The sequence below is a fragment of the Nicotiana tabacum genome, chromosome 13 (genome assembly GCF_000715075.1).
Source record: "Nicotiana tabacum cultivar K326 chromosome 13, ASM71507v2, whole genome shotgun sequence".
NCBI lineage: Eukaryota > Viridiplantae > Streptophyta > Magnoliopsida > Solanales > Solanaceae > Nicotiana > Nicotiana tabacum.
In genome coordinates, this window is record NC_134092.1 from 95647259 (window position 1) to 95791437 (window position 144179).

General features: G+C 38.0%; 4 protein-coding genes and 1 pseudogene across 8 annotated transcripts; 2 read left to right on the top strand and 3 right to left on the bottom strand.

Moving 5' to 3' along the window:
• Positions 1–41495: 41495 nt before the first annotated feature.
• On the top strand, positions 41496–45222 carry LOC107795886 (hypothetical protein At1g04090). Its single transcript, XM_016618592.2, has 2 exons — positions 41496–42050; positions 43367–45222. Exons 1-2 carry the CDS (start codon positions 41921–41923, stop codon positions 44971–44973), a joined length of 1737 nt encoding a protein of 578 aa, XP_016474078.1. The 5' UTR covers positions 41496–41920; the 3' UTR covers positions 44974–45222.
• Positions 45223–45536: 314 nt separating this feature from the next.
• LOC107795885 (protein CHROMATIN REMODELING 20) lies at positions 45537–91510 on the bottom strand. Of its 2 annotated transcripts, none has more exons than XM_075228198.1 (25): positions 91258–91510; positions 91106–91168; positions 90916–91011; positions 90752–90844; positions 90031–90221; positions 89690–89942; positions 81632–81745; positions 81296–81379; positions 78168–78632; positions 77368–77666; positions 76660–76750; positions 76372–76587; positions 74807–74926; positions 74080–74246; positions 66228–66369; positions 62271–62420; positions 62135–62190; positions 61754–62057; positions 54243–54378; positions 53692–53750; positions 53255–53478; positions 48786–48989; positions 48625–48703; positions 48276–48544; positions 45537–46205 (listed from the first exon to the last, which is right to left on the bottom strand). In XM_075228198.1, the coding sequence occupies exons 1-25, from the start codon at positions 91399–91401 to the stop codon at positions 46040–46042; spliced, it is 4185 nt and encodes a 1394-aa protein (XP_075084299.1). In that variant the 5' UTR covers positions 91402–91510; the 3' UTR covers positions 45537–46039. The 2 variants fall into 2 exon arrangements, with proteins under 2 accessions (XP_075084299.1, XP_075084298.1); XM_075228197.1 differs by having other exon boundaries at positions 45537–46188; positions 91258–91509.
• Positions 91511–99742: 8232 nt separating this feature from the next.
• LOC107796096 (uncharacterized) lies at positions 99743–106437 on the bottom strand. Of its 4 annotated transcripts, XM_075228199.1 has the most exons (7): positions 106238–106437; positions 104737–105861; positions 104555–104643; positions 103858–104099; positions 101868–102481; positions 101506–101599; positions 99743–100411 (listed from the first exon to the last, which is right to left on the bottom strand). In XM_075228199.1, exon 2 carries the CDS (start codon positions 105851–105853, stop codon positions 104924–104926), a length of 930 nt encoding a protein of 309 aa, XP_075084300.1. In that variant the 5' UTR covers positions 105854–105861; positions 106238–106437; the 3' UTR covers positions 99743–100411; positions 101506–101599; positions 101868–102481; positions 103858–104099; positions 104555–104643; positions 104737–104923. The 4 variants fall into 4 exon arrangements, with proteins under 4 accessions (XP_075084300.1, XP_075084301.1, XP_016474313.1 ...); XM_016618827.2 differs by lacking the exon at positions 101868–102481 and having other exon boundaries at positions 99749–100411; positions 103858–104063; XM_016618826.2 differs by lacking the exon at positions 101868–102481 and having other exon boundaries at positions 99750–100411.
• Positions 106438–123821: 17384 nt separating this feature from the next.
• Positions 123822–124974, top strand: LOC107796098 (F-box protein At3g07870-like; annotated as a pseudogene).
• Positions 124975–125564: 590 nt separating this feature from the next.
• Positions 125565–129016, bottom strand: LOC107796097 (uncharacterized). The gene is made up of 2 exons (XM_016618829.2): positions 126277–129016; positions 125565–126189 (listed from the first exon to the last, which is right to left on the bottom strand). Exons 1-2 carry the CDS (start codon positions 128906–128908, stop codon positions 125777–125779), a joined length of 3045 nt encoding a protein of 1014 aa, XP_016474315.1. The 5' UTR covers positions 128909–129016; the 3' UTR covers positions 125565–125776.
• Positions 129017–144179: the final 15163 nt, after the last annotated feature.

Here is a 144179-nt window from a genome sequence, read left to right on the forward strand (position 1 = left end):
TAGTTCAGGTCGACAAGTTTATTTTGCATGCTAATTTTGTGATTCTCGACTGTGAAGTCGACTATGAGGTGCCTATAATATTAAGGAGACCTTTCCTAGCAATAGGGAAGGCATTGGTGGATGTGGAATCAGGGGAGCTCACATTCCAAGTGGGCAATAAAAAAGTTGTATTCCACGTGTGTAAATCAATGAGGAAACCAAATAGCAATGAAGTTTGCTCTTTTGTGGATCTTGTGACGGAGGTGATAGTTGATGACACGAGTGACATGATCAATGTGGAAGACCCTTTGGAAGTTGTGTTGCTAAACCATGAGGATGATGAAAAGGAAGGCTTGGTTGAATGTGCAAATGCGTTGCAAGGAATGGTATCATACTCATATGGGCCCCGTAAACTTTCATTGGACTTGGAAAACCGGAAAACTCCACCATCAAAGCCCTCAATGGAGGAGCCACCAACGTTGGAGTTGAAACCTTTGCCTTCATACCTCAGGTATGAATGCTTAGGCCCTTCTTCCACATTACCTGTTATTCTTTCTGCTTGCCTAACTAACATGCAGGTAGACTCCACCCTTGCGGTGCTTCAAAGAAGGAAAAAGGCAATTCGATGGACTTTGGCTGACATTCGGGGTATAAGCCCTGCCTTTTGCATGCACAAAATTATACTAGAGGATGATGTCAAACCCTCTGTGGAACATCAAATGAGGTTGAACGAGGCTATGCAAGAGGTCGTCAAGAAGAAAATTGTCAAGTGGCTTGATGCAGGGGTTGTGTACCCTATTTCGGATAGCTCATGGACTTCACCAGTACAATATGTGCCGAAGAAGGGGGGGTATGACTGTGGTCACAAACGAGAAAAATGAGTTGATCCCCACTCGTCCTATCACTGGATGGAGGGTATGTATGGACTACAGAAAGCTGAACAAAGGGACCCGCAAAGACCACTTTCCATTGCCCTTTCTTGATCAAATGTTGGACAGACTTGCCGGGCGTGCCTATTATTGCTTTTTGGATGGGTACTCAGGATACAACCAGATTCTCATTGCACCGGAGGACCAAGAGAAAACCACATTCACATGTCCGTATGGCATTTTTGCATTCTCACGGATGCCGTTAGGTTTGTGTAATGCACCGGCTACCTTTCAACGGTGTATGATGGAAATATTTATGGATATGGTGGAGGACGTCCTCGAAGTATTCATGGATGATTTTAGTGTTGTGGGGGACTCATTTGAAGAATGCTTGGATAATCTTGACAAAGTGTTGGCCCGATGCAAAGAGACCAACCTAGTGCTTTATTGGGAAAAATGCCACTTTATGGTTGAGGAGGGCATTGTCCTCGGCCATAAGATCTCAAAGGACGGTATTGAAGTGGAAAAAGCAAATATTGAAGTTATTTCAAAACTCCCTCCTCCTACTTCCGTCAAAGGATTTAGGAGCTTTCTTGGGCACGCGGGATTCTACCGAAGGTTCATTAAGGATTTCTCAAAAGTGGTGAACCCCTTGTGTAAGCTGCTAGAAAAGGATGCAAAGTTTGTGTTCAATGAAGATTGCATGAAAGCTTTTGAGCTTCTCAAGTATAAATTGACAACCTCTCCCATCATCACCGCACCCAATTGGAACTTACCATTTGAGCTCATGTGCAATGCCAATGACGTTGCGGTAGGAGCAGTTTTGGGGCAAAGGGTCAACAAGATATTTCATCTGGTCTATTATGAGAGCAAAATGATGAATGACGCCGAAGTCAATTATACGGTGAATGGGAAAGAGTTATTAGCCATTGTCTTCGCCATGGAAATGTTCAGGCCATATCTCATGGGTGCCAAAGTGATTTTGCACACCGATCATGCGACACTCCGTTACTTGATGACCAAGAAGGACTCGAAGGCTAGGTTGATGAGATGGGTTCTTCTGCTTCAAGAGTTGACCTTGAAATCATTGATAGAAAAGGAAGAGATAATCAAGTGGCGGACCACTTGTCCCGCTTAGAAGAGGAGGTAAGGCCCCACAATGGCCTCGAAATCAATGATTCATTCCCAGATGAACAACTCTTCTCTATGTCTTTGAATGGTACGCCTTGGTTCGCCGATGTGGCTAACTTTCTTGTGACCGGCATTTTCCCGAGTGAGCTCTCTTCTAACCAAAGGAAAAAACTCAAATAGGACAGCTTGGATTATTAGTGGGACGAGCCCTATCTTTTCAAAATTTGCAATGATGGTGTGATCCGGAGATGTGTCCCGAAAGAGGAGTAAATGAATACTCTTGATGCCTGCCATTCCTCGCCCTACGGTGGTCATCATGGTGGGGCGAGAACTGCTTTAAAGGTTCTTAGCTGTGGATTTTATTGGCCTACCCTGTATAAAGATGCAAGTGAGCTTGTTAAGAGGTGTGATGAATGCCAAAGAGCTGGTGGAATTTCTAAGAAGGATGAAATGCCTCTCACCACTATTCTTGAGATCGATATTTTTGACGTGTGGGGGATAGACTTCATGGGGCCATTTGTGAGCTCTTGTGGTAACACTTATATTCTGGTTGTTGTTTATTATGTTTCCAAGTGGGTTGAAGTTGTAGCTTTGCCCAACAATGAGGCACGGAGTGTGGTGGCGTTCCTAAAGAAAAATATCTTCATATGGTTTGGCACCCCTCGGGCAATCATCAGTGATGGGGGTTCTCATTTCTACAATAAGGCTTTCGACACTTTGCTTTCCAAGTATGGTGTCAATTATAAGGTGTCAACTCCTTATCATCCCCAGGCTAGTGGACAAGTTGAGGTCTCCAACAGGGAGATAAAGAGCATATTATCAAAAACTGTCAAGGCAAATCGGACGGATTGGTCAAAGAAACTTGACGATGCTTTGTGGGCTTATAGAATTGCGTACAAGACTCCAATTGGTATGTCTCAGTACCGGTTGGTATTTGGGAAAGCATTCCATCTTCCGGTTGAGTTAGAGCACAAGGCTATGTGAGCGCTCAAGAAGTTAAACCTTGAATGGTATGTAGCAGCTAACCTCCGGGTAGAGAAACTCAATGAACTTGATGAATTCCGGTTTCATGCTTATTCCAGCTCGTCCTTATATAAGGACAAGATCAAGTACTTACATGACAAATATGCCCGAAACAAAGAATTCAAGGTGGGTGACTTGGTTCTTCTATTTAACTCCCTGTTACGACTGTTTTCGGGAAAGCTCAAGTCAAAATGGAGTGGCCCCTTTGAGGTGGTGCACGTGACTCCGTTTGGTGTTCTTGACTTGAAAAACAAAAATGGTGAAATCTTCAGAGTTTATGGCCACCGAGTGAAGCATTACCTCGGCAAGTTTGATGACAGCCATGTGGTAGCCTTGATCAATTTCCAATGATGTTGGTAATATGCCTCGTGCCGCGATGTTAAATCAGGCGTTTCTTGGGAGGCAACCAAAGTGTTTTTCTTTCTTCTTTGATTTTCTTCTTAGATCAGGCTTTATTTTGAACTAACTGGTTGTGAGCTTTGTGTAGGAATTGTTTATGCAATACAGGATTGTTGCTGGAAAAATTTGCCTAAAAGTGGGCAATTACGCGGACCGCACTCAAACTTTTGCGGTCAGCGAGAGCTTTTCGTGGGGGTGTATATTGTCAGCAGACACGGATTTGAAAAGTCCAGAATATCAACTCTCTAAAGTTGTATTCGCGTCCGCGTTTGTAATTTTGCAGTCTGTGTTGATATTACGCGGTTGCGCCCGTTATTTCGCTCTCAACGGACCTGTTTCTAAAAAGGTTCTTCGAAAGGTAAAAAGCGCTGACGCGGTGGAATTACGCGGACCGCGCTCAGGTGACCTCTGGGGTTGGTATAAATAGGAAGTCCTTAGGTCTTTTACACTTTTTCGAACCCACGCTCTCAGCGAAATAGGCCACTATTCATATTCCACTTCTTAAAATTTCAATTTCATATCTCATTAGTCAAGAAGCTATTTCCTACTACAAATCCACATCTAGTAGGCTCAAATCTTTACATTAATTTCATCTTTTGAATTTCTTTTTTTCTACTTTTAATTTTTCTTTTAGGTTAGGGTTTAATACATGCCACAATCTTAAAATCATGCTTAATTGATGCTTATATATCCATGTGGGTAATTGTTTTCCATGCCTAATGGGGAATAGGGTTATTAACTATGCATGTTAATTGCATTAATTTTTTTGCACTTAGTGAAAGCCCTAGGTTTCAAATATGCCAGAGCCAGTGTTGTTTGAACTTCGCGGACCGCGGTCCATTTTTACGCGGTCCACGTTCTCTAATTTGTGAGAAGCTGAGTACGGTTGCATGTTCGCAGACGCGGTGATTTTTCCGTGGTTCGCATTTGAACTTACGCGGACGCGTCCAAAAATTCGCGATCCGCGCTCATGAGTTGCAGAGAGTTTAGAAATTGCTTCGGCAGCCGCGTCCAGTTTTATGCGGTCCGTGTTTGATCTTTTGCGGACGCGTACCAAATCACCTATCAGCGAAAACCAATGATCAGAGAGTTGGTAGTCTGATCCCAACTCATTTGCGACCGCGCTCATTTTTACGCGGACCGCACTGACCTTTCCGCGACCGCGCCTTTTTTTCGCTGTCAGCGGAATCCAATGTTCAGAGAGTTGGTAGTCTGATCCCAACTCTTTTGCAAACTGCGCTCCTTTTTACGCGGACCGCTCTGACCCTTCTGCGGCCGCGCCTCTTTTACATTGTCAGCGGAACCCCGTTTTGAGAAACACTTTGATCATTTCATCTGCTGTCCTCTGCCAATTCATTGAACCATGATACTAATGATCTTTCACTAAATGCGTGTGCATATAATGGTGCGATCTCATGGTGGTCCCGACAAATCCAAAGGGAGGGGAGAATCCTCCCGTGGCCGAGGCAAAGGGAAGCAGATTGCATCCTTAGCACCTCAGAAGACTATTGGCAAAAAGGCACCACCTGTGAGACCTCAGGTTGACTCCTCAGACATTAGTGAATACCTCCCTTCCTGGGATATTTCCGAGGGAGAATCTGAACAACAACCCGAGGTGCAATCTCAACCTTTCCGTATCATCGATCAACCCACCTCCGCATCTGAGCCAAATGATAGCTCAGAAGGAAATAGTGAGACTTCAGCACCTCCTCCCCCACCTGCTGCAACTCCGGCCTCAGCATCTACCCCTATTGATATTGATGATGAAGAAGAGGTTCCGAATGACGGGAGATGAGGTGATACACATGATGGGGGTTGAGTAGATCAAGGAAGCTGGCAGTGTGGCAAGATCGACTTGAGAGTGAGAAGGCCTACCACAAATTTCGGGAATGGTGGCCACAAAGGACGCTCACCCTTGAGAGTCACTTCATAGAAAGAGACCTTCTCCCTCACAACCCGAATGTGAAGAGACAATTTGATGAAAGAGTGGGATGGATATTCTTCATTAGCAAGTTGCCGGAAGCAAATGAGTACCTAGTCAAGGAATTTTATGCCAATGTTGCCCACATAAAAAAGGGCACCCATGTGACTAAGGTACGAAATAAGAAGATCCGGTTCGATGGCAAAACATTGAAAACATATGCCGGTTTTGATGATGTAGACACTGCTCTATACATACAGAAGTTGGCATTAGATGAAGCAGTCCGTCCATGGTTAGCAGAGGTGATAGCCATACCAGGGGCAACACCACCCTGGCTTACACCGGGAGTCTCAATTGCCAGAAACACCCTTAGCTTTGAAGCAAAAGGGTGGTGCACCTTCGTCTGCAGCCGTCTTGATCCGTGCCAGCATGACAAAGACATTCCACTTTCCCGAGCAATCCTCATAGCGTCCATTATGGCAGGGTACCCGATAAATGCGGGGAACCTCATGGCCCAGAACATATCCAAGGCAACCGGGAAGGAAGAATGGTCTTACCCTTACCCCAATTTCATCACTATGTACCTAGAGGACCAACGGGTTGAGGGGAGACACTTTGACACAAAGATGAAGCTGAGAAGGCCCTTCTCCTAGTACAGCCTTCAGGGTCCAGACAACCCCAAGTCCAAGGGCAAAGCCACCACTTCCACTGGCTAGTCTGAAGAGCCAGGGGTAGTGGCCATTGGGTCCGTGCCTTCCACAGCCGAGGGGTCATCTGCTGCCATGCCACATCCATCCTCCGGGCCATCCACTTCTATCCCACTATCAGTTGCTTTCTTTATCAGCTTACCCTCAGACTGCACTAAGGGTAAATCAGACTTTGACCGGCATCAACAACTGGATGCAGGTAGCTACATCAAAGCTATCTACCTTATCAGTGCAGTAGCAGCTCAGGCAGTTCCAGCACAGCTCCAGATGCCTCCATCAGTGGAGGAGTCATTGAAGAGTATTCTTGAAAACCAAAAGAAGATTCTGGAGTCTCTGGGTGCACATGAAAAGGTAATGAAGGAGATGGGTAAACAGGTGAGGAAAGTGAAGACGGGTCAAGAAGAGTTGAAGAAGGAGGTGGCGAAGCTCACTTCTGCCGGCGATATTCCTCTAGATCTCCTTATGGGAGAGACAGCCCCTGCAGCACAGACAGCTCAGCCAGCACAGGTACAAGAGCAGGAGGCTGACAGAGAGCCGGTGAGGAGAGTGGTGATAACCCAGACGGAGGACTTGGAGATTGAGCTGGAGGACCCCGAGGGAGGTGATGAGTCTGGCCAGCCACAGGACCCCACCAGTAACCCCATGCAGACAGAGGCCTCATAGGGAGTTCTCTTTACTCTCTATCCCTCCCCTATTCTATTTTTGCTTTTAGCATTGAGGACAATACTAATTTTTATTTGGGGGGTGGCCTTATTTTGATATGATGATTTTGATGACTGGTCTGTAATAACTTTGATACTATTTTTCTTTATTCTCTACTTATTGTACTTTCATTTTCGTACTTTTCACTTTTGGTATGTTTATAAAATTACCATTCCATGTATATATTCATCCCCATTTTGTGTATATTAGTTTCAATCCCCTATTGTAGATATTCAGTTTACTTTCTGTATTTTACTTTATAACTTTTGAAATTATCCTTAATAGTTGAGCTTCTTATTTCATTTAGTAGTTTCTTTTTGAATTTGTAGATTCTTTTTACAATTTTTCGTGATCAATAAGCCTTTGGTTTTCTTAATGCCACGGTTCTTTCCAAAGGTGGAATTTGTGCGAATTGGGTGGATCTTCCCAATGATGGATGGCGTGACAACCTTCTTAAGGGATTGAGTCTGCTTTTCTTTCTATTTTGATATAAAGTAGTAATGAATAAAAGTGTCTCAAGCAGGATTCACTTGGTACCAACACATTTACCTTCAACTTCATGGTTAGAGACAAGTTGGTTGAAGAGATTAGCTCTAGTTGTGACCTTTAGACTCTTGAGTTGACTAAAACTATCATCAAGTGGTTTTTGTGAGCCATCTGTGATCTTCAATCTTAGTTAAGGTTGTTGTGGGCCCTCGACTATATTCTCTTTAACAATCCAGTAGCTTGAGAGGTGAGGTATTGCATTCCAAGTCTAAGTCCCATGCCAACAAGTTTAGAACTTGCCCCGAATATTTTTCTAGGCGAATTTCTAAGTGTAGCTCGACTTGAGAAGTGATTATAGGCTCTCCTTGGTTCCATATGAATTTGAAAACTTTCATAGCCTATCATTATGATGTCCTTAGTCAACCCCTTTGAGCCTAAGCCTTTTTCATTGAATAACCATATTACAAGCCTTAATCCGTTCTATAATGACCCTCTCTTGGCACCCAATCTTTCCTTAGCATTCATGATGAACAATAGTCAAAAACATAAGTTTGGGGGAGAGACGAGGAATTTTAAAGTGATGAATGATGCAAAGAACAAAAGGAATTGATGAAAAGGAAAGGCAAAGAAAAGGATATAAAAAAAAGAAAAAAAAAGTAAGTCAAAAGAAAATCAAAGGTTGAAAGGATTCAATAAAACAATGTTTAAAGGCTTGGAATGATGAGAAAAGGAGAAAAATGATCGTCATAGAGAAGAAAGAGTGACAAAGTGTCTCTCTAGTTCCCCAAGGAAGAAGAAAATGACTCAAAGAGTCAAGAAAGCATGAGCCGAATTGAGAAAATGGAGTGCTTAAGGAAAGATGATACCATCGTAGTTCATTAAGTCCGACCTGGATCCAAAAAGCCTTCATTACATCCCGCTAAAGCCCTATAGGATTTCAAGTTGAGTGAGCTTACAATAGTGGTGATTTACATGAAGGGCAAGCCTATGGTACTTAGAGCCGGACTTGTGGCATTCTTTTGAGAGTAATGAGCGCACTTCTTTACAATCCCGGTTTTGAGTGTCACATTCTATAAGGTAAGATGAGCTCATGGAGAGTAGAAGAGAAGGAGTTTGGGATCTACAACGACCTACGTGAGAGCGAGGTTCCTTGATGAATTGAGTCAACTCTTGATGCTCTTGTGTCACATTAGACCTATGAAACTCAAAAAGTCGTAGCATAATGTTGTTGATAAAGCATTTGTGTTGAGGGTAATTGTTAGTTCCAACTGATGTTTGATGAAGTCACCTTAGGACAGCTGAGATTTTCCTTTCTTTTTCTTACAGAGGTGGGAATTACCTTATTTGCTTGAGGACAAGCAAAACCTTAAGTTTGGGGGAGTTGACAACTAGGGATTTTAGCCTATTATTTGCTCTCTTTTGCTTAGGTTTTGGGTTAAAAAATGCTAAAAGGTAGTCCCGAAAAACTAACATAATGTGCTTGCTTGCAGGGTTTGATCAAAATGAGGCAAAGAAGCCAAAATAAGCTCATGAAGGAGTCAAACTTGCACAAGCCAAAGGCTGAAACTGAACCGCGGACCGCGATGGAAAAGCGCGGCTGCGTAGGGTTCACCGCTGAGGCGAATAATATTCCGCGGTCGGCGAGATAGAGGTTCAGAGAAGCTGCAATTCAGATAAAATACCACCGCTGACCGTGCTACAAAAGCGGCCGCAAAACCAGTGGCGCGGCCGCGAAGGAAATTACGCTGACGACAAGAATTGAGGTTCAGAGGACTTGAAATCTTGGTTCAAACAAAGAATGCGGCCCGCGTCTACATTACGCGGCCGCAAAGTTACCAGATGCAGACGCAGTGGAAATTTCGCTGGGAGCGTGATAAAAGGTTCAGAGACTTGACAAGTGAAACCTAACTGAAGAACGCGGTCCGCGAACATAATACGCGGCCGCGATTGAAGCTAACGCGGACGCGAATGTATTTACGCTGTCCGCGAAACCTAGTCCAGTCCAAGTCCAGTATTGAAGAAACGCGGACCGCGCTTATTATTATGCGGCCGCAAAAGCTCAAGAACAGACGCGGTCAGAATTACACGTCCGTGAATCCTCCTGTAACATCCCAGAAAATTTTGAAGAACTTAAGTGTAAACCCCGGTAAAATTTGCAAAGAAAATAATGTTTCATGGTGCCGGACTAGGCTTACGTGTTTGAGGATTATAGAAGTTCTTTGCGGCGAGCTTGCTCACCGCGGCTAGGACCTTTTGGATTGAACAATGCACGGAAAAGTAAAGGAATATTTTTGGTGGAACTGTGCATTTCTGCAGTCCATTATGCGACCGCAGAATCACTCTGCGGACCACATAATAGCTGCAGAGTGACGCAGTTGTTTGGGTCTGTTGGAAGCAATTATGCGATCGACTATGCGACTGCATAACTGTTATGTGATGTACTATGCGATTGCATAACTGTTATGCGAACCGCATAATGATCGCAGACTCAGGCAGATTTTTGGTCATTTTGGACACCAATTATGCGACCGATATGCATCCGCATAACCATTATGTCGTCGCATATGCGACCGCAGAACCTGTCCGGAGCTTTATTTTTGGGTTTTTTAAAACCCGACCCTATTTCATTAAATACACGCAAAAGGGTCATTTTTGAGAAAATATTCTGATGATTTAGAGAGAAGGGAGGGTGTTTTAGAGAGAGAGAAAACCTTAGGGAAACCCACAAGTTCTTCATCTAAGAGGTAAGGTTCCATACCCTAGTTTTCAATTTCGAATTTGGGTAGAAGATGGTTGATTAGGAGTATGATTCACGTATGAGAGTATTATTTATACATGCATGTACCAATAAGAATTGTGGGAGGATTGTTGAACTTAAATAAGTAAGGATTGGGTTATGGAGGGAAGGAAATCTTGTAGGAGAACCTTGTGGTTAAATTTGCACACTTAGTGTTTGATAAAATGCTCAAATAAGCTGAGACCATGAATATCTTCCTAATTATGGTTCAATTTTGTTATGTCTCAAATAGATTGGGATTGCTAAAATTTTCGGAACGTTGTAGTAATTTAAGGAAAGCTCAATTGAGGTATGTTAGCTAAACTTTCTCTCTTGGAATTGAATTCCATAATGTTTCTGTGAGTTTCAAAGTATGGGTTGAGTATTAAAATGTTGTGGCTTGAATCGTATTTCAAAAGAAAGCTAGTATGCCAAATTGTGTGAGAAAATTTCAATATTCTTAAGACTCTTAATTGCTCATATGTGTGCCTAAAGTCTTGATTGGGAATGTCTTATTGTTGATAACCTATAAGGATGGTTGGAAGTGAAATCAGTGAATTGGGGTTATAAAGTGTGGCCAACGTTCCAATAGTGAAAGGTATATTGTGTTATGAAACCCTATGGACGGTCTATGAAACGCATATGTATATCATGTTATGAAATCCTGTGGAAGGTCTATGAAATGCATAGGTATATTGTGTTATGAAATCCTGTGGACGGTCTATGAAACGCATAGGTATATTGTGTTATGAAATCCTGTGGACGGTCTATGAAACGCATAGGTACATTGTGTTATGAAATCCTGTGGACGGTCTAGGAACGCACACATATATTGTGTTATGAAATCCTGTGGACGGTCTATGAAACGCATAGGTACATTGTGTTATGAAATCCTATGGACGGTATATGAAACACATAGGTACATTGTGTTATGAAATCCATTGTGATATGAAATCCTGTGGACGGTCTATGAAACGCATAGGTGCATTGTGTATAAGAGGTGTAGTTGTACGATATGAATAGACACTATGGACGGTCTGTGAAATGCATAAGTGTATAACATGATATGTGAACACTAAGGACGGTCTAATGAGACACATTATTAATGCAGACAATAGGTGCCCCTTTTGTTGTCCTTGTTTGTATAAGTTGTTTCAATTACATTATATTATGTGTTCCACGTATAGATCATATGGGCATTCTATTTTGAAAGAGGATTTTTAGCTATACATACTAGTGTTATTAGACAGTACTAACGTCCCTTTTGCCGGGAGCGCTGCATCTTTAATGGATGCAGGTGGTTCTACAGCATGTGGCATTGATCAGTGATAGCAGTACACTCCTTTCAGCCGATTTGGTGAGCCCCACTTCATTTTGGGGTCATGTATCTTTTGTTTCTCATGTACTTTGTGGTTGAGGTATAACCGGGACCTTTTTGCCGGTATTTCCATATTACTCTTCAGTTGTACTTAGAGGTTTCGTAGACAGGTTGTGGGTTATGGTTGATGTTGGGAATTGAACTAGAAATGTTAGTACTTGGAAATTATATTTTTCAATAATTCTATAAACTCGTAATGTTGTGGAAATTATGAATGGAGCAACTAATGGGAATGAAAAGGAAGTTGTTACTAAAATCTTTTCAGTGATTGATTAATGGAGTACATCTCCTCTTTATTCATGGATGAGTTTGGGTAGAAGAAAGTCTAATAGGCTTTCTCGGCCGGGTTCTCTCGGTTGAGCGCCGGTCGCGCTCCCTGAGTTTGGGGCGTGACACCTCCGAAGGGGCATTTTTGTCTGAAAATTTCAGCTGTGTATAAATAGATCTTTTTGATATTTTTAGGTTAAGTTTTGTAGAGCAGAGCACGTGAACGGCTGGTTTTTCCCCTTTTGGGCAATTTTATATTAGATTTACCTTCAAACTTTAGATTTTCATCTTGTACTTTAATATTATGGCTTATACTTCATCTTTACCTTTGATTTTTGTTGTATTCATGAGTAGCTAGACCCCATAGCTAGGTGGTGACCCAATCCTAGTGTGGGTATTTAATGAGTCTTGAATTTTAGGGCTTAATTGTTTATGGGTTAGTGATATTTAGCCTAATTCATGCTAAAATTATAGAATTAGTGGTTGCAAACACTGATTCATGCCTTTATGACTTAGGCTCTACTTGAGAAAGAGAAACTAAGTCTAGAAAAATTAGGCTAACAAGGAATTGGGATGAACTCAAGAGATTGATAGCCCCGATTAAAGGGTTAAACCTAGAGATAGTAATACCCGACTTGAGTCAATTTTATTTGGATTATGCGAACACCCATTTGGGCTTGAGAAAGCCAAATCAGGTAAAGTCACTCAAACTACCAAGAGGTCTAGAGTTAGCACTTATGTGTGATGATTATATCACGACCCCAATCATAACAAGCTTGTCCTAAATTCTTGACACCCATTAGATACTCACATAGGCGGAAGTCACTACCCTGGTGCCTTTTAACACTTGAAAATTTTCACCAAAAATATTGTACTTAGCTTACACTTGGCATACAATAGTATAAAAATTAGAATAGAATCAATCACAATAATGTTTGGAAGTGCAATTAGAAATAACACGCACATCTAGATTAGTTAGATACCCGACTCCAAACCAAATTAACTCCCTGTGGAAATCGATCCCGACCTCATCGGGTAAAACTGCATCAACCACTCCTTGCTACTATATAGTGGTGTAGGTTTGGCCACGATAAATTATGAGAAAAGATTTAACTATACCCCTCGTTATCCTTTGGGTTCAAATATACCCCTGCATAAAAACTATTGGTTCACATATATCCATCTTCTATTAAGTTTGTCCAAGGTAGACATCCAATTCTACGTGGCACTGAATTTTGATGAGATGGATATCACGTGGCATGCTACCTCAGTGCCCCTAACCCATTTTACCCCTCCCCCCTTTCCTATTTATTTTCCACCACTAAATGTTTCTTCCCATCCACTACTATTACCACCATAACCGCCACCATGAACAATATTGAATTTGCAGCTAGTCAACTCAGACCAAATCGGAGTATTTGAACTGTATGAGACTGAATATTTCCCATCTGCAAATGCTCCGAGCACTTGGGTCTGAAAAAACATACATCAATTAGTCACCCCCAATATCACGCACACTAGTAGTACATAAACAGATTTTCAGGTTTCTTGATGAAGAAAATTTCACTTAAAATTCGAGAAGTTTCGGATTGTATTAAATTCAATGCGAGCGATGAGTGGAGAAAAAAACATATATAAAAGACGAAACTTTGAAATACAATATTGTTCATAGTGGCGATAATGATGGCAATGGTGGTGGAGAGGAAGGAATTTTTAGTGGTGAAAAAAAATAGAAGGGAGGGGTAAAATGGATTAGGGGCGCTGAGGTGGCATGCCACGCAGAATCCACCTCATTAAATGCTAGTGCCACATAGGATTGGATGTCCACCTTGGACAAACTTATCGGAATGGGGATATATTTGAACCAATAGTATAACAATATGAGTATATTTGGACCCAAAGAATAAGAAGGGGTATATTTAAACCTTTTGTCATAGTACAAGGGTATATTTGGATATTTTTTGTGTCAGATTAGATTGATCTACAAGAGTAACTATTCATATCAAACATGATATGGTAACTTGAAAAATAGAAAGAAAACATGTTATAGCCAATTAAATCATATGGATATTATTTTGCATACTAAAGTATTGCACCTACATAGAGAAAGTTAATAACCTTACTAAAGCAAGAAATTTGCTTTAATAATATAACTAATGGAAATTCTGAGAAATAACTAAAATAATGTAAATATTGTAGGAAAAAGGGCCAAATATATCCCTGTATTATGTTAAATAGTTTATATCTTTCATACATTGTACTTTACGTTCAAATTTAACCCTAGTTAGGATAGTAAATAAATTTGCCACTAACCCTAACAGATGTCCATTATGGCACCACACTCAACAAATAAAATGCCAGTTGGAGTCCATGTCACCATTTTTTATAATATCTTATTTATTACATAGATTTACAAAAATAAAAAATTAAAATGACATCCCCATTTGGATTTTTACCCTATCTCTACCGTCCACCATCACCTGCAAGCTTTTTCCCCGATTCCGGCAAGAAATTCAAATCAACTTACACAAACAAAAATTGCCAATAAGATTAAAAGCCACCAAAGTATCACTACCTTATCTTTACTCAATGCAACCATGTCAGATCTTGTTGGTAAACACCCACTTTATGTCATAAAAAGTATTTCTTCTCTTCATATCTTGCTTGATTACTTTGATGCCACCATTGAAGAATTGATAAACAAATCTTGAGAACATAAAAGTATTGAGATTCATTGAATTTTGAGCGAAATTGTTTGTTGGGTTTGTTGGTGATTTGAGGCTTGTTGACTTCTTCATCTTCATGTAACGATCCGGCTGGCCATTTTGAGTATTGCAGCCCTATTCTTCCATTAATTGCTTATTCTGTGCTTATTTGTTGTTATGTGACTTGTCGGGTGGTTGATTTGGTTTCGGAGATATTTCGGAATGACTTGGGACATTTTGTCCCAAGGTTGGAAGCTTAAGTTGAAAAACTTGACCGGATATTGACTTGTGTGTAAATGAAATCAGAATGGAGTTTTGATGGTTCTGATAGCTCCTTATGATTATTTTGGACTTAGGAGTGTGTCCGGATAGTGATTTGGAGGTCCATAGGTGATTTTGGTTTGAATTGGCGAAAGTTGAAAAGGTTGAAGTTTGGAGAGTTGAGAAGTTTAACCGAGAGTTGAATTTGTAGTTATAGGGCTAAGATTTTGGTTCCATAAGTTGGAATAGGTATATGGTAATATTTATGACTTGTGTGCAAAATTTGAGATCAATCGGAGTTGGTTTGACAGGTTTCAGCATCGATTGTAGAAGTTGAAAATTCATTAGTTTCAATAGGCTTGAATTGGGGTGTGATTCATATTTTTGATGTTATGTGATGTGATTTGAATCCTCGAATAAGTTCGTATGAAGCTTTAGGATATGTTAGTATGTTTGAATGGGGTCCCGGGGGCCTCGGGTGTGATTCAGATCATGTTCGGCTCATTTTTGGACTTATTGGACTGTTGTTATGGTTGTTGTTGGTTTCCTTTTGGGTGACTGGTGGAGTTAGTCTATGCGATCGCGAGAAATGGTCTATGATCATGGAGATTTTGTTGTTTAGGCATCGTGAACGCGAGTGTTGGTTCGCGTCCACAAAGAAGGAAGAGGGAGGTCTGGGAAGCCCACACGTTTGTTCTTCACGATCGTGAGATAGAGTCCGCGATCGCGTAGTTTTGAGATTATGTGCACCACGTTTGCTATGGTTTGTTCGCGTTCACAAAGAGTATTTTGAGGGCAACATATTTTTGTTCTTCGCGATCGCGAAGACGAACAACTGGGCAGATTATATAATTTCAAAAATGAGGGTCAGAGCATTATTTCACATTTGGACTTTGGGAGTTCGGATTGAGGCAATTCTTGAAGGGATTATCAAGGAATTGATTGGGACAAGTGATTCTAAGCCGGATTTGGTGAATATACATGAATCTATCATTATTTTTACCATTTAATTAGTATTTTGTGTTGGCAAAATTGGGGGGAAGTGTAGAAACTTCATAGACTTTAATTTGAGAATTTGAAGGTCGAGTTGAGATCAGAATTGAATAATTTTGGTACAGTTAGACTCATTGTTGAATGGGTGTTCGGATTTATTTTAATTTTGTCGGATTTTGAGACGTGGGCCCGGGGTTGAATTTTTTACTTTTGTTAAAGAACCTAGCTTTATCATATGGAATCGATTCATATAGCTTGTGTTGATTGAATTAAGTTGTTTATGGCTAGATTCGAGTCATTCAGAAGCCAATCCGCGAGGCAAGGGCTTATTGGAGTAGGAATTTGCACGGTTTTAGGTAAGTAACACTTCTAAAATTGATACTGAGGGTATGAATCCCCACAACTATGTGTTATGTAGTTGGTGTTAAGGTGGCCCACATGCTAGGTGACGGGCGTGTGGGCATGCACCATAGTAATTGTGACTCGGTTGATTCCGTGGAACTGTGTAGTGATCAAATCTTGTTATTATTCATGTATTCTCCATATCTTAGACAAATTGAGCTGTGAATCATATTAAAAATCACGTTTAAGCTATATGCGGGTACTGTTGGGACCCACAGAGGTTGTTTTGTTGTCGAGTTATTTGCTTAAATTGCAGTTATGTACTCAGTCACATTCATCACTTGCATATCATATCTCCGTCTCTGTTATCATTTATTGTTACATCATGTATCATTGTTTGGGCTGATTGGCATTAGTTTTGTGAGCCCGGGAGACTGGAGAGATTTATGGCAGAGTAAGGCCGAGGGCCTGATGGTGAGTGATATTTATGGGATCGGGTTGCACGCTGCAGCAGGTTTTATTGATTCATGCCATGATTGGCTTATATTAGCGGTTGGGCAGGATTCGCCCCTCCGGAGTCTGACACACCAACAGTGAGCTCAGGTACCTGCCGAGTGCGAGTGCAGAGTGATTGAGAGTGCTGAGTGATTGGGAGAACTGAGTGATTAAGCGTGCTGAGTGGGGATGAATACTCCGAGAGTATGAGAATATGGATTTATTACTGTGTTTCATTATTGTTGACATGCATATTTGACATGTAGATATCGAGATGAAACATACCTCATATTTGTCATACTTAGCATATTTTATATGTGTTGAGCTCAAACTATTAACTACTTGAAAGTATGTATACATTTCTGAACTGTCTACAAACTGATTTTGAGGCTTTCTCTGAGTTATTATTGTCATCTTGTTGTCATATCTGCGTTTTTATTGTCTAGATTTGGAATGTACCTTTCTGAGCTCGTCACTGCTTTCAGCCCAAGGTTAGTCATGTTACTTATTGAGTACATTGGGTCGGTTGTACTCATATTATACTCTACACTTCGTGTGTAGATCCAGGTACTTCTGGGCATGTCGGCTGCTACTTCATCTGCTTGGAGACTTTTGAGGTAGCTGCTTCGACATCTGCATACCTCGAGTCTCCTTCTTTTCCTTTATTTAGCACTGATCTATCTTTCCAGACAGTTGTATTTGAAGTCTTGACTGTATTTTCATTTAGATGCTCATGTACTTAGTGACACCCAAATTATGGGGAATTTTGTATTTGAGTCGCAGTATTTCTTATCGACTATTTATGAGAGTTATTACTGTTAAACCCGTTTCATTTTGTTTTAATTTAAAAATGCATAGTTATTTGTGGTTGTCGGCTTGCCTAGTACTGTGATAGGTGCACTCACGACATGTTGAGTTTTGGGTCGTAACAAGTTTGTATCAGAGCCTAGGTTACATAGGTCTCACGAGTCATGAGCAGGTTTAGTAGAGTATCGCGGATTGGTACGGAGACATCTGTATTATCTTCGAGAGGCTTCCGAACCATTAGAAAAACTTCACTTTCTTGTATTCTTGTCGTGCGAATTTGTTGATTCCGAGAACAAAACATATGTTATTCTATTCTCTCACAGATGGTGAGGACACGTGCTACCAGACCAGGAATACGGCCACCAGTACCACCAGCTAGGGTTGCGAGAGGTCGAGGTACAGCTCATACAACAGCAAGAGCAACACTTATAGATCCACCAGCTCAGGAGTAGATCCCAGATATGGTTGAGCCGGTGGGACCAGCTCTGGCACCAGTTGTGCCCATTGTTATTCTAGGCCTTCAAGAGGCTTTGACCATATATTGACTGTATGCACTAGACTTGCTCCGGCAGTTTCAGTTCAGACTGCAACAGCCACTTCTCAGGCCCGGGGAGGTACTTAGACTCCCGCCACCCGTACTCCAGAGCAGGTGGTTCAGGGACTTCAGACACTGGAGGTACTACCAGTCCAGCCGGTTGTAGTTACTTAGGCCAAGGTGGGTCCACCGATGAGTGACGAGGCTCCGGTCACTATCGTTCAGTGAGGCTGAGGCTGAGGATGCTCATGATTTCATAGACCGATGCCAGTGGATCCATTGCACGGCAGGTATTATGGAGACTAGTGGAGTCTCATTTACTACTTTTTAGTTATTGGGGGCAGCCTTCAGATGGTGGGAGGCTTATGCGTTGAGCAATCCAGTCGGAACTGCACCACTTATGTGGCACGAGTTCTCTCTAATCTTCTTTGAGAAGTTTGTTCCACATACCCGCAGGGAGGAGTTACGTAGGAAGTTTGAGCAGCTACGTCAGGAGGGTATGTCTTTGACCTAGTATGAGATGAGATTTTCAGAGTTGGCTCGTCACTCGATCTGGTTGGTTCCAACAGAGAGGTAGAGGATTAAGGGGTTCATTGATGGACTCAACTATGGACTGCACTTTGTCATGACTCAGGAGATTGAATCAAGTGCTAGGTTCAATGAGGTGGTTGATATTGATACGCAGCTAGAGCAGGTCCGTAGTCAGGAGCGCAAGGAGAGGGAGGCCAAGAGGCCTCGTGGTGCAGATGGTTTCAGTGATGTTGCTTCTGGAACTAAGTCCCACCACAGCAGGATCGTCCTTATAGGCCCGCTCAGATGGCTTGTCCTGTTCATCATGGTGAATCAGCTAGCCATGGTTCATACAATGCTCGTACGGGTCAGTCATCTCTCAGTGCCCTCCCATCTCAGAGTTCATCTCATGCTTCATCAGTTCATGGTTCATTTATGTCAGCTTCTTCTAGTAGTTATTCTGGTTCTCGGGGTCTGATTCAGTCTCCACTACCATCGGGGAGTTGCTTCAATTGTGGGGAGTTTGGACATGTGTAGAGGCAGTTCCCCCATTGTTTTGGAGGTCTAGTTTAGCAGAAGGGTCAAGTCATGACTTCTACACCAGTTACTTCACCACCCGCTCAGCTAACACGGGCTGGGGCTCAAGCGGCTAGAGGTGGCCCTAGAGGGGAAGGCCGATCAGGTGGCGGTCAGGCTCGATGCTATGTTTTCCCTGCCAGGCCAGAGGCTGTTGCTTCAGACACAATGATCACAGGTATTGTCTCAGTATGCCACAGGAATGCTTCTATATTTTTTGACCCTGGTTCCACTTATTCGTATGTGTCATCATATTTTTCTCGTTATTTGGATATGCACGTGAGTCCTTAATTTTGCATGTACATGTATCTATGCCAGTAAGTGATTCTATTATTGTAGATCGCGTGTATCGATTTTGTGTGGTGACTATTGGGGGATTGGAGACTAGAGTTGATATCTTATTGCTTAATATGGTTGATTTTGATGTGATTTTGGGCATGGATTGGTTGTCCCCATGTCATGTTATTCTGGATTGTCACGCTAAGACTGTGACGTTGGTGATGCCGGGGTTACCTAGGATCGAGTGAAGTGGTTCTTTAGACTATGTTCCCAGTAGGGTGGTTTCATATCTAAAGGACCAACGAATGGTTGGGAAGGGGTATTTGTCATACTTGGCTTTCGTGAGGGATATTGGTACTGATACTCCTACTATTGATTCTATTCTGATAGTACAAGACTTTCCGGATATGTTTCTTGCAAACCTGTCGGGCATGCCACTCGACAGGGATATTGATTTTGGTGTTGACTTGGTGTCGGGAACTCAGCCCATTTCTATTCCTCAGTATTGTATGGCAGCAGCAGAGTTGAAAGAATTGAAAGAGTAGCTTCAAGAGCTTCTTGATAAGGGGTTCATTAGGCCTAGTGTGTCACCTTGGGGGCATCGATTCTGTATGTAAAGAAGAAAAATAGTACTAGGCGAATGTGCATTGACTATAGGCAGTTGAATAAAATTACAATTAATAACAAGTATCCTTTGTCGCGTATTGATGACTTATTTGACCAGCTTTAGGGAACTAGTGTGTTCTCTAAGATTGATTTGAGGTCTGGATATCACCAGTTGAAGATTCGGGACTCGGATATTCTGATGATGGCATTCAGGACCTGCTATGGTCACTATGAGTTCCTTGTGATGTCTTTTGGGCTGACCAATGTCCCAGCAGCATTCATGCATCTGATGAATAATGTATTCCAGCCATATCTTGATTCGTTTGTCATAGTATTTATTGATGATATTCTGGTGTACTGACGTAGTCAAGAGGAGCATGCACAGCATCTGAGGATTGTACTACAGAGGTTAAGGATGGAGAAGCTTTATGCCAAGTTCTCCAAGTGTGATTTTTGGCTCAGTTCGGTGGCGTTCTTGAGGCACGTGGTGTCCGGTGAGGGGATCAAGGTGGATCTGAAGAAGATTGAGGCGGTTTAGAGTTATCCCAGACCGTCTTCAGCTACTGAGATTCAGAGTGTTCTCGGCTTGGCAAGATATTATCGTCGCTTCATGGAGGGTTTCTTGTATATTGTAGTGCCTTTGACCAGGTCGACCCAAAAGGGTGCTCTATTCAGGTGGTGCGATGAGTGTGAAGAGAGCTTTCAGAAGCTCAAGACTACCTTGACCACAGCTCCAGTTCTAGTTTTGCCTTCAGCATCGGGTTCTTATATAGTGTATTGTGATGTTTCTCGGATTGGCATTGGGTGTGTCTTGATCCAGGAGGGTAGTGATTGCTTATGCTTCACTCCAGTTGAAGTCTCATGAGAACAACTATCCCGTTCATGATTTGGAGTTGGCAACCATCGTTCATGAATTAAAAATTTGGAGGCATTATCTCTATGACGTGTCTTGTGAGGTATTTACAGATCATCGGAGTCTTCAACACTTGTTCAAACAAAAGGATCTAAATTTGAGGCAGTGTAGATGGTTGGAGATGCTAAAGGACTATTTTGTTACAATTTTTTATCATCTCAGGAAGGCCAATTTGGTGGCCGATGCCTTGAGTAGAAAGGCGGTTAGTATAAGTAGCCTTGCATTCATTCTTGTTGGTGAGAGACTGCTTGAATCAGATGTTTAGGCTTTGGCCAATCAATTTGTTAGGTTATATATTTCGGAGCCTAGTCGGATTCTAGCTTGCGTGGTTTCTCGGTATTCTTTATATGATCACATCAGAGAGCGTCAGTATGAAGACCTTCATTTGCTTCTCCTTAAGGACACAGTATAGCACGGTGATGCCAAGGAAGTTTTTATTGGATATAATGGGGTGTTGCGAATGCAGGGGCATATTTGTGTGTCCAATGTGGATGGGTTACGTGAGTTGATTCTTGAGGAGGCCCATAGTTCGTGGTATTCCATTCACCTCGGCGCCGCGAAGATGTACCACGACTTCAGGTAGCACTATTGGTGGAGGAGGGTGAAGAAAGACATAATGGAGTTTGTAGCTCGATGCTTAAATTGTCAGCAGGTGAAGTACGAGCATCAGAGGCTGGACGGTTTGCTTCAAAGGCTTAAGATTCCAGAGTGGAAATGGGAGCGTATCACCATGGACTTATAGTTGGGCTCCCACGGACTTTGAAGATGTTTGATGCTATTTGGGTGATTGTGGATCGGTTGACTAAGTCCGCACATTCATTCCAGTTGGGACTACCTATTCTTCAGAGCGCTTGGCTGAGATCTATATCCGCGAGATTTTTTGCCTTCATTGTGTGCCGGTGTCCATCATTTCAGATCGGGGCACGCAGTTCACATCTTAGTTTTGGAGAGCAGTGCAGCGAGAGTTAGGCACACAGGTTGAGTTGATTACAACATTCCACCCTCAGACAGACCGACAGTCCGAGCACACTATTCAGGCATTGAAGGATATGCTACGCACTTCCGTCATGGATTTCATGGGTTCTTGGGATCAGTTACTGTCGATTGCAGAGTTTGCCTACAATAACAGCTACCAATCGAGCATTCAGATGGCTCCGTATGAGGCTTTGTATAGAAGACGGTGTCGGTCTTCGGTCAGTTGGTTTGAGCCGAGTAAGGCTAAGATATTGGGTACTGACTTGGTTTAGGATGTTTTGGAAAAGTTTAAGTTGATTCAGGATCAGCTTAGCACGGCTCAGTCTAGACAGAAGAGTTACGCTGATCGGAAGGTTCGTGATGTTCCCTACATGCTGGGGGAGAAGGTATTTCTCAGCGTTTCGCCCATGAAGGGTGTTATGAGGTTCGGGAATAAGGGCAAGTTGAGCCTCGGTATATGGGCACTTTTAAGGTGTTTGAGAGGATTGAGGAGGTGGCTTACAAGCTTGCATTGCCACCTAGTCTACCAGGTGTTCATCCAGTATTTCATGTTTCCATCCTTCAGAAGTATTTCGGTGATCCGTCTCATGTTTTGGACTTCAGTAGGGTTCAGTTATATGGAGATTTGATTTATGATGTGGAGCCGGTGGTCATTTTGGATCGACAGGTTCGAAAGTTGAAGTCAAAGAATATAGCTTTAGTGAAGGTGCAGTGGAGGGGTCAGCCAGTCAGGGAGGTTACTTAGGAGACCGAGCGGGATATGCGGAGCAAATATCCACAACCTATTTGAGACTCCAGGTATGATTTTAAGCCCGTTCGAGGACGAACATTTGTTTAAGAGGGGGAGAATGTAACGACCCGGCCGGTCGTTTTGAGTATTATAACCCCGTTCCCCCATTTACTGCTCAATTTATGCTTTACAGTTGTTTCATGACTTACCGAGTTAGTTGGTTCGGGTCCGAAAAATGTTTCGGAGTGAATTGGGACATTTAGTCCCAATATTGGAAGCATAAGTAGAAAGAGTTTACCGGATATTAACTTGTATGTAAATGACTCTGGAATGGAGTTTTGATGATTCCAATAGTTCTGTATGGTAATTTTGGACTTAGGAGTGGGTCCAGATAGTAATTGTGAGGTTCGAAGGTGATTTTGGCTTGAACTACGAAAGTTGGAAAAGTTGAAGCTTGGAGAGTTGAGAAGTTTGACCGAGAGTTGACTTTATGGTTACGGGCTTGGATTTTATTTTCGGAAGTTAGACTAGGTCTGTTGTTTCATTTATGACTTGTGTGCAAAATTTGAGATCAATCGGAGTTGGTTTGACAGATTTCGGCATCGATTGTAGAAGTTGAATTTTCATTAGTTTCAATAGACTTGAATTGGGTATGATTCGTGTTTTTGATGTTATATGATGTAATTTGAAGCATTGACTAAGTTCTTATGATATTTTAGGATATGTTGGTATGTTTGGATGGGGTCTTGGGGCCCTCGGATGTGATTCGGATCATGTTCGACTCATTTTTGGACTTGATGGACTGCTGTTATGGTTGTTGTTGGTTTCCTTATTCGCGATCGCATGAGAAGGTTCGCGATCGCGAAGTCTTGTTTTGGTAATTGGTGGTGTTGGTCTATGCGATCGCGAGAAATGGTCTACGATCGCGGTGCTTTTGTTGTTTAGGCATCGCGAACGCGAGTATTGGGTCCCGTCCGGGAAGAAGGAAGGGGGAGGCCTGGGAAGCCCACGCGTTTGTTCTTCATGACCGCGAGATGGAGTCCGCAATCGCATAGTTTTAAGATTATGTGCACCGCATTCGTGATGGTTTGTTCGCATTCGCGAAGAGTATTCAGATCGCGATGTTATGTTGTTGGTGTGGAGGTGACGCACATGCTAAGTGACGGGCATGTGGGCAAGCACCGTAGTATTTGTGACTCGGTTGATTCCGTAGAACTGTGTAGTGATCAAATCTTGTTATTATTCATGTATTCTCCATATGTTAGAGAAATTGAGATGTGAATCATGTTTAGGCTATATGCTAGTACTGTTGGGACCCACATAGGTCATTTTGTTGTCGAGTTATTTGCTTAAATTGCAGTTATGTACTCAGACGCATTCATCACTTGCATATCATATCTCCGTCTCTGTTATCATTTATTGTTACATCATGTATCATTGTTTGGGCTGATTGGCATGAGTTTTGTGAGCCCGAGAGACTGGAGAGATTTATAACTGAGTGAGGCCGGGGGCGTGATTATGAGTTATATTTATGGGATCGGGTTGCACTTCGCAATATGCTTCATTAATTCATGCCATGATTGGCTTATATTAGCGGTTGGGCAGGATCTGCCCATCCGGAGTCTGACATACCAGAAGTGAGCGTAGGTACTTGCCGAGTGCGAGTGCCGAGTGCTGAGTGATTGAGAGGGCTGAGTGATTGAGAGTGTTGAGTGATTGGGAGCACTGAGTGATTAAGTGTGATGAGTGAGGATGAATACTCCGAGAGTATGAGAATATGAATTTATCATTGTGTTGCATGACAGTTAACATGCATATTTGGCATGTAGATATCGAGATGTAACATACCTCATATTAGTCATATTTAACATATTTTATCTATGTTGAGCTCAAACTATTAACTACTTGAAAGCATGTCCACATTTCTGAACTGTCTACAAATTGATTATGAGGCTTTCTCTTGACTGTCCCTCGTCACTACTCCACCGAGGTTAGTCTTGATACTTACTGAGTACTTCCATGGTGTACTCATGCTACGCTTTTTACACATTTTTGTGCATATCCAGGTACTTTAGAGTTTGTTGATCATTAGCTAGTTGCTCGGACATTGCTGCAGAGATTCAAGGTATACCTGTTGTCGCGTTCGCAGACCTCGGAGTCATCTTCTGAAATTTTACTTTATACTATTTTTTTCTATTCTGGAACAGTCGTACTTAGAGATTTTTTAGTAAACTCAGTAGAGCTTATGACTTGTACTACCGGTTTTGGGATTGTTGGCTTTGTATAGAAATTTCTGCTTTGTCATTATCATTGTTGGTTAAATTTTTCCATTAATTCTGTAAGTGTTAGGCTTACCTAGTCCTAAATACTATGTGCCATCACGATATCCTACGGAGAGAAATTAGGGTCGTGACAAGTTAGTATCAGAGCTCTATGTTCATAGGTGCTACGAGTCATAAGCCAGTTTAGTAGAGTCTCACGGATCGGTACGGAGACGTCTGTACTTATCTTCGAGAGTCTATGGAACTATTAGGACAGTTTCACTTCTTTCATTCCTATCATTCGAGTTTATTGATCTCGGAGTTTGAGCCTTTGTCATGCTATTCTCTCACAGTTCGAGTTGTAGTTACTGATGATGCTGCCCCCAGAGCCAGTGTTGCTAGGGTCCGGGGCAGAGGTAGAGGTAGAGGCCGAGGAGGAGCACGCGCTACAACTAGAGCACCCGTCAGAGCAGCAGTTGAGGAGCCGCCAGTAGCTCCTGTTGGGGGACATGTACTGGAGGCACATATTGTTATCCCCGGACTTCAGAAGACTTTAGCACAGTTCATGAGCATGTTTGACACATTGGATCAGGCGAGGTTGATTTCGGTTGCACCAGCTACTTCACAGATCGAGGGAGGAGCTTAGACTCCTGCCGTCCGTACTCCAGAGCAGCGAGTCCATATTGGTCAGCTTCCAGGTGTCATACCGACACAACCTATTGTTCCAGATCAGCCCGTGGTTAGGGTAGCAGCATCTGAGGAGGAGCAGCTTAGACTTGCGAGGTTCAAGAAGTATTACCCTCCTACCTTCAGTGGTTTGACTTCAGAGGATGCGCATGGGTTCCTAAAAGAGTGACAGTGTATTCTTCATACTATGGGTATTATGAAGACGAGTGGGGTTGCTTTTACTACGTTTCAACTTAAGGGAGCAACATACTAGTGGTGGCGAGCGTACGACTTGGGTAGCCCGGCCGATGCAGCTTCACTTTCATGGACTCAGTTTTCAGAGATATTCTTGAGAGAGTTTGTTCCCCAGACCCTTCGGGAAACATGGCGCGTAGAGTTTGAGTAGCTGCGTCAGGGCACTATGTTAGTGTTAGGGTATGTCGTTAGATTTAGTGATTTGTCAAGACATGCACCTTCTTTGGTTTTTATAGTTAGAGAGCGAGTCCACAGGTTCATTGAGGTGCTCAGTCATGATATTCGATTTAGCATGGCTCGGGAGTTGGACACAGATGTTCCATTTTATCATGTGGTAGAGATCGCTCACTGATTAGAGGGCATGTGGGACCAGGAGAGAGATGACATGTTGGGTCAGGAGAGTTGACATGTTAGTTCATGAGAGTGAGGACGGGGAGGCTAAGAGGCCTCATAGACCAGGAGGATCTACTGGTCCCTATTAGGGAGGCAGGACACGCCATGGTAGAGGTTTTGTGGGTCAACCAGTTCAGTTTGCACTTCAGGCTTCACGCGGTGTTTCAGATACCCATGGGTCTCAGAGTACCCGTAACGGATAGCTTCCACAGCCACGCCAGCGGAGGAGTTGCTTTGAGTATAGAGATACCAGCCACATGGTGAGATATTGTCCCAGACTCTAGACAGATATGTCACAGCGGGGTATTCAGGCCATGAGTTCTGCTCCAGTTGCTGCTATCCATTCACCTCCAGCTAGGGGTGTAGGTCAGGCTGGTGGAGGGCGCCCAAGAGGGGGAGGCCCGACCCGTTGATATGATTTCCACGGTAAGGCTAAGTCCGCTGCACCAGATGGTGTTGATACAGGTATGGTTTCGATTGTTATAAAGGAGCTTTATTCTTATTTTGATTCGGTTCTGCATTTCGGGGTGGGTCCTCTTATCTTACTTCACACATGGGTGAGTTTTGTGATTTTGTACTTTGCTTATGTGTTACCCCTGTTGGGAGATTCTATAGTGGTAGCTCGTGTCTATAGTTTCATTTTATTCAGTATTGAGAGCTCTGAGACTAGAAGTGACTTTCCGTTACCCATTACAGTAGGTTTTGATGTGATTTTTGGATGGTTGGTTACAATTAGTGTTTTAGATTCTCTACCGGTGTGGGAGTTTAGTATGTGTTGTGATTTTGTTAGCGGAGTTGAATTAGTGGAATGTTTCAGGTGGTATGATGTATATACTACTTGTGATTTAGAGTTGAGGATGGGGTCCTCATGTTTTCATGTGGTTTGATATATTTGAATTGGGTTGCGTACCGCGGTGAAGTTATATTAGGATGAGATCCTTGTGATTAGTTCATATGTTTTGATTCTCCCTTATGGAATTGACCCGTAGTATGGTACTTATAAGGAGTTGTGCCTGTCGGGCTTGTTTGATAGTTCTCTCATGTGTTTTCTTTTGCATATTCAATCATATTCGCGTTGTGCTTATTGGGTTTTAGCCTGCAAGGTATGTGCCCAGGTGGCGTTAAATGCGACTTTTTGATTTGAGTGAATGGTTATGGGATCTTCATGTTTCTTGCATTGTTGTCAATGTTGTAAAGGTTTGGAACATGGTTCTAGCTTATATGAGGTTAATTGCTGGTGCTGGATTTGATTATAGACAGCTATTATGGCCAGAGTTGTTGTTATGGGCATATGTGTGATGTGTTACGTCGTATGGTTGCACCTTGTGAGTGTATGCAGGAGTTGTTATAGCTGGTTGAGGTTGATACCGTGTGCTAGTGTGGGTTGGAGGAGAAATATTTAGTTGGGATGGTGTTGTCGGGCTTATGTGGATTGGGGTGACGTGGGATCACCCGCGAGTATATGTATGGTGAGTACATTTAGTGATTGAAGACTTCAGAATGATTCTTGGCACGTTTAAGGATGAAAGTTTGTTTAAGAGATGGAGAATGTAACGACCCAACCAGTCATTTTGAGAATTAGCGTCTCATTCGGTGGCTTAAGGTCTCGAGCAGTTTCGTATTATGTATTATGACTTGCGTGTGTGGCCGAAATCGATTTTCGGATGATTCGAGATCAATTTGGAAAAAGGATTCTTGTTTTAGAAGCTTAAGCGGTAAGAGTTGACATGAGTTTGGCTTTTGTGTAGACGACTCCGGAATGGTGTTTTGATGATTCCAATAGCTTTGTGTGGTGATTTTGGACTTAGGCATGTGTCTCGATTTGGATTTGGAGGTCTGTAGGTTGATTTGATATATTTTGGCAAAAATTAGAAAGTTCAAGGTTTGGAAGGTTGAGAGGTTTGACCTGGAGTTGACTTTGTTGATATCGAGCTCGGATTATGATTCCGAGAGCTGGATTAGCTTCGTTATGTCATTTGGGACTTGCATGCAAAATTTGAGGTTATTCTGGGTTGATTTGATATGTTTTGGCACGAGTTGTTAAAGTTGAAAGTTCATAAGTTAATTAAGTTTGATTTGTGGCGCGATTCGTAATTTTGATATTATTAGGTGTGATTTGAGGCCTCGAGTAGGTCCGTATTATATTATAGGACTTGTTGCTATATACGGACGGGGTCCCAAAGCGCTCGGGTGAGTTTCGAATGTGATTGGGATCATTTTTGGTCATGTGGCAGTTCTGGTGCTAGTTCTTCGCACATGCGCAAATTTGGCCACAGGTGCGGACGTGCTTATGCGATAGGAATTTTGCTTCTGCGAATCAGGGGTGTGTTGGTGAGTTTCGCTTCTGCGGAGGATATGGCGCTTCTGCGATGGTCGCAGGTGCGTAGATGAAGGCGCAGGTGCGGACGGGAGCTGGGTGGCAAGTATTCGCAGGTGCGCTTCTTGGCTCGCAGAAGCAACACCGCATGTGCGATTGATTACTCGCAGGTGCAAAATCTAGGCGGCTAAGTGAAGGCCGCAGGTGTGAGTGAATGGATCGCAAAAGCGAGAGCGCAGATGCGCAATTTTGTCCGCAAATGCGAAAATGGCTTGGCAGAATGTTTAAGTGTCGAGGGTTATATATTTTTATCATTTTTGGAGTTGTAGACCTCGGATTTGAGTGATTTTTGAGGAGTTCTTCACGTGTTGGGTTGGGGTAAGTGTTCTTCACCCGGAATTGATTATATTTCATGATTCCATGATTGCTTTTATCATTTAATTAGTGATTTGAATGGGAGAAAATGAGAAATTTTGTGAAAACTTTCAAAAATGTAAAATGATGATTTGAATGATGATTTGAATGACGATTTATTGTCGGAATTTGATAATTTTGGTATGGTTGAACTCGTATCAAAATGGGTGTTTAGAGTTTGTGAAGTTTCATCGGGTTCCGAGGTGCGGGCTCGGGATTGACTTTTTAGTTTTAATTAAAGATCAAAGCTTTATTATCCGGAATTATTTCCTATGAGTTCTATTTATGGTATGAAGTTATTTCCTATGAGGTTGTTTCACACGAGAAGGTCAATTTAGAGTGTCGGTCTAGCTTCTTTGAGGTAAGTATCTTGCCTAACTTTGTGGGGGGGAACTACCCCTTAGGATTTGAGTTATTTGTGCTAATTGTGTCATGTGAAGGTCGTGTACGCGAGGTTACGAGTACATACTCGGGCTTATTTGTGGGAATTTGATCGTTTTAGGCTTTTAGGTCCTTATGTTCATTAAAAATGATGTTGTCTTATCATGTTAAATCCTCCATTTACTTAATTCACCCTTATATGTTTTATTTGGAGTTGATTGATTCATGTTCTACCCTTGTTGCCAATAAACTCTTACGTGCCGTAATTGAAGTCGGAGCCTCTTTCATTGCCATATTGTTTTTTTCCGTAATTGCTAAACCTTAATTGAAGTTATCATTATCTTTTTCGTAATTGCTAAACCTTAATTGAAGTTATTATTATCTCTCCCGTAATCGCTTAACTTTAATTGAAGTTTTGTTATCCCTTTCATTATTGACTTGTCCTTATTTGGAATCATCGACTTAGGCTATCTCTTTTATCGTCGAGTTGTACTTATGTGGGATAGTTGTGATACATTATCTCTCCCCTTGTTGAGCTATTCTTGTTGAAACCATTATTCCATGTTGTGTCATTCATTGTGAGCTCGTTCTTCCGTTTCCTTGTGTTCTATAGTTCTTATGTTGATTTACTTGTCGTACTCTCGTACTATTATTGTTGTTGTTTTGCTCAGTGTTATTGAGCCGAGGGATATGCATGGTTGTGGTATTGAAATTATTTTGAGTAAAAGTTGTGGCATATCAGCACATGCGGTGAAAGACCTTATATTGAGTTGTTATGTTTTGGTACACGTGGTATTTGTTGATAGGATTGTCGGGGTATTCGCACGTGAGTTGTCCGTGTTTTTGCTACTATTGATATTTGCACATGCGGCATGACAAGGCGGGCTATATATATGTGGGTTTGCGCATGTGGCGAGACAAGGTGGGAATATTATTATGCGCGTGCAATGAGACAAGGCGGGCATTTACTTTATTGTTGTGCACATGGCGAGACAGGGTGGGCTATGTTGGGGATGATTTGTGATGACTTGTGATGGTCTGGGGGCATTGTTATTGATAATATTTGTGTAGTGGTGTGCCTACCTTGTGTGAGTTATGCATTTTACGTTTTGTTGTGTTGTTTCTTATGTGCCATTCGTTGTCTCTACTCTTACATGTTGACTCGAGTTGTGATAGAACACTAGCACAAGCATACACGTAATTAATCATCCATACCGGTTTAAGAAGATAGACCATAATGTCTATTGATCATTTACATATATTCTCGTATATTTGCCTTCTGTGTGAGAGTTGTACTATTGGCACGTGAGTTGTCCGTGCGGTTATGAGTTATTGTTATTGCTAGCACGTGAGTTGTCCGTGCGAATATGAGAGATTATCACTCCTTTAGCACGGCGAATTGTCCGTGCAAATATGAGGTATTAATGGCATTGGCACGTGAGTTGCCGTGTGATTGAAATTTGTCATGTGGGCACAAGATTCCAAGTGATTTTGGTTCGTGATTTCGGACCCGTGATTTGTGATTATGAGGTTTGGTACCTCGGAAAAATTCTTGAATACATATTGTGTGAAAGCGGTTGTTCTTATTGAGTTGTTACTTATTTTCCTCAATTTGGTTCCACCTGACTTAAACTGTGTTCAGCTTACTCCACGGCGTATTACCTATTTGTTCCCTATTGCTAATTGTTGTCTCTAGTTTCCTATTGTGAGTATTGTTTTGTTATTTCTACCATGCTTAGCTTTATAATGATATTGTTCCATGTTAGTTTCACATTCATACTTGTACATGTTTTAGTCCAGTAGGTGTCTTGACTGTCCCTCATCACTACTCCACCGAGGTTAGTCTTGATACTTACTGGGTACCGCCGTGGTGCACTCATGCTATGCTTTCTGCACATTTTTGTACATATCCAGATACTTCGGAGTTTGTAGATTATTAGTTAGTTGATCGGGCATTGCTGTGGAGACTCAAGGTATACCTGTTACCGCGTTCGCAGGCCTCGGAGTCACCTTCTGAAATTTTACTTTATACTATTTTTTTTATTTTGGAACATTCGTACTTAGAGATTTTTTAGTAAACTTAGTAGAGCTTATGACTTGTACTACCGGTTTTGGGATTGTTGGCTTTGTATAGAATTTTCTGCTTTTGTCATTATCGTTGTTGGTTAAATTTTGCCATTAATTCTATAAGTGTTAGGCTTACCTAGTCCTAAAGACTAAGTGTCATCACGACATCCTACGGAGGAAAATCAGGGTCGTGACAAGTTGGTATCAGAGTTCTAGGTTCATAGATGCTACGAGTCATAAGCGAGTTTAGTAGAGTCTCACGGATCGGTACGGAGACATCTGTACTTATCTTCGAGAGGCTACGAAACTATTAGGACAGTTTCACTTTTTTCATTCCTATCGTTCGAGTTTATTGATCTCGGAGTTTGAGCCTTTGTCATGCTATTCTCTCACAGTTCGAGTTATAGTTACTGATGATGCTGCCCCCAGAGCCAGTGTTGCTAGGGTCCGGGGCAGAGGTAGAGGTAGAGGCCGAGGAGGAGCACGCGCTACAGCTAGAGCACCCGTCAGAGCAACAGTTGAGGAGCCGCCAGTAGCTCCTGTTGGGGGACAGGTACTGGAGGCGCCTGTTGTTACCTCCGGACTTCAGAAGACTTTAGCACAGTTCCTGAGCATGTTTGATACATTGGCTCAGGCGAGGTTGATTTCGGTTGCACCAGCTACTTCACAGATTGGGGGAAGAGCTCAGACTCCTGTCGTCCATACTCCAGAGCAGCGAGTCCATGTTGGTCAGCTTCCATGTGTCATGCCGACACAACCTATTGTTCCACTGAACTTATCTGGTTTCCATAGTATTCGTCGTTCCTTTTAGGAGTCGTCCATTCAATTTTCTTTCAGTCGATTCCCAATTAAATATTTATTTTTATTTAATAAATTTTTTAATACAAATACAGAATTTAATCAAAAGTTATTGTGTTCATCTGAAATTGTACGTAATATTATACCTCCGCCTCTGAGTGTAATATATCTTTTAGATATACTAGTAAAGTTATTAATCTGGCCAGGTAACAACAGAAATTTGATTTCTTTCAAGTAATTAAGGATTAATAGTATTTTCGTTTTGGACAATTTTTCGATTAGGTAATCTTCAGCAGATTTTGCAAGTAAGACAAGTCATTTTTGCCAGTAATGAATGAAGTGAAATTTTGTTTAAAACCACGACATAGAGATAACAAGGAGTACAGAATCGTTTAAGAGAAGTTCTTTTACGTCAAGCAAAATTATGGTCTAACTTCAAAATAATTTGTGTTGACCGGTGTGTTACTTTTCTGATTCATTCGGGACGTGTTCAATTTCCTAATAATAGATATATTGAAAGTAGGATTTTAAATCTGGAAGTTGGAGATGCAATTTTATATTGAGTATTTAGATCCACATGCCATTGCCATGCGTTGTTTATTCTCGTTCTAATTAAGATTGCTTATTCGTATTTTATGTTTATTTTTATTTGAATTTGAATTATAATAATTAAATGATTAAATAAGGTGAGAATAATATAAAATAGTGCAATTGTATGATACATACAAACTCATATTTATAAAAACTTAACATCTTTAATGGCTTCCCAAGTATTACTTATTACAACATGGTTTGAATAAGTACAATGCTTGTTAACACCTTCCGTTGTAAGTATTTGATATTTAAAGCAATATTTTAAGAATTTATATATGTACAATTTCACCGAGTAACAACTTTGGCTGGCATGAATCTTAGGCTAAGATTATACGTCCTACACTTATCCATAAATTCATTAAGTATAGAGTGCCTATTATTTTCTTGAATAATACCAAACTGCTCTTCTAACTAGAGCAATCTTAGTTATAAATAAATTAACGGTACTTTTAATAATTAAATTATAAACATGACATGCACATCTAACGTAAAAAATGTCCTCAAGTGGTGGGCTCAAATGCAGTTTTAATAGTGAGATAACAGCAATATTGATAGAAGCATTATCAAAGGACATACACAATACTTTTTGAGTAAGATTGTAAAATGCCACAACTTTATAAACATTAGCACTTATAAAAATAACAATATGATTCTAATCTTTATTATATTTAAAAATAATGGCAATCAATGGAGTTTAACCTCATGTATACACGACCAGTTTCAGTTTAGTTTCAATTATACCATCAATTAGTTTCAGTTTAGTTCCAACGCACTCATGTTGACAATTTCTTGTTTATTCATCTAAAAAGGTTCAGGTAATCCATTTGTATTGGTGCTTCATGTATGTATTCGATGGCTTTTAACTAGTTGAATCATTTTTCTTCATCATTCTTCAAAGCTCCGAGCATGTTAATCTGCAAAAGCCGTATCGAAGAGGAATGGAGAGAAAAATATCTATATGGAGAAGAAAAATAGAGAAGAATGAAGTCTAAAATGGATAAAATTGGAGTCTAATAAATAATAAATTGTATAAGTTAATGTAATTAAGTAATAAGCTTTCTATGAGGGGTAAATAAGTTTATAATATAGCATAGATAGGTAAATATCTCTATCTTAATCGTAAAAGCAGACGCTTGATGTGTGGTTTACTTATATTAGTATTATTTTTGAAATTGTATCAAATAAAGTAGAATGTTATGAAAAGGCAAAAATGTTATATAAAAAATAGAATGAATGAAATAGTTGTTTCCCTACTACGATATTGTAATTGCATGAACGAATTCTATGACTATGAAGCTGCAGATTCTTTCTCTCGGATTTACCTTTTTAAAATATAATAATAATTGTGAGTGTAAATGTCCACTAGTGGATTGTACATTTTGCACTCTCTAATTATTGGTCAGCTTTTAAAGCCTATTAGTTGGTGTAGTACGTTTCAACATTTCACTAATGTCACACAATCCAATAGAACTATAAGTACGACGTCAATAGTAGATATTTGCATAAAGATGGAAAGACGGTCATTTTCATATGTACACTAAGCATTCTTGACCAAATAATTAGACACCAAGATGGAAAAGTTCAACATAGAATGTGTGGTCCTTCTTCTACTACAGTTATTATAATGATTTGAATACTATTTAAATTCATGTTTTTGTTTGTATCTTTTCATGTTTTATTTTTGGGTTTATCTATCTTATATCTTATTTAAGATAATGATTTGACCAATTAAAATTTTAAAAGAAAATTAACTAATAAAATTGATATTTTGTGGGCTTATACTAGCACTTGATACTGTAGGATGATAATATATACGCGTATATAACATACATATATACAGACTTTTACATATTTTCCCCCACTTTCAACTTCAATTACTTTATTTTTCAATTTTAACCAAATATTGTTTTAAAATGCTTGTCACATACATGAATATGACTAATAACAGGACTTTTTAAATAAAAGATTAAGATACATACGATGCCAAAAGGCTCATAATTGTAATTAAATAAGAATTATGATAATATTTACATAAAATTACAAAATACAAAGTCATTTTCACATGTACCAAATTAGTCACCAAGATTGAAAAGTTCACCAAAAATGTGTGGACTGTGGTTGATTAATCCTCTTATTACAAGTTATCACAAAGATCTTCTCAAGTACTCTCTGAACTTTACAAAGTTGTGTCCTTTTTATTTCTTTATATTTTGTTGATTTTATCATGTCTACAAGAAGAAAAAAAACAGAAAAATCGAAATTGAAAGGAAATCAACTTCTAATATTATTTTTGGGCCTTATATATATTACTTGTGATTTTATGTTTTACCATCTTAACGAATCTAATGATTGCACAAAATAAATTAAATTTCACCTTAAGTTTTAAAAATTCGGTACTAAGTTTAAGGTGAAAATAGCACGGGCTAGCCAGTTTTCGGACTGGTAATTGAAAAATAGTCAGCGTTTGCAAAGTCATTAAAAAATAGCCACTATTTTGCTGCAACACAGAAAGTTTCAGCATAATATACTGGAGATTGGAGCACCTATGTATGAACTTTCAGGATATTATGCTGGACCAGTATATTATGTTGCAAGTTCACATGTAAAAAAATTCGAACTTTAGTATGTTATGTTGGAATATTTTCCGGATTTTGAATAGTGTTTTCGTTCAGATTTATCTTTACATGAAAAGTGGCTAAATTTCGATTACTTTTGAAACTGTGACTATTTTCAATTACCACTTATAAATTTGACTATTTTTTAATTTCGCCTAAATTTAAGTATATCAATTTGAAGTAATAAAATATACAACAAGTCAAATATTTGATACATCGCTTAAAGCAAACACTTGGCACAACACGGTAAGTTCGAAAAAATAAAATCGATCTATCCATCTAAAATCTAAATGATCATTTGTTTGGTAAATCATTTCTATACAATCTCTATTTAGAAACATGCAATTTCCATGTCAAATTATTAAACTATAGAGTAGGTTATCACATGAGTATGATTTGTAAAAGCTTAAGTATGAAATTTTCTACTATGGATTCAATTCTCCAACAATCGAAAGAGACAAAATTTATAAATAATTATCACTATTTATTAACTCGTCCAACAATATTAATAATCAAATTCGTCCAAAATTCATATACATATCATGTATAGTCCATAATATTTTGAAAAGTTACATAATTACATTGCATTATCCATCCAATTTTGTCAATCACAAGACCAATTTGGAATTAACTATGATAATAACTCATTATAAATTCTAGCTTACACCACAAGTCTTAAGCTTAAAAGTTACATTTTCAAGTCACAAATTCGAAATTTCTAAGTGTTCAAGCCGTGGTCTTTATTCAATAATAATAAAAGGCAGAAAGGGGAGGGGGTGAGTAACTGGTTGTCAAATTTTCATAATTGATCATTATGAAAATTTCTTGAAGTCTAAAGATCTTTGTTTACGTTCTTAATTAATTCATAGTTGTCTTACATCATTGCAAGCAATAGTTATCATCTCAAAAATGACCACCTTAATTAATAAGTAATTTTTTAATACAAGAATCTCTAACAAAGCTTCAAGCAATTGTTACACACAAATTGCATGAGGAACAAAATGGAACAAATAAATATCATGTAGGCCCTTTCTGTGTGCGTAAGAAAAAGTATAAACTACTATAATCTTAAGTAATTAAATTTAAGTTAATTTGGACTCACTAATAAGTTTGCCTGTGGCTTCAATTACAGCAAATGTATTTGGGATTTGTATTGAATTGATCATTTTGGCGTTTGATTTTTGAAGCTGTCCACCCTCCATTAAATAATCAGATAATATTATCCAACTTTTTTTTTTTAACATGTTGGACGTATTGTCTTAACTCATCCAAGAAAAATTATGTCGAAATATTATTTTACAACTGTTATCAAGCAGGAAATAGAGGAGAAAAGCAAATAAATATTGGAAAAAGTCTCATTCAATCTAGTAGCATACATATTCAAAGAAGAGAGAACAATATTAGTATTTCATTATTAAAGGTGTGTTTGGTACGAAGGAAAATATTTTTCAGGAAATATTTTTCAATTTTTTCATGTTTAGTTGGCTTAAATATTTTGGAAAATATTTTTTTCCTCAAGAACTTATTTTCCTCCAATTGAATAAAAATATTTTTCCTATCAAGAGAAGAAAAAATATTTTCCAAAACTCTTTTTCAACTTTCTCCATCCTACTACCCCCACTCCAAAATGAATACTTTCTTTTCATGTTTTGAAAGAGTACTTTCTTTTTTAACCAAAAAAAGAGTATTTTCTTTTTAGTGATGGAACTTAAATTTCAACATTATTTTTGCATGAAAAAGTAAAGCAGCACATTAGTTCCTTTGGGTTTGTGCGAATTTTTAAAAGAATAATAGTTTAAAAGCAGCAAATCTGGAAGGAGCAGACTACACAAATATGAAAAACATTTGCAATTAAGGAAATGATTTTTCTTATAACAGATTTAAGCCAGATAACTTATATTAAAGGATTTTAAAAAATCATTTAATTTTTTTTAATCTACCAAGCAAAATAAGCCGAAGAGAAGAGCAGTGTTTTAAAAAGTGGGGCATAAGAAGGGGCGTTTTACCTATTACGAGGTGAAGCGTAAGCCCCATAGATCATTAAATTTTTTAATTTATAAATTAATTAAATAATATAATAACAAAAAAAAAGTATAGACAACACATTAAAAGTTTAAGAAAATTACAAATGATTAAAAAATTCATAGAAAATAAAATATCTAGCATGTTTGTATCCAGCATAAACAATCGATAATGTTAATATTACTACGAAATACAAATCAACTATAATGTCTTTACTTTTATATAATAAGAAAATTATAATTTCTCCATAAATATTATTAAACTATATGTTTTGCCTTCCTAAAAGTTAATAATAAATAAACTTCACTAGTTCTGTAATCTAAAATACTACTCTAAATACAAATTTACTTTCTGATAACAAAATAATAAAAGTTTAATAATTTTGAGAGACATAGAACTAAGATATGAAGGCCAGTAGCAAGTGAAGACATAAAGTTTGGCTATCTATTTTAGATGACTATTCAATATATATTTACCCCTCACGATATTCTCAGTAAGTAAATATGCAATATTATAACTTGTTATTTGAGTTACTCTCAATCTTATAGATGAACTTTAATTTTTTATTTGTTAAAGAATTTTGAGGGTCTACTGTGCTAATTAGCAAATTTAACACATGATTTATGTAAGATTTGTTGGATGAGCCCGAGCATTGGGCTTTAGACGTGTTTAAAGTGTACAACCGGTACAGCCGAACGCTTGAAAATTACATGTGCGAGTCTCATGTCATTTTAATGGGAGTCTGAAACCAAAGTGTGATTATTTTGGACTCAAACGACACAAATAGGTAAAAAAATAAATTGTGTACCATTTTATATATAGCGCGGTTATTCACCGCGCTATACCTTAACGACACATTTGTCTGCTGAGGTATAGCGCAGTGAATAACCGCGCTATATATAAAATATCCCGTCCCGCCAATAATTTTTCCGCACTTAACTGACCACCAATAATTCATATGGGTATAGCGCCTATTATGTATGCGCTAAATATATAGCACATACCATGCATGCGCTATACTTCAATTATTGTACCCCCCAGACTAATTTTTTTCTTATTTAAGGAGTTTCAGAATTAGGTAAAAATTCATTCTGGATCCTTCAGGTCTTCCAAAATATTTTTTCGTTTAGTTATTTTGCATTTTGTCATAATGTCCGAAGAGCGAAAAAATTAAGGTTTCATTATATTAGGGGGTGAGATTGTAGTGGAGAATAACTCAGTACGCTATAGTTTTTCTCCACAGTGTCATGTTAAGTTGCACTTCCGGATAAAAGATTTTGACCAGATCTAAACTTATCTCCACAGGAGAATGCGGAGCGAGAACATAATTTCTCCCCAAATTTACATAATCCACGAGCTGAATGGTAAACTTTAATTTTTCTTTGTGTTACGGTATTTATTTTTATGTATTGAATGTGTATTAACACTCATATATTCTACAGGGGGTACCGATCAGATATAAATTTTACAAGTTATGAACCAACGGACACATACGAACTATTTATTAAACACAAGAATCGTGAGTAAACGCAACACATATAAAGTCAGGCCAAGTAAACTTAAGTATATATGTACCTGCGTGCCTTCAAGCAAATCCAAACAAATCCCTGTAATAGTGGAGATGATGTCGAGCCTCGACCTCGCGTCCGTAGCCTCGCCTATCAACCCACCTCCAAGCTAAAGGGAGAAACGGTGGAGGTGGTGCATCCGGAGCGATCGGTGGTAGAGGTGGCTGGAACTGCAGGAACCGCTCCCGGGCCCAAACCTAATATAGATTGTGGACGTAAAATTTAAGGTATTTTTTTACTATGTATGTTATAATCATGAAAAGAATTAACTATGTTTTCACCTGCAACAGCTGTAAAAATCCGGGAACGTCTCTCTAGGAGCCCATGCACGCCCGACACATCTGCCTATACAGGTAACCTAGAACAGCTGCACCCCAGCTGTAACTAGGTAAATCATCTAGCCGCTCTAGATGATGTAGAAATCTCAAGCTCACTAGGTTTTCCGAAGTGTTCGGGAACAGTACACCACCAAACATAAGCAGCAACAACAATCTCGTGTGCCGATCTATATCCTCCGGCGGTGAATCATCCGTAATCTCCGCATCAATTGCCGCCAGATGCTGTCGGACGAGCGTCAGCTGCAAACGACAGCCTCACTCAATACAGTCGGCTCCGTTGGTTGGAAACTAGTGAGTCGCTGCAACATATGCAGGTAATGCACTCCCATATAGTCTCTAAGAGCAAGCGGGTAAGCCACAGGTAATCCATCGACAGACAGCCCGAAAATAACCTCCACGTCCTCAAGCGTGATGGTATCCTCCCCGATGGGTAGGTGAAACGTGTGCGTCTCTGATCGCCACCGCTCTATCATAGCTGTGATCAATGCCCAGTCGAACTGCAACCGGCCGATCTCTATGATCATGTAGAAACCCGTATCCTGAAGGCGTCTAACTATACAGGGATGGAATGGGTAGTCCCTAATGAACTCCCACATCCCAGATGTATGAAGACCTATGGTTGCCCTGTAGCAACAGTACCTCTCGAGATGAAGGTTCGGGATGCACAGGGGAACCTCGATGTCTGTAAATTGAACAATATTAATTAAAATATTTTTCTTTTTGATTGCTTAACATCTTTAAACATATTGCAATATCTTTTATATTAATATTTAATCGATATTTTTAATATATTATTACCCAGGTTGATACATTTTCTATATTATTATTTTATATGTTAGTTTATTAGTTTATTATTTTATATGTTAGTTTATTACATTATTTTATATATTAGTTTATTATTTTATATGTTAGTTTATTACATTATATGTTTGTTTCTTATTTTATATGTTAGTTTATTATTTTATATGTTAGTTTATTATTTTATATGTTTATTTCTTACTCATCTATTTTTGGGTATAATAGAATTAGATAATTAATTTTTATAACTATACATGATATAATTAATAAGTATTCATATAAAAATACTTAGTTTGACAAATATTATTGTTTTTTATGTTATTTTCTTACATTTGTTGACTAAAATTCGAGGGAGTTTGTGTTTGAACTATCATCTTTATTTCAGATATTTTTGGGGTTAACATATAATTAAATGATTAATTTTAATAACTACAAAGATACTTAGGTTGATAAATTTTCTATATTAATATTTCATATGTTAGTTTCTCACATTTTTCACTAAAGTACTACTCAAAAAGGCTATGAACAAAGTCAACTACCATTAGCTAAAATTTATTATCAGTTTTACTATGCTAAAGGACACTACATTACAATTACGGGCACAACATAACACAAAAGGACACCAAACAACAATAAAGTCACATATTAATATACGTACAACAATAAAATCCAAATAACATTATTTTTTCATAAAATAATAATTTATCTATTTTACTAATTTTTAAGCACATAAATAATCTAATCCGCATAAAAAATAATAAATTAATTAAATCACAAAACAATCACGAAAAAACGTAGACCACAGTAAAAAATAACTAATAAACATTCTTTATAACAACTAATAACATTAATTATTCATAAAATAATAATTTATCTATTTTACTAATTTTTTAGCACATAAATAATCTATTCCGGATAAAAAATAATAAATTAATTAAATTATAAAACAATCACAAAAAAACACAGACCACAGTAAAAAATAACTAATACTTATTTTTTATACATGAGTTTTACCAAAAAGTAAGACGGAATACCTCGATTTAAAAAATTTTGAAAAGTGAAGATTTGATGATTGGGAGGCCGAAACGAGCAATCCACTATGCGATAACGCCTTAGATCCGGTGTTACCTTGCTACAATACGGAGAAGATATACTTTTTGTGGGATGGGGGAGGGACCGCTGAAATGGGGTTTGGGGGAAAAGAGGGGGGGGGGGGCTGGAATGTAATGGTTTGGATGGTTGCTGCTGCTTTCTGGTGGGGAAGGAAATGGGTCGGTTTTTTAACTAGGTATAGCGCATGTGTTGGATGCGCTATAATATAGCGCCCTGTATACATGCGTTATACCTTTCGCTCTTTTTGAGTTCAAATATAATGCGGTGAATAATCGCGCTATATATATAATAGTATATAATTTTTTTTAAAATCTATTTATGTCTTTTAAGTTAAAAAAAAACACACTTTGGTTCCGGAGTAGCCTGCCCAAGGACAAGCAAGTCCCGAAAAAAACTTTTAAAACACTTAAGAGGAGTAGATATTTCTTGATAGCTACAAATAAAGTGAACTGAGACCTCTGACAAAAGTAAATAAATAGAGTTATACTAACACCCACCCCACATATTGGAACACCTTTTAGTTACAAAGCAACGTCAAACAAAGGCAAGTAGAACTTCTTTTTCTCTTCTCTTTATTATACTAAAAGCAGCAGCCCCTAAGTCCTAACCTCTATATTTCTTCTCCACTTGCTCTCTTCTTACTCCAACCCCCCCTCTTTTCCCTTTTTTTTTAAAGCTTACTCAACCCCTTCACCAAAAAAAAAAAACCATCTTCTTGTTTTGTTACCAAACATACAAAGATGAGAATTTGATCTTCCATAAAACAGGCTTTGGAAAGAGTGAGAGAAAGACTGGTCTATTGATCAACCCCACCTCCCATATTTTTCTACCACCCCAAACCAAGCTGAATTTTCTCTTATTTATGTCTTCTTGATTAGCTGAGAGCAAATTCTTGAGAAAATATTTAACTGGGGTTTTGGAGTTCTTTTTTTGGAGCAAATTCTTGAGAAGAGGGATGAAAAAGCTAAGAAGTATGTTTGGGAGGGAGTGTTGGTGTTGGGACAATTACAATGACTCTGATGATTATTATCCAGTTGAACCTCACAATTTTTCTTTGCCTTCACCCCTTCCTAAATGGCCTCAAGGTATATCTGCTTCAAATGATTTTTGTATTTTTCTCAATTTTGTCATCTTATTTTTCTCTTTCATGAGAAGCTGTGTTTGTCAGTAGTCTCTCCGTTGACCTTTCTCTCTCTCCTCTCTCTTCTCTCTTTCACACACAGAAATAGTAGTAACTCGTTGCATTGTATCTTAAAAAATTTCAAGAAATGGTGGATATGATGATTGATCATTTATTTGAAAAAGAAAAAGGATGGTTCCTTTAACTTTAATTTAACTCAATTCTTGTAGAGTTCTTTATGTTCTTTCATTATTTTAGTTGAAGCAGAAGATCATGTGACTAATAGTATGTGTTTATTCTCATTTAATGATCAAATGGTTCAAGAAAATGAATTTATCACTTTTAACCAACAAAATTTCTGCTCCATGGAGCTCTAATCTTCTATTTCTTTCTCTTAATTCTGAGTTTGACTAATTGGGAAGAAGGTTCACTTTGAACAAAGAAAGTCTTTGTTCATCTCTGTTTAAGACTTGGTCAAACTATGGGAAACCGGGGTGGAGTAAGGAAGTTAGACCGAAATGAATGACTCAATTCCTCTAGAAGAAAGGAGAGAGAAAGAAGAATCAGTTCTATGAAAGAATATCTTATTTACTAGAATCGGTTGCTACTAGTCCGGGTTACCTCAGAGTGTACTAACTCAAACCTTGTTCTTGGACAAAATGTCCTGCTAACATAGGGGCACTCCTACTAAGAAATGGTAGAACATATGGTGTTTTATTCATGAACTTGGTCAAAGGTTTGGCTGGAATGGGAATAGTGACTACTTGGAAGTTCAAATCTGCACGCTGAAGAATTAGTTTTATGTTTTATTTTTCCTTCAAATTTTGGATTAAATTCTTGGTTTTGCTCCATTTTTTATTTTAGGACCTTGTTTTAGGAAACACTAATTATGTTTTCCTATGTTGTTTTCTAACAATTTGTTCCTTTTGAATGATGTTAGACAAAAAACTAGAGCTATTGCAGATAGGAAATCCAAGTAGTAATGGACTTATATAGGTGTGAATGAGCATTATTTGATTCAAGATTCTTGTTTGATCTTTGGTTCCTCTTTGCTTCAGCCGGCTCAGGGGATGGGGGTCGATTTCTTGTTCTTGTTTGCTTTTAATGGCAGCTGGTTCTTCATTTGTTTTGAAGAAAATCCTCTCTAATATGCATATTATAAATATTATTAAAAAAAAGACTCTTAGAAAGATAAAGAGAAGGGGATTCAATGAAGAAGCTTTATGCAGAAGTGCTGCAACAAATGCTCAGTTTGCTAATGTACAGGTGCTGTTTTTGTAGGCAAAGGTTTTGCTACAGGAAGAATATGCTTAGGTGAAATTGAAGTTGTTCAAATCACCAAGTTCAAGAAAATTTGGGGTTGCAGCCTATCATTTGGGAAATCAAATTGCTTCTCCTTTTATAAGCCGGATGAAATTCCACAAGGATTTTCAAGCCTCGGTCACTACTGTCAGCCAGATGGTGAGCACTTAACTGGCTATGTTCTTGCTGCCAAAGACTTATCTGTGAATCATAACCCAAAAGACAATGTCCAAGATTCATCTTCAAAGCTTCCTGCTCTTCAAAAACCTCTGAGCTATACTTTGATTTGGAGTTCAGACTCCCAATACAATGGAAGCAGTTATATTTGGTTGCCAAATGCACCAGTTGGTTATAAATCTATGGGATTTGTGGCATCTGTTGAGCCTAATGAACCTGATCCTGATGAAGTTAAATGTGTCCGTGCTGACCTGACGGCAAAATGTGAGGCGTGTGAGATGATGTTTAGTCCAGATTCCATTTTCCCGAGGGACCAATTTCAAGTTTGGAAAACAAGACCTTGCAAGAGGGGCATGCTGTGTAAAGGGGTTTCTGTTGGTACATTCTTCTGCAGTACAACCTTCAGTTCTGGAGATGAACTCGATAATATTGCGTGCTTGAAAAATCTCGACTCTTCCCTACATGCAATGCCCAATCTCGAGCAGATCCATGCGCTCATCAAGCACTATGGACCGACAGTTTATCTTCATCCAGATGAGATTTATTTGCCCTCCTCAGTCCCGTGGTTCTTCATTAATGGAGCTCTCCTCTACAAAGATGGGAGGAATAGCGGTATAGCCATCGACTCTAAAGGCTCAAACTTGCCTGCTGGTGGAGAAAACGATGGTGAATATTGGCTTGATTTGCCAAATAAGGATGATGCAAATCGAACCAATGTCAAATGTGGGAACATTGAGAGTGCAGAGCTCTATGTTCATGTTAAACCAGCTTTAGGAGGAACCTTCACGGATATTGCAATGTGGATATTCTGCCCTTTCAATGGACCGGCTACCCTTAAGATTGGGTTGTTGAGTTTTGCTTTGAATAAAGTAGGAGAGCATGTTGGTGATTGGGAGCATTATACACTCCGTATCAGCAACTTTTCTGGTGAGCTCTCGAGTGTGTATTTCTCGGAGCATAGTGGTGGTGAATGGCTAGACGCCTGCAACTTGGAGTTCATCGAGGGAAACAAGTCAGTTGTATATGCATCAAGAAATGGCCACGCAAGTTTCCCACATCCCGGCTGCTATCTTCAGGGCTCTACTAAACTCGGTGTTGGAGTGAGGAACGATTGTGCCCGTAGCAAATACCATGTAGACTCTAGTAGCAAGTATCAAATTATTGCTGCTGAGTACCTTGGAGAGGGAGTTGTTTCAGAACCACCATGGTTGCAATATATGAGGGAATGGGGTCCAACCATCATATACGATGGGCGATCAGAAGTGGAAAAAATAATCAAGCATCTTCCCTTTTTTATGAGATTTTCAGTGGAGAGTCTCATTGAGTTATTTCCAACTGAACTATATGGTGAAGCAGGGCCAACAGGACCAAAGGAAAAGGACAATTGGCTGGGGGATGAGAGATGGTAGTGGGTAGGCAATGTGTTTGTGCTCCTATTACTGAATTGGTCCAATACCCCACCATTTTTTGCATACATTGGATTGCGAGAAAGCTGCTAGTAGTAGCTATACTGGGGGTTAATGAAAATCCCAGCTTAGGGGTATCCATTGTATCTATATTGATGGATTATCCAATTCTATGTAAATTGTAACAGCAATCATACATTTGCATGGTTAATGTGATTTTCACAGTAATCAAATTCAAGATCTACAAACTAATTAAGACCCATCTTCAAGTTGTTGCGCAAGATTTATTCAGCATAAATCAGCAGCACACTGAAGGCTGAAATTAGAACAAGAAGTTTCCCTTTCTATAGAATAGAAAACATGCACAACTAAACAGACATGCTCTGTTCTGGATATACTTAAAAGAACATAAAGGCAACGAGAATCCAGCAGTAACTTAGAATAAAATGACATTAATAGGCATCACATTATCACATCCTGTAATTGCATTCAACTGTTTAAAGCTGCAAGTGGTAGCAGAAAAAGAGGGTTTTTCTTCTTTGCAAAACAAGAAGCTCTACAACAAGTTTGGACAAAAGAGACATTTCTCCTCTCTGTAATCAAAATACAATTGATGACAACATTTTAACTTTACAAAAGGCAAATCTTCTACTACCCTATCCAAAAAGGAGTATTGTTTATCCAACTATGGCTGAAACATGAAACAGAATGCTATTCACCCCTAAAACTTATATTGAATTGCAACAAAAGTTGGAAACAAAAAGAAGATAATTAGTATAAATACATAGACAGCATCACTTTGCTGATCTGCCATCCCTGTTGTTAAGGCCCTCCCAACTTATCTCCTGAGCACATTCCCCACAAACAGTGCTACAACCCCATTTGGTTCCTTGACTTCTAAGTGTAAGCAAATGTGACAAGTTTGTGCACTTCCTTGGTACCAAACGGCATCTTGAACTCCCCATTGAAAATACAAGATTACTGTCCTCTGGCGGCAAAAGGGTGGCGGTGGAAACCACTGGCTTTTGCTTTGGCAATGATTCAGAAGTAGAGACATGCTGACGCTCAGCTACGGGTTCATCAGGAGAAATTCGCCTCTCTTCCCATTCAATAGATCTCCGGTACACTTCCCACGCCATTTCCTGCTCTTCTTTTGATAGCTTTTCGTCCTCGTTCTCTTGCAAGAGACTCTCGTGCAAATGATAATTTGCAATCCAACTGAAGAAACGAGTAACCTATTAAACATTCTTCTTTTATTAATGAAGTAAGTGATGACTTATCGACTAAAATGGGTTGCCCCAGTAAAATAAGTACACCTAGAAAGAAAATCAAAAGCTTGAATGCTTCGCTGCAAAAGACCATCCCGACAAATATACAAGTACAGACAGCTGTCTTGATGTCTTTTAACCCATTAGACATTGTAGGTTATGGTTTTAGCTCACAACCACTGCATTAATAAAAAAGAGAACACCTAAAGAAAGTAAAAACAGAAAAGAGGAGAAGCAGCAGCTCATCATATAACCCTAAGTCAAAAATATGGGTCATTCTAGAGAGAGCTAACACTTGTATTAAAGGTGGGGTATACTTGGTTCTGGAGGAAACATATACAGTCAACATGTCAGCTCAGTAGTGAAAGAGCATTTGCTCAAAAACTCTAGTGCATTATGAGCTCGACATATGAGAGAACCAAAGGTGCTCGGTAAAATTCATCGTTTCTTTTTTCATAGGTTAAGCAGGGGCATTAGTGCCTGGATTTAGTTACATATAATTTTTAGCCGGACCGCTGTACTAATATTAAGGTCCAATGGGGCCTATCAAATACTAAAATAGGAACAAAGTGACCCCAGTCGGCCAAGAAATCAGCTGACCTATGTTTTTTCCACTTTTGAAAGATGGATATCATGACAAGGTAGGTCAAGTCAGATCAAGAGGACCTGGAAATTTAAGCTAGATTACCACACATTCAGTTGCATCACAAAAATGGGCACTTCAAAATAAATTAATAGAGAAGTTAGACCTACAGACCATTTATTCCCTTTGCCTCAAGCTCCAGGTGCAAATAAGTAATCCAATAGAGGAATAAAGTTGCAGTTGAAGTTTTGTCAACCCTAAATGAGATATCTTCTATACCCTCAATTCTCTTTCTAAAATATTCTCGGTTTCATCTTAGCCAAAAAGTCGAGAAAAGTTTACCCTCTTTCCAAAAGATCCGTACATGGTTCTTTCCAAATAAAAAGAATCCAGATGAGTCTTGGATGAAAGGCCATCTGATAGAGTTGAATAAACAGTTTAGCAATTAATTTATGTCAGTTGCATTATGTAGCTTTTAGGGAATCTCAACTCATATTGGATCCAAAAAGAGGAAGACAGTCAATTATTTTTATGGTTTGCCTGTCCGTCCGACAAGCACAATTTCTAAGATGATTAACAGTCAGTTTACCTAAAAATCCAATATATCAATTCCAGCTATCGGATGTCATAAAAATGAGCCAGTAAAACTTGTATTTCTATTTTTTGCATAAAATCAATCTAACAAGGAAAAAAATTTGTTTTGGAAACCAGAATTCACAATAAAGATAGTTAACTTAAAATACTTACAAAGCTCATTAAATACAATAACATTTCAACAAAATGAGCATGAAGATGCACATCTAAATTTATGTAATTCTATCCAGTACTTAAAAATCTAAAACTAAACAAGAGTAGAAAAGGGAAATATTATTTATTGGATGACAAATAAAGTCAGTTTTTACAAGTTCGAGGTACTTGCACATTCAAAAGTGATGAACGGTCCTATTCTCTCACTCCAGCTGATGAATTGTCATGTGCTTTTATTCCTGTTTCAGCTGGTGCAAGGCTGAAATCAGACAACACCCGAGTTGATTCCAGAAACTACCGGTCTCTTTCAACGTTGATATATCAACAAGTTGATTTTATGAACAATGCGATAAAGGAGAACTATGAAGAACTTCCAGGCACCCAGTTTCTCTAAGCAATAAGTTTGTTGATATGGATAGGATTATGCATAAAAAGGAAAAAAGAAAATAGGAAAGGGGTACTTACTTAAACTGAACTAGACAAATAAAAACAAATTGGGCCTTTCTAATTAAAGTTAATCAGTCGCCCTCAGAGGTTTTGGATATTTTCTCCCAAGTCTAAGGAAAACAGACTATTATACTATTAATCAGAAAGGTAAAAAAATAAAAGTGAAATTTATTAGAAGGAAAAAAAAAGACACAGAAAACGACAAAATATATGTTCCGAAGAAATTGTTAATATGACGAAGCAAGAAAAGAACGTCATACCGTGGATGATGGCTGTCAATCAAACTTTGCATTAGCTTGTCAGAAGTAGAGCTTCCATTTGGAAAGGTTAACTTTTGTTTCGAAACACTTCCAACATCTACAGTTGTGTTTGCTTCACCAGCATGTTCTCTTGCTTGCTTCAACTCCAGAGGTATATCAGAGCTTTCATCATCTCCGAATTCAAAAAGATGCAACATTTCCTCTTTGGATATAGTTCTATGTACTTGTTGTCTGTCGACCACCCGTGCTGCAAGACCTTCCTTTGTTACCTGCTTAAATTATCCACTTAAATAATTCATGAAATAAAAGCTATTCTGACATGAGCTCTTCTTGGATTCTTATTTTTTACCTGACGCTTGTATATCTTCTCCTCCATCGTTCCATGTGCCAGTAAACGATAAGCAAAAACAGGTTTTGTTTGACCATACCTAAAATGTACAAGCATTCTGGCTAAATATATATTCCAATGAAACCTGGGTGTTTTATTACACACAAATTTGAAAGACATACCTCCAAGCTCGATATATAGCTTGAAGATCATGAGTTGGATTCCAAGAGCCATCAACTATAATTACACGGTTAGCAGCATAAAGGTTGATACCCAGAGATCCAGCTCTAGTAGATATTAAAACGCATTTAACCCTTCTATTTAATGGGTCGTTAAAACTATCAACAAGTCTCTGCCTTTCAGATGATTCTGTTCTTCCATCAATCCTGTTGTCCAAAAGGAGGTGAAAATTTTTGTTCAGTGACACGTAAAAGCAAGAAATAGAAGACAAACCACATCCTCAAAAAAAAGTTAAGCAAAATAACATTCACCACTAGCATCCCATTATCATAACCTTCTCCATCTATCCCAAAAAGATAGTAATATCTGGCTTCCTGGTTGTCAAACCGGACGAACTTTGACTAGTAGTTGACAAAAATATTGCATAATAAAAAAATTTATGTTTTAAAACTACAAGATTTCTAAATCAATGGGTTACTTTTGTTCCAAAGAAGACATCTGTGAAGAAAGAGGAAACGTTGGCAATTCTAGTTCAGATGGAATTCGAGGATAAATTAAATAAGGCAAAACTTCCTTTGAAATAAACCTACTTATTATTTAATTGATGTCCAGTTTACCAAATTAACTTTGATATTCTGTTTTTCATAATCAAAAGGAAGAGACCCCCCCCCAAAAAAAAAAAAAGAGCTCCAGTGCAAAAGCTCTTTCTCTATTCTAACAATGAGATATAAATGAATAAGAAAAGCCAAACTAATTAGTAAGACTAAAAAGAAGACTGTCTGCTTCTTTGAGCCTTCGCTTGGATAGCTAGTAGTTATGAGCTGCAGTCCCCAGACTATAGATAAAAGATGTAAAGGTATACGAGCCATCAATGGGCTTGTTTACTTTCTTTCTCATGTCAACTGAGGAAAGGTTCCTCTTTGCTTTGATTAGATGGTCAGTAATCTTATCACTCTAAAGAATAAGCCAATTTTCCTTGAAGACAAACTCGGACAATCAAGTTCTCAAGGATTGTATTTCTCAAATGATATTGTAACGAATTCGCAAGAAATGCAACAATAAAAGGATGGGTTCCACATCAACGCTATTAGACGATATTACTAAGCAAATAAAATTATGCACCCTTTACTAGGTTAAGCTTTTAAATGAGATGGTTACACTTTAGCATGGTATTAGAGTAAGCAGAAGCTATGTTACTCGGACTCTTCAAAAATGTTGTTGGGTGCGTGTCGGATCCTCCAAATTTAGTGCATTTTTGGAGGATCCGACACGGGTGCGGCAGCACTTTTGGAGAGTCCGAGCAACATAGAGCAGAAGTCCTTTTCTTGATCTTGGACAATCCTCACCTCATCAACTAACTTTCGAGGTTGAGCTAGGACAAAGGTTCATTTTCTTTACATGATATCAATGGGTAACCATCCCTGTTATTGTATTTTCCCATGTTCGGCCCCATGTTATATTATCCATGCTCTAGTTGACATGCTTGAGCATACAGTATGGTGTTAGAATTTCCGAGATTAGTCGAGGGAGTGGATTGTTTTCTCCTTATATGGTCTTGGGTAATCCGCACCTTATAAGATGGCTTTTGAAGTTGAGTCACGCTCAAGAACCATTTTCTTAACATGGTATCAAAATAGGAAAAGGTCATGTGTTCGAGTTATACCCCACCCATTTTCATAGAGAATTTTCACATGCTAGGCCCATGAAAGAAAAAAATCAAGCCCGTACGTGAAGGGGCGTGTTGAGAACATAATTAAGTAAATAAAAGTATGCTCTCTTTAATAGCTTAAACTTTTAGATGAGATGATCACATACTCCAACATGGTACTAGAGCAAGCAGAGGTCCAGGATCCAAATCTCACCGCTACCCTTCACCAAAAAACAATTCACTTGCTTGGCCCATCAAAAAGATCAGGCCCGCACATGAGATGGCGTGTTAAATATATAATTAAGTAAATAAAAGTATGTTATATCTAAAAGCTTAAACTTTTGATAAGATGGTCACACAGTTCAACAAATGGCAAAGAGAATCAGTAAAATCAAGTACTGAAGAGGAAATGCAATTTATGTCCAAATGCTGTATGATTGCTGCACAAGTTTCTCAAGAGTTTCAGGTTTGACAGCAAATGTAAACAAGAGCTCTATCTACTTTAGTGGAGTGAGTCACGGGGTACAACAGGAGATTCTGAATTTCTTGGGCTTTTCTAGAGGTCAACTCCCTTTCAAGTACCCGGGAGTGCCACTGAGTTCCGAGAGGATTTCTATTACGCAGTGCCAACCACAATTGGAGAAGATGTTGGGTAGAATCAATTCTTGGACTTCAAGATATATTTCATATAAAGGCAGATTGCAATTGATCAAAACTGTGCTGTTTGATATCCAGATATATTGGTCTCGGATATTTGTATTGCCTAAGAAGATAATAAAAAGGATAGAGACTATATGCAGAACTTATCTATGGACAGGAGGGATTGATAGTCCAAAGAAGACTTTGTTGGCATGGGAGAAAGTCTGCTATCAAAGGACATATGGTGGTTTTAATGTGCTTAGACTTGTATACATGGAATAGGGCAGCTATTTGCAAGCTATTGTGGAACCTCTGCAGAAAGACAGTGGGTCCAGTGGTTACATGAGTATTATGGGAGGAAGCAGCCAGTGTGGGAAACTAATCCAAAACAAGCATACTGTGTAAACCAGAAAATTATAAGGCAAGAATGTCAAGGGCCCAAATCCTTACATTGGGTAGCGGCACCTGCTCGCCCGTGCGGCGCCTGCAGGTTCCCCTCGCTGCAGGCCAGCCTGTCTCCTTTCCCAAGATCCCCAAGCACGATCATGTGCCTGTTGGTGGGGCTCGCCCGTAGGCTCGCCCCAACTTGTGCCGCCCGTAAGATGTCTAGGCCCTTGGCCCTAGACATGTCGTGGCGCTTCATCTTAGGATCACTTTCCATGCGCGCCCTGGGGGATTGGCTTAGGACATGTCTTGTCCCTCGCCCAAGACTGAGCATCGCTCCCGCGTGCACAGCCTAATCCTCAAGCTTGACACTCGCCTAGTGCATCCGCGACTAGCTCGTGCCTCGCCCGAGTAAGGCAACCTTTAGCCCTTGGCCATTGTCATGCGCGTCTTCTGTGCCATGTCCATACATTGCCCTCGCGACACGCTTCCATCCCGAATAGTGCAGTGTCGCCCCACAAATGCACCTTTAGGCCAACGGACCCTTGCTTGCATGGTTGAACCCAAGCCATGCTCACAAGTCGACACATGATGCCCCTATGACAGGTGCGTCAAGTATCCAATCGGCACGGAGGTCTCCTTCCAACATTCGGCAGCCCGCGGGGCTGGCCGTCCCACACTTCGAGCCTCCAGCGCCACTTTGATGCCCAACGCTAGCCCGAAGGCGTTGCGCCGCCCATAGAGTTTCCCTAACTCGTATGGGTACCTTTGACACTCCTTTTGAGTCATCTAGGCAGGCCCTTGAGGTTGCCTCCAAGGTAGCTCGTTCTATACGACTCGGTGACAGCACGTATGGGGGAGGCAGGCCGGAGCTTTCATCACCTATACCCCCTTATATATGCTTAAAATTAAAAAGCCCAAGTTGCCCGAGTAGACAGTTCTACGTCAGACCATCAGAAGGACCTTTTCTCACCAGTTCTTAGCCGAAATCACAACTCCAAAATGCGAGTTGTGACAAGAAGCTACATTGAGGGAGCAGGTATATCAATGGCTACTCTACAAAGCTGGGAGTCCTTTTCCATTAAGAAGTTATATCAGATAATGAGAGGTTACTTTCAGAAAGTAACTTGGAAGAAGCTCACTTGCAACAACCTTGGCCTACCAAAGTGGAGATTTGTACTGACCCTAGCAATCCAAAACAGATTACTTACTAAGGACAGATTGGCTACCTGGGGGGTCACATATGAAAGAACATGCCCTATGTGTAATGTTGAAGAATCTATGAATCACCTGTTCTTTAGTTGTGAAGTTTTTCTGCTCGAGCATGGTGTAAAATATTGGAATGGCAAAGCATAGTCAGACAGGCCATGAACTGGCAGAACGAGATTCAGTGGGCACAAGTGAATGTGAAAGGAAATGCTGCAAGTACTGAGATATATAGAATGGCTCTAACGGGTTGCACATATCACTTGTGGCAAGAGAGGAACATGAGACATTCCAAGGGAAGAATAGGTTAACTGAGGTACTTACAAGGCAGATCATTCAGGAAGTAGTGTGTAGGGGATCCATGAAAATTAAGTTAGCTAGGAAGATTGAGGCTCTTAACTTCTATCCTTAGTCAATGCTAGTAAGATGAGGTAGAGTAGATAGGGAAGTGGAGATTGGGGCTATATCCAGTCTCAGTTTGTTTCCTTTTTCTGTGAGCTTGTACATATTGCTATTTGGTAGATAAAATATTTACTTACCAAAAAAATAATAATGAGGTAATTTCCATCAAGAGGGAAAACAAGGTATACACACCTGTACCAGTCTTTCCGTCGCTTCCAGTACTTCCCCTTTTTCCCTGGGCGCGATAGTTTTGAAAGATATAGTTCAATGAGATCCAAAGTTAACAAGCTCTGACTAAACACAAGTGCTTTGTCACCAACATTGGAGCTCATTGTCAGGATGTCGAGTAGCAGAACCATTTTGCCGCTATAATCAACTTCTTTGCAATTATTTTCTAGAAGATCGCTCCACCAATCCTGTAAAATGAAAGAGTGAACTAAGATATTAATGATGACATTTAGAAAAACTAATAGAACTGTAGAAACAAATGGAACCACACATATACCTTGAATTGTAAGATACAAAACAAAACGTATATTACAGACAGATGGCAAGAGTTTCCTGCACATCCATCAATTAACCATACTAACAGAATTACAGAAATTAGCAAATAGGAAGCAGGAAATTACCCCATGAAGGAAGCCATTATGATTTTTCCTGAGAGCTTCACTGTTGCTATTCAGCTTCTCTGCAAGAATTGGCAGACAGCTATTCATATGTGATGAAAGAGAGGCTAGTTTTCATTTTAATAAAATATTAATGAAGTGCTTAATACGACCGGATGTCATCTATTATCCTGAACTCATTGAAAGCAGGCCACAGAAACAAATACAGAAGCCAGATATTCCTCCCAGTATCAGAACAGGAGCAGGTGAAATATTTTCGGAACTTTTAGTCAATTGCAGACACTGTATGCAAATTCAACATATAATGCAGAACGGCCAATTGATCTACTGAATCAACACTATCACAGTATGCATTAATATGCAATTTACTTTTATCAGAAACACATCCAACTGCACGATAGCTCAATTCAAAGATTCCTCTGGATGCCTAGATAGCTGCATATCAAAATACTATTGGCTCCACATAAAAGAGATCCTTTTATTTTGTAACTACCGAAAGATAAAACATCAATAGTTGGTACATTCTATCCAGAGTGAGGGAAAACAAAAGGTACCTCCAGGAACAGTATTATAATCTGTGTTCTCATCACTTGAGCAATCATCAGCAAGAAAATTCTCAACAGCATCCTCAGGCTTACTACAGGCTCTGTTTTCTCGCATCAGTTGCAAAATCCCAGGATGGTTCCATATCTATATTCAGTATTAGTATTAGTCGACAGAATCAAAGAGAGGAGTTACGCATTAGATACATATCCAGGGTCCTAGCCCACACATCCCACCAACAAACACACACATACATCTATCTATTTATCTGTGTCTGTGCGCGCACATATAACTAAACCTATAAATGTATATACATATATAGAAGAGCCACTGCCGCTAAGTAACCAAAAACACCAAAAAGTTCAATTTTCCAACAAACTCTGTATTGTTTATTTTACAAAATGATGGATGTTCATCATCAAGGCTTCCAATATGATGGATGTTTATCATCGAGGCTTCCCATTAACAGAAACAGAGTAGAAAAAGAAATTTCTATTTATTTCCTTTTCTTTTTTGATAAAGAACTTAACAAAGAAAACGAACAAGAAAACATGATGACCGCTGCTAAAAACCAACAACAACAACAAACCCAGAGCAATCCCACACGTGGGGTCTGGGGAGGGTAGTGTGTACGCAGACCTTACCCTTACCTTATGAAGGAAAGAGGCTGTTTCCGATAGACCCTCGGCTCAAGAACAGGGAAAAGGACACAATAAACAAACATTAACAATGGTAAGGAAATAAGATAAAAGAAACAAATAGCACAGCATGTAATAGCAGAGAAACTAGGAATACGAAGCTATAAGAGAGGTGCGAAAACTACCGGCACTAATGCCACATCGTCTAATCAGCAAGGAACTCGGAATAGGAGAATACAAGACTAGTACTAATACGACTAGCGACTCTCGACTACCTATCAATCCATAACCCTAATTCTCGACCTCCACACCTCCCTATCGAGGGTCATGTCCTCGGTAAGCTGAAATAGAGCCATGTCCTGCCTAATCACCTCTCCTCGGTACTTTCTAGGCCTCCCTCTACCTCTCCTATGACCCGCTATGGTCAACCTCTCGCATCTCCTCACCGGGGCATCGATTTCTCTCCTCTTCACATGCCTGAACCATCTCAGCCTCGATTCCCGCAACTTGTCTTCCACATGAGCCACACCCACCTTGTCCCTAATAACTTCATTCCTAATCCGGTCCTTCCTGGTATGCCATACATCCATCTCAACATCCTAATCTCTGTTACTTTCATCTTCTGCACATGAGATTTCTTGACTGGCAACACTCAGCTCCATACAACATAGTCGGCCTAACTACCACTTTGTAGAACTTGCCCTTAAGTCTTGGTGGCACATTCCTATCACACAAAACACCACACGCAAGCCTCCATTTCATCCACCCCGCTCCAACACGATGCGTAACATCCTCGTCAATCTCCTCGTTCCCCTGAATAACAGACACAAGATATTTGAAACTATCTCTCTTGGGGATGACTTGTGTATCAAGCGCCACCTCCACTTCTGTTTCCTGCGTACTGAACTTGCACTCCAAGTATTCAGTTTTTGTCCTACTCAACTTGAAACTTTTAGACTCCAGGGTCTGCCTCCACAGTTCCAGCCGATCGTTAACCCCGCAACACGTCTCATCGATTAGCACTATGTCATCTGCAAATAACATACACCATGGCACGTCCCCCTGAATGTGGCGCGTCAGCACATCCATCGCCCGGGCAAATAAAAATGAGCTAAGAGCTGAACCCTGATGTAACCTCATCATCACAGGAAAATAGTCCGAGTCTCCTCCCACAGTCCTCACCCGAGTCTTCGATCCATCGTACATATCCTTAATCATCCTAATGTACGCTAACAGAACACCACTAACCTCCAGACATCTACATAAAACCTCTCTTGGGACTTTATCGTAAACTTTTTTTAAATCGATGAACACCATATGCAGGTCCCTCTTCCTCTCCCGATACTGCTCCGCTTACCTCCTCACAAGATGAATGGCTTCTATGGTCGAACGCCCCGAAATAGACACACTCCTCCTCACCCTCCTCTCCACCACCCCCTCCCACACTTTCATAGTGTGACTCAGTAGCTTGATACCCCTGTAGTTGTTACAATTTTGGATATCACCCTTGTTCTTGTACAGCTGGACCATCAAACTCCACCTACCTTCCTCGGGCATCTTCTTAGTCCTAAAAGTCCAATAAGCAACTCCAAGCCTACCCGTTCCACAACCTTCTTCCAAAATTCTACCGAAATCTCGCCTGGCCTAGTCGCCCCGCCTTTACTCATCTTCCGCATTACCTCATCAACCTCCCCAACCTTAATACGCCTACAAAACCTAAAATAACGTCGATTCTCTGAGTTTTCCAACTCGCCAAGAACCACTGCTAAAAAACAACAATCAATAAACTACAGCTCAATCCCAAAATAGTTAAAGTTGGCTATATTAATCCTAGGTATTCCTCCGCTTTATCCTGGTCCAACTACATGCTCAGGTTTCAGAGAATTCACCATGGTTAACCTACTTTCATGTTGGTTGTATATTTATTACAAGAAACAAAGAGAAGAAAAAGAAACTTCTATTATTTCTTTTTTGATAAATAAGAAATTCTATTTACAAAGAGTGTTGAAAACATAATAGAGTAAATAAAAGTGTGCTCTCTCTGACAGCTTAAGCTTTTAGATGAGATGGTCACAAACTTCAACAAGATTCAGAGCAAACCCATCCATGTTATTGCGTGTCACATGTTGGGCCTCCATGTTATGTTGTCTATGCTCCAATTGGAAGGCCTAACCATGCCGCAGTGTTAAATGTCCCATATTGGTTGGAGATAGGTTGTTTGCCTCCTAATATGGTCTTTGGGCAATCCTCACCTAAGTTGCTCGAACTCGGGTGCGGGTGTTCAATACGGGGGTGCGTGATCTAAATTTAAAGATTCGGGGGTACGGATACGGGTGCGGGGATTCGGCTAAAAATAATTCAATTATTTAAAAATAGTGTTATAAAAATATGTCTAAATTATGAGACATTATGTGAAAAACTTACAAGGTATTCCGAGAAGGGAAAAATATTGAACAAGAGTAGAATTTTAGAAGATAAAAGGAAAAGGACTGACATAGAAATTTATATATACAAGGTATTCCATTTTCTTCCATATCACCCTATCTTTTGATTTGTTTTCAAAAATAATTACATCTGTCCCAAATTTCTCCGTTGATTTTGGTCAAAGTACCCAAAATAGGTTGACCAGATCCGACACGAATCCCATACCCACACCCACGTCGTGTCGACACGGGTGCGGCACTGAAAGTGAAGAGTCCGAGCAACTTAGAGCCTCACCTCATAAGCTAACTTTTGGGGTTGAGTTAGGCTCAATTCCATTTCGTAACATAGTATTAGAGTAAGAAGAGGTTCTAGTTTCGAGTCTTACTACCACCCATTATCAAAAATGGTTTTCATTCGCTTGACTCATCAAAAAGAATCAAGCCGGCAATGAAGGGGCATATTAAAGATACAATTAAGTAAATAAAAGTATACTTGATGCAAAAGCTACAACAAAAAGAAATGAAGCTAAAAAGCAACAATCAATCAACTACTCCTCAATCCCCAAATAGTTGCGATTGGCCATATAAATCCTAGGAAATCCTCTGCTATATCCAGGTCCAACCGCTTACTCAAATTTTAGAGAATTCATCAAGATTAAATAGGTTTCACGCTAACCTTCAACTTACCACAACTATCCAGTTATCCTAGCTGCGACCAGCTATACTTTTGGAAGCTTACATAGAGACAATTGTTAACAAAACAAAAAAAAATTAGGAAAACAAATAAGACAAATAAAGCCCTTCAGCTAATAGCAGGTCATGAAAAACACACTTGGCTCCTTGGCAGCCAAGAATGTCATTCAGTTCCCAACACAATCAGTATATAGCTAATTTCCATTTTTATATACTACAGATAAAAGTGCATTTTGTTTTTTTTCTTTTTAATTTTTGCACATATGGTGGTATAATTTCTTTCTTCGCAGTACAGATCTCTTTAAGTGAGTATAAAAAGATAGCAAACAAAACAGACAAAACAACAATAAAATAGCTCAACAAAACACTGGAAGCATGATGCTCAACTTCAAAAATACAGCAAAGCTAAAAGGAACTCCAGAAGAACAAGGTACTCTGCACTTTTGCAAGTTTTACTCTTAAAAATTCCATTACTTAGTGACTGAAAAGTTAAGTAGGACTCTTTAAAAGTAAGGGTGTGTAATTATGTGATAAGAAAATGGACTTTAGGCCTAACTCAACCGTAAAAGCTAGCTCATGAAGTAAGGAAACCCAAGGCTGTTAGCTGGAGCATGGACAATATAATATGAGGGCATAACATCGGGTAAACCAAGAATTGGGATGGGTAGGCTTGCCCAAAAATTAGAGCATTCCCGGCGCATAGGGCGTGTGGAAGCTCAGATGAGGTTGGGCTTTCTGGGGTCTCATCGCCGGGAAATTCCCATCTCCTCAGTGGTGTTGGTTGATGCACAACTATAATCGAAAGTGATGCAATGACAATAGCCGGAGAATATGACACTATATGATGTTTTTCTTCAATCTTGATGTCACTGGTAGACGCACTGTGGCTAATATCTCATAAGGGCTCTGATACCATAATAAGAAAATGGACCTTGGACCTAACTCAACCCCAAAGGCTAGCTCACGAGGTGAGAATTGCCTAAGGCCACTAAAGACGACCATGTCCCCCATCCAATAGAGATATGGATATTTAACATTAATACTATAGAAAGGAATCAACACTTCTAAAAAAAAGGGCAGCGAAATTCAAGAAACAAAAATAATGATAGTGAAATTATATATTGGAAAGTGAGTGGGCGAATTTGATGAAGATCGAATTTAAATACAATTTAAGGAAGAATAAATCAACTGAAATTGAACAAGAGCCTTGCGAGAGATGATAAACACAATCTACGAAGTTCCAAATGGTTAAAAGTAAAATTGAAATAGTAAATCAATACAACAAAGAAATCTAGCATTACACTCATAGAAAATAACCTCAGAACCCAAATGGCATAGAACATAAGGAAGCTACAAGTATACACACATTAGTTATAAACACCCAAACATCACAAGCATACACCGCGCTTGCATGGAGAATTACTAGATTTTGTAAGAAATCTACACCGTTGAGTTATCTATTGGTATGTCTTTACCAGGTTAGTGCGGGGTAGTTAACTTTAAAATCTAAGCACCTTTAACAAGGCCTTCTTAGGGAAGTAGCTTTGGAGATTTGACCAGAGGAGCATGTAATGGAGAAATATGGCACCATAGAAGGGGACGGAGAACCAAGAAAATCATTGCTCCTATTGGATGCAGCAACCAAAGAATATTACGAAGTGACAAGAAGAGTTTAGTAGAAGTATCTCATTTATGGTGGGGCACGGGGGAAAGGTTAGTTTCATGGGAGGAGAGATCGTGTGGCGACAAAGTGTTGAAGGTCACTTTCCCGAACACCTATAAAGGATATTATCGTCCAATAAGTTCAGAGATTACTAGTAGAGAGTCGAGATTCCTGGAGATGGGAGTTACAGCAAAGAGTTACATATGAAAGTTGCTAGCTATAGAGAAGTTTATTTTTCCTTGTTTGTCGGTAGGTATTGATACCTAGAGCGGCAACGAAGGTGTGCCTTTTTTCTGGGTTGGAGGCTAAGGTTGCAACTCTAAAAACAGAGAACTTGAGAAAGAGGAGAATCATATATGTTAGCTGGTGCTTCATGGGAGTACGAGGATCATCTCTTACTGCATTTCCAGGTAACGTCGCCCCTATCATAGGAGCTTTTATGATGGTTTGAATACAATGGACCATGACAAGTTAGAGGATGAGGTGAACACGTCGATTGTGGGTATGTTACTCCAGTAACACTTATGTTGGTAGCATGGCAAGAGAGGATTTGGAGAGTTTCTGAAGGGAATGAGCTTAATTTGCACATCTAAGGTATAGCCTCTTGTTTTCATTGTATTTTTGGTGCATCCATAAGGTTCCCATTTGTATAGAAGATTGGATGTCTTTTGCAGAGAATCTTACCTTGCTATAGATTCTCTACTTTTGGTAAACCTCTTGTATACAGGAGCATTCTCACAATGAATATAATTCACTTCATTAAAAAAGGTACTCCCTCCGTTTCAATTTAGATAAGGTAGTTTGACTCGGCACGGAGTTTGGTAGTTTGACTCGGCACGGAGTTTAAGAAAAAGAAGACTTCGGGGTAAAAGCTTTGTGGGACCATGATATTTGTGCGGTTATAAAAGCTTCTCATTAAGGGTAAAATAGGTAAAATGAAGAGTTTAAAGTTAAATTATTTCAAATTTAGAAATGTATCATTTATTTTGGAACAGACTAAAAAGGAAAGTACCTCATCTAATTTGAAACGGAGGGAGCAGTAGTTATCTTTATTCAGTTATTTTATATTCTGATTGTGCCAAATTCATAAACACAATAAGTTGAACAAGAAATACTTTTATGAAATCAAGTGATCCTACTTTGTCTAGACGAGATTCCTGATTAAGAAAATTGGCTGGCTTATCCATCTTCCATAACGAGCCTCTGAGATTAATAGTGATCAAGTTTCTTAAGAACTTTTGACTTATCCAATAAAGATTTGTCACGTATGATAAATATCCAGAGAAGTTATCATTTAGCCTGGCAGCCAGGGTCCACAGCAAATGGAATGACAATCCTCCATCTTTCAAGTGACAAGGTAACATTTCCAGTATATTAAAAGAATCTTCAGCACAAAGATTATGCAGGAAGCTAAAAGGGTGTTTACAACTAAAGGCTAATTATTACAATCCTTGCTCTTCTTATAAGGAATCTAAAACTTGTAAAATTGATTCCTCCATCTTTGTCGTTGTGAAAGGCGATCCAACCAGTTTACCTTTAGATAGAAAAATTATCTGACTTGACCTCAGAATTTCGCTTTAAGGTATTCAGTAAAAATTAAGAATCTGCAAATATAGTAAATAGAACAACACTAACATGAGCAATAGGCATATATTAATATTGCTAGAAGAGATGTTGACTTTTTTTGATACGGTAAAACCGTCCCCCCTCCCCCACCCAACTCCCAAAATCCCACCTCAACCAGGCGCCCAGTAGTGGCCCTTTCCACCACTTTGTTCCCATGGTGACTCGAAACTCCAACCATATGGTTGAAGGTGGAGGGTCCTCAAAATTAGACTACCCTACCTTAACAATAAATGCATTAAACAACGCCAACTTAACACATCTCCCAGGGATCTTCCTGCTTTAACTTTCTTTTTTCCTCCATTGTGGCACAATGGTGGATAAGTATGTGATAGTGGCTCTGTGTCCAGCTCTCCAAATGGAAAAAAGTTGGTACTATCAATTGCAGCTTTTTACCAGTAGGTTGAACTTTTGGACTTTTAATATACATTATTTCATCCAAAAGAACCAGTAAATTAAGAAAAATACAAATAAGAAAGTACCTGAGCCAAGGCTTGATACCCGGCAAAAAAGGATCTTTTCATTATCTTCTCACCAGAGACCTTGTCTTTTGTGAAGCCATGAACATCTAGAAATCTTTTATACAATTTTCGCTGTAGAGGAGAAAGCTTTACAGACATCACAAACACAGTTTTTGGCGGCAAATCCATCTTTACGACATTCATGTCCATTCTTTGAACAAATCCTTTTAATTGCTCATAGAGAATATGAGATCGCTGATTCATAATTTTAACATCATCAGCTGTAGAATTGGTGTGTTGACCATTTTCTATCGGATTCTGAAAGCTGCATCAGGGGGTAATAATATCAAAACACATAAAGAGGAAAGTGAAAAAGTGCAGTGAAAAGAAAAGATGCCTTGCCGGTTTCTAAATTCATGACTGCTGCCAAGAAATCCTTCTCTTACAAAATCAACCATCTGTCATGACATCAAAATAATGAGACTACATTTCCATATAAACGTATGTACTAAATATAACAGCTTCATTATTGCCTTACACAGTAGTACTCCATCAAATTGTTTTGAAGAGGAGATCCAGTTAATGCAATCCTTCTCTGGCACTTGACTTGTTTCAAGGCTTGAGTTACATCAGCTCTGGTATTCTTGATAATATGAGCCTCATCACAAACAAGTATATCAGGCCCATCCTGACAAATGGCAGATATTTGAACAATGAATTCAGAAAATAGGTCATGAGATGAGAAGAAATTTAGCATCAACTAGAAGTTCAACCAAAAAAGGAAAAGAAAGTTCCACCAAAGGAAGAAAAAAACAAAAAAGAATGGAATGGAGAGGACTATAAAACTGTAACACTAAGAGCAGGGAGGAGCATTCACAAATCCAAGTCAATAAACCTTAAGAATCAGCTACATTCATTTCAAGCAGCAAAAGAAGAGTCCAGTGCTCTGCTTTGAGTGCTTTCTACTTCCAGAGTACCGGTAGGAGTTTATTGTGCATTACTAACATTTCAAATTCAAGTGGGTTAATTGAGAATGAAATATCTTATGCTCGACTTCAACTAGAAGCATCCCTGCTCTAGTTTTACAGTTTTACCTTTCAAAAAAAAATGTTGATGCAGGGGAGTGAAGATGTAAAAATTCCTATCAAGGTGGAGATGCCAATGGTCATGGTGAATATTAACGAGCACTATAACGGCCACAGTAATAATGAATGACAGACAATTGAGACGGAAATCTATCAAGAGGGCTGAGGTATTGACTATCTTGCCCAAGGGGTGGAATGGAGATGGTGCCATGTCCTCAGGTCAGGTTGACATCCCGAAGCCTGCCTTAAATCCAACTCAAATGATTTGAACTTAAGATCAGATTTGCACGAGGGTAAAGAGGAAGAAAAGATCTCAACTAAAGAAGTTAAGCCAGGCCACTGGCAGAATAATAACATGGATACAGAATATTAAAACAGAGGTCCACAAAGAAAAAATTAGAAGAAATCATCAAGGTAAAGAGGACAGCCCACTAACAGTCCCGAGCAAAACTACCTACCAGTTTTTAGAGATCTATGCACATAATATATGCAGCTAGCAGATAATTTGAATAGACCGAACACTGACCCGTCAGCATCTCAATCTCACCACTCCAGAAAGCACAAATGCTTAGTTGTTTTACACCAGATTAGAGTGCTACAGAAGCCATCGGGATTTCAACCAAGCTAGAACATACAACTTGTGGCATGCACCCCAAAGGGAGTGGGAGTTAGAAGTACCTTTGGAATTGTGTAAAAAGAATGGTGTTCGTCATATACACCGCTGGAACCTTATATTTACCATGTAATAGAGCTGGCTTAAACATGCAAGACGAGAATAAAGATCGGAATCCCTAGATGGATGAAGAGAAATATGATGCAGCTAAGAGCATCGACTTTCAAGGTTCTGAAGGAGAAGACTTCTAAATATTCATGAGAATCCACTACAGGAGGGCACAACGGAACCAACAAGTGGGAGCAAGGTAACCAAATAGCAGAAGCAAAAAGACAAATGAATTGAAGAAATTGGAATTCAAATACAATGAAAGTTCAGAGAAAGGGTAGGGGTAACAAGAAATCAACAAACCCAGATGAAAGTCAAATTACTTGTGGGATGTGATGGCTCAATAATCCATATACGCGTAAAAACACAGAAACTCCTGGTCAACAAATGGCAGCCAAATCTTTTGTGGATTCAACAGATAAAACTGGAGAATTGGACACCATGGATGGTTCGACAAGCCTGGGGCCAAAGAACAGTGTCAAAAAGTAGCAGGAAGGAGAGAGGGGATTATAGTCTTATGGGATAGAAGACTATGAAGTGCATAGAACAAAAATGCAGCAGCTTCTCCGTCTCATTCATATTTGAAAGTGTGATAGAAGAATTCAGATAGGCATTCTCTGGATTATGTGGCCACAGGACAGATGTAAAAGAGAATATATGTGGCTAGAGCCAGCAGCAATCGAGGCCAACAGATCCCCTGGGTCATTATGGGTGATTTCAACACTGCAAGATACAGGGATGAAGAGACAAAGCACAATAGGAGAATTAGGGCAATGAGTCAGTTTTCGAGATTTATACAGGACTTTGACTCTAATTGACCTCCACTACATGGTGGAAGACATACCTGGTCAAGGGATGGTGGCAGAATTGGTTCAAGAGTTGATAGATTCCTACTATTGAACTTGTAAATAGGGCCATGTTGGGCTGGACTGGACCCAGCCAGTCTGTAATTGCCCAACCCATCCCCCCCTCTCCCTCCCTGCTGCTTCCACAAGCAAAACAGACGAAAGCCCCTAAAGCTTCCGATACTTTCAATGGCCTCAAAAAACCAGCAGCGGCAACATCAAATAGCCAAAAAAATCAATTCCAGCACCCACATCTCCGGTGGACTCCACCTCGCCGCAGACTCCGACATGCCACACCTCCACAAACTCATGTATCAAATGGATAATAAGGACTTAAATGCTGCTGAGACTTCCATCTCTACCAATCTTTTCAAATTTAAACCTTGCCCTCCTTTCTGCTCAGTGACATACTCACTCTTGAAGTCTCACCCAACATTTCTCCAACAACCAGTACTAAGAATACTATTTTCGACCCAATTATTAAAATCAATAATCTTGACTCATCTATGGTAGACTTAGAATTAGGACTGTTCAGATCTACCACTGAAAATAATGTCCTTATAGCTGGCTAAGCCATTTTTCCCCTAGCTATTCAGGTTACTCTGAGAAACCATGTTTCTTTCCTAAAACATATAACATTGGAGTCACGAGGTGGAGTCACACTAACAAACGGGGATGGTGCTAACTACACTAATGTAGTAGGTTAGCAACCCTATACATACACACATGTATATTGGAGTATTTGATATGAAAATTAAATAAGATGAAAGATTGAGTACTGAAAGTGCATGCTGATCTAGAAAACTGAAACTTCTGAACTTAATATCATAAGACATACAAAATAAATTAAACTTTTCAAAAACTCCTCACTGCCTACTACACAAAGGTTGAGAAAATCCCTTTATTGACCTACCTACAATAGACAGATGTAAAAGAAGACAAAGATGCCTCGGTGAAAAGAAACTACAAGAAAGAATAGACTAGAATGAACACTCTTGTTTCTAGACTTTTGGGACCATTTCTAGGAAGCTATCATTTGGAGAAATATATTACAGCATTACCTGTTCCTAATTATGTCTAATACAAAATAAATTACAACATTTTAATTTTCAAAATAATCAATACATGTTGAAGTGTGTGACCATCTCACCTAAAAGCATAAGCTGTTAGAGAGAGCACACTTTATTCATTTAATTCTCTCTTCAACACATCCCCTCACGTGCAGGCTTCATTCATCTTTTTATTGGTCAAGCACGTGGAAATTCATTTTTTATAATGGTAGCGATGAGACTCGAACCCAGGGCCTTTACCTGCTCTAATATCACGTGTGTGACCATCTCACCTAAAAGCTTAAGCTATTAGGAAACACTATATCCTCAATTATTACAATAAAATTATAAAACTTACGTCATTAATAATTTTTCATCAGAAGGTTCCTATATTCATTACAGAGCAATGATAACACAACTTCCGCACATGCATACAAGTTTGCTCTACCTGTAGAGCTTCTTGGTAGAAGCGAACGCACCCCCACGAAAATCCACACAGCATTTCCTATGGCCTAACAGTTGGGATTCAGAACAAAGCTTGGCATTAAAAGAGAGGCCAAGTTAGGCTAACAACCCCGCTTAAGTCACACACAGGCCTTGGCCGTTGTAGGAACAGCGAGATAAATTACAATAATATCCACACACAAATAAGACCCCCAAACATGATCCCTACATACTAGCTGAACAGAGCACCATGAAGATAAACCAAAAGGACATGAAAACGAAGTAACTGAAGAAGAATTTTTCCCTCTCATCTCCATCACAATTATCACTTCTAAAGGTGACAACCACTACCTGAAGGACTTGACAAATTTCTCTGGCCACGTGACGATCCTTTATATGCTTCCCAAATGACAAATTTCTGAAAGCAGTATAGCCAATTAAGAATACACCACCTTTTAATGTCCATTTTTTTAGTAACTCGGCCCTTCTCTCCCTGAAAAAAGAGGTAAAGTAAAGTTGACTAAGATGCCACATACGAAATGACTGACAGAGGTTTGATAAAAGAATGTTTACAGTACTCCAATAAAAATAATCCTAACAATTTAAGGATTGAAAAACAAGGCATGCAAAGAAAACACATAAAAGAATAATTGGGGCCTCTTTGGAAGAAACATGCTTACATATATCCCTAAAAAATCCTAAGAAGACATGATAAAAACAACAGCCTTACATTATAAAAAGAATTCTGTACCCAGAACTCCAGTACTATATATAACACTAGATGGCAATGGCATCACTGCCACGAAAACAAGACAAGGATCTTCAACTCAATCTGATGACTAATGGAAACAAGAAAAGCTAATGGCTCTCTGACCACATTTCTGTGTCCTAAAATATTGAAATGACAGAACATCATTTAGTAGACCAGATTGTAAAAACAGAGCTCTAGTTCGGATTCATGTCGGGTCGTTCGACTACGGAAGCCATTCACCTCGCTAGGAGATTGGTGGAGCAGTACAAGGAGAGAGTGTTCACTGACATGGAGAAAGCATACGACAAAGTCCCGAGAGAGGTTCTATAGAGATGTTTGGAGGCTAGCAGTGTGCATGTAGCCTACGTTAGGGTGATTAAGGACATGTATGATGGAGCTAAGACTTGGGTAAGAGCAGTGGGAGGAGACTCGGAATACTTCCTGATGGTGATGGAGTTGCACCCGGGATCAGCTCTTAGCCCGTTTTTATTTTCCTTGGCGATGGACGCTGACGCGCCAAATTAAAGGGGAGGTGTCGTGGTGTATGTTATTTGCAGATGACATAGTTCTGATTGACAAGGCGAGAGGTGATGTTAACAATAGGCTGGAAGTTTGGAGACAGACCCTAGAATCTAAAAGGTTTCAAGTTGAGCAGTACATGACGAAATACTTGGAGGAAGCAGATATGGATGTGAGGCTTGACACATAAGTCATCCCCAGAGGAAGTTTCAAGTACCTTGGGTCAGTAATCCAAGGAAATGGGGGAGATTGACGAGGATGTCACACATCGTATCGGAGCGCGATGGATGAAATGGAGGCTCGCATCTAGTGTCTTGTGTGATAAGAATGTGCTACTAAAACTTAAAGGTAAGTTTTACAAGGTGGTGGTTAGACCGACTATGTTGTACGGGGCAAAATGTTGGCCAATCAAGAACTCTCATGTCCATAAGATGAAAGTAGCTGAAATGAGTATGTTGAGATGGATGAGCCGGGAATACCAGGTTAGATAAGATTAAAAATGAAGATATTCTGGAAAGGTTGGAGTGGCCCCCGTGGAAAACAAGATGCGAGAAGCGAGGCTATGATGGCTCGGACATGTGAAGAGGAGAAACATAAATACTCCAGTTATAAGGTGAGAGAAGTTGGCTTTGGTGGGTATGCGGAAAGGTAGAGGTAGGCCAAAGAAGTATTGGGGTGAGGTGATTAGGCAGGACATGGCGCAGCTTCAGCGTACCGAGGACATGACCCTTGATATGAGAGTGTGGAGGTCGAGAATTAGGGTAGAAGGTTAGTAGGTAGTCGAGCGTTTTTCCTTTTCCTTCCCATTACCCGTAGTATTAGTGTTAGTATGGTATCTTCCTTATTCTAAGATTACTATAACTACCATGTTGTTTCATTGTTATATTTCGCTTTGGTTTTCCTAATATTTTGATGTTGTTACTGCTTGCTACCACTGCTTTTTTTTCATCTTTTTCAGAGAGTATCGGAAACAGCATCTTTTCCCTCCCAGACCCAGAGTATGGGTAAGGTCTGCGTATACATTACCTTCCCCATACCCCACTTGTGGGAACTCACTAGGTTTGTTGTTATTGTATTGTAAAAATTTACCCCTAAAAAAGCACTATTTTTGGAGTATGTTAATGGAATCCAATAAATCATTCGAGTCAATATGATGATCCATGGAACAAGAAAAGCCGATGGCTCTCTGCATCACATTTTGGAAGCAAAATTTGAAGAAGTGTGATAGAGAATCACTGATAACCAGATTGCAGAGAAGGGACTCCACTAAATAGCATATTGTTGGCTTGCATTACTGAAACCCACTTGACTGTTATATTTCTAGTTTCACATATTCCAGAGAGGTATCATCCAAATGGGATGCATCACTTCCCCCTTCCCACTGTCGTGGGCCCGACAGTACAAAGGTTAATGATTGTCTCAATTTTTGCAAAAGACAAAACATGAAAGATGGGAAGTTGTAACGAGAAGAAAACTTAGATTGTAATAAAAAAAATAGAAGAAAACAGCTTAAGCTTTTTTCAACTTAATCTTTTAGATGAGATGGTCACACACTTCAACGAGTGTATTAAAAAGGTTCCCTAATATATAGAGCCACACTGTTTGGAATAAACCGAAAGATAAGCAGGTCACATAAAAATAGGATAACGAGGACAACAACAATATTAGCAACGCTTCAGTTACAAACAAGTTAGGGTCGGCTATATCAATCCCCATGACCATGTTTCTCCTTTTAAATCATCGCATGCAAATATTATAAGATAGAAGAAAAATAAATAAAAAGATCAAGAAGTTTTCTATATTTCATACTGGCATATAAATCTTTGACATGACTAAAAGACTCATAGAAAGCATAGAGCATAAATTAGACGTACTAACATGACAAACGTATTCCCAATTAACTAGTATTGCCTATAAAGATCTTTTACTTCCATTGTGCACTATTTTTTGCTAGGTCTCCATGGATACATGAAGTCTACATTGATTCCAAGAGAATGCAAGTCTCTCGAGATGTTACACCCCATGTTTTCGTATGTAAAAGTACGTCGTAAGTCAGTTGATGTATGCTCGGATACTAGATCATCTTTGAAAGTACATAAAGTAAGTTAATCATGTTATCTTGGAGGTTACAAATATTTAAGATATGAACTGCAAGTACCAGGAGGGTTGGAAGGTTTAGAAGCTAAACAAATCGAAGAAAATAAGTTTCGTCGAAACGGCAAGTTGAGAATGTTATAACTCGTACTTTTGGGGTGACACTAAGGCGATTAACATGCTATGGAGGTGATATTATGAGGTTGATATATAAAGTTGTAGCCTTCGTCTTTAAGGTTCATACCCAAATCAGACCTAAAAAGTCTCTCTAGACATCCCAAATACATCCTTAGGGTTTAGAAGCAATTCCATCATCCGCAACTCAAAATCAAGACGCGAACACATCAACGTGATCCTTACGACATAGGTAAGACATTGCCGTCCTCTTTTCTCCTTATAACTCATGTTTTGGAAAGAGCTTCGTGGCTAAGGAAGTTTGGCACCTTTGTATTTTAGTTATACAAGCATAAGTAAGGGTGTGGATCAAAGGGAACAAGGTTTGGAAGCAAGAACACAAGAGGTATGTAGGATTTTCATTTCGTTTTCGGCATGATTTGGTTTAGCTATGTTTTAGCCTTTCTTCTTGATTGTTCAAGGGAAATATCAGCATGTATTGTATCCTTGTATATTATTCAATTTCATATGTGAATAATGGAAGAAAATAGTTTAGATTGGAATTTCAAAACACAACAAAAACAAAAAGGAAAATCGCCAATTTGGCTTATGCCATTCGGACTTTCGTTTGTTCCGTTCCTTTGATGTTTCTATGTATACCTAACCCCCATAACACCAGACAGGTACCAGTTCCGATCAGATAGGTGTTCAGTTTCAGCACAGTTTTAACTTGAACTTCGGTTCAGTTCCAGATCAGTTGCTAGTTCAGACTCTTGTTTAGCTTTCAGCTTATATTCAGATATCCATCTTACAGTCATACCTTAGTATGCTTTACATATGCTTTCCAGCCTATATACTTTGTACACATCGTACTCACATCCCTTTCGGGGCGCTGCGTTTCATGTCGCGCAGGTACAGATAGATCAGCGTTTGAGCCACATCAGTAGGCCATCCACCAGCTGTTGGAGTCACTCCACTTACTCCCGAAGTTACTTATCTTTTGGTATGTGTACAGTCAGCTAGTTTGGGTATGACGGGGCCCTGTTCCGTCCAGTACTTTTTCAGTTCAGCACTCCTAGAGGCCTGTAGATATGCACATGTGCAGTTAGTATGCTTTTATATGACAGCTTGTGTTAGCCTTGTCAGCTTTCCAGAGTGTACATTTCTTATCAGCTATACTTATGTTTGTTCAGTTTATCCGATGATTGTAGATTATCAGCAAGTTTAGTGATGATCGGCACTTAGTGTCGGTTATCCGTCGCGGCCCTAGGCTGGGTCGTGACAAACATAGTCAGCTAGTTTGGTAATGACGGGGCCCTGTTCCGTCCAGTATTTTTTCAGCTCAGCACTCCTAGAAGTCCGCAGATATGCACTTGTGCAGTTAGTATGTTTTTATATGTCAGCTTGTGTTAGCTTTGTCAGCTTTCCAGATTGTACAATTCTTATCAGGTATGCTTATGTTTGTTCAGTTTATCCGTCTATATTCATGATTAGTAGATGATCAGCAAGTTTAGTGATGATCGGCACTTAGTGTCGGTTATACGTCACGGCCCGAGGTTGGGTTGTGACACGAGAACACTTCCTTCCATGCAATTTTAGATCTACTTTGTCTCTTTAAAATATATTCACTAACCAACATTCCGCACCTACGGACCGGTGCACTTATAGGTCAATTCAGGGCATGACCAAACCATCTTAAGCAACTTTCTATGATGTTATCCTCAATGTGTACCACTTGCACCTCCTAGGACAACGGAAACAAAAAACTGTTTAGTCTTACTTATAACCTTTTGTTTTCCTTTTTTTATAAAGTAATAATTATAGTAATGATGATGAAACCTCTTGTATACAAGTAGTATACTAAAAAGCAAAGAATCTTAAAAACAAGATATGATTCAATACAAACAACACCCAATTTGCAATACAAAATTGAACCTCATGGTTATATCAAAAAGAAACTAAGAATGAGAGGCTACTCTATATATATAGCCGTACTGTATTTCCTCAACAACTCTCATATTTTTCTCCTCTAACTGGATGCACATGAAATGCTAGTGGAGCAACATTCCACGCCCATCATCTTCTATTCCTTCTTCTAAAGGCCCAACTTAATAGTACCTCATTCACCCTACCTCACATCGCCTTTTATAATGCGAACCAAGTCAAAATCTCTCACCACCAAACTAGCTGCCACCTGACAATATAGGAGGAGGTCGTGCACATCCTCACCCAAATATTTGCAGTACCACTTAACATACATAATCCTCATCTTCATCAAACTCTCAGCTGCCAAGATCGATTTCATCACTGCTAGCCAAGTAAAAAATATGTTTTTCGGTAACCTGATCCAAACCAATTAGAGCAGAAAACCCGACTTCTCTGTAACCAAGATCTTATGATAATATGTCTTACTAAGAACGCTTCACTTCTCTCCACTCTCCACATTCATGAGTCTTAACTAGCAGGCTTTGTACTTTGCTTGTTAGGCATTTCAACTCGACCTTAGAATTCAGCTACTTTTTGGCCGTGCAGATTCCTCCAGGTTGTGCTTGAGAGGCTATGACTCGATAGGACCTGCCAATCGAATGAATCGTAACACTCGTAATGATCGACTTTACGAAGATTCCATTGGATTCCAGAAGCTCATAGCATTGGTCCGGCACAATTCCAAAACTTAAGAAGCTGGGGGTGTGCCCGCCGGCCCATAGCATGCCTCCGATTACTGACAGTGAATTCGTTTTCAATTATCCTAAGCAGATCATTGAGTCCCAATGAGCTCTTACTCGTTCTCTATGTAATGTCACCACCTCCTAGCTCAAACACTATAATTAGAGCAGACCAATTGATGGAATGTGAGTCTTACCTTATCAAAAAAAAAAATGGAATGTGAGTCTGTCTCTTCCACACACCAATTGTGATTCCAAAACTTGACCTAGTGTCCATCCCTTACCATGATGTTCTACATAAGTCTTTCCATCTTTTCATAATATTCCTCCAAAGACCCTATCCAAATAGAAGGGTGATATGTTTAATCCTCCGTCCCCCTTCAACAATTCCATTTTTTTTGCTTTCATGTTACTAGATTGAGCATCCTCAACCTCAAATCTCCATAAAAATTTCCTACTAGGTCTTGCTGAAAACTCGAAAATATTTATCCGTAGACCACTCCATTTCTTTGGAGACACAACATTCTCCAACTGACCACATGGAACTTCCTAAACCCTATCTGCTGAGTGCAGAAGTTCCTTTGGAGCCTCTCCGATTTACGTGAGGTAATGGTGAGATAGTGAAGCAATGACATGACTACATTGGAACGCTTTATAGAGTACTCTTAAGTAATACATTTTTCCAACCTTTAGGCAGGTACCTCCTCGACCACTCTATTAGCCTCCTCTTAAACTCTTTTAATCATCGAGTTCCATGTTTGGTCTTTGTTGGAACTCTGGAACCATATAAGAAACGGTCTTACATAATCCAATTGATTAATATTTGCATCACAAAAACAAAACTAATGTGTTGTTGGCAGATAAGAGGTGTGAAAGCTCTCAATGTACTTTGTCCCCAAATCACTCCAAAGAATCCCGTAGTTGAAGCCTCCCTACCATATAAACCCTCTTTTACCCTCTGATCTCCACTCTACGTCAACCAATTGAAGGTTCGCCTCCAAATCAAAAGTGTTAGCACAACTACGAGCTATTAAAGGTGATTGAGCAGTCATGTCCCCTTTCTCATTACAATCGCATGTCTCTTGTTACCTTGCTAGTCCCTTCCCAATTGGCAACTGCAAAAAAAAGGATTGGTTCCCTAGCCTCCAACTTAAACCAAAAGGAACTCAAGTGTTTATAGCCCAACCATAAGGCACGTGATTCCTCTTCCCTTTGCTCAACCTATTCCTCCGTATCAGATTCCTTATCCAAAGGGCACTTTTAGCCTATTTGTGACTTTTTCTCTCCTAATAAAAGATGCCGCCAACTTCATCCCAGTCAAAATCGTTATAGGTCATTCATATTAACGATTCTCAAAAAAGTAACTGTTACTAGCAAATTCACCATAATTTCTTACGCTAAGAAATCCCCCCCACCCCTTCTCTCACGCACTGCCTCCCTCCCTCATAATCCCTTCTCCTGCTCCCTCTTTCTTCATCAGCTTCTCTCCTCCCACATGAAGGGCTTGAACGTAGAGCTCCGGGAACATCCAAACTATGTACCTGATTTCACCATCATCAACTACCATTGACACCGGAATCCTACCACCTTTGCTCACCAAGATCTTGACATTCAACATTTTATATATGCTACATATAACATCTCCAGAAAACCCGCACATATCTCCCGGAAACGCCACATGTGCTGATAATCCAACCAAGTGTACTGGAACTACGTCGCAAACAAACCTGGGGTAGATGCAGCCTAGCAGCTCACTCCATCTTCCAAACATCAAAAAATAGCCTATATACTACTTGACTACCTCTAGATAGCTCCACGAAGAAGTGGTCAAACAAGAGAGCAACAAACAGAACCTAATGAGACAAATTGACTTCGTTAATACATACAGCATCCATAAGCTCCTTGACAGAAACCTAAAAGAACATACAGTAATCTGCTGCTAAGTTTAATTCAAAGATATTATTTCTGAGGTTTTAACATGCTTGAACAATCATATAACTTGAATTATGGACGAAAAAACACCAGTACAAGCCTCATGATGATTTAAAAGAAGAGGAACCTTGGAACATCTTCAAGCATAAAGACACGGAGAGGCTTCAATTCTGATGGTCTCCATTTTATAAATTCCTGCCGCCAGTTATGCAGAACACTTACAGGCGTGACTATGAGAGCAGTTCTCAATCCTAAATCCACACTTCTCATAGCGGCATACAAGAAAGAAATCACCTGTAGAAACAATATACAAGAAAGATTAACCACCAAAGGCTAACAGAATAATGAACTCTTCCAGTTTCTTAAACATCAGTTGAACGTAAAAAATCTGATGAGAATACTCCCCCTCATTTCCATATTTCAGGTGAAAGTTAATCTGATACATTTAAGTTCTAGATGGCTAGATAATGTTTAACTGACTCTGTCAGGTTAAAACTTGCCAGCAAAAAACAAGTAAAATGAATGCAACACAAGTAAAATTCTAGATGGCTAGATAATGTTTAACTGACTCTGTTAGTTTAGAACTTGCCAGCAAAAAACAAGTAAAATGAATGCAACACAAGTTGATTGAAGCAATAAACAACGTTTTCTAATGTCACTCCCAATTTTTTCCAAGTGAGACTATGTGGCACCAGGCAGTGTTAAGAAACATATGATCATACAGTACTTTGAAGATGAGAAACTTCTAAAAGTTCTGTACCCTTAGGACACAAAAATGAGGTGTTAGTCAGAATCAGCACAAGAAATGGAGCTAGGTCACAGATATACAATAATGCGATTCAGCCATGTAATACCTGAAATGTTTTGCCTAGACCCATAGTATGAGCTAGGATGCAACCAAGGCCTTTATCTCCAGACTTGACTTTCCTGATAGATTGAATAATATTTTCCCACATAAAACGAATCCCAGCAACCTACAATGATAAAAGTTAGGTGCCAATACTAAATAAGAGATTTTCTATGGTACAAATAACAATAGATACACAATCAAGAGCCATATAATGAGTTCGGATGATACCAGGTATAATACGTTTTCACCATCTACACTATCTTAGTTTTCTTCATTTTCTTTGCCCGTGGCAAACTTCAAAGGATCAAACTCGCATAGACCTAGACTGAATCAAACACAAAATCCATACTAGTACTAGGATCTGACAAAGAACCCATACTAGCATTAAAACGTGTTATCTACGCTCGTCATCAAAGTGAAGGATCTGGTTAATGTAGCTTTTCTTTTTATAGTCTGAGAAATTTCCACGGACTGGTGGCGCGAGGTTCTAACTCGGTAGGTAATGGGCCCGTCCCTCTACCCTTCTTCCCTTAAACACAAGGATTATGTCTGCAATAAGGTTCGAATTCGTGACGTCCTAACCCACACATCACAAGCTACGCTCTTAGCCTCTTAGCGCTAGACCAAAGCCCTAGAACTTGGTTAATGTAGCTTTTAGCAGGTAAAGAACACAAGACCGAAAAAAGGGGGGGGGGGGGGGGGGTTAATTTTATATGAACTTTGACTGCTCTACATGCAGCTATGTGTAAGCAAGTACCCTGTAAGGTTAAAAGAAAAGAAAAAAGGGCACACAGTACGTATTGTGAATTTTAAACATGTTTGTTAGTATATTTTGAAAAGATCTGCACCGTATGCATTACAGGCTTGCTCAGCACGGGTACTTTAAGACAAATGAAGAGTTCATACAACATAGGGGTGGCCAGGGATTTGGCACTAGCAGGGAGGGGGATTTTGTATGAATTTGTCGACAAGTAAAACTAAAGAATGTATAAATTACGGCTTCAAAGTGATTGTTGTGGGTTTGTCAGTGAAGACAAAGGAACTAGAGGTTGACAGTGCAGGTCAGAAATTATAAACTGAAGGTTATGCAAAACAGAAGTTTGTTCAATAAAATAACAAAGCAATCCAGTTAACTCAGTTTAAGAAAACAAAACAAACAACACTTGTTCCTTGAGTGCATGTCTTAAAAAGCATATTCTTTTCAGGACCTAGAGTCAGAAAAGAGGAAGACGACCTTAAGAAATGCCGGAATACCTAAGAGCCCTTAGGGTGACATGTTGGCAGGCCACATGATCTATAGATGTATAAGCGAGGTACGATGCCAAAAGTGAGAAGCTATCTTCTATATGTAAGGATATGAGAAAAAGTAGATATGAGAGAGCAGATCTTATTGATGAAGGAGAAAGGGAAAAAGAAAGTCAACTTTCTCATTTGTGCAACACATCAAAGTACTACTCACAGGATTCAGAAGAATTCAGATATCATATTTGTCACAATGCGAAATGTGTACACTACTTCAGAGAGCAAGAATTTAACACACACAAGACGAACAACTGCATAGAAGGTGACCTGGTGGGCTTTCAGTTTTGCTGAGATGCTGGGTGGAATCCTCACCGCCTCTTCCCCGTCCTCCCTCACCACATTAACTATGTAACCAGTTTCAACATCACCGAGCATTTCTAAGCTACCACTTTCATACGAGGTTTTGCAACAAGCCCCAGAATTCATGAACATAGTCTCACTCGAATATTTTGCCCCCAGAGATTTGAGGCGTTCTTGGCGTTCCTGAAAATATGTGTGTTTTAATAGATGCCTTGAGAAGGAAGCAGTGACAGAACACATCGCTTGGACTTTTACCTTTTCTATTGCAATTTTCCTTTTTGTCTCCTCCCCTAACTCAGTATCATCAAGGATTCTTCTAATTTTCTTTTTTGGTCTTCTCTTCGTGCTGGTGCAAGAAAACATAGTCCTTCCATTATTCTCGGTATATATTGTAATACAGAGGTGAAAACGGTAAAGTGCTAGAAAATAAGGAGGCTAATCAAACATTACAGAGCATAGACACAAATATAAAACTTTTAAGTCCATTTGGATGCAATGTATTTAGACCTCCATGCATGAGGCAGAAATCCCATTCTTTAACAATACAAACTAACACTGCTACAAAATGCTTCAGAAACAACTTTCTCATTGGCATCATCACCTGCCCAGGGAAAAAAATAGAGAAGGAGAAGAGGAAAGATCAAGCATTATTACTCCCCTTGTCGCAGTTCCCATGTCACTTTTCGCTTAGCAAGAGACAGGGCATTTTCCAAGACTGCTGTGGAACTGCTCAAAAGAATCTATGATCTAGAGAGTAGAGAACTTCTTTTGTAATATCAATATGCTACATGTTAGAGTTGATGAAACTAAAGAGTAGCACGCCCATGCACAAATCTTGCACGAGTTTAATTGAGTTATTGCCATGATCATGCCATATGGATAAATTGGGATCGAGTACTAAAGATATGCAACTTAATGGATGTAGGATACACAGTTTACATGATTGTCATGTATATGGTGTACCTTCTATGCCCATTGACATCAGCATCTGAAGCATCTGAATTATCTGAATCTGTGTCTGTGCTAGAATCTACTAATCCCTGAGATTCCATGATCTTCTCCAACTCTGAAATCAATGGATGCAGGATACTTGGGGAGCAACAGCAGCATTGCCAACCAGATGTTTTTATTCCCAATAAAGTTTCTTCACCAAGGTTCCTCCTTATACACACACTACAAAATAACCGTTTGCACGATTTACAACTTAAGAGATCACTGCAACGCCCACACCATCTGCAGTAGCATTCTGAGCAATCAACATCCTGTAAACAAGACATGAGAGAGAGAGAGAGAGAGAGAGAGAGAGAGAGAGAGAACCGTGAATCAATACTGTAAAATAACAAGACTGATAAAGAGAATTTAACCATTAACTGATATCTTCTCATTGATGTACAGGTGAAGTATAAATAGGATACAAAGTGAATAAAATAACTACAGCTATAAGGAAAAAGGATAACTACAGATAAGAGAGAGAACTACAAATACAAGAAATATAAGTAGTAAAATAATTAATTACACGTAGAAGAAGGTATATACTCTACCAATTACATCTTGTTATTTGTCTGAATTTGAAGTCATTGACCATTAGTTAAAATTAACAGGTAAAGGCGTGCCTAGCCATGATTACATATAGCCAGCACCACAGCAATCTCATAACACATGTATATAGAAATGCACCTAATTGTTTCAAGATGCTATTAACACATAAATTGGATAAATTTGAAACTACCTTCAATAATTTAGCAGGGATGGTTGTATTTTACCTGCATCTTTGCTTTCATTGAGTTTTTGCAGTCCAGGCAAACTATAACTTTCAAAAGAGGATGTGCACGTAGTTCAACAGCCACTTTATCACAAGCCGTGCAGCGAAAATTTTGCTTCTCATTAAATGCCGGAAGAGAACTAACGGGAAGCACATCATCTCCATTCCTTTGTGGATTGGACTGATCTCCTGTCTCACTCAAACTGCATGTAGGAGATAACTTTTCCCCAGGAAGATCCTCCTCATCACTATCTAACGTAATGATCCGAGGCTTTTTACTTTGAGCCTCCATTTCCTCAGAGTTATGTAAACGTTTCAACCCTTTGGCCTCAGAATCAATTTCAGGTAGGCATTTTGATGATGGCGCATCCCCATCATCAATAGTGGAATACCTATTTGTGTGAAAGTCAACATCTTGAGACAAGGAACCGCTCATGTCATCTGTTGTATCTTCCTGTATCTCCTCCTGGTTGGACACAAGTGTACAACATAAAGAAGAATTTAAAAGAGGAAAAGCACAAAACTATGAAGGGATCAAAGAATATTAAATAGCTAATCTTATGTAATCAACTATTGTTACAATTTGAAAGAAGATTTTGCATAGTAGTTCGGTACCTTCACCAGCATCACTGCCTCAAGGAAGAGCGAAGGAGAGGACCTCACAAGTTTTTTTCCCTTTAACAGGAAGAGGACCTCAATAGTTTTATAGTACCATAGTCAAATATATTTGGATAGCACACCCACTTAGGTACACATTTCATATACAAACTCAAATGAGTAACACAAAGTTCAGGTTAACTTTCAATCTTTTTCCTTTGACCAATTACGAAGGTCGCATAATGCTAGCTACTCTAGAACTCTTATTTTCTCATTCCTCAATCTTAATTTTAGAAGATAAGAAGAGAGAAAACACTAGCCGCAAAGCATTCGTCTAGGGTAAGAGCGCAACTTGTGATGAGTGGGTTACGCCCACGTCACGGGTTTGAATCTTGTCACAGACAAAACCTTAGTATGTAAGTGGAGAAGGGTAGAACGACTGACCCACCATCCACCGAATTCCAACACAGTGGATCTCGTAAATTTCTCGATAATCAAAAAAGGAGAGAAATGCTAAGAGTTAGTCCAATGCATGCCTTTCAGAATTGCAAATTTCCAACCATCACATTGACAAAAAGAAACTTTAGGATTTGGAAAGGGGATTCCACTATCAGAAATCCTACCTTCTTCAAAGTTTCAACCTTCAGGAAGAAGACAAATTCTCAATAACAAGGTTCTTCGGGTTCTTGGCATCAAGAGGTAAATTTTAATACTAAAGCTGGAGGTTTCATTATTTAATTAATATGTGTAAAAGTAGATTATGGATATGATCGACTATCACGAGTTAAAATTGAATATTTCACAATTTCAGATAGATGAAATCGGGAGAATTCAAGGAAATATTTCACATTTGAATGAGGTAAGGATACGCAAGAATAGAAAACTGTGGATTAATGTCGGAATTGGAATAACCATGGGTAGTTCGCCCTAATGGAATATACTGTGAAACAATTGGGAATTTGACTAGCTTGTCCAAAGTAGATAGTTGTGATATTTTTCAAATAAATAACACTTACGTTCATATTAAATGATTATTAATTGATGAACAAGCAAACGGTTAGCCTACTAGCACCACGTTCACGACAAAGGAAGCTAGTAATGTGAGAGGTGGCTCTTTCTTAGCTTGTGTTTTTCAACTATAATATGCTTCGAAAATTGTTTTCCCCTTTAAAGTGATTAATTGAATTGGGATAAGCAGTAATATTAATGATATGCTGAGAAAGAAAATATTTTGATAGTATGAGTTCCATTATGATGTATAAAGTGTCAAATATTCACATGAGATATAATCTTTGGCTATTCTATGTTATTATGCTATGGCCAAGTGATCTTTAAAGAATGCACGTATACATGTTTATGTCTGTATCATGTATGTATATTGAGATACTTATGATGGATAGCAACATTGTCAGAATATCGTTAGCTAACGACAGTGTGCTTCTTTGTGTGGTTGGAAGCAAGAGAAGCAATACTGACAGCCGAGAATTTGAGGAAGAGGATCATAAATGTAAGTTCGTGCTACATATGTATAGATGAGTCGGGGAAGATGCGGATGCAGCGCGCTTGTAGCAACGAGATTCGTTAGCCTGGTGCACCTTGTACAGTAATGATATAATGTTGCGCCATCGCTATTAGGAAGAAAAGAACTAGCAACAAGTGTGATAGGCTTCGCTCGACGGCTATGCTGACAACCATAATGACGGTTTGATATCTATTCTAGCTTTAGAAACTCCTCTGTAGCTTGAGATGTAAAACTATTTAAATTAAACTGCAAAGTATTACTTTTGTTGCTCAATTATTATGTGATGTTGACTTGTACCCCCATGTTACTTTGATACGAATTGAACAATGTTTTCATATCATATATGTATGTATAAACTTATCCATGATAAAACGGTTATAGTTGAGTTATCCACTCACTTGTCAGTGTGACTAACCTCCTCTTCTCATCATCTTTATTCACTAGTTGACATGGTTAATACTACTCCAACCGCGTGACAGCTAGTAGATAGTTGATCAAAGTAAGCCTAACTTGTTACGTGTGGGCAGTATCTTCTATTATTTTGTTAGACTCTAGAGTTATGCTCCACTAATCAGTCTTGGAGATTATAGAATTGATTTTGTGAGTCTTGTGTTAGTTGATTATTGAAAATTAGTTGTTAGTACCTTTGTGGCTTGTAGCTAGTGATATTGGTGCATATTATTTGTGTTGTTGTGATTGGCTGATAACATAATTATCGGAATGCTCCAAGCACAGAGGAGACTTTCAGAGTTTTGTCCCGAAAATGGGCAGGTGGCTAGGTGAGCCATGCTTGACTTAGCGCCGGTTGGGGTCATGACATAAAGTCTATCTGATATCCTCCGTGGCAGTAGTGAATTTTCAGAGGGTCATATTGTTAGCTCATAACAGTTCACCCTGAAGTGAAATGGCTCAAGTCCTTCGCGGATGATACACTTTCAGAAATCTTTTCCTAATAACACTTTAAGAAACTTATTAGATACTAAAAAGAGAGCTCAAAGCATGCTAATTACCAATTTCTGCATGTTCCTGTGTCTTCTTTGTTTTAAACGTCTCCGAAGCTTCAGATCAATTTTTAGATCATCTTCCTCTTTAACCTGGAAGAGAGAGAAGTAAAAAAATTGTCATAAGTTGAATCGACAACCCAGTGATAACACCAGAAGTTACCTCTCATCAGCAGAGAATTCGAAGAAACAAATGGTCATTTAAAGGGTGCTTAAAAGAAAAAGAAATAGTGTGGTGAAAAGGAAGGGGGGAAAAGGTGCAATGAACACTTCATCCGGCTCCATGTCTTCAAGAAATGAAGTATTAATGTCAAAGAAAAGAACTAGAATATACCATTCACAGACCTTCTTATACTTCCTCTTTTGCTCTTCAGAAAGATTTAGCTCTCTTTCATTTGCAATGGCATCTGCAACAAATGGATCAACAGAACTGTCTTCAATATCATCAATCTCCTCAACCTGAGATTGAATCACATGTAAGACCAAAGCACATTTTAATTAGTGGGCCAGGTGAATTAAACAAAGACCCTCTGAAGTAAACAAAATGATATAAAACTCAAAACTGTGATTATGCGGCAAAAGTTTTCTGGCATTTCGAATACCATGTAAGTTTACAGATATACTTGTCGTGAAGCTGGTATAAATCAGGAACTAATTTCATAAACTTCCCACTTGACAATTATGAAAAGCAAAAGCAAAGTAGCATCAACGCTATCCCAAAATAAATAGATCAAAGAAAAAATAATATAACAACATACCCAGTGTGGTCTCACAAGTGGGGTCTAGGAGGGTGGCGTGTAAGCAAAACTTAACCCTACCTTGTGTGAGGTAGAGAGCTGTTTCCGATAGACATCAAATAAATAATACAAATTTTATAAAATTGCAAGATTAAATTGATATCATTTGCTTCGTTATCAATGATCTTTCATTATTCTTTTATACTCTTATTTTAATCGTTTTTACAATCTATTACTCTTTTTTGCACAATAATATCTTTCTAGGACTCCCCAATTCAGTAAAAATATATTAAAAGAAAACAACAATATCTTTCTAGGGGAAGTGTATGCTTTTGAGAACATGTGGCTAGAGCATGAAATTCTTGGGAATCAGTGGAGTTGGTGGAAGTCTTACGATATTCAATGCAGGCAAGATCTGATTTTAGCAAGAAAATAGAAAATGTTGCAGATTTGAGGAATGGAATCTAGAAGTCTACGGGAGATTGGATGTAGTGTTTTAAAAGGCATTATATGTGCGAGTCCTGAGGCGAGGCGCACTAAAAACGCAATGCGGCATACACATGGGGCGCAAGTCTTGTGGGGGCGCAAGTCCCAGCCTTCTGGGCATTTTCTTAGGCATAAGTCCTAACTTTCTGAGCATTCATTGGGGTTACACCCCAGAGAATTTATTCAGAATAGAGCCACAATTGCTTAATAATTCCTTTTATTAATACTTAAACTCAAAGCTAACTCAATAGGCAAAGGCTTTTTCTAATTCCCATCTCAGAAAAAGGCTTTTTCTAATTGCTTACCCTAATTTCAAAATCATTTCTCTTTGTCGTTTACTGAGTAACAAATACTCTTCGGCCCTTTGTCTTCAAAGCACAAACTAAAAAGCAAGAGATTTGTCCTCACACGCTTGATCTGCTTCCATGCTTGCAGCATCCTTATTTATACCTCATTTTCCTCAAGTTTCTTTTTATTTTTTTTGGCTCTCTTTAGTTTATTCTTTTCAAAGTTAGTTTTTGATTTTAGAATTACTTTTGGTATCACTCTAGTTTAGATATTGTTTTGGAAAATCTATTCCTGAAAATGTTCTGTTTGTATTATAATGAGTATTCGTTATTTGTTTCTAGATTTAGGTTTTCCAACAATAACTTTATATTATTTTTATTTTAAATTTTCTGACCTATTAGGAATTAGAGTACCATTTTTACAACTCTAAGTACGTTCAGATCATAGTCACGTTATAGGTGTGAAACATCTTTACCCCTTTCACTTTTCCAAGTAGAAAAAAATTATAATGTTTATCCACATGTTAGCATGTTTATACAAATATATATATTATTAGTACTTTTACAATTTTCTACAATTTTAATGCAAATAACCTCGGGGTTTTTGCCTCGCTCTGCGATAGATAAAATGCATCGGCTTTTGAAACATTGATCGGAAGTTAGAAAGAATCAGATTTTGAAGGATTTAGAAGAAAGGGAACAGATGCAGGAACCAGAAGATGGTGTTGTTGCTGGTGTTGCTGCTGTAAATTCTGGGAGAACATTATTAACTAAGGAGTTGGAAGAGATTGCTAGAGCTGAGGAGATATCATGGAAGCAAAAATCAACATTTTTCTGGATTAAAGAAGGGATAAAATGCAGATTTTTCCATAGATTACCAAATGCGCAAAAGGTATAATTGCATTGACAGTCTTGAAGTGCAAGGCAGTGTCTCTGAAGAAAAAAAGGTGATTAAAGAACACATCCTAGATTTGTACCAAGGTTTGTTTTCTTAAAAGGTAAATGGAGGCCATCCTGGTATGATCCCAAGCTGCATGTTGTATCTTATGAAGAAAAAATGTGACTCCAGAGGCCTTTCCGGAAGAAGTGGTAGATGTGTTGAAAATGGTGGATTGCAAAAAGGCACCAGGCCCAGATGGATTCAATGACTTTTTCCAAAAGATGTTGGCACATACTAAAGGAAAATATAATGAAGAATTTTGACGTGTTCCACCGAAAAGGTAACTTCAAAAGAAGCTTAAATGCCACGTTTATAGCTCTTATTCCTAAAAAGATAGATGCTATAAACATTAAGGGGTCGTTTGGTTGCCGGTTAGAGTTATGAAGGTATTAGTTATACGTGTATTAATTATGCAGGGATTAGTTATGCATGTATTAGTTATGCACGGATAAGTTATGCAAGGTTGAGTTATGTTGGGATTAGTTATGCATGGATTAGTTATGCGGTAGTTATATGAGGATTAGTAAAATAAATGTAATGTGAGCGTTATTTATTATTAGCTTACTTTATTTTATTAAAATTGTTAGTATAGTTTAAATATATATTTTTAAGCAAAAAAATACAAGTTTGAATAAAGGGTATTCTTGTCATTTTGTCTTTTAATACAAGTATTACTAATACATGTAAAAGTTATTCCACCTTCTACCCTGCATAAATAATACATAGATTCTCTCATAACTTATACATGTATTAGTTATGCGAAAAAGAAAAACATGAACCAAACATTATATTAGCAATGCTACATTTTATGTGGAAAAGAGAAAATAACAACCAAACATTGTATAATTTATGCTAGCTTCTATGTGGAGATTATTTTTCCCCTTCTTTTAACCAAACAATGTATAAAGTTATCCTAGTTTTAATACATGGAAAACTCCTCTCTAACCGGCTACCAAACAACCCCTAAAGATTTCAGGCCTATAAGCTTGCTTAGAAGTGTATATATGATCATTGCAAAGGGTCTCACCGAAAGGCTGAAGAAGGTAATGAATAAGCTCGTGTCCGGAAGCCAAAACGCTTCCCTGAAAGGAAGACAGAAAGTGGATGCCTATTGGCCAATGAATGCGTTGATCAAAGCTTATGATCACTTGAGTAGGTCTTGTCTCTTGAAGATTCTAAAGTGGATGAATTTGGTGGTAAGTGGACTCAATGGATTAAAATGCGCATCTCTAGAACAAGATTTTCAATCTTGGTTAATGGAAGTCCAGAAGGATATTTCAAGTCACAAAGGGGATCAAGGCAAGGTGATACTCTTTCTCTTTATTGTGATGGAAATTTTGGACACTGTTGAAGAATGCTACTGAAAAGGGATGGATTAAAGGTTTTACTATTGAAGGTTCAGATGGAAGATAGGTGGAAATACCTCAATTATTGCATGTCGATGACACCATGTTGTTATGTGAAGCACACACGGAGCAAATACTAAATTTGAGAGTTGGTACTGGCCTGAAAGTAAATCTGTCCAAAAGTTTCATCTTCTCTATTAATGCTGAAATTCACATTGGAGTTTTGGCAGAGGTAACAATTGAGAAGTTCCCTACCACCTATCTAGGGCTACCATTGCGTGCAAGACAATCACAGAAGTGTATGGCAAGGAGTTATTGAGAAGTGTGAGACGAAGCTAGCCCCCTGGAAGCAACAATACTTGTCTCTTGGTAGGAGGTGACTTTGAACAATAGTGTGATAGATGGTATCTCCGCTTATCTGCTGTCTTTATTGCCCATTCCAGCAGAAGTGGCGAAGCAAATTGACAAAATCAGAAGGGAATTTTATGGGACGGCTATTCAGCAAAAAAGAGTCATTTTAGTGAAGTGAAGTACAGTGTGCAGTAGTAAAGAGGTAGGTGGGTTAAGGGTGAAGAACCTTAAAGGCTTAAACTACACAATAAAAGTTTTCTTTGTAAATGGTTGTGGAGGTTCAGTACGGAAATGAAGCATATGGCAGAACATTGAGATTAAGTATGGAAGATATCAATCAAAAACGTTTTTTCCACACCCGTGCTTCTTTTTTTAGTTGTTTTCTTGCTTTTGCCTTCCTTTGTTGTTCTTTCTTTTACATATCATGTTATTAATCACTTCCATATTAACAAACTATCCACCAGCCCTTGAAGGAAATTGTTCTTAGGGGTGTGAATTGCCAAGTCAGATTGAATGATTGCCAAGCTTGCATTGAACCATTTCAAGCTCGAGCTGCTAGAGCATGGATACAACCGATCTCGAACCTCAAAATACGCAGCTTGAAGTTGAAAGGCTATAGGCCTATTTGAGCTTCAATATTTGTTCAATTACAATATTTCTTCTATAACACAATCAACCACTCTCCAATCACTATCTCAATACATAAAAATAAAAGAATTTCCATAAATAGAAAAACAAAAAGTACTTGATTAGATATAGTACACCCAACATGATGTTAACTGTAGGCATCATCTCTTTCATCTTAAAAATCTTGCACCTCTTACAATAATAGCGACCTTGTTTCTACTCAACTTCTCGACTCCTAGTCTCATTCATTGCTTCACTTCACCTCTTTTTAAATAAGGGTGGACTCCTAGGATTAGGCAGAAAGAAAGAAATCACCTAACATGTTTTTATCAGTACACCATCATTTGCTCCTCTCTTTACACGACACGACGACACCATGAGCTACCTTCTCATGCCTCTCCTCACTAAATGCCCCCTTTGATGATGCAAAGACCCTCCCAGCATCTCGCTTTCCTCTCCACCTATATTCAAAACCTCTAAGAAGGTAGCTCCTTTGAATTAAAGAAGTGTAGCCATACATTCTAAGATTTTTATTCTTATTAAGAGTAGCTGACAAGAGGATAATTAGTTTTGGTCTTTGTTCTACTATGGTTGATTAAAAAAATTGTTGGACCTTGGTTGGTTTTTTTTTATGAAGTAAGGTGTTATATTGATGGCATCAAGAAGATGCAGAAATTACAAAAAAGTTTGGACTAGCTCCTGAGTACAAAAACAACAATTGAAGCATGGAGCTAAAATCCAAAGATCAAACAACTTGATTTTTAAAGTAAAGTAAGAGAACTAATGAAATCTATAACGGAAATTGCATCATTTACAGGGGCTAATTACTCCAACTGAAAAGATTCATCAACCACTTGGATAGTGAACAGCTAGGAGTTGAAATGCCATCAAAACATCTGCGGTTCCTTTCTGTCCAAATACACCAGAAAATGCATGCTAGAATCATCTGCCAGATCTTCTTGATGGTACTATCAACTTTCCAGAGGCTCCAATTTTCCACTGCTTCCTTTATAGTCTGAGGAGTTACCCAACTAATGCCCAAAACTGATAAGAACATGCGCCACAGATCAGCAACCACTGAACAATGGAAAAACAAGTGGTTGACCGATTCTGATCGTTGTTGACACATATAGCATCTGTTTACTAGGTGAAAGTTCCTTCTGCACTAGTTGTCTTGTGTCAAAATTGCTTCTCTGAGGGCTGTCCAAGAGAAGCACATGACTTTTGTGGGGATCTTAGTCTTCCAAATCAGCTTCCATGGCCAATGCTCAATCATTCCATTTTGCGCACACAAATTGATGTACCCCTCCTTGACCGAGTATGACCCTTTACTAGAGCTGCCACATCTTAGTTTGTCAGTGACTTGTGGGTTCATTGTGGTGCTTTCCAGAATTCTGTAAAGATCAAAGAGTTCTCCTAGTTCGCAGTCTTGCAAGTTTCTCCTTAAGTGAATATCCCATGTGTTCCCTGTCCTATTTCGTGCTATTGTGGAGTTAGGATCAACTACTATCTGATAGATGATGGGATGAGTGTCTTTCAGGATATGATTGTTAAGCCATTTGTCCTTCCAAAAACTAACAAAGTTCCCATTCCCAACTTTGAAGGAGACATCATGAAAGAAGCCATCCTTCAGTTTGTTTATGTGCTTCCAAGGACCAACTCCATGTGCAGCTCTGTTTTGCTTGGTTCTCTAGAGGTCTTGCTTCCCATACTTCGGCATTCACTACCTCCTTCCATAAGCTTGTAGTTTCTTGTCCATATCTCCACCACCACTTCATTAATAAGCTATTGTTGTGCTTGGTCAAATCTCTGATTCCCAGACCCTCTTGCTTCTTTGGTTGTATTACCTTAGAGCTTAGACCACTTCACTAGATGAAATTTGTGAGCATCACTGTTGCCTTCCCAAAGGAAAGATCTTCTTACTTTGTCCCGATGCTTCTGAACCTTACTAGGCATAGGGAAGAGGGACATAATGTAAGTTGGACTGCTGTCTAAGACACTATTGATTAGAGTTAGCCTTCCACCCATGGAGAGGTATTGCATTTTCCATGTAGCCAGTCTTTTTTCCACTTTCTCAATTACTCCATTCCACTGTTGATTTGTATTTGGCACTCAAAGGAAGGACTAGATAAGTTGTTGGAAAGGAGCTTATGCCACAACCCATTATGACAGCCAGTTTATCCAAGTTGGGCACAACATTCACCGGAAAGAACACACTTTTCAACATGTTAATGTGTAACCCTGAGATGGCTTCAAATAATAGCAATTTAAGGTTAAGATACTGCAGCTGCAATTTCTCAGCCCCACAGAAGATTAAGATATCGGCCCCTTAGAATAATACGAACGGTCTAATTTAAGGCCCAAATTATTAGCAGCCTCTTTGCCTTGTCTTCTGGTATGGTTAGGGTTAGGCTTCTGATGATGTGGCAGAACCACTTTTTTAGGGGCTACTTTAATCAAATTTGAATTAAAGTTATTACGACCCATGGGTTCTTTGACTTGGACCGTTGGATAATACATAGACTCCTTCGCTTGACTCGAGGAAGCCATGCCTGCAACTTTCTCCTTTCTTCCCTTGACAGTAGCGACGTCGCCGACAAAGGTGATTAGCTTGGCTACCTGATCCTCCAATATTGAGATTTTATATCTCAAATCGCCAAGTACCGGGTCTGCTTCTCTTGGGGGGTCCAAAGCTCCACTTTTTACACAGATCTATGCCAACAAACCCACCACATAGATCTTCGATGTATTGAAAGGAGCTCATTGTCCAGCCATGCAATGGAATTCCAAAAACTTTCACCCATCTTTGGTTGACCTCTTTACTCACCGGAGAGGTTCCAGTTATTGGCGACCACCAATCGAGGGAAAGATCATTGTCCAGCCATGTTGGACCTTGGTTGGTTACACTGATGGTGTTATATTTTTGAATCCTAAACATGAGATGTTCAAATATAGCACATGTCAAGCTCAAGCCTTAAATACTTGGCTCACTCAAGCTCGGCCAGCTAAATTTTCTTGGCATTTCTTTTTTTCTGACTCGGTTCAGCTTGTTTACAACTCCAGATGGGAAATCCTGGTCAAATTTCCTAAACCAATGATTTTGTAGCATTTTGCATTTCACAAACTAACTGCCCACAACTATTCAGCAATACACATTTATTTTCCTTCCATTGTCGCTTCTTTTGGCTGCACACCATCAATGATTCCGATCTATTTATAGATCCTCACTCAAAGACCTCTATGCTCAGTAGACCAACATTTTCTTACATTGCTCATTGGCACTGGGAATTGTGGTCAACATTCCTTCGGCCATGTGGTGTTAAGTGGAAAGGCCACCGTCTGTAATAGTTTGTAAGCTATTGGGTAGAAGAGGGTAAGGAAGAACGAAAGTCGCGTTTCAGAGGCAACTCCAATGAGCTAGAGCAGTATTAAAATAAAGAATGACCAGGAGAGGGTAAGGAAGATTAAAGGTCAAGTTACAAACGCAACTTCAGTAAGATATAAAGCTTGCAATTGAACCATGCAAGGAAAATTAAATAAAAGAATGTTATTCATGTATTAAAATGTGAAAACGTGCAAGAAGAACGTGCCTCAACAAATCATAACAAAATCAAATCAAATTGATTCACCTCGTCCGCTCCAAGAAATTTTAGTCCCAGTTCAGCAGCTTGTTGTGGGGTACTAGCGAGGTAAACAGAGGCCCAATCTTTGCTGCCAAATGAAATGGTACCCATGGATGATGACGAGTTATCAGAACATAATTTGCTGAAAGAGCCCCAATCTACATCATTGCTCCCTCCCTGAGCCTCACTGCCATCATTTCCAGCAAGTTTTTTTGCCAAGAAACCACTGGCACCCTCCTCCAAAACTTTTCCATGTCGCCTGCCCAAAAAAGACTGGCCAAAGTCAGAACACACAACTTGTTTGCCATTGAGTTAGTAACTATACTAAGATAGGTGGAGCCACTTGCCTTCTTACAGGCCTGTGGATCTGAAGATACTTCTCAGCATCAGCAATTGCTCCAGTGATGTCATTTGTCAATTCAGAACCAACCCACTGAGTCCTGTTTTTCCATGCTTCAGTGCAGCAACCATTAGGAGCCTGACTCTCTATCCACTTATAGAGACTAGGGAGTTCAATACCAGCACCATCCAGTTGCTCCTAATAATATCAGCATGTGAACAAAACTAAGCAGAAACCTGAATGAATAGCTACAAACATCATGAATACTAAGAAGTAGGACACTTAGAACCAAGATTTGGATTCAGCAGAAGCGACACTAGGTGAACTCTTCCTATTTGCCTAAGCATTGTAGACAATGTTACACGATACCTATGTTGGTGGGAGGTATAGGTACCCAGTGTATTAGTAAATGTTAGGCACTTTGGTCCAAATACTGGCGCTATAACAATAATAACAACAACAAAAGCAAACGCTATCCTTTTATGCTCTTGTTTCCGTGTTCTATACCCATTGCCCAATATGTAACTGCTGTAAACTAAATGTCTTCAAGCATGCTATTATCAGAACTAGCAGGAAAAGATATCCGTTTGTGTTCATTCAGATATTCCAGTTTGAAAACAAAGCGGGTAAAGCTCCTTTTATGCTTGCAGTCATCCTTTAGAGTTGATTTAATTCATAACGAGAAAATCAACAAACCCATTTAACAGAAAAAGCAGTAAAGCAATTACCAACAAATGAGCACTCTCAGTCTCCAGTTCATCAAGAACATTTTCCCAGTCTTCTTTAAAGATTGCCATTTCATCAGCTACAGCTTTTTCCAACTGCAATGACCAAATTTAAAGGGGTTTATAGTTTTATATACATGGGGAAAAAAGGGAGACTGAAAATGTACCTCATCTCCTGAAAGAGATTGTGCCAACTCAGCCCTAACATCAGCCTCCACTTTAGCTATTGACTCTTCTTCTAAAGCCTCTTGAGCCTCTGCAGCCTATAACATTCATAACCCAAAAAGTTAAAAGACAAGTGCAGCCCACAAATATCAATCTTTAAGGGGAAAAAAAGAAAGCAGTAAAATGCCAAACCTTACTCTCAGTTTCTAAAAGCTCAGCAATGAGCTCCTCAATCTCCTTATCAGTTAATGGTTCCTACAATCCAAATCAAGGCAAACAAGATATCAGTCGTCCAAAGCCAAAAAATAAAAAAGAAATATGGAAAGGGGTGGGTAATGCTAAACCTCATGAGGAGATTGTTGATTGCCATCATCAGAATCATCATCATCGTTAATAAAAGAATCATCGGAAGCAGAAGGAGAAGCCTTTTCTACTACATCTTGTTGTTGTTCTTCCATTTCAATGAGTTTTTCCACTTCATCTTCCATTTTCTCTCTCTTTGTTCGGAGTATAACTTTTTTTTATTTTCAAAATCGAGGGAAGGAGGACAGTTCTTGGCTAATGGGATTGTAGGCGGAGGAGCCTTGAAAGCAGGGTAAGAAGAGAAAAAACGGGGTTTTTGCATTTTGGTAAAAGATGATTTGACGCAAACGACGTCGTTGCACTCGAGATTTAGCGGAATCTTGGGGTTCGTTCTACTGTTCTACTTAATCAATACTCTACACGCGATCTCAGAAGTTTTAAAATATTTAATTAACAATATTATTTATCAAACTAGTGTATTTAATAAATTAAAAATATGAGTAAAAATCAGTCTCATAAGTTTTAAAAGGAAATAAAAGAAGTCCAAATATTCTTTTGTACTTTGTGAAAAAATCACTTTATACTTTTCTGGACTCTGGATATTTTAATTTAAATATAAAACAATCCATTGCGCATTTTAACTTGAATAGGCAAAATCGAAAAATTAAAAATTATACAAAAAGAGAAAAGACAGTGTCACTTGCCTGAATAAAATTTGGTGGTTTAAAACTGACATATTGCCCACTTTTTTTCTTCTTCCTCTAAGCTCTTTTTGTAGAATATCGGGTTTCTTAATAGAAAATGTTAAAACTTTTGTTTTCATATAGTTGATATTATTTTTTTATCTAAGTGAAATTTGAAAGGAAACCAACCTAAAAAGGAAAAAAGATGAAAAGGAAATGAAAAAGGTAAAACTATGTCATTCTCACGGTCTACGTCTGAACTTAGCTATTTCAAAGCCATTCTTCTTACCATTAAGAAGAAAAAAAAGAAGTTCATAAAAAATAACGCATGAATATATAATGCGTAAACAAATAGATATTAAAATCAATATTTCCCATACCTTTGTATGCACGCATAAGACACATTTATATCCCAAAATTCAAATGCTAATATTATACAGATAACTGAATTAATGATTGGAAGAAATGACTACTTAGAGTTTTCACTTCATCCTATCTGTCCTTGGATACATTCCAAGAATTGAACTTGCTGGAACTTTGGGAATGATTTCCAAATTTAACTTTATCCCTTTTATTCACTTTTTGGAAACTAAAAAATTATCACATTAACCGTCATCATCCAGAATAGAATTGTGCTCTTGGATATAAGATATTACTTACAGTGTCAAAGTGAAGAAACTTTTTCAATTCGAACAGCTAGCTTCAAAGTTATCAACAATTCGAAAGTTATATTCACTCTTCTCGACAAATTTCTTCGCCAAACAAATGAACAGTGTAACATGTCATTTCTTTTTTTAAAATCATAGTAATCTTATATTACAAAGGATAACTGCATTTTGTTTCAAGTTTCTTCGACAATTTTTTCAACAACCAAATAAGAAAAATGAGAAGAAAGAAGTGATATTTTCTCAAACTCCGCAAATACCTATTTGTGGAACGACCATAGCTTGTGTATTTCTTGATTTGCATTCCTCTGGCGCTTCTTTTGAACCACAATATTCCATTCTCCTTAATATATATCGCCAGTGCCGTCTTCATTTTACCAACCTTGGAACATTATTTCCTTTCTTCGATTTTTAATTGCCTTTGGAACTTTATAACGTTTTCCCACAAGCATTTAAACTATATATATAGAGAGAGAGATCAAGCTTATGTCCGGCCGTTATTTTAATAACTCTTTCATTACAACTAAAACAATACATAAGTTTACCATCTTAGATTTGTATTTGATCAAACAAAAAATAAATATTTTTAAATAGCATTAAAAGTTCTTTTTTTCTTAATTTCATGTCGAGTTAAATACCATCACATAAATTGGGACGATAAAGTATTTGTTAAATATAAACTTGAATCAAAGTATACTACTACTTGTTAAATATAAACATAAATTATAAATATACTACTATATTAAATAGTATACTTTTGTAAAATATATACTTAATCAAGGATATACTGGTAAACTAATAGTATACTATTTATTAATATGTTTCAATATTGTTATAAAAAAAACTGTAAAGTAAATAAACCGAAGACAAGTATAGAGAGAGATTGATATATTATTCAACTTTCAAACTTATGTACATAATGAACTGAAAACTCCTCTATTTATAGAAGAAAGAAAGCTGCTGCGAGACTTTTCAGGAAGTAGCTGCAAGGCTTTTCTCTAGATGCTTGTAAGTTGTCTGCATGAGCTGCTTGCAACCTGCCTGTTTAATAAGAAACTGCTGCAAATTATTTCATTGAGCTGCTTGCAACCTGCCTGCATCAGCTGCTTGTTGATAAAATTCATCAAAGTACTAAATGGATAATCTTCTTCAGGAAGATTATCTATAGCGGAGTAATAAATGGACATCCATAATATAATTATTTTCATAACACTCCCCCTTGGATGTTCATTAAAAGGTATTGTGCCTCGTTAAAACCTTACTAGGAAAAACCCAGTGGAAAAAATCCTAGTGAATGAAAAAGAGTACACATATTTAATAATACGCATTTCTAGCTGACTCATTAAAAACCTTATAAGGAAACCCCTGTGGGAAAAAATTTTAGTAAGAAAAAAAAAGTACATAGCGTATTTTACTCCCCCTGATGAAAATCTTATTTCAAATATTTGAGTATCCGCATTTCAATCTTGTATACCATCTTCTCAAAAGTACATACCATCTTCAATTGGGCTATGCATGCAGCATCGTATAAAATTGTGGGTCTTTTCTCACATTCCAAACCACATTTTTCTCTAATAAAATGAATTATTGATCTGAACCATACGCATTCCCTACTTGCTTCATGAATAGCTATTATTTCAGCATGATTTGAAGAAGTAGCAACAATAGATTGCTTTGTGGAGCGCCATGATATGATAGTACCTCCACATGTAAACACGTACCCGATTTGAGATTGAGCTTTTATGTGGATCAGATAAATAACCTGCATCTGCATAACCAACAAGATATGCACTATCTTTGTTAGCATAAAACAAACTCATATGAAGAGTTCCCTTTAAATATCGCAATATATGTTTAATCCCGTTCTAATATCTCCGTGTAGGAGAAGAACTATATCTTGCTAGTAAATTAACAGAAAATGCTATGTCAGGCCTTGTAACATTAGCAAGATACATAAGTGCACCAATTGTACTGAGATAGGGTGTTTCAGGACCAAGGAGTTCCTCATACTCTTCTGGAGGTCGAAACGGGTCCTTATTCACTTCAAGTGATTGAACAATTATTGGTGTACTCAATGGGTGCGATTTGTCCATGTAAAGGCTTTTTAAGACCCTTTCTGTATAGGCAGATTGATGCATAAAGATCTCGTCTGCTAAATGTTCAATTTGTAGTCCAAGACAAAGCTTTGTCTTTCCAAGATCTTTCATCTCAAATTCTTTCTTAAGTTATTCAATTGCCTTTTGGAGCTCTTCCGGATTTCCAGCAAGATTTATGTCATCAACATAAACAGCAAGTATAACAAATTATGATGTCATTTTCTTTATAAAAATACATGGACAAATAACATCATTTATGTAACCCTCTTTCAACAAATATTCACTAAGGCGGTTATACCACATGCGCCCAGATTACTTTAAACCGTACAAAGATCTTTGTAATATGATTGAGTACATTTTTCGAGATTTTGAATTTGTTTCAGGCATTTTAAATCCTTCACGGATTTTCATGTAAATCTCATTATCAAGTGGCCCGTACAGATAAGCTGTAACCACATCCATCATATGTTCATAATCGACTTCAGGTCATTGTAAGAATCCTTGTGCGACAAGGCGAGCCTTGTATCTTTCAACTTCATTTTTATCATTCATTTTTCGCACAAAAATCCATTTATGACCAACTGGCTTTATATCACCAGGTGTTTGGACTACTGATCCAAAGACCTCTCTTTTAGCAAATGACTTCAATTCCGATTGAATTGACTCTTGCCATTTTGGCCAATCAAATCTTTGTCGACATTCTTCGACAGATCGGGGTTCAAGATTCTCACTATCTTGTATAATGTTAAGTGCAATATTATATGCAAAAATATTATCCACCGCTATTTCAGATCGATTTAAATTAATTCCATCAGTAGTAGAGCTTATTAAAAGTTTCCCACTCACTTGAGTCTCGGGTTCATTGATTTCTTCAGGAATCTCAGAACTAATCAGATCCTGGGTCTCTTTAGGAGATCCCTTCATAATATCATTTTGATCATTTGTCGATTTTCTTTTTCTAGGATTTTGATCCTTAGAACCAAAGACCTACCACACTTCAGGCGTGCTTTAGGTTCACTAGCTCTCATGCTAGTAGATGGTCCTGTTGAGACATCAATTCGGATAGGCACATTCTCTGCAGGGATATGTGACTTAGTTATCCTTTTCAAATCATTAAATGCGTCTGGCATTTGATTTACTATATTCTGTAAATGGATGATCTTATGGACCTCCTGATTACATATAGGGGTACGTGGATCAAAGTGAGATAATGATAAAACTTTTCACATAATTTCTCTTTTGATTTCCTTTTTCTCTCCCCCTAATTGTGGAAAATTTGTTTCATTAAATCGACAATCTGCAAATCGAGCAGTAAATAAATCTCCTGTCAATGGTTCAAGATAACGAATAATAGAGGGTGATTCAAATCCAACATATATTCCTAACCTTCTCTGCGGGCCCATCTTACTGCACTGTGGTGGTGCTACTGACACATATACAACACATCCAAAAATTCATAGATGGGCAATATCTGATTCATGACCAAAAACTAATTGTGATGGAAAATATTTATTAATTATAATGTGTCGGTATGAGACGGATAAGTGATGCTGCGTGCAAGATAGCATGGCCCCAAACAGTAGTGGGCAATTTTATTTTCATAAGTAGTGGTCTTGCTATCAACTGCAGGTGTTTAATAAATGACTCTGCAAGGCCATTTTGAGTTTGAACATAAGTTACAGGATGTTCAACTTTTATCCCAACTGATAGACAGTAATCATCAAAAGCTTGAGATGAGAATTCTCCAGCATTATCAAGGCGAATAGCCTTTATAGGATAATTTGGGAATTGTGCCCTTAATTGAATTATTTGGGCTAATAACTTTGCAAACGTCAGGTTGCGAGATGATAGTAGACACACATGAGACCATCTTGAAGATGCATCTATTAGGACCATAAAATATCTGAACAACCCACTTGGTGGGTAAATAGGTCCACATATATTCCCATGTATACGCTCTAAAAAGGTAGGGACTCAACCTTCATTGGTGATGGTCTAGTGATCATTTTTGCCTTGATAACACGCATCACAAGAAAATTCATCATTTGTAAGAATTTTCAGGTTCTTTAATGGATGCCCACTCGAATTTTCAGTAATTCGTCTCATTATTATTGATCCAGGATGGCCCAAACGGCCATGCCAAAGCACAAAAGTATTTGAATCAGTAAACTTCCGGTTTACGATAGAGTGTGTTTCAACTGTACTAATCTTTGAATAGTATAAGCCAGAAGATAAAGTTGGTAACTTTTCTACAATGCACTTCTGGTCAGAAACATTCTTTGTAATACAAAGATATTCCATATTCATTTCATCTATCGTCTCAACATGATACTCATTTCGGCGGATATCCATAAAACTCAACAAGTTTCTTCGGGACTTGGAGGAGAATAATGCATTGTCTATAATAAGTTTTACTCCCTTAGACAGAAATACAATAGCTCTTCTGGAGCCTTCAATCAAACTTATATTACCAAAAATTGTAGAAACATTTGCTTTTTCCTTATGCAAATAAGAAAAGTATTTCTGATCTTTGAATATGGCACGAGTTGTTCCACTATCAATTACACAAATATCTTCATGATTGGTCTTTGATTCAAACATAGTTTGAGGATTATCCATATTCTTCAAAATGACATAAACAAAATAAATATGATAGTAAACATTATTATCAAAGCATAACTTTTATTTATGTACAACTATTACATAACCATACTATCTACTACAAACAACAAAAATTAAAATACTTACATCTCTACAGATTCATCACCGATCACATAACTTGTTTCTCCTTATGGGAGTGCAAAGTAATCAGCTACATCCAAATGCATGAAATCTAAATTATCTTCAGAAATAAAATTTGCTTCAGCATTTTTCTCTGCCTTCTTCAGGGAGGCTTGATAAAGCTCAACCAGGTGTTTTGGCGTACGACAGGTACGTGACCAGTACTCTTTTCCTCCACATTTATAGCATGCATTTTCTGTGTTTGCTGCTTGCACCGTTTCATGCTTTTGTTCCTTCCTTTTCCGCTGTTGGCGGTGAGGATGGTTCTTTGGTGCATTATTATTACCATGATTAGTGTTTCTTCCCCGACCACGACCATGACCACGACTGGGGCTACGCCCCCTTCCACGCTTAGTTTGGTGGAAGTTTGTCTCATTCACTTAAGGGAATGGATAAGAACCAGTAGGTCGGCTTTCATGGTTTTTCATTAATAGCCCATTATGTTGCTCGGCTACAAGAAGATGTGAGATGAGTTCAGAATACTTTTTGAATCCCATCTCTCGATATTGATGCTGCAGGAGCATGTTCGAGGCATGAAAAATGGTAAAAGTTTTCTCCAACGTATCATGATCAGTAATATTATCACAACATAATTTTAATTGGGAAATAATTCTGAACATAACAGAATTATACTCACTGATAGATTTAAAATCTTGTAGCCTTAAATGAGTCCAGTCAGATCGTGCCTGTGGAAGAACGACCATCTTCAGGTGGTCATATCTATCTTTCAAATTACCCCACAGTATGACTGGATCTTTAACAATAAGAGATTCCATTTTCAGGCCCTCATCAAGGTGATGGCGTAGGAATATCATTGCTTTGGCACGGTCTTGGTTTGATGCCTGATTTTTGTCCTTGATGGTGTCTGCCAGACCCATCGCATCAAGCACCCAAGACATGTAGCTTTTGCCCGATATATCCAGGGCTACAAATTCAAGTTTAGAAAGATTTGATATTATTTAGAAAAAGAAAGTTCATACCTATGATACTTTCAAAGTATTTGCTCGAGATGGCAGAGTCTCGTGCTGATAACGTATTATAAAATAAAAACTGTAAAGTAAATAAATCGAAGACAAGTATAGAGAGAGATTGATATATTATTCAACTTTTAAGCTTATGTACGTAATGAACTGAAAACTCCTCTATTTATAGAAGAAAGGAAGCAACTGCGAGGCTTTTCAGGAAGAAGCTGCAAGGCTTTTCTTTAGCTCCTTGTAAGATGTTTGTATGAGCTGCTTGCAACCTGCCTGTTTAATAAGAAGCTGCTGCAAATCATTTCATTGAGCTACTTGCAACCTACATGCATCGGCTGCTTGTAGATAAACTTCAATAGAGTACTAAATGGATAATCTTTTTCAGGAAGATTATTTATAACGGAGTAATAAATGGACATCCACAATATAATTATTTTCATAACAAATACGACTTATTAAATATGTCCAATATTATACCAAATGGTACACCTTTTAGCATATTTATAAAATAACTTTTTTAGTAAATGATAAGTATAAAATAAAGGAATTAAATGGGGTGGAAGAGAGTAAACATGTAAAACAAAAAGTCAAACATAATGTAGACACGTACTATAAAAAAGGGGATTTCAAGAAGTTTGATGTTTGTTGATAACTCCAAATATTTTCTTTTGCATAAATCCCAATATATTTTTCTTAATTAAGATACATATTCTAAATGCTAATACTAAATACCATCCATATAAATTTACCGTCGTTCCCGGTTAATGTCGTTCAATGACGCCAGGATTTTGCTTGATTTTATCAATACCTTCATAGTTTTGGTGCAGCAACAGTAATTATATGTTTTAGGAGTAATTATGTGTTCCGTAAGTACATTTCTGTCCTTTCCCCTAATATAAGATCTACCCTAACTTTTCCACGAAGCTTTCAAATTACTTAAGAGGTTATTTGATTTAGAAGCAAGTTATGTAGAAATTAGTAATTTATGAATTACAATACAAAAATTGGTAATGTAAGGATTGTAATATAAAAATTAGTAAAGGATGTATTGAATGCATAGTTTAATAATGTAGGAATTATAATGCATGAATTATTTGTTGTGAAATATTTAATTTGTTGTAGTAAAGAAATTAGTTTGAAGGTCACAAGGGTATTTTTTGTCATTTTAGTTGATTTAATACATGCATTGCTAATACCCGTATTCTTATTAAGTTATGCAGGTATCGGGAAAATAAAAATAGCAACCAAACAATGAATGAAAACATGCTGAACTTATACAACGAGTAATTCCCTCTACCAGTCAGGGAAAATGCTGAATTTTATACCATAACTAATTCTTTCCACAGCCCCAACCAAACGGGTCCCAAGTGTAGGACGTACTCCTATTTCCATGTGTGTTACAACAAAACAAAAGTGAGTTTTCCTTCACAAACTGAATCTCTGTATATACTTCATTCACTTAGGATTGGCACCTTGTTGCATTATTTCTTAACTCGAAAAGAAGGTACTTGTTGCTAGTGTAGTTTTTCCTTCCAAAAAAAAAAAAACAACATAGGAGAATTTTTTTTTCCCTTCCAAAAAAAAAAAATTATTATTTCACCATGGTTTTTGTCATGTTGATAAAAAACTGTCAGCAATTAGGTTTCCCTCTCAAACAGTGGCGGAGCCACCTTATAGGAAGGGGATACCCCTTCGCGGGAAAAATACACTGTGTAGCTAGGTAAAAAAATAAATTATATGTAAATATACTATATATTGACTCCCCTTAATTTCCTGATATGTTTACTTTTATATATTTTGACACACCTCAACAAAAATTCTGGCTCTGCCACTGCTCTCAAAAAGTATGATGTAAGTGTGCATTAATCAGCTCCATCATCTCTTGAATGGCTTGCACATTATGCTTTCATCTCCATGAAACCTGGCTCTTTCCATGTTACCATATTTATCACCAAAAGTGAATCTGATTCCATCAGTAAATCAGTGATCCCATTATCTAGACATACATTGGAGGCCAAATATTAATGCATGTAAGTTGTAACTGAGCATCATTAACACAACTAGATACAATGGAAATACTATATGCATAAATAATTTCTCCGCGATGATTTTAAGTAAAGCCACAAGAGTAAAAGTGACTATAAACACATAATGCCACGTAAATTGTGTTGGATCTTTTGACGCTTCATGTACAGGAGTTGAGTAAACAGAAGTCACAACTCACACAATCCTTAAATATTGGATATGCTGGTATATGAGCCCAATAGATCAGATCCATCCTAGCTAGGGAATCAAGGAAGCTAGGGTGATGAACGAGGATCAGATATCAAGAGTTACATGGTCGAGTAACACACCTAAGATTGAGCATTCATCCCACGACGAGCCATCTAGGACAAAGTATCAGTGTTTAAACATACCAGTGAGGCTTGGTATTGACACGGTTTATTCATCTGGGAAGAAGACTCCCTCCTCGCTTGTCCAAGAGGTACCAACTGGAGCAACTTATGTAAAGCCTCTACATTGCCTTTTCCTTTTCTTTTTTTTTTTAATGTGTGTGTAGATTATATCTACCACAGGATATATCAGCACATCATTTCTAGGCTATATGAGCTTACTCGTGTACACTTTTAATACTATTTTATACTTTTCCTGTAGCTTCAGCTGTCTACGAGCATTACTAGTTTGGATATCGAAGCGGGCTCTAGGTCATTGGAGCCTGATGCTAACACTGTGTTTTGCCTTGGTAGGAACACATAAAGGAACACAAAAGAGATTTTGGTAAGCTACAACGATTATCATTCAGCATTTGCAAGCCTCATTAGGGTTTTGCAATAGGGTAACAAGGATGTTGCAATGCACCGCACCCTCAACCGGGACAGTCTCACGTACTCTTCCACGCGTTCCGAACTATCGATATTTTGTCACACATCAAGCTGGTGAATTGACTAAAATGAACTGAAAAAAGTAACTCTTAAATGATTTGATTACCCGAAAATATAATTGACAAAAAAATGGGATTAACTCCTAAAAATATGCAACCAAATGACTGTAAGATTTAGTGTTAAGGTGGTGATTGAGTAAATAGCATACCTCATATGGTCATCTACATCAGCATTTGAATTATCTGAATCCGTGTCGGTGCTAGAATCTGCAAAATCTTCGGCTTCCATGACTTTCTCCAGCACTGCAGTCCATTTTTTTTTATAAGGATGCTGGCCGCCCACAGCATTAATAAAATCAAGTGACATATAAAAAATGTCTTTAAGCATGCTTCATAGTATCTTGTGGCGATCTATTGATTCCAAATTGATGTCTTTGTTTCATCCATTCCAGGCATGTCATTTAGTTGGGAAAAGGCTCGTACTTTATACACTAATGACATATCTCGTTTCTACGATGTGATATCGCGGATGACGAATTTGAAGAAACAGGAATTGGATAAGTCGACTTACTTGGGACAAGTATAGGCAGTCATGGAGGAATTGGAGAAGTTGATGCCAGTTTCTACTAGTGTTGAAAAGCAACAAGAGCAACGACAAAAGATGTTTCTCGTTCTTACACTCGTTGGACTTCCTAATGACCTTGATTCAGTGCGCGACCAGATTTTAGCTAGTCCGACTGTCCTTACAGTTGATGAATTGTTCTCTCGATTACTTTGCCTTGCTGCAACACCAAGTCACCCAATGATCTCATCACAAACATTTGACTTCTCTGTTCTCGCATCCCAAACAGTTGAAAATTGGCTCCAGGAAAAGGGTTATCGTTTGAGGATCGAGGCCAAGAGTAGATCGTTGGATACTCAGATGTTGATTGGGCAGGATCACCCTCAGATAGACGTTCTACGTCTAGATATTGTGTTTTAGTAGGAGGCGATTTGGTATCTTGCAAGAGCAAGAAACATAATGAAGTTGCTCGGTCTAGTGCAGAAGCAGAGTATCGAGCAATGGCTATGGCAACATGTGAGCTAGTTTGGATCAAACAATTGCTCAAGGAGTTGAAATTTAGTGAAATCAGCCAGATGTAACTTGTGTGCGATAATCAAGTTGTCCTTCATATTGCATCAAATCTGGTGTTCCATGAGAGAACTAAACACATTAAGATTAATTGTCACTTCGTTAGAGAAAAGATACTCTCAGGAGATATTGCTACAAAGTTTGTGAAATCGAATGATCAACTTGCAGATATTTTCACCAAGTCCCTCACTGGTCCTCATATTAGTTATATATGTAACAAGCTCGGTACATATTATTTGTATGCACCGGCTTGAGGGGGAGTGTTAGTTAGTTAGGTGTTATGTAAATAAGCATAGTCCTACATGGAATAGGAGTATCGTAGGTATTGTATATTGTTATAAATAGGGGTACTTGTATTATAGTTAGGGCACATCAATAACATAATATTTTTCCCGTGTATTATTTCTTACAATATTTTTCAACTCTTATTCACACTTCGTTTTCACTTTTACCTTCAAATCAACTCCATTCAACTACCACAATACATTTTTCCCATCTCCTCCCCAAAACTTAGGCTAAAAGCCTAAACTGTAGCTTCAAGAAGGTCGGGGCATCAAAAGAGGTTAACACAAAAGGGGAAAGGCTTGTAATGTGGTTGTCAATGGCAAGGCTAAAGGCTCAAGGGGGATGACTAAGGTAATCACGCAAAGAGTAGACAATTTAAGGCACAAGCGGTCCAAAGAAAGCCAAAAAATATTTTCTAAACCAAGCGCAACCTAGAATTTCGCCTCGAAACACACTTGGGGCAAGTTCTAGACCATAATTGATGCAAAAGAACTCAACAGAACCTCACCTCACATGCCACATGCAAAACTCAAGGAAGATATATGTATCTAGAGCCCAATTGAAGCACATGAACTCAAAATTTGCCATAGCCTAAAGACTATATAGTGAAATCTACAGCTAACAGTGGAACCTAAAGATCATGGCAAGATTAATCAACTTGACTACTCTTCAAAATTTTCAAAAGCGTGCATTTCATGGAAAATTGTTTCTATGCCATAGAGGTTAGAAAACTCATACATGCTTGGAGGAACTAAAGTAGCAGAAATGTCATGTAGAGGAGTTCAAACCTTAGTACATTTTTTAAACCTCAAAAAAGCAAAGATTTTTGTTACTTATTTTATCTATACTGCTCAAGGCTGTTTTTGTTACAATGTATTCTTTCGGAATGTTGTCCAAGTTCTATTCATCCATCTTACTATTCCACACATTTCGAACTACTTGGAGCATGGCTCCACATAAATATTTTGCCTCACAACAAGTCTGGTGAATTGCCTAAAAAGAACTTCAAGAACTGAAATATGGAGTTTAAATGATTAATTACTTGATCCTGCCACATGATTGAGAAAATTTTGGGATTATAAATATATGCAACCTAATGGCTGCAGGATTTAATGTTTAGATGGTTATCTAGTAAATAGCATACCTCATATAGTCATCAACATCAGCATCTGAATACTTTGAATCAATGTCTGCGCCAAATCTTGAGCTTCAATGACTTTCTCCAGCACTGCAGCCAGATACTGGGGGAGTAAGAGAATCATTGCATACCAGACATTTCAACTCCCAACATAGTTTTCTTCACCAAGCTTCCTTACTTATACATAAGTGCAGCACAATTTTTTGCATGCTCTGCAATATAACATATGACTGCATAAAACCCATCATCTGCAGTAGCATGGAGAGCAATGGACATCATGTACAAAGTAACGTAAACAAGAGGGTGAGACACCACAGCGCATGAATCAAATTAATTGGTAAGGGCATGCAAAGCCAAGAATTTAAATAACTAAAGGAATTCATCATTTCTGCTACGGTGTTTACAAAGAATGACACCCACCACGACCACTCTCTAAAAGGGGGGGGACAAAGAAAAAGAAAAAGCATAGAATTTTTGTCGCAAGCATATAATTGCTCCATCAAGCAGGAATGTATATTCCTCTTTTATCCTTCTGATACTTTAGATAGAAAATAAACCAGGTAAAGCTCAACTCTTTTTTGGGAATCGGGTATCAGATTCTGATTTACAGATCAAAAGAGGGTGATTAGAATGATAATAAAACAACTAAGATGGATAAGAAAATTCAACAAAACAATTTGACACATAAAAGAACAACTTATACCAACACATGGGACTCTCATTCTGCAATCATCGCTTCCCACTCCTATTTGAAGGTTGTCATTGGGTCGACAACAGCAATTTCCAACTTAACTGACCAATTTATAAGCAAAGAGAAACCAGGTTACTGTTGTCAGTGCAGATTAAGATTTAGAAAAATTAAAGAGAACAAAACCCAAAATGTACCTTATCTCCATAAGAGTTTGTGCCAACTTTGTCCTAACATCTGCCTCCATTTTGGCTATTGAAGAAGTTCATTTGCTCAACTGGCCCATGTCAATGCATGTGATCTTCCAACCCCTGTCTCTTGATTAATTTTGGAGTTCAAGTATGCTAATAGAAGAAGTAACACCGCAATCTTTCTAAAGGAATCTCAGTTTTGTAATTTTCCATCAACTTCACGCATAAGCAACACGGAATTGTCAAGCACACGCCTGCTTTCATAGATGATAGACCGGAACAATTCATGCTGAGGTTCTGGCTTATAGGAGCCTAGTTCAACAAGGGGATTTTTGATCTGTGATCTCTTGTACAACTCCTTTGCTGGCTGGACGTGTTTCCACCAGAAGTCAGAAAGTGCAATCTTCAAGAGCTTCCAATATTCTTCGTCACGATGCAACCTAAACAAACTGCTTCCTTTGGTAGTCCAAACATAAAAGTCCATCCAATCTCGATCCAATATTTCCATTAAACCCTGTGCTTGTGGAACATAAAAGATTGGAATTCTTTTCCAAGGAGTTGCAGCACTCATATCGCCATTGAAGAAAGGGCATTTAATCTCCAAAACCCCTCTCGATGGCAAATGATAAACAAACTTGTCAACCACGCCATCAGGAGAAGCTGCAAGCCAGTCATCCTCCCTCTTCATTTCCTGATATACCTGAAAATCAGTAAAAGAGACAGGATTTCCAGTTATCAGCTTATACCTCTCAAGAGCCTCCTCTTCTTTGATGTTACTCCAACACGTAGCTAAATTACCCGAGAAGGGTTCAATTGCCCCAATTTTCTCCAACCAGAGTTGGGGTCTGCGCTTAGGAAAAAAACCAACAGCTTGACCAAAAGTGCTAGCTGTAAGTTTATTCTTTCTCAATTCTTGCCAATTCTTGAACCAATGCTGAAGACCACAAGATCGAAGAATTGGATGAGAGTTGTGTGAGGAAAATCTCGACGAAAGTCCAGCACTATTGCTGCTGTACCATCTTCTATACCTAGGAATTTGAGAAAGAAAAACTGCTATCTTCTTAATTTTGCTACAGCACTTCTCATTTGATGAACATCCAAAACTGAAAGTAGCATAACGCATGACCTTCACTGCAGAATAAGAAAATGCTCAACTTTTCAGTTATTCAGCATATCACCATACCTAAATGCGGGAAAGAGAAACTTATGAATTATTTCCACTGATTCTCTAATCAAAGGGTAATTTTTTTTTAAAAAAAGTTTCTCTATTCGAAGGATTTAATAGGGGCAGGCAGGTTTTTTCAGGTTCTATGCAGAAAATGAGCAGCAACAACTATAGGTAATTTTCATATTTTCCACTTCAGACAAAACCCACAAGGAAAATTTGCAGACACTGTCCAAGAAACACCCTCTATATCAAGAAATAAATAAACAAGTATAGGAAATGAATAAAACTCCAGGAAAAAAAATTGGAAGATATAATAAACAGTCGAGCTCATGGACTCACCTTTGCCAGCCCCAACACAGCAGAAAGCTGCTAACAATATTAAGCACAGCGGAAGTAGCTGAGAGTTGTATCAAGAAAGTGGGAAGAGAACTAAGAAGAGTTTAAAGACCAAACAAAAAATTTAGAAGAGTTTTAAGAAGAGTAAGGAGTTTGGTCTGGAGGAAAGGAAGAGAGCTAGGGAAGGGTTTAAGAGATTTCGTTGTTCTTTTGTTTATTAATATGTGGACAATACTTTGAGAAAATGCCAAAAAACGGTCCCTCTTGTTTGAAGTAGGTCAAAAATTGTTCCTTAAATATGCTCACGAGCAGTTTTAATCTTTTAATCGTAATTAAAGAATAATTTTTTTATCTCCATTAAATAAGTATGGTTGCTAGATTTATTGGAACTTTATTTCAATTATTTTAGTTCAGATAAAAATTAATAAATACAAAAAACAGAAATAATAAGGAAGAGTAGGATTTCTTCTGGGAATAATTGGCTTGCATATTAAGTATTCCAAACATTCATGATCTAATTGAATGACTTATCCCTCGATTTAGGGGTTCAAACCGAACCGGAAAGCCGCACCAAATCGAATAAAAAATATAATTAGATTTTATTTGATTTAGTTTGGTCTTGAGTATAAAAAACCCCGAACCAAACTAACAATAAATATATAATTTTTATATTTATTTTTAAGGCTTTATATAGAATTTTCTTTAAAATAATCTAGAAATATTTGAGATCCTCTCAGGATGTAATATTTAATAGAATTATGAAATTTATTTATTTTTATTTACCTTAAATAATGAGTTGTATCATTTTCTTATCAAGTGTTATTGAAATGCGTCAATCACTCTTTGTTCTTCCATATTCATATGTCAATATTTCTTATATCTTTTTCGAATTTGAAATAGTATTTCAATAATTTAAAATTAAATATAACATATTATTATTTAGTTATCATATTATTTTTATATTTAATTATTAAATTCAATTAACCTTGAAAGTGTACATCAATGAAAAATTATTGTTAGACTATTAAGAAAATAACTACCATAATTTACTAAAAGGTTTCTCTCATAAGAATATTTTAATAGATCTTATGTTTATTATTTTTTAATTTCTACCAAACATATATTCACTTATCTATAACTTTAATAAAGTAAGATTGAAATAATATTCAATTAACAAAAAAATTCGAAAAAACCGACAAACCGAACCAATCAAAATCGATATAGTTGGTTTGGTTTGGTTTTGATAAAAATCGCACCAACGCGGTCTATGTACACACCTACCTCGATCTATCAGCGAACCATCTCTCTTGCGATTATAAAAGATTTTATTGAGTCGTTGCAATTAGAGGTTGGATGTTTTTATAGATTACGAGATTAAAAATCTGTAAGAAATTCTTTTTTATTTTTAGAAAATTAAAAGACAAGACAAAAGACAAAAGAATGAATAAAAATAATAGTAAAGTTTATTATCATACATATCTTTCTCAGGTAAGAGATGAATCATTTGTTTATTATTATTTCTTGCTTGTAACTAAGTAAAATTCAATTATTCGTACAAGCTTACTCACGGCAATCGAGCAATCAGATGCTTAAAGACACACATTAAATGTTGGACTATTAGTTGAAGATAAAAGTACATCGAACCCATGTGAAATTTTACCATGAGCGAATTGTATCACAAGAAACTCACGTTTAAAGGTACAATTTTATAGTTTCTGCTATTATCACTGCTAGTGTTTGGTGTAGCTTTTTAGGTGCAATTTTGGTCTATTTATAGTGTTTGGGGCAGCTTTTAGGTTGAAAACTTTTATATGTATTTTTAGTTTCAGTTTCAATATATATGGTACGGTAAGTCGCTAAGTATGATTTGTGTTGGGTTTTTAAGAGGTGTGAATAGGAAATGGAAGTATCACCTTTATGATTGCACCTCTCTATCTAACACTTTTATTCTCTATAAATTTAGAGGCTTGTGTATGGGTCAAAATCTATCTTTAGAACATTTAAGCCAAATTAGTATTGGTGGAACATTCCCAATTGTCGCTTGCCGAAGTAATCTCCCACGTCACAATTGTTGGGTATACAAGATAATCAAGATCTCTATGCAATTTTTTATTCTCTAATAAAGCCCAATGATGATCATCTGTTCCTTGGAGGTAGTTAAGATCATTCAGTGCAGGATAAACGGCTAATGCCTTTTCCATCTCTAAAATTCATCAAATGTCAAATAACTTCTGGTTCATCTTTGTGTGTGTTAGTTTGAAACATTGCACACAATGCTTTTGGTACAACAGGCCCATCCAATGCCATAATACTTCATAATCACACCTTTTTGAGTATAAGGGAACCTATTGTAGGTTTTCATCCCAAATTCGCATACCTTCAGGCTTTGTAGAATACGCTTCCTCTCAATAATGTGTCCTTCAATTTTGAGATCTATATGTATATTCATGGGCTTATTTTCCAAGGGATGTAAAGTACCATACCACCTGTCATCCACCAAATCAGTATAACAACCTAGCATATTTTTTCTAGGAAGGGATCGATTGTATTCTGACGTGTTCCATGTGGATCTTTTAAACTACTTTCACCATTTTGCCCCTTCTTAAATCACTTATCAAATATAAGTGGCATTTTTGAAACGGTTGTTTAGATGAATAACCGAAAAATAAAATTTGGTTCAACTTAAGATGAACCAAATAGGAGGTAGTTCAACATGATGCATGTACAATATGCGTTATCTTGTTTTGTCAACCTGAAAAAGCCTGCATGCACTTGTACCGTAAAGATTTCACTGTAAGTGAAACATAGCGCATGAACAATATGTGTTATGCAATAGCTTAGTAAACAATACAAATATAATGTGTGTGTTTTCTTGTCTACCTGAAAAAAGCATGCACACACTTGTACCGTAAAGAATCCATTATTAAGTAAAACATAGTGCATGAACAATATGCATGATGTAGTAGCTTAGTAAATAATACAAATATAATGTGCGTCTTGTCTTCTCGAACTGAAAAAGTGTGCACACATTTATACCATAAAGAATCCATTGTAAGTGAAATATAGCGCATGAATAATTTGCGTTATACACCAGCTCAGAAAATAATATAAATTTAATGCGCGTCTTGTCTTGTTGAACGCCATTTTACTCATTATCTTAAAAAATATATATGAAATTAAAAAGAAAGAAAAAAAAACAAACAAATCATGGTAGTATAGGGTCTCCAATCCCTAGCTATGTTTTCCATCATAGGGTTTTCACTCCCTATTTGAGATTATTTTAGATATAGGGTATCCACTCCCTAGTCTTTTTTCCAACATAGGGTCTCCACTCCCTAGTTGATTTTATTTAAGACATAGGGTCTCCACTCCCTAGTTGATTTTATTTTAGACATAGAGTCTTCACTCCCTAGTTTGTTTTCCAACATAGGGTCTCCACTCCCTAGTTGATTTTATTTTAGACATAGGGTTTCCACTCCCTAGTCGCCTTTTCCAACATAGGGTCTCCACTCCCTAGTTGATTTTATTTTAGACATAGGGTCTCCACTCCCTAGTCTCTTTTCCAACATAGGGTCTCCAGTCCTTAGTTGATGTTTTTAGACATAAGGTCTGCTCAGAGTTTTGTGGTTCTAGTTTAGTCTTTCTGTTGATTATTCTTGTTAAGTTATTATAAAAAGTTAGACATATTATAATTTCACGACATCCTAAGGAGGGCAATTGGGATCGTGAGACATGCTAACTGGGAGGAGCAGGTATAAGATGTCGGCGACCAAACTGTCGCAGGACTTTTCCGGTTAGATAATGCTCGACTATATCGAGACATATAAGTGGGACCTCAAATATCCACACAACACGACCGCGTGAGCAATACTCTGGCAAATTGGCGATGAGCTCGTCGCTATATTGCCTCTATATGAACTATTTATTAAATGCAAGAATAACAAGAAAGCGCAAGACAAATCAAGCATTATCAAACAAACGTAGTCAAATATTAACCTAAGTAGCATCCAGTAGATCTAACATATCCCTATAAAGAGGGAGATGATGTCGAGCTTGGACGTCGCGGGCACGACCTCGCCTATCTACCCACCTCCTAGCACGTGGTAGAAAATCCAGAGGTGGTGCATCTGGAGCTAGCGGTCGAGGAGGGGGGTGCATCTGCAAGAATCTCTCCCAAGACCAAACCTAATATTGATTGAGAACATATAATTGAGTATTTTTTACTATATCAATGATAATCACGAAAAGAACTGATAATGTTATCACTTGCAGTAGCGAAATAGATCCATCGACGTCTCTTACACTACCCATCGACGCCCTGCAGAGCTGCCTATAAAGGTACGCTAGAACGACACCGCCCAACTGTACATTGGTTAGTGATCTAAGCGCTTCAGATGATGCAAGAAACGTAGGCTCACAAGGTTCCCCGAAGTGTTCGGAAAAAGAATGCAACAACCTTGACTGTCGTTCAATAGCCTCAACTGGTGACTCCTCCGTGATCTACTCGTGAAGTGCCTCTAGGTGCTGCCTAACAGGCGATAACTGCAATGGACTAATAGCAGTCTGCTTCGCCGGCTGAAATCCAGTGAGCCTCTCCAGTATCTTTAGATAGTCATGCCTAAGAGCAGGCGAGTAGTAGACAACACGACCGTTAACGGGCAACCCGAATAATACCTCCAAGTCCTCTAGTGTGATGGTCGCCTCGCCGATAGGCAAATAAAATGTATGCGTCTCAGGTCTCCAACGCTCGATAAGAGCCGTGATCAAAGGGCAATCAGACTGCAACCGGCCGACCTCAACAACCCGATAAAAATCAGTCCAAGTAAGACACGCAACTGTACGAGGATGAAGTGGGTGGTCCCTAATATACTCCCAAAAATCATCAATGCGTCTTGGGTAGAAGTTCTAGCTAAGAAACTCTCCATCCCATATATGTGAAGACCTATGGCCCGCCTGGAGAAACAGTAACTCACGAGAAACAGGTCCAGGATGCACAGACGGGCGATCCACAATTCTGTAAATTGAATAATATTAATTAAAATATTGTTCTCTTTAATCGTTTAACATCTCGAAATATCTTGCTATATTTTATATTTTTTTAATTCATAAATGTTTATATTATTAATTAATTTGATATAAAGTATTTATTTATATGTTAGTTTTTAGGATTTTACGACTAAAATTCGGCAGAGTCTTATTTGTACTGTCAACTTTTTATTATTTTTATTCGTCGTTATAAGAATACTAAATATTTAATTTATTTAACTTATCGAGATGATTTTTAATATTTTAATAATTATTTTTATATAAAGTACTATTAAGTATTTATTTAGTTCGTAATGATTTATATGTTAATTTATTACCTTTTACAAAAAAAAAAAAACACACGTCAGGGTCTCTTTTATGTATTGTCAATTTTTTAACAATTTTATTCATCATTAAAATAATACTAAATATTTAATTTGTTTAACTTATCGATATAATTTTTAAAGTTTTAATAATTATTTTTATATAAAGTATTATTAATTATTTATTTCGTTCGTAAGGATTTATATGTTAATTTGTTACATTTTACACAAAAATCCGACATGGTCTCTTTTATACTGAAAATTAATTATTTTATTATTCATCAGTCAAAAAATACTAAACAGATAATATATTTAACTTATCGTGTTTTATTTCATTCATATGTGATAATACTTTTACTATATGATTAATAATTGATTAATATCGGATCCATAACTGATTACTCTAATCGGCTACGTTAATGACGACACGTAGTTATTGTTCTACACAAAAGGACACTAAAGAGCACTAAAAACACATATTTATTGTTCAATAATTATAAAAATATTAAACAACTAACATAAATTATAACGTATTTATTGTTCTACCACAATTATAAAAATATTTTTCATACTAAATAACACTAAATGCACATATATTTGTTGTACAATTATAAAAATATCCAACAAGTAACAAAAAATATTCAACAACTTTATAACAATGGTATAATAAATAATTTTTAAAAACATTTGCTAAACATTAAATTAATTCGGGTAAAAAAAAAACACGCACAAAAAATATGCTAAAAGATACTACAAATATATATATATATATATATATATATATATATATATATATATATATATATATATATATATATATTTCGAAATACTTATTTTTGAATATTTTTGAACGGAGAAAATAAGCCGCTTTTACAACCGAATCGAGCACAAATCACATTCAACTACACGAGGCCGTCTTGGATCATGTCTTTTATCGATAAAATATGAACGACAAAAGATTTCAGGGAACAAAGTGGGCTCCAATGGAGTTTTGTTAAAAAACATTTGGGGGGGGGGGGGCATTTTTGAAGCTTCTGTCGGGGAAGAAGAGGTTTGATGTATTACTAACGACTTCTAGTTTTTTATTTTTGAACACAGATTTCTAACAGTTTGTTTGCAGTCAGCTTACATATATTAAAGAATTATGACTTCGACAATAGTCAAAACTCATACAAGTTCCTGGAGTAGCAATTTCAGGTTTTCATCATGTTAAACATTTGAGAAAATATCATACAATTTAGCTCTGAAGTTAAATGGTGTTCAAAAAGACAAAAATCCTGAAAGGTAGAGAAAGACAATACTGGGTAATCTGTATTGTATATGAACAAAACTCCAGGAAGAAAATTGGAAGTAGAAACATCACTTAACTCAATATAAATATTTAAAAAATAATCAGCATATTCAATTTATATGTTAATAATATTTAATTTCTAAACTCAATTTAATACTCATTTTACAATTAAAAGCATTCAATACGTGTACATTAATATATATTTTTTTTTAAAAAGAACAACAATATTCAAGATTAGAGAAGTGTTACACGAATTTGGAGAACTTGGCGGAGAGCCGTGTGTGAGGTTTTGGCTAAAAACATTCTTGAACTATGGGTCAAATCTAAGGTACATCAAAAAATAACACTTAACTAATCTAGAAGTTGCAACAAACATTCTTCCGTTTAGTTTTTGCCAAGAACTAACAATATCAACCAAAACACATGTCAAGCACGTGACTTTTCCCCAAAATTTCCTTGTTCTATCCCTCCCTTTGTATTCAACCTTTAGCGAAGCAAGGCTTTGAAAAATTGAAGTATTGTTCATTCTAAATTCCAACTCTTTCAAAGTTTTGGATCATTAAAACTAAAAGAGCTATTATTTTGACACAATTTGCCTTCCTAAGATGTAGTTACGCGTCATGAAAAAAAATAAAAATCAAGTCCATAATCTCTCTTCTTTCTTGTTCCAGCAGTGTTTTAATTGGTTAATGTAGTTGACGAGTGGGATTAGTTTAGTTTTGTTCTCTACATCTTCTTCATCTCGAAAGAGATGATTGTCTTTGCTAAGAAAATCTAGAAAATAACTATACAATAATTAAGATCTACTAAGTTAGAGATGCCACTTACCTATTTTGATAAAATACTTTATGCATGTTCTGTGTGAATTTCAAGTCACATTATTCAGTGAACTAAAGTTAGTATATTTTAGTTCGTTTATGTAGTAGACTTCTGGTTATATGAATTGGCTCAAAAGAACCTTCTTCTTATCATAATCTCTGAATTGTAAACATATCAATATAGTTGAAGTACTGCAGAAAGTAATAGTATAAAATTCACTGAGTTGTTTCCATGATAAATCATCACCAACCTGTGGTGATTATTTAAAGCTCTGAGCAATACTTTTAACTAGGAGATTGAGGGAGAAGTCACATGTTTTAATTTGGTTTAGGAGAATAACCTATTTTAGTCTCTTCTTTGTCTAACTTTGCTCTATATTATTTTATGAAGTTCAAAATGAAAGAAAGTTCAATTTCTGAAGTCTTAGTTTCGATGAAGGTGGAAGATGATCGGTGTCACGACCCAAACCGATGGGCCGCGACGGGCACTCGGTATCTTACTCAACCGAATACCAACATAACGTATCTTTTTGTATCATGCTGTCATGGGTAAATGAGACGGAAAGGCTATCGTAGGATAACTAGAATAAAACATGTAATACCAACTTGGGCCTATAAGACTAAAATGATCACTCGTACACTAAACGTAGGCCGACAAGGGCATACAATCTTTTACGTATATGGCATATGTATACAAGCCTCTAAGAGTAGATAAATACCATAAAGGTCGGGACAGAGCCCCGCCATCCTAAACAATACACGTCCGAATCATACTGACTAAATAAGCAACTCCGGAGCAAATAGAGCGCACCAACATCTTCCGCTGAGCTGATAGCCTACTTGGAGAACTCTCAACCTGTCTATCGGGACCTGCAGACATAAAACGCAACGTCCCCAGGTAAAAGGGACGCCAGTACAAATAAAGTACCGAGTATGTAAGGCATGACAGTAGTATATAAAAGAAATGAAAGAAACATGGAGTAAAGAACTCAACCTGTAATTATGAATAGCTCTGTGAATCATGAAAATTTATAATATCATGCATGTGCGTATAAATGCCATACCATGCATAGGTATATGCGTACATAACATCATCAAGCCTCTGAGGGCATCCCATCATATCATCTCAGCCATTGTGGGAGAAATTATCAACGTATACCAGCTGATCAGGTGGTGGTGTGTATATAACACCATAACCTTTTTCCATATCCTATATACATATAATATACGTATATATAACTCCATATGGTCATGGTTCAATGTACATATATACATGAATGAAATTCATAAGAAGTACGTTAATAAGATTTCTCAATATGTCATAAGATCACTATGCCTTTGATTAATATCATGAAATAAACTTTATCAACTTGCGTATTTTTCTAAGACCCATGAATAGATGATAGAATAATAAGACACATGGGGAATCAAGAATATAGACATACCTAGTATTTCTATGAATAGAATCATTTATGAAAGTTGCGTATTTGCTTGTTTCGTTTGTATCGTACGGATCATGCCAAAAGGAAAGTAGGGATAGACATAACATACCTTAACTCTGTTGAGTCCTTAATACCTTTCAAGAAATTCTTCAAACAACCCAACCCAATCTACCACATCATAAGGAGATTCAAAATCAGTGCTGAGTAAAGGCTAAGTCCGCAACTTAAACTAGTAGCTCGTTTACGTAAATTTGGGCAGCATCTCCCCTGTAATTAGGCCCTCCTCCAATACCATATACCAACAACAACAAGAACACAACAATAAAAATACGTAAGCATCATTTTCCAACCTTATATCCATCATAATATACCACAAAATAACCCACACACCCTAATCACTTCGTACATAAAACGACAACCAAAGTAGTGTCAAACAACTAAAAACAATATAACGACGAACGACCAGCCCACCATTCCGTCATTATGTGGTATTTATCCACACCATTTGTCCTCCAAAACTCCATTAAATAGTAGAAACATATACATCCTAAAGGCAACACGAAACAAACCCACAAAGCAGTCCACTACAAGTCAAATCACCTGAACTCATAGCTTCCGATCACCGTCCCGTGAGTTCTAACTATTAGAAAACGAATTTATCAATATTTCTTGATATTTAAACACTGAAATACAGAAATTACACGTTTTCTTAACTATAAAATACCTTCCAAAACTCAAACTACGAAGAAAAAGAGAGGTGATATAGCGATACTTACGTCATAGGGATCGTTTTAATGTTAACGCTTCTTGATTCCGTGCCCGGAATGATAATCTTGTTTGAAGCTCTTGCAGAGAACTTAAGAGTAAAGTTAGGGGGTGTTATTTGGGTGTGTTCTCTGGAAAAATGGAGAAAGAGACGAGATGGGATGTAAATATCCCATTTTCTTTTAAAAAGTCAAAAAGGTGCTACTTGGCACCCTATGATTAACCCTTCTTCCAATACTTATAACTATTTTTTCGGGTGTCGTATAAACAAACGGTTAAGAGCGTTGGAGACTACATTCCAAGACCTTCAATTTGGTATATAATATATCCCAAAAAATCTCATATAGCACATAAAATCTATTTCTCAAAAAGCTCTGTTACAAGGCAAATCCTTAGTCGGTTTTTCCGCAACTTTAATCCGATTTTTCTCAAACTTCATATTTTCTATCCAAACATCATATATAGACATATTATGACTTTAAAATCATTTAAATCATGAATAAAAAGTCTCACATTTATTACGTCACCTTGAGACGCACATGGTGTAACAATATTTCTCCCTTAGAAACATTCGTCCTCGAATGTTAAACTCCCAGAAATCTATAGAAATTTTGGCAGAGTCTCCTCTGTAACGGCATTACTACCAACCTGTCACACAGTAAACCTAACAATACAAAGCCACACAGGGCCATAATCATCATTAACACCAATGGCCTCACACGACCAATAACAATAAATAACATAAGAATCAAGTACCATATACGTACCTAAAGGCTGTGATGTCTCAGTATGATCCTCCTCCGGAAGTGGAAACAAGTGAGGATACCTAGTCTTTATTTCTTCTTCAGCTTCCCAAGTCATCTCCTCCACAATATTGTTAATCCAAAGTACTTTAACCGAAGCTACATCCTTAGTTCTTAATCTCCGAACATGTCTATCTAGTATAGCAATGGGAGCTTCCTCATATAATAGTTGCTCTGTAACCTGAACATCGTCAACTGAAATTACTTTAGAGGGATCTCCAATATACCTACGGAGCATAGACACATGAAATACTAGATGAACAGACTCCAATTTGGAAGGCAAGTCTAACTCATATGCTACTTGGCCTACTCAGCATATAATCTTATAAGGTCCAATATACCGAGGGCTAAGCTTTCCTTTCTTACCGAATCTCATAACGCCTTTTATCGGTGATACCTTTAGGAATACCCAGTCATCTACCTGAAACTCCAAGTCTCGTCGTCGATTATCTGCATAGGACTTCTGACGACTTTGAGCTGCTAATAGCCTTTCCCGTATAAGCTTAATCTTCTCAACTGCTTGTTGTACCATCTCTAGTCCTAATAACTTAGTTTCCCCAACCTCGAACCATCCGATAGGTGACCTACACTTCCGTCTGTAAAGAGCTTCATATGGAGCCATCTGAATTTTGGAATGATAACTATTATTATATGAAAACTCAATAAGTGGAAGATGATCATCCCAGCTACCCCTGTAGTCCATCACACAAGCCCGTAGCATATCCTCCAGTGTCTGAATAGTACGTTCAGCCTGACCGTCTGTCTGGGGAAGAAATGTTGTACTAAGACTTACCTGAGTCCCCAATCCTTTTGTAAGGACCTCCAGAAATTAGCTGTAAACTAAGCACCTTTATCTGAGATAATAGATATAGGGACACCATGAAGTCGTACTATCTCCCTAATGTAAAGCCTTACATAATCCTTTACTGAATAAGTAGTCCTGACAGACAGAAAATGGGCTGCTTTGTAAGTCCATCGACAATAACCCATATAGAATCGAACTTACGTTGGGTATGAAGTAAGAATATGATGAAATCCATATTAATCACTTCCCATTTCCAAGTCAGAATCTCTATAGCCTGTAATAATCCACCGGGTTTCTGATGCTCAATCTTAACTTGCTGACAATTAGGGCACTGAGCAACAAACTCTGCTATATACTTCTTCATTCTGTCCCACCAGTATATTTCCCTAATATCATGATACATCTTCGTCGCTCCTACATGAATAGAATAACGAGAATAGTGAGCTTCTCCCATAGCCTGCTGACGCAACCCTGCCACATTAAAACACATAATCGACCTCGATATCTGAGGACTCCATCTCTTGTAATCTCAAATGGTGTATTATCCTTTTGAGGGGATGTATCTCTGTAATGAGCTAGCACAGGATCCTCATACTGGCATTCTTTCACTTCAGTTACTAAAGAGGATGTTGTCGTGTCCTGAATAGTAACTCCGGTATCACATGAGTCAAGTAATCGAACTCCAAGACTAGCTGGCTGATGAATCTCATGGGCTATCCCGCACTTCTCTGGATGTAAATATGACATGCTACCCATAGATCTACGGTTGAGGGCGTCGACTACTACATTCACCATTCCTGGATGGTATAAAATATCAACATCATAGTCTTTTGGCATAAATTCAATTCCTTTTGATTGAAGATATATTGAAGGCTCTTATGATCCGTATATATATCAACATAAATGCCATACAAATAGTGCCTCCATATCTTTAGTGCATGAATCACCGCGACTAACTCTAAATCGTAGGTAAGATAATTCTTCTTGTGCTTTCTTATTTGTCTTTAAACATAAGCGATTACTTTTCATGGCCGTTCTGCCACTTGTTGCATGAATACATGACTTATCTCATTGCCCACAAATACTGAAATTTTCTGTAACTCATATGATCTCAAATATCATCTTTTGATTTTTTTTCTTCCTGTTCATTAGCCACGATAGGTGCCACTTTCTTATGGAGTGCATACAATGTTGTTTTGAGATTGTTGTTACAAGACCATTTCTTCCTTATGTCACTATGCTTAAGTTTGAAGCCTTCTTCCTTATTCTCTCAGCTAGTCTTTCTTTGTAGTACTTAAGAGAGACCCTTTGACTCCTGTAAAGCTGCGAGTTTATTACATCGTATACCCGAAAGATTTTTTTTTTGACGTTCTTACTCACCTATAATTATCCTTAATTACTTATCTCCGCGCCCTTGTGCTCGTAAGGTTGATTCTGAACTAAAATTTTTGACTGTACAACTCCAATTCCTATCTGAATATTTCTCAAAGATTACGATGTCATCATATTTGCGAGACTGAATTTCCTATGTTGGGGTTCACTATGTTTATCTTGCACAACTTGCTGATTTGTCTATATCCTCTTGTTTAGCCATGGCTAGGCTCTTCCTGAATCAACTACTAACTACACGTTAGTACATTCTCATATCTATATTCTGCGTAATCTCTTTTGGGTTATATCCTTTGTCTTAACTTATCTCGCACACTGGCTCCTTATGTATCCAGTGTTCATTTGCACTTATTTATCAATAACATCTAGTGATGGAACCCTTACTGCCTATCCTCATCGTCATGCTTACATAATATTCTGGAATCGTATCATATCCGTAGGATCTGAATAAATACAATCTCATTCCTTTCACCTTTATACCATATTCTTCCTTTACTATTCCATAGTTACCTTAACCACATAACTCCGACTTAATACCATATCACACCATCTTCCCCTCTTTAGGGGAGTACTAACATTTATTGCTATGAAGATTTACCTATAAATGTTTTACCTCTTCATATTTGGCATCTTTTCATATCTTCACGAACTCTTACTTGCCTTGCGGTAACCCTTATGTACCAGGGATAATTTAATTTCTTACACACAAAGGTGACACCTAGTGTAACTGGCACACTTAGTCCCTTAAGCTTAACTCTGCTCACATCGCTTGTTTTAGGGAAACGTCTTCCTTAATGACCTTTAAAAGTTATTTTTCTGTTGTCCATTCAATTATCGCCCGGAACGCGATCTCTGAAATTCTCATGATGTCAACTATTATCAAATCCTTCGGTCCCGAATTTCATGTTTAGTTTATCTTATTCACTAGCCTATACTAATTTCTATTACTCCGGGGGTCTAACTTTTCCTTCTGGTAATCACGTATGAGTCACCAATTCATTTCTCGAAATGGGGACATGACTTTATGACTTATACTCTTTTATTGTCTAAAGGCATGTAACTTCTTGTCTTTTCCTTCACTTAACTATAGAATTTGTAGTCCCGTCATATTTTGATTTACCGTTATCATCCATTTATCACATCTTACTCATAATGCGTCATTTACTTTTTTCTTATTCTCTTGCTAATATTTCTGTATATCACCTTATTATGAAAACTTCTTCAAAATATTCTTTCACTTTTAGCCCCCCTTGATTCAACTCACTGGCTCTTCGAGTCGCCTAACACTCTCTCTTTACTAGGGACGAGATCCATACAAAGGTAAATATTTATCCCTTCTAGGATTCCAATACCAATCTTCTGAAATTTCTGAACATTCTAGTATTTATATCTGATTGTATATTCTAGAGTGCACCATCTGGGTGTCTCACAAGGAGAACCATTACCACGTTTGCAATATCCCTCGGAAATGTGAGCTAATGATAACAATCTATCCACAATTTTGGGTTACTCTAACCCCAGCTGGATGCTGATATCGCATCCTTCTCTTAAATTATGTCTGTTAACTCCCACGGGGCATAACTGAAATGGGTGTTGTCAAATGAATATATCTTTGTTATTGTTGAAAGTAACTCATAATGCTTATATTTCTCTGCCTGAATTGTAAATACAGATAATCTTCACTAACTGGATACCTCGTATCCTTCTTCACCTAGCTTCTTTTACTTGTTGAAACTTGTATCTACCGTCTGATTCTCTCGTTGTTTTTTTTTACATAGGGAGTAGATAAATATTTATGCCTTAGGGCTCTTTATCAAGAGGCTCACACGTCGTAGTACACACATATCTACTGAAGGCCTTACATTTACTCATCATAAGTATGACGCAAAATCGAGTTCCTCTAACTCAACTCTTCCACAGCCACATTCAATCGCTTACCAACTGTCTTTTTGGATGTAGATATCGTTGTATAACGAATAAAATAGAATTTAGGAATTTGAATTTCTTACAGCTGAGCTCTACCACACGATCTAGAGTAAGAAGAAAGAGTGACAGTCCTAAATGCCCTGTAGCCTCCTGCTTATAAGTGTGGTGCACAACACACCCATAAATAAGACTCTACTAGACACAACTTGTAGACTCCCTAGGATAAAACTACTCTGATACCACTTCTATCACGACCCAAACTGATGGGCCACGACGGGCACCCGGTACCTTACTTAACCGAATATCAACATAATGTATCTTTTTGTATCATGCTATCATGGGTAAATGAGATGGAAAGGCTGTCGTATGATAACTAGAATAAAACATGTAATACCAACTTGGGCCTATAAGACCAAAATGATCACTCGTACACTAAATGTAGGCCGACAAGGGCATACAATCTTTTACGTATATGGCATATGTATACAAGCCTTTAAGAGTAGATAAATACCATAAAGGTCGGGACAGGGCCCCGCCATCCTAAACAATACACGTCCGAATCATACTGACTAAATAAGCAACTTCGGAGCAAATAGAGCGCACCAACATCTTCCGCTGAGCTGATAGCCTACTTGGAGAACTCTCAACCTGTCTATCGGGATCTGCGGGCATGAAACGCAGCATCCCCAGGCAAAAGGGATGTCAGTACAAATAAAGTACCGAGTATGTAAGGCATGACAGTAGTATATAAAAGACATGAAAGAAACATGGAGTAAAAAACTCTCAACATGTAATTATGAATAGCTCCGTGAATCATGAAAATTTATAATATCATGCATGTGCATATAAATGCCATACCATGCATTGGTATATGCATACATAACATCATCAAGCCTCTGAGGGCATCCCATCATATCATCTCAACCACTGTGGGTAAAATCATCAATGTATACCAGCTGATCAGGTGGTGGTGTGTATATAACACCATAACCTTTTTCCATATCCTATATACATATAATATACGTATATATAACTCCATATGGTCATGGTTCAATGTACATATATACATGAATGAAATTCATAAGAAGTACGTTAATAAGATTTCTCAATATGTCATAAGATCACTATGCCTTTGATTAATATCATGAAATAAACTTTATCAACTTGCGTATTTTTCTGAGACCCATGAACAGATAATAGAATAATAAGACACATAGGGAATCAAGAATATAGACATCCCTAGTATTTCTATGAATAGAGTCATTTATGAAAGTTGCGTATTTGCTCGTTTCGTTTGTATCGTACGGATCATGCCAAAAGGAAAGAAGGGATTGCCTTAATATACCTTAACTCCGTTGAGTCCTTAATACCTTCCAAGAAATTCTTCAAACAACCCAACCCAATCTACCATATCATAAGGAGATTCAAAATTAGTGCTGAGTAAAGGCTAAGTCCGCAACTTAAACTAGTAGCTCGTTTACGTAAATTTGGGCAGCATCTCCCCTGTAACTAGGCCCTCCTCCAATACCATATACCAACAATAACAAGAACACAACAATAACAACATGTAAGCATCATTTTTCAACCTTATCTCTATCATAATATACCACAAAATAACCCACACACCCTAATCACTTCATACATAAAACGACAACCAAAGTAGTGTCAAACAACTAAAAAAAATGTAACGACGAACAACCAGCCCACCATTCCATCATTATGTGGTGTTTCTCCACACCATCCATCTTCCAAAACTTCATTAAATAGTAGAAACATATACAGCCCAAAGGCAACACGACAAACCCACAAAACAGTCCACTACAAGTCAAATAACTTGAACTCATGACTTTCGATCACCGTCCCATGAGTTCTAACTATTAGAAAATGAATTTATCAACATTCCTTGATATTTAAACACTTAAATACAGAAAGTACACATTTTATTAACTATAAAATACCTTCCAAAACTCAAACTACAAAGAAAAAGAGAGGCGATATAGCGATACTTACGTCATATGGATCGTTTTAATGTTAACGCTTCTTGATTCCGTGCCCGGGATGATAATCTTGTTTGAAGCTCTTGCAGAGAACTTAAGAGTAAAGTTAGGGGTGTTATTTGGGTGTGTTCTCTGGAAAAATGGAGAAAGATACTAGATGGGATATAAATATCCCATTTTTTTTAAAAGTCAAAAAGGTGCTACTTGGCACCCTATGATTGGCCCTTCTTCCAACGCTTATAACTTTTTATCCGGGTATCGTATAAATAAACGGTTAAGAGCGTTGGAAACAAAATTTCAAGATCTTTAATTTGGTATATAATATGTCCCAAAAAGACCTCATATATCATACGAAATTTATTTCTCAAAACGCTTTGTTACAAGATAAATTTTTAGTTGGTTTCCGCAACTTTAATCTGATTTTTCCCAAACTTCATATTTCTATCCAAACATCATATATAGCCATATTATGACTTTAAAATTATTTAAGTCATGATTAACAAGTCTCATATTCATTACGTCACCTTGAGACGCACATGGTATAACAAAACCCATGTCTGAAGTATATAGAACAGTACAATAACTGAAGGAATTGGTTTATGCTGTTAGTTTCTTGACGGAAACTAAATGCAAGGATGGTTGTTGAAACTTCTGAAATAGTTAAGGGATATTTTTTGTTCAATCTAGTAACATAAGGATGTACCTTAGGTTTGAGCCATAGTTGAGGGATGTTTTTAGTCAAAAACTCAGCCGTGTGTTTGAGGAATTAGTTGTTGATTAGATAAGAAACAAATCAAAATATGTCATTAAAGATACGTTACCTTAATAAACCCTTACTTTAAGGGATATTATCCCTTATCATATGTTGCTGCTGTTAGACATGTTAGAATTCAAGTGTGACTAAATGTCTATTGACTGATAGATATATGATGATGTATGTATTAATGTATATTATGTAAAGAAACCAGAGAAGGAAGTGATAATTATAATAGCTTTTAGAAAAATGTATGAAGTCACAATTATGGACCTACCAAGGGTGATTATGGTTGAAATTCTTTCAAGATTGCCAATTAAGTCCATTTTCTTCTGTAAGATTGTTTGCAAACTCTGGTATAATCTTTTAACTTCTGATCCTTCATTTGTTAACATATATCACACGTCAAGATCACTTAATTTTCCCTGCATTTTGCTCTCGGTTGATCACTCTTTCGTTTCACTTCTTGAACTCAAAGCAGATTATGATTATTATTCTTCCCCGTTAAATAGACCCATGTTGTTGAGCCCAAAGTTTCACCTCCCTCCACTAGAATCGAGAACAATTAATCGTGCTAGTAAACCAAAGTTGGAAATAATTGGTTCGTGCAATGGGTTCATTTGTTTGCTGAATGGTGGTATGTATAGTGGAAATCATTTGGTTTACATTTGCAATCCTCGTTTTGGCGAGTGTTTCAAGCTTAAATACTCCGATAAAAGTGTATGTCATGTTGCGTGGGGATTTTGCTTTAGTGAGGCCTCTGGACAGTATAAAGTAGTGAGATCAGTATGGGATCGTCCATAACTATATGAATTGGAGGTTTATACTCTTGGAGTTGATAAGAAATGGACGGGGATCACTTACCAATGTTAATGTCAATGGTTCTCTTCATTGGATGGATAGTGAAAATCACAAAAAAAGTGCCAGCGCCTGCATTTACTCCTTTAATATTGGGACAGAAGAAGTGAAGTCTGTGCCACCTCCACCTGGCCTAGAAGCTCCATCCTCTTGCTTGAGGCTAGTCGAGTTGGGTAATTGTCTGTGTCTGTGTTTGTCCGATAATAGCTATAGTCAACATGTCGATATATGGTGGATGAAAGAGTATGGAATAGCTGAATCATGGACTAAAGATCGCATTTTGATGGATTGCATTCTGCCTGATATACGTCAGGGTACATTTATACCAATCATAATTTGGAAAGATGGAGAAATCTTGATGCGAAGCGAACATGGCACTCGACTAGTTTCTTACAGCCCAAAGGAGATTAAGTTTAGGAAGGTCAATGTTTACTGTAGTGTCATTGCAGTGACTAAATACGTTCCAAGTTTTTACTCACTCAAGACTGTCATGGGGGACAATTTTCAAGTCTCAAATGTTTATCCAAAGGCTAAGATAGTTTAGTATTTGTTTTGTTTTACTTCCTCCTGGATATGATGTTTTGCTTCTGTGTTTCTGGCATAATTTACTTTAAACTTTTGAATTCTAGTAGAACAACAACTCTCTGCCTATTTTCGTATACGTCGTCCATTTTTCACATTCGTAGTTACTTACATTAAAAAGTCTCTAAAACTGCATTGCTTTTATCCATTCCATCTTGCATCTGTGTACTTGGTAATGACTTACAATTTTAGGCACATTGGTAAACTGATGTGTGAGCTTAAATGGAGCGATATGGACGATGATGATTCATATAGCTAACCCCCACTTATAGTTTAGAGACACTAGTCAATTTTCTGGTATTTGGTGAGATACTAGTTTCAGTATTACTTCTTTTCTTGAATAATGGTGCTGAAGTTTCTACTAAGACCATCAATTCCCATATGCTTGTTCTATGTATTAGGAGAAAATAGAAAGAAGCATGTTTCTACATAATAATTGCATGGAATTATTATGGTGTAGCCAGTTAATGGTCGTAGTTAACTACAACGTTCATATTCGTTTAAGGAATTGACAATATCATATATCAAGACCAAAAAAAAAAAGACAGTATCTTATATGAATGGTATGTTATTGGCAAATGAGAAATCATTAGGCTAGAGAAAATATTGGGTTGGATTCATACAATTTCCTCTTCTCTTATATCGATTACAGAAAATGGAAAGAAGAAAAGGAATCAAAGAAACTCTTTACATTTTGACTCTTGAACATGAAGATATACTAGATATTGAAGAGGAAAAGAGATAAGAAAAAAGGTTTTTGGTACTTATAGAAGGCCTACAACTGGTGAATGTGCAAAGATTAACTTATCTTTGTTAGCACTACTAGTATAACCCCAATTTTGGCAAATGCTTTTCCTTCTTGGTTTTGCCTCTCCAAGCATAGTTATAATGTCTCTCATTGATGGCCTTTCTTTAGGAAGCTTTGCTGTGCAAAGAAGTGCAATCTTTAGGACAAGAAGCATCTCTTCTTGAATATGTTTACATTGTCCAGCTACATCATGATCTAATGTTTCCTCTGATGCCTTGTTGTTCACTTTCCTTCTAACCCATTCTACAATGTCAATGGACTCGCCGAAAGAAGAGTCTAATGGCATTTTCCCAGTCAGAAGCTCCAAAAGCACTACCCCGTAACTGTATATGTCGCTTTTCTCGTCAACCTTCAATGTGTATCCATATTCTGCCAAAACAAAAGAGAGAACAAATGAATTTCTTAAACTATATGGATATGAAATGAAATCATTTAAGGTTCAAGAAAAAAATTTACCTGGTGCTATATAGCCATATGATCCTGCTACCATAGAGACAGTCTCATTCTTATGAAGCATCATTCTTGCCAAGCCAAAATCTGCAATTCTTGCCTCAAAATCTGAATCAAGAAGAATGTTGCTTGACTTGACATCCCGATGTATGACTGGTGGATGGCAATCATGGTGAAGGTAAGCGAGGCCATGAGCAACACCAAGAGCAATGTTGTATCTCGACAACCAATCCACGAGCATTTTTGCAGCTTGTTTCCCATGTAAAGCAGCTCCAAGATTTCCATTAGGCATGTATTCAGATAACATCATGACATCAGTCTCATTGTGAAGATAGCCTAATAGCCTAACGATGTTCCTGTGACGAAGCTTCCCTAAAAGATCTACCTCTGCAAAGAGTTCTTCTCCTGCTTCAATGTCCCCATTTGTTCTCCATAACTTTTTAACTGCTACAACAGAATGTGGCCTCTGAATCTCAGCCTTGTAGACAATTCCATTGCCACCAATTCCTATCACATTTGACTCCTTTAGGCAAGCAAGAATATCAATACTTGTGAAGTTAAGCCTCTGGAATGCTACAAGCCTCCAAGGCCATTCTGAATTGTTCTTGTTGAACCGAAAATCTTTGAAGAAGCTGTTGCACAAGTACCATCTGTTATACATTGATCTCCCTGCTAGAACCATGATCCCAACAGCTATGATAACCGAGATCCCAACAATAAATCCCACGATTATGTGATTTACACGAGTCTTCCTCACGTTTGAAGTGGTGATGAGATTTTGAGAACATGGTGGAAGGATGCCACCACAAAGTCCAGCATTGCCTATTAGATCATTGGGATTAATGGTCATTAATATCCCATTGCTTGGAACTGGACCCTCAAGTTTATTGTAGGACAGATTAAGCATTTCTAGAGCTGGGGAGCTACCAAAGTCCATTGGTATTTTTCCAACTAGGGAGTTGTTCGATAAATCAAGAATAGATAAAGTTGGCAATGTGGCAATGTGAGTTGGGATTTCACCACTGAATTGATTGTTGCTAAGATTAAGATTCACAAGCCTTTCACATGAAGCAATACTCTGAGGAACTTTCCCCGTGAAATGGTTGCTCGAAAGATCAAGCGACGAAAGGGATGGACAATCTTGGAATTGGTCAGGAATGTTGCCTTTAAGATTGTTATTCGAGACTGCAAACGTTTGCAGGCTAGGAATAGACAAAATACTAGATGGCAAAGATGATTCAAGGTGGTTCGAGGAGACATCGATAAAAGAAAGTGTAGAAGACAAAGTGAAATCCTCAGGAATTTCACCAGTGAGATTGTTATTAGCCAATTCCAATCTTTGAAGCTTAGGAAGAGTTCCAAATCCAATTGGGATTACACCTGAAAGAAGATTATTTTGGATTCTAACTCGGACGAGTGAAGAACAATTAGAGAGGCCTAATGGGATTGGTCCAGAGAAAGAATTGTTAAAGAGAATGAGCTTTGTTAGATTGCCAGAATCACACAAACCAAGAGGGATCTCACCTGTCAAGAAATTAGAAGAAACATCTAACCATTGCAAGGGAGATTTTTTCCCAAGATTCATAGGCAAAGAACCATTTAAAGAATTTTGCCATAGTTCAAGTATCTCAAGATTTTCTAACTCACCAAGCTTTGTTGGAATAGGACCACTTAAGTTATTACACATGAGATTGAGCAGCTGCAAATTCTTCAAACCTGCTAACTCATTCGGAATCTCCCCTGAAATGTTGTTATCAGAAAGATCCAAGTAAACTAAAGATGTAATATTTCCAACTTCAGCTGGAATCTTCCCTTCAAAACTGTTCTGATACAAATACACAGTGGTCAGATTCTTCAACTTGCCTAATTCAGCTGGTATTTGACCGCTTAAACTGCCAACAGCCAAGTCAAGATACTGAAGGCTACTTAGATTACCAAACTCAGCTGGAATTGAACCTTCAAACTGATTGTATCCAAGAATTATAGTCTCTACAGCTTTCAATTCACCGAGCTCCCGAGGGATCTCTCCGGTAAGATTATTCCCTGATAGTCCAAGACACTTCAAACTCTGAAGATTCTTGAATGATACAGGGATTGAACCTTCGAAAAAACTCCCTCGAAAATCCATGATTTCGATCAATATAGCATTGCCAAGATCCTCAGGGAGAAACCCCTCAAAGTTATTGCTAGAAGCATTGAGATATTTCAAACCAGAAGCCATTCCAAGACCTGATGGGAACTCGCCAACAAAGTTATTTTGGCTAACATCAATGCTCTTTAAAGAAGTCAGATTGGCCAATGACTTTGGCAATGCAGTGGAGAAATCATTGCAACAAAGATTTAGTGAAGATAAACTCTTTAGCCCTTGAATTTGATCAGAAACTCTGCCACTGAGATTCTTGTTTGACAAATCAAGATTATCTACAAAACCTTTGGAGTTGCACAAGACACCAGTCCATTTACAATGAACAGAACTTGAACTTGAGTTTCCATTGTTTGGCAAATTCCAGTCTTTGAGGTGATCCATTGGATCAACAAGACTGGACTTTAGTGCTAACAATGTAGAAATTTCATCCCCATTTGATGAAACAAAGAAAAAACCAATGAAAAATAACAAGAAAAAGAGATGATTTTTCATGGTTTGCTCTTTTCACAATTTTTCTTCTCTCTTTGGTTGCTCTCTGTTAATTCAGTTGTACAACATTCTTTTTAGGTTCTTGAGAACAAACTAGTATGAAAGTGACCAAAATAGCTTATACTATTTCATAAGAAGTAGTGTTAATCAGTTAGTTATCATGATTAACTAAAAATGGGACCCATATCTATCTGTATGCATGTTTCTTTTCTCTTATTTCATTTTTGAGGGGTAAGGGGTGGGGTTAGAGAGTAAGATAGTAATGATTAGACACTAATGAAGGGGGAATAGTAATTAAATAAAGTAAATTAAATTGGGGAGTTCGTGAGGCCTTGGGAAATGGGATCTGAACCAGCTATGGATTTGTAGCTAATGACTGTAAAGGTTTTGGAGTTATTGAGAATGGAACCGACATTAAAACATGGGAAGGAATGTGTTTTCAGTGATTATTTTACCTATTTATGAAAAACATAATACTAACTTGTTTTGGTTGTTTTGTACTTTGTCTCATAATTGTTCAAAGGTCAAACCATTCTGAATGACAGTCAGTCGTTATTTTTAATCTATGTCGATAAAATTTACTACTAATATATCACTGCTCTTTCAGTTTCTGTCAGTGCTGTGGTCTGGTTGTAAGTTGTGAGGTGCATAGTTTAATCAAATTGTAGTTTTAGTTTTTTCCTTATTTTAGACCAAAGAGTACTTTTTTAATACTATCTTTTTTTTTTTCATTGAAACTTACTCTAGTCTTTCACTTTTACTTACCCACTATATTAAAAATATATTTTTATTTTTACTTGTCCATCTAGCAAATCAAGAAAAAGATATTTTTTTTTATTTTACCCTTATTATTAACTACTCATTCCATAAATTATTTCTCAAGATTTTTTAAAATGTTATCATTATTATGAGTAAAACTATAAAATACATATTTTATTTATTTTTTCTTAAAGGAAGTACACATAAAAAATGGACGACTAAAAGTAAAAGAAGGGAGTAAATGATATAAAATGTAATGCTTTTACTAGTGAAAGGTGATTAGTGATTTGTGAAGAAGGAAAAGTGTGATTAGGGGTGTTCAAAACCGAATCGAAATCGTTAATCGAATCGAACTGATGACTTATTGGCTTATTGGTATCGGATTATCGGGGTAATGGATAGTGAACAGATTGATATTTTATAATTAACGGCTTAATGGTTTGGGGACGGATTACTCAATTTTCTTATCGGGCAAACTATTAACCCGTTAAGAATTTTTATATATACAGTTTTACCCCTATGGCTAAATCCCCAATTTGTATTTTCTAATTCTCAATTGTCTGCAGCCACTAGAGACAAAAAAGTCGTCAATCTTATCTCTCTCTTGAACTGAGAACTGAGAACTGAGAAGTCGAAAAATCGAAATCTCAATGATTAATACGTGTATGCTTGTATGAGTAGTTTTGATGGTATTAAAAATTTGGTTAATACGTGTATGACAGTATGAGTAGTCTTGAAGACTCTCCAATTTAAAAACACCGTTTGGTTAGATCGTAGATGGTATTAAAAATTTGGTATTGATTTGAAACTATGTGGTATTGATTGAATGATTGTTCAATTTTTTTTATTTGGTTTAGCCGATAGACCGCCCGATAACCGTCCGATAATTGTTAATATGATACCAATCCTCTCGTTGTCTTATTGGATGGCTAGCGAATTACTATATTTATAATTCGATAACCGTTAAGTCGAACCGTTAAGTGTAATTATCCGCCCGATAAGTACCCCTAAGTGTGATAACTCGATAGGTCATTTATAGTTTTATCCTTCATTTATATATTCTAAGACCTCGAATAACTTCATTTAGCCTTTCTTGATTTGCGTGTGCAGTCCGCATTTTTTTTTCCAGAAAATTTTTATGTGAAAAATTGATAAAAATATGAAATTTTGCCTTAAAATTTATTTGAGTTAACTACAGTCAACATTCTGTGTAAACGAACCCGGATAAGTATTTTGAAGGTCCCGGTGGGTCCGTATTGTGATTTGGGACTTGGACTTATATCTGGAATCGAATTTGGAAGTCCCTAACTTAATTTAACGTAATTTGTTAAAAACTAGCAATTTAAAGGTTTAAAGAATTCATAAGTTTGACCGTAGGTTGACCTTGTTGTTACCAGGTTCGGATTTCTTTCGTAACTTGGTATAAGTTCATTTTAGTATTTATGACGTATCTATAAATTTTGGTGCAAAATAGAGTTGATTTGACGTGATTCAGACGTCTGGTTGAAAAATTAAAAGTTTTTAAGTTTCATTGAAAATTTCATTCGTTTTGGTGTCCGATTCGTAGTTCTAGGTGTTATTTTGGTATTTTGATCGCGCAAGCGCGTTTGTATGATGTTATTACACTTGTGTGCATGTTTGGTTTGGATCCCAAGGGGCTCGGGTGAGTTTCAGATATGATACAGACCATTTGAACTTAGAAAGAATTGTTGGTTTTGAGCTACTGCTGATATCTGGTGTCATGTGCTTCGCGATCGCGAAGGGGAACTGGGACAAGGGCGGAATTCCTTCATCGCAAACGCTATGGTTGGGATGCGAACACGAAGCTTTGGGGGGTTGCCCTTCGCTAACATGGACAGCCTCTTACGAATGCGAACGCCTGGGGGGAGAAGCCTTCGCGAACACGTAGGCCAACTGGGCAGTGCTCTTCGCGAACGCGATGAACACCTGATGCCCGATCATTTAAACTTCCAAAAATCGGGATTTCACCCATTTTTCACTATATTCTCATTAGAGCTCGACCTAAAGGTGACTTTGAAGAGAAATTTCATCTCATAGGTTAGTGTACTTTAACTCATTTTCTTCCATTTCCATCAACATCCATTAATTTCTAACCTTAATCTATGCTCTTGGTTGAAAATTAGGGATTTGGGAAGAATTGGGAGGGGGGGGGAGGGTTGTAAAATTGAGATTTAGATATCAAATTGAGGTCGGACTTCGAAACTAATCCCATAATCGGGCTCGTGGGTGAATAGGTAATTAGGTTTCGATCCGAATCTCAAGTTTTGACCAAGCAGGCCCAGGTTGACTTTTGTTGACTTTTTGAAAAAGTGTAAAGATCTTAACTTTATGTATTATAATTAATTTCCCTAGCATTGTTTGATGTTATTGAGTCAATTTTGGTTTAGATTCGATTGATGTGGAGGCAGATTTTAGAGGAAAGGCCCCGGTTGAGCTTTGATTTGCTTGTAGTGTGAGGTAAGTGTTGGGTCTAACCTTGGTTTGAGAGAATTAGGAACCCTTGAGCTATGTGCTATGTGAATTACATGTGTAGTGGCGTATATGCAAGGTGACGAGTGTATATATGCCGTCAAAATAGTTATTTTCATGCTTTCCCATATTTCATTAATTATCTTATTCCATGTCTTAACTGTTACATGTCTTAATTGCTTTCTATGCCGTAACTTGCTACTTGTCATCTATTCACTCTTTTATTGAGGCGCTCGTTTCTTCCATGATTCCATGATTAATTGTTACTTGTCTTACTTGTAAACTTTAATTGTCGTATATTTGGTTTGCTTTCCCGTTTACTTGTCATATTCCCGTTTATTTGTCTTACTTGTACCTACTTGTCATCTATTCACTCTAGTCCGTTTGGTGGGCCTTATGGAGTGTGTGGCCCAGACCGGTACATTCCCGATAGCACTAGCCATCTCTAGGACTGGGGGAGGAGCATACACTCCTGATACTCACACCCCAGAGCAGACGGCTCCCCAGTATCAGACTCTAACAGCCCCGCCAGTTGGGATGGTTCAACCGGTTGTTGCGGCACAGGCCGGTGATAGGCCCGCTATGTCTTCTGAGGATTTGTTGAGGTTGGATAAGTTTACCAAGCTCTTTCCTGTTCATTTCAGTGGTGCAACTTCTGAGGATCCACAAGATTATCTAGACTGCTGCCACGAGGTGCTATGGAACATGGGTATAATTGAGACCAATGGGGTCGATTTTGCAGTGTTTTGGATGATTGGTTCTGCCAAGAGATGGTGGAGAGATTATATGTTGACTAGACCAGCTAGTTCTTCTGCACTTACCTGGGACCAGTTTTCACATCTATTTCTAGAGAAGTTCATCCCTGTCACTCTGGGAGAGGATTACCGCAAACAGTTTGAGTGTCTTCAGCAGGGTAGTATGACTGTTACCAAGTACGAGACTCGATTTGTGGACCTAAATTACCATGGCATTATCTTGCTTTCTGTTGAGAGGGAGAGAGTGAGGAGATTCATTGACGAGATCACTTTCACTATCAGGCTACATATGGCCATGGAGACTGGAGATGATATTACTTTTCAGAGGGCCGTAGATATTGCCAGACGGATTGAGATGGTTCGTGCTCAGGAGAGGGGGCCGGTGTTTGATAAGAGGCCTCGTCATTCCGGTAGTTTCAGTGGTGCCTCATTTGGAGGCAGAGGTACTTTTGGTAGGGGCCATCCTCCCAGGCCATTTCAGTCACCGCTTCAGGCATCTTACAGTGCTTCAGGGAGTCATGGTCCTTATGTACCTCATTCTAGGCAGCCAACCTATAGTGTACCATTAGCTCTTATCAGTATGCCTCTGATTCAGAGCTATCACCGTGGTTATCTGGCCCGTTCGGGTCAGATTCAATAGCCACATCAACAGGTTGGTGTTTTGAGTGTGAAGGTACTGGTCACATCAGGAGGTTCTGTCCGAGATTGCTGGGCGGCGGCATGCCACAACAGAGTTCTCATGCCAGCATGGTTATTTCCTATCTGAAGGCTCGACGTATGGTCGAGAAGGGATGTCTAGCATATTTGGTCTATGTTCGTGATTCGAGTGCGGAGGTTCCTTCCATGGATTCAGTACCTATTGTGCGTGAGTTTCCAGAGGTGTTTCCTGCATATCTGCCGGGGATGCCACCCAACAGAGATATTGACTTCTGTATTGATTAGGCTCCGGTCACTCAGCCCATTTTATTCCACCATAATGTATGGCCCCACTGGAGTTGAAAGAAATGAAGGAGCAGTTGCATGATTTGCTTGACAAGGGATTCATTAGACCTATTGTCTTGCCCTGGGGTGCGCAATTTGTGAAGAAGAGGATGGGTCGGTGAGGATGTGCATAGACTATCGGCAGTTGAATAAAGTCACTATCAAGAACAAGTATCTTTTGCCGAGGATTGATGACTTAATTGATCAGCTTCAGGGTGCCAAGGTGTTTTCGAAGATTGATTTGAGGTCTGGCTACCATCAGTTGAAGACTAGGGCATCTGATGTCCCTAAGATAACTTTTCGGACTCGTTATGGGCTTTATGAGTTCCTAGTTATGTCGTTTGGGTTGACAAATGCCCCAACAACATTTATGGATTTGATGAACCGGGTATTCAAGCCCTATTTGGATTATTTTGTGATTGTATTCATTGATGATATCTTGATCTACTCCCGCAGTCGAGAGGAGTATGAGCATCATCTTCGGATTGTACTTCGGACTCCGAGAGATAATCAGTTATATGCCAAGTTTTCAAAGTGTGAGTTTTGGTTAGACTCAGTTGCCTTTTTGGGGCATGTTGTATCGACATAGGGCATAAAGGTTGGATCCTAAGAAGATTGAGGTAGTCCAGAACTAGCCTAGACCTACTTCAACTACATATATCCAGAATTTCCTGGGTTTGGCGAGTTATTATCGCCGGTTCGTGGAGGGGTATTCATCCATAGGAGCCTCATTGACTAGGTTGACACAGAAGGGTGCCCCATTCAGTTAGTCGGATGAGCGTGAGTTGAGCTTTCAGAAGCTCAAGACTGCTTTGACTACAGTGCCAGTGTTGGTGTTGCCCATAGGTCAAGGATCATACGTGATGTATTGTGATGTATCTCATATTGGGCTCGACATAATATTGATATAGGATGGCAAGGTGATTGCATACGCGTCGCGACAGTTGAAGGTTCATGAGAAGAATTACTCTATTCATGACTTAGAGTTGGCATCCATTGTTCATGCGCTGAAGATTTGGAGGCACTATATTTATGGCGTGTCGTGTGAGGTGTTCATGGATCATCGGAGTCTACAATATTTGTTCAAGCAAAAGGATCTCAACTTGAGGCAGAGGAGGTGGTTGGAGCTGTTGAAAGACTATGATATCACCATTTTGTATCATCCTGGGAAGGCCATTGTAGTGGTCGATGCATTGAGTAGAAAGACTGTGAGCATGGGTAGCTTTGCGTATATTCCAGTTGGTGACAGACTGCTTGCAGCAGATGTTTAAGCTTTGGCCAATCAGTTCATGAGGTTATATGTTTCGGATCCTAGCCGTGTCCTAACTTACACAGTCTCCTGGTCCTTCTTGTTTGAGCACATCAGAGAGCGTCAGTATGATGACCCCCATTTACTTGTCCTTAAGGACAGGGTGCGACACAGTGGTGCCAAGCAGGTTGCTGTTGGAGATGATGGGATTTTACGGATGCAGGGTTGTATTTGTGTGCCCAATGTGGATGGGTTCGTGAGTTGATTCTTGAGTAGGCTTACAGTTCCCGGTATTCTATTCATCCGGGTGCTGCCAAGATGTAATAGAAATTGCGGCAACATTATTAGTGAAGGAGGATGAAGAAGGATATAGTTGCATATTTAGCTCGGTGTCTAAATTTTTAGCAAGTAAAGTACGAGTATCAGAGGCCTGGTGGTTTGCTTCAGAGGCTAGAGATCCCTGAGTGGAAGTGGGAGCGGGAGTGTATCACTATGGATTTTGTTGTTGGACTCCCACGAACTCAGAAGAAGTTCGACCTGATATGGGTCATTGTGGATAGTTTGACCAAGTCAACACATTTCATTCTAGTGGCAGTTACCTATTCTTCAGAGCGGTTAGCTGAGATCTACATCCACGAGATCGTCCGTCTTCATGGTGTGACCGTATCTATCATTTCTGATCGAGGTACGCAGTTTACCTCGCACTTCTGGAGGGCCGTACAATGGGAGTTAGGCACACGGGTTGAGTTGAGTACAACATTTCACCTCAGACAGACGGGTAGTCCGAGCGCACTATTCAGATATTGGAGGATATGCTTCGCGCTTGCGTTATGGATTTCGGGGGTTCTTGGGATCAGTTCTTGCCACTTGCGGAGTTTGCCTACAACAACAACTACCAGTCTAGCATTCAGATGGCTTCCTATGAGGCATTATATGGGAGGCGGTGTCGTTCTCTAGTTGGATGGTTCGAGCCAGGAGATGCTCGGTTGTTGGGTATCGATTTGGTTCAGGATGCCTTGGATAAAGTCAAGATTATTCAGGATCGACTTCACACCGCTCAGTCTAGGTAGAAGAGTTATGACGACTGTAGAGTTCGTTATGTTGCATTCATGATTGGAGAGAGGGTATTGCTTCAGGTTTGACCCATGAAGGGTGTGATGAGGTTCAGAAAGAATGGCAAGTTGAGCCCTAGGTATATCGGACCCTTTGAGATTCTTGAGAGAGTGGGTGAGGTGGCATATAGACTGGCATTGCCACCTAGTTTGTCAGAAGTCAATCCAATGTTCCATGTGTCCATGCTCCAGAAGTATCACGGTGATCCGTCCCATGTGTTAGATTCTAGCTCAGTCCAATTGGACAAGGATTTGACTTATGAGGAGGAGCCGATGCTTATTTTAGCTCGGCAGGTCCGACAGTTGAGGTCTTAGAGTTATCCTTTAGTCCGAGTGTAGTGGAAATGTCAGTCGATCGAGGAAGCAACGTGGGAGTCCGAGTCGGACATGCAGTGTAGATATACATACCTTATCACCAGTCCAGGTACCTTTCTATGTCCGTTCGAGGACGGACGTTTGTTTTAGAGGTGGAGAATGTGATGACCCGATAGGTCATTTATACTTTTACCCTTCATTTCTGTGTTCCGAGACCTCTAATAGCTCCGTTTAGCCTTCCTCGATTTTCAAGCTGTCCGCGTCTTTTTACGAAAAAGGTTTATGTGAAAAATTAACAAAAATGTGAAATTTTGCCTTAAAACTTATTTGAGTTGACTATGGTCAACGTTCTATATAAACTGACCCGGATTAGTATTTTGACAGTCCCGGTGGGTCCGTATTATGATTTGGGACTTGGGCGTATGCCCGGAATAGAATTTGGAAGTCCCTAACTTGATTTAACGTAATTTATTGAAAACAAGCAATTTAAAGGTTTAAAGAAATCCTAAGTTTGACCGTAGGTTGACCTTGTTGCTACGGGATTCGGATTTCAGTTCCGGAACTTGTTATAGGTTCATTTTAGTATTTATGACATGTCTGCAAAATTTGGTACAAAACTGAGTTGATTTGACGTAATTCAGACGTCCGATTGAAAAATTGAAAGTTCTTAAGTTTCATTGAAAATTTTATTCGTTTTGGTGTCCAATTCGTAGTTTTAGGTGTTATTTTGGTGTTTTGATCGTGCGTCAGAGTTCATATGATGTTATTACACTTGTGTGTATGTTTGGTTTGGTGCCCAAGGGGAGCGGGAGAGTTTCCGATAGGCTACGGACCATTTAAACTTAGAACGAATTGCTGGTTTTGGGCTATTGCTGATATCTGGTGTCATGTTCTTTGCGATCGCGAAGCCTCTCTCGTGATCGCGAAGGGGAACTAGTACAGGGGCGGAATTACTTCATCATGAACGCGATGGGTTCTTCGCGAACACGAATGTGAAGCTTCAGGGGGTTGCCCTTTGCGAACGTGGACCAACCTCTCGCGAACGTGTAGGGTTGAGGGACTTGGGAAGGGGCATCACTGCTATTTTATGCGAATGCGAGCCTTGGCTCGCGAACGCGAAGGCCTGGGGGAGAAGCCTTCACGAACACGTGAGGAACATCGCGAACACATAGGCCAACTGGGCAGTGCTCTTCGCGAATGTGTCAGGTGTCTCGCGAACGCGATGAATACCTGACGCCCAATCATTTAAACTTTCAAAAATCGGGTTTCACCCATTTTTCACCGTCTTCTCATTAGAGCTCGGCCTAGAGGCGATTTTGAGGAGAAATTTCATCACCATTTCATAGGTTAGTGTACTTTAACTCATTTTCTTTCATTTTCATCAACACCCATTAATTTTTAACCTTAATCTATGCTCTTTCATGGTCGAATATTAGGGATTTGGGAAGAATTGAGAGTTTTTATAAAATTGAGATTTAGACCTCAAATTGAGGCCAGGCTTCAAAACTAATCACATAATCGGGCTCGAGGGTGAATAGATAATTGAGTTTTGGTCAGAATCTAGGGTTTTGACCAAGCGGGCAAGGGGTTGACTTTTTAGGAGAAGTGTAAAGATCTTAACTTTATGTATTTTAATTAATTTTTCTAGCATTGTTTGATGTTATTGAGTCGATTTTGGTTTGATTTGATTGGTGTGGAGACGGATTTTAGAGGAAAGGTCCCGATTGAGCTTTGATTTGCTTGCAGGGCGAGGTAAGTGTTAGGTCTAACCTTGATTTAAGGGAATTAGGAACCCTTGAGCTATGTGCTATGTGAATTACATGTGTAGCGGCGTATATGCAAGGTGACGAGTGTATATACGCCGTCAAAATAATTATTTTCATGCTTTCCCGTATTTCATTAATTATCTCATTCTATGTCTTAACTGTTATATGTCTTAATTGCTTTCTATACCGTAACTTGCTACTTGTCATCTATTCACTCTTGTATTGAGGCGCTCGTTTCTTCCATGATTCTATGATTCATTGTTACCTGCCTTACTTGTAAACTTTAATTGTCGTATATTTGGTTTGTCTTGTAGCTTAGTATTAATTGTCGCATTTCTTGATTTGGTTCGAGGTTCCTTTATGGCTTTGCTTTCATATTCTTTAATCGTAGAGATGCTTATGATTTTTGTGTTGAATTGATTATATTTATTGATTTTATTTATGGATCGGGTTGCATATCGTAACAGGTCGAAACAGATTTTACATGTTATTCTTGATATTGATGGAGCAGTTTGTCGGGTTGCATGTCGCAACGGATTTTACATGTTATTCTTGATATTGATATGGTGAAATAGGGGAGGAATGTATTTGTACGGTGGGATCAGGTTGCGCGCCGCAACGAATTATGTGTTTTGTATTCATTGTTGCATTGTGTTAGCTTTCAATGTTTTCATATGAGATTTTGAGGACTGATGTTTCTGGTTTTACTGATTTCGAGGATTGAGTTTATTTTCATAAGTTAACTGCCTTACTTTTCCGTGTACCTTTCCTGTTGTTATTATTTATACTGCGTACAGGTTATTATAAGTGAACTGCCTTAGTCTCGTCACTATTTCGTCGAGGTTAGACTCGACACTTACAAAGTACATGGGGTCGGTTGTACTCATACTACACTCTGCACTTCTTGTGCAGATTTTGGAGTCGGTTCTAGCGACGGTCAATAGATTGCTCGAATTGATTGCCTGACGGAGATTTGAGGTACAACTGCTCGACGTTCGCAGCCCTGAAGTCCCCTTCTACCTTATTCTAGCTGTTTATTTCATTTCAGACAGTTATACTTTCATTCAGACCATTATTTGTAGTATCTAGTCGCTCTTGCACTTGTGATACCAGTTCTGGGATTGTATCTGGATATTGTTGTTGTTATGGTTTCTTACTCTATTTCAGTTTATTCAGTTTCTTGGTTGTTATTTAATTTGAATTGTTAAAAATGGCTAAAAACTATTCTAACGTTGGCATACCTAGCAAGTGAAATGTTAGGCGCCATCACGGTCCCGAGGGTGAAAATTCCGAATCGTGACAACAAGATTACTCGGGAGCCGAGAGCAACGATGAATTATGCTAGTTACACAAAATTTATTTGCAAGTAATGTCGCCTAATGTTACGACTCAATATGTTGGGTATGAGGTTATATAGAGGTTTTAAGATTTTATTTTTTGTCCCAAATTGATGTTTACTTTGTATTATTTTATGTAGTCAATCTAATTTTTCTACACACATATATATACATGCCTATAGCTGTTTTTAAAAAAAAATGTATATTGTATATTCAGATTGTACTCTTTTTAATGTATGTCTATATCAATTTTTGCTTTCAGAAAACTTCTTGTTTGTTCGCATTTTCAAAGAGACATACAACTAAAAATATCTTCTGAAAAGTATTTAATCCAATAAAACATATTCGAGAAAGGAAGTAAAATCTCAAGGTTAAATCTTTTACCTTTTTCTTTTTCTTGCTCATTGACAATTTCGAAGTTTCAAATAGTTTAAATATTGAGTGATGATTAGGGCCCGGAAATGGCAAAATTAAAGACTGAAACCACCAAATATCGAAACGAGAGAAAATAATTTAGTATAAATTTAATACAACCATTTCTATTACAGTTCGAGGGCCAGTTAATTTAAGTTAACTAAAAATGCTTTCTTTTTCACCCGTCGGTACAGTGGTAGAGTATAATAATAAAGCATTATACTCATAGAACAAACTGAAATAAACAAATTCAAGTGGAATCCAAAAAGAAAAACAAAATAAGTAAACACTAATCAAATGGCCATATGTAATCTCAACATGTTAGTGCATGTAAAATGGTTGGAAGTATCTCTTCATTAGTGTACTTTTTAATAACATTTTCACATATATACCGATATAAAATAATTTGTATGCAAAAATAGAGAGAAATTAAAATTAATGATTGTTCGAGTACATAAAAACAGCATTCCTCCAAATAATGACATGGCTAATTTTGTAGAGTTTACTTGGTAATCACATGGACCCATCTGGCAAAGTGAATCTTAATTATATACTTTGTTTTATTTACATGATAATAATCTGCAAGTTCTTGAAAAGGTTGATATGTGTGATATGATATGTTAATAAATTAAATAAATTTATTTCTCTCTCTCTATAGATAAAGTTTGGAAGCCATGTGAAGAGGACCTGAAATTGCAGCAGCAGCTTCCTCTTGGGAATGAATGATTGAATGAAACTATGCATATCCCATTTAATTGCATTATTGGAAGGGACACTTATTAGACCCACATTTGCCACACTCAAACAACTACATGTTTTAAAAATAAAAATAGAAAGAACCGTCATCTTCAAAAAGATCAAGAAAAATCAACCTTTTTGTTTCAAGGGAAAAGAAGAGAAAAACATATTGTGCTATTATTGAAACAATAGTAAGAATTCATGAGGTGGAGCATTAGGTGCCCCCACATGGCTTTATACCAAAGCATTTCATCATTGAACCAATTATTTGAGATAAATATATCCTTCTTGGTAATTCCTTTTTTCTTCTCTTTAAACCCTTCTTATATCTTTTCAGCATTAATCTTATTAAAATTAATGATATGCCTGAATTTTAATGTACATATGATTATTAAGGTATTGACTTTAAATCTGAACAACAAATAATTAATACTCCACTATCTTTTTTCAAGCATTTGAAGGTGCATAATCTATTCGTATAGAATTTTAAAAATAATAATTACATATTATATTAATAAAATATTGGGAAAATCTTAATTTTTGATGATGTAAAGCTATTAGTTTGATAAAACACATCCTAAAAGCTAGCAGAAAACACCAAGTATAAAATTTTAAATTTTTATATAAATGTATACTTAGTGTACAATTGTTAAGTGTCATTTTGAAATTATTTCTAAAATTTGATGTTGAGGTAAAAAATATAATTATAATATTGAAATAATTTATATATGATTATAGTATTTATATTATTACAATATGTCTTTACAGTTCACTACAAATATATATGGAATGATAGTTTGATTAAAGAGTAATAGACATACTATTGTATACGTATAGAATCAGACATAATTTTCGCAAAAGATCTTTCTCTATTTTTTTTAACTATGATAATTAAAATATACTTAATTGCTTGATTTTAATCCTATGGCCGATTATAAACGTATAATTAAAAATAGGAAAAAATTAGATGACGGCCAACCGACATTATCCAGTTTATATAAGCTTTTACTTAGTCTTTTTTTTTACTAATATAATTAATTATATAAAATTAATTGGTTAATTAGAATTCTATGATAAAAAATAATTCAAATAAAGAGAGATTTAGTCTTCAAAATTTTAGTTAATGCTAAAGTTCTAAACATTTAATCCTTTAGAATTATATGAAAATAATAATCTAAATAAAGAGATTTAATCTTCAAAATATTAGTTAATGTCAAAGTTCTAACTATTAAAAAACAAGTAAATGACTTAAATTTTAAAAGTGTAATTTTTTTTTGAACTTTAAAGGAACATGACTATAAAAAAAGGAAAAAAAAAACATATGTAGGGTACATGAAGGTAAAATTTTGCTATACGTTTTAAAACCCAATATTTTGATACAATTTCATATTCACGTCATCATTGATGTTTGACGTGCTTTTATCAATTTATTTCAGTTCCTTTAAAACCTCTAATTACCGGCCAATTTGCATTCGATATTATCAAGTTTATCTATTAGTTCGAATAATAAAAGGATAATAAGGTAAAATTCAATTGATTGTAAAGTCCTAAATATTATGATTTCCTATATAGTAGTTCAACTAAAGAAATATTTAGTAAGCAAAATTTTAGCTAATTTTAATTTTTTAAATATTAGGTAAATAATTTGATTATGATTTCATCCAATATAAAATTTATTTATAATAATGAGTATAAAATTATGAAAATTAAATAAATAGTTTTAAATAATTTGTTTGAGATATAAAATAAAATTAAAAATAAGCTCATGAAAATAATAAAATAAAGTCTAAAAACGAATAACATTGAGTCACAGATAGATATAATTCAAAATCAAAAAGCTCTGCAAATTTAAGAATTTACATTTATTAAATAGATAAAAAAATACCATTCCCAATTACTGTCACGACCCCAAATCCACTATAGGTTGTGATGGCACCTAACGCCGCCGTCAGGCAAGCCAACAGTGATTTATCAATTTATTTACTCATTTTATTACTTTCGAAATCATAGATTTTAATAAGAAAGGAGATTTACACTTCTGAATCCACGGGAACGTACAACATTTGTAGTTTATAAAAGAAATGAAAGGCGATAATAATATACGAAACCGTAATCATCAACTAGTATAACACCAAAATCCGGTGTCATAAGTGCATGAGCATTTTCTAAGGAGTATAATAATAATACAACATCTGTCCAAAATATAAATAAGACATTATAAAATAAATAATACGATGGAGACTCGGTGGACTGCGATGCTTAGCCTGGAATGCAGCTCACATAAAGTCCCCTCAACAGGTGCGCCTACGCGCCAAGATGGTCACCAAATGTGTAACGACACGATCGGTCATCTTGAGATCTAACGCGTCGTTCGGTTGTTTGAGGCCTTGAGTAGCTTCACTTCAGGTATTATGACTTGTACGTATGGTCGGAATTGAACTTCGGAAAGTTCGGAGTTGATTTGGAAAGAAAATTCTAATTTCGGAAGCTTTAAGTTGGAAGAATTAGCTAAGGTTGGAATTTTGAGTAAACGATCCCGAAATTGGGATTTGAAAGTTCCAATAGATTCGTATGATGATTTCGGACTTGGGCGTATATTCGGGTTGAGTATCGAGTGGTCCAGAAGTAATTCGACGCTTATTTTGGAAAGTTGGCATTTTTGCAAGTTTTAGAATTTCATAAGTTTGGTTTGAAGTGGATTTTTATGTTATTGATGTCTGTTCTGAGCCTTGGAATAAGTTCGTATCGTGATTTATGACTTGCACGTAAAGTTTGGCGTCATTCCGAGATGTTTGAGTGTAATTTGGATGCATTCGGCGGAGTCTGAATAATCGAGAGTTTAAAGAAACGTTTCGATCATCAATTCAAAATTTTGATGTTGTTTGGCGCGATTTGAGGCTTCGACTAAGTCCGTATCTTGCCTTGGGATGTGCTGGTATATTTGGTCAAGGTCCCGGAGGCCTCGGATGGATTTCGGATGGTTAACGGATCAAGTTTGGGATTGGAAGAATTGCTGAGGTAGCTGTGATTTGGTGCAATCGCACCTGCATGGAAAGAGCCGCTGGTGCGAGACCGCTTAAGCGGCCCTGGTGTCGCAGAAGCTGTTGGGCTTGAGGTTGGTTGGATTGGCAGGTGCGAGGACTTTACTGCACTTGCTGGTGCACAGATGCGAAAATGGTCTGGGGCTGGAAGATCGTATGTGCGAATGTTGTAGCGCACCTGCGGAGCTGCAGGTACGGTCGTGGGCGCGCAGGTGCGGAAGGCTGCTCGAGCTAGGGAGTCTGCAGATACGGGTTGATTCCGCAGAAGCGGATGCACATCTGCGATTGAGGGCCCGCAAAAGTGGAAAGCTGGTCTT

What these genes read in the sequence shown, in the direction of transcription:
- LOC107795886 (XM_016618592.2), top strand. Translation starts at nt 41,921, where the DNA reads ATGAAAAAGCTAAGAAGTATGTTTGGGAGGGAGTGTTGGTGTTGGGAC. An exon ending in CCTTCCTAAATGGCCTCAAG is followed by an intron (nt 42,051 to 43,366) that starts GTATATCTGCTT and finishes CTGTTTTTGTAG; the next exon opens with GCAAAGGTTTTGCTACAGGA.
- LOC107795885 (XM_075228197.1), bottom strand. Translation starts at nt 91,401, where the DNA reads ATGGAAGATGAAGTGGAAAAACTCATTGAAATGGAAGAACAACAACAA. An exon ending in CAATGAAAGCAAAGATGCAG is followed by an intron (nt 77,667 to 78,167) that starts GTAAAATACAAC and finishes TCTTGTTTACAG; the next exon opens with GATGTTGATTGCTCAGAATG. An exon ending in ATAATGGCTTCCTTCATGGG is followed by an intron (nt 53,479 to 53,691) that starts GTAATTTCCTGC and finishes TTCATTTTACAG; the next exon opens with GATTGGTGGAGCGATCTTCT.
- LOC107796096 (XM_075228199.1), bottom strand. Translation starts at nt 105,853, where the DNA reads ATGCGTTATGCTACTTTCAGTTTTGGATGTTCATCAAATGAGAAGTGC.
- LOC107796097 (XM_016618829.2), bottom strand. Translation starts at nt 128,908, where the DNA reads ATGAAAAATCATCTCTTTTTCTTGTTATTTTTCATTGGTTTTTTCTTT. An exon ending in ATATGGCTATATAGCACCAG is followed by an intron (nt 126,190 to 126,276) that starts GTAAATTTTTTT and finishes TTGTTTTGGCAG; the next exon opens with AATATGGATACACATTGAAG.